General features: G+C 43.7%; 2 protein-coding genes across 4 annotated transcripts in view; one reads left to right on the plus strand and one right to left on the minus strand.

Moving 5' to 3' along the window:
* Window positions 1–42,225: 42,225 nt before the first annotated feature.
* COPS2 (COP9 signalosome subunit 2) lies at window positions 42,226–105,553 on the minus strand. Of its 3 annotated transcripts, none has more exons than XM_088472977.1 (13): window positions 105,371–105,553; window positions 95,034–95,156; window positions 84,905–84,982; window positions 77,825–77,950; window positions 76,218–76,307; window positions 75,931–76,008; window positions 63,172–63,346; window positions 59,138–59,316; window positions 58,991–59,043; window positions 58,682–58,779; window positions 56,192–56,274; window positions 45,002–45,060; window positions 42,226–43,250 (listed from the first exon to the last, which is right to left on the minus strand). In XM_088472977.1, the coding sequence occupies exons 1-13, from the start codon at window positions 105,422–105,424 to the stop codon at window positions 43,106–43,108; spliced, it is 1,341 nt and encodes a 446-aa protein (XP_088329103.1). In that variant the 5' UTR covers window positions 105,425–105,553; the 3' UTR covers window positions 42,226–43,105. The 3 variants fall into 3 exon arrangements, with proteins under 3 accessions (XP_088329103.1, XP_088329104.1, XP_088329106.1); XM_088472978.1 differs by having other exon boundaries at window positions 95,034–95,147; window positions 105,371–105,552; XM_088472980.1 differs by lacking the exon at window positions 105,371–105,553 and adding an exon at window positions 105,050–105,308 and having other exon boundaries at window positions 95,034–95,147.
* Window positions 105,554–122,069: 16,516 nt separating this feature from the next.
* The window catches only part of GALK2 (galactokinase 2), a 245,251-nt gene continuing 223,141 nt past the window's right edge, over window positions 122,070–144,179 (plus strand). Inside the window, exon 1 of the mRNA XM_088472801.1 lies at window positions 122,070–122,320. Within this exon, the coding sequence (XP_088328927.1) occupies window positions 122,265–122,320 (56 nt within the window). The 5' untranslated portion in view covers window positions 122,070–122,264. The remainder of the gene's footprint in view (window positions 122,321–144,179) is intronic.

Here is a 144,179-nt window from a genome sequence, read left to right on the forward strand (position 1 = left end):
TGTTTCCAGGGGGATATTTTGATCTTCATTTCTATATATGAAGATCCTACAGCTAAATTTTTAGCAACTGTTTTCTCTCATCCCCCTTTTCTGTTACAAATGGTACCAAGCAGGGATGCCCCCTCTCCCCTTTGATATTTATATTGGCTATCTAACCTTAGCTCGATTGTTATCTGAATTCCAAGGGCTTTTAATTTGTTTCTGTACCTCCCATAAACTTTTTCTTTTTGTGGACAATGTTCTTCTGTTTGTGACTGACCCGTAGAATTCATTGTCCACTCTTCAGACTGTCTTGGACCACTATAGTGCTGCCTTTTCCTACAAACTTAATGCCACCAAGATGAGGTTCTCCCTATCAATATAAGGTAGTTCCCTTTTACTTGGAAAGAGACCTCAATAACTTACCTGGGTATTGATATCCCATTCTATAAAAAAAAAAAAAAAAATTGTTGCCGTCAATTGCATTCTCCTACTTGCTCAGTTTTTTTGGTTGGGCCACCTAGCAGCAATCAAAATTATTTTACTGTTTAAATAGATGTATTTATTTAATTTCAATCCTTGATCAGTGCCCCGCAAACTTCTAGTTTCTATGAAAAAAACGTTTGCTTTTGTCTGTTTGTAAGCATAAGCCTCATTGTCCCGCATATGGACGTATAGTTTGTTCTAAACGACAAATTGGCTTAACCCTCCCTGGCATTATTCGGTTCCCACGAGGTGGCCCTTATTTCCCAATTGAGTAGCTGATTCCACGCTCCCCTTTCAAAACCTTGGGTGGACCTAGAGTATCAACTTATCTTATCGAAACCAACTTTGGACCCCTAGGTGGCTTAGACGACAGCATTATCTTTTAGTAATGCCCCTTTCTGATACTCTGAAGGTGTGGGATGATATGCTTCCAAATCATTTTGACTTTGCTCTGCCTACCAGAAATGTGTTTCTTAAGGCTGATTCTATTTGTTTCTTAAGGTCCTAGACAAGCTGTTGCCTAACCCTCACACCTCTTATTGGCTTTGTAGAAGTCTTAAATCTCTAGATGATATGTTCTCACCTCTTCCCTTCTCCCTTTTCCAGATTTCTGTACCAAAGTTGACCTCTGGACATCTGACTGGCTCAGGTATCAGATCCAACACTGAGTGTTTTACAAAGACTCATTACCACTTTGAAATGCAAACCCTGGAGTATGCGTATTCTACTAATCCCACCTACCTTATTATTAAGTGATATCTCTGGCACCTATGCGTAATGAATGGCAAATTAGCCCCTCACAACATCCCAATGTGAGTGGTCTTCTTCCTCCCTTTAATCTAAAGGAACCTCCTTGTTGTGGGTTAGACTCTTAATATGCTAACCACTGTTGTAGTTTCCACATGCATTTGCTTGTACTCTGTTTTGGTTATATGTCTCTCTATCTGTCTTTTCTTATTTTGATCGCCGACAGAACACCGGCGACAGAATCCCAACATGACTGGTGATACAGACGCCGGATCCCGGCAGACGGCATCACGATCATAAGGAGACCGGGTAAAGGTAAGTATCAGCCGCAGTGTTAGAAGGGGGGATAGGTTTAGACACCCTGGGGGGACTAAGAGTTAGTCTGTGGGAGGGGGGAGGTTAGGTGCTAGACAGGGGGGGGTTAGGTTCAGGCACCAATGGGGGGGAGGTTAGGTTTAAGCACTAAGGGGGGAGGGTTAGGTTTAGGCACTTACCGGGAGGGTTAGGGTGCGGGGTAGGGAGTGTTAGTATGAGGGTGCAGGATTGGAGGGTTACGGTTAGGGTGTAAATAGGACAAGGTAACAGCACTCCCCTGTTGGGATTTGAACCATCGGGATGCCGCTGTCTGTGTACTGACAGCCGGCATCCCGTCCGTCCATCGGTATTTCATACCAATTCAGTCTGCTGGGCATGTGTAATGTTTGCTGAATGCTGAGGAGAATGGAGCCCCCCCATAATGAACAGAAGCAGTGAGGTAGTTCCTATGTTGGATACACATACACACTTGTATGTAACATATCTGAACTATTAGAGGATAAAGTTTAGGGAAAATTAGTTTGCATTTTATTTTTAATCGTATTTTCCGATTTATCATACATACTATTGAAACCTCCTAGTATATTAGGACTAAACAAGACCAACTTAAATGCCATGGTATATCAGGACACTGTGGAGTTTCTATGAGGTGGCACTCTGGAGGGGCTGTGAACATAAATAATTTGGTTATGCCTACTTGGCTTGCCTTGACCACACTCAACGCCTAATAAATTTATTAGAGTGCTTTCTGGGCCTGATTCAGAGCCGCTCGTAAGCGGCCGCTCGTTCGCGCCGAGCAATGTTTGCCCAACTGCGCATGCGTACGGATCGTTATACGCATGCGCGAACCAGTCAATGCGGTCGAAATTCATGTGCTCGCAAAATAGCGAATGCCTGATAATTTGAGTGACAGGAGTAGGCGTATGTGGGTGGTAACGGGGGAAGGTGCTTGAAAACAGGGAGTGGAGATCCGAACGCAGGCGTGCTTAAAGGTCAAAACGGGCGTTTTATGGGTGTGCATAATTAAAACAGCAGCGTCATTGACCACGTCACTGGGTTATTTTATAGCCAGAACTGCTCGCAAAATTGTGGTAGCAAAAACCAACCACAAGAATAGCGAGCAGTTCATACCCTGGTCGATATACTCGATTAATCTAATAAATAGCGGACATGACGTAGGATGCGAGCGGCCAGGGGGCATACTTTTTCAAAAAACTACCGCAAGTTTTGTTCGCTCGTACAGACCTAGAGGCGTGAACAGAACGCAAAGAGCGAACAGTTGATTTGAATAGCCACCTCTATTTTCTGGACGAGCGAGCGCTAATTGCGTCCGGCTCTGAATCAGGTCCTCTGTCTTTTAATAATTGGTCATCTTCAATGAGGGATTGCAAACCTTCAAGGTCTCAAAACACCTTTAGCGTGATTCCCTGCATTTTCTAATTGATTTGCTCCCAAAGTGGGAAACAGACAAACAAGGACAAAGTGGGGAAGCAGGGAGCAGTAGACACTAATGGGTATATTTACTAAAGTGAGAGTTTTTAGAAATTAAGATGTTGCCCATAGCAACCAATCAGATTCTACTTAACATTTAATTAACACCTTCTAGAAGATAATAGCTAGAATCTGATTGGTTGCTATGGGCAACATTTCCAATTCTAAAAACTCTGACTTTAGTAAATATACCCCTCATAGAACGTGTGGCTAACAGAGGGGACAATAGAGACTGGTGAGAAGGTGAGGAAAGGAAAAAGACATGTCAGATATATGCAGAAATGGCTTCTATACAGTACAAAGATAGGGAGTGGGCTGGAGGATAAGAGCTGAATAGTGCATGCTGCCTGGACCACTGCAAGGGTAGAAAGCTATGTTTGCTTTGAAAGGTACTTCAGATGCAAATTAATGTGAGCAGGACATTACGACAATCACAGGAAAGGACATTACAATATTTTTCTCACCTCTTCCTTACACTAACAGCTTATTACAGGGGCATACAACAGACAGGCACAGGAGCAGTGTTAACATCATAAAACTGAATGCACTGCACAGTCGTGATCAATGTATCTGTCATGTGTGGGCTGCAGACATTTGGAGGAGGTCTCAGAAGTGCACTGTATATACCATCCTGGCCAATAATGTAAGTAGGGGGAGTGGTAAGAGTACCTATGGAGAAGCAGAGGTGACGACACACATATGCACCACAAGCTGCAATGTCTGATTATAACTGTAGGCTTCATGCTGCAAAAGGTAGCATGCGCCCCTAGACACAGCATTGCTATTCAATATAGAGAGCAGCGTCCATAATCTCACTGATTATTAATATATTCCTTATATTCTCTGCACCTTACAAATTACATAAACAAATTGAACAAGACAATAACAGGTGACTAAAGGCGCATATCCACTACACGAGTGTAGAACGACTGTACGATTACAACATCGTAATTGTTCATCATACTGTGCAGTTGATAATGTGCTCACACTGAACGATATGTCATTCAGTGTGGGCACCCACCCTCATCCCCGAACATGCACAACCTGACGATCGCAGCAGGGCGGTAGAAACTGGAAGGGTTAGATGCCATTGTAGGCAGTAGGGAACATATATACTAATGGAAGTAAAAAAAACATGAGGGAAGAGGGCCCTGCTTGTGATAGCTTACATTCTAAAGAGAAGGGTAGACAGACTGGGGTGACAGATGGAGGAGACAGTGAGGAGACAGTGAGCAAGGCATGGGGCAGTGGGCTAGGAAGAAAGCTGGATGGCTTAGATGAAGAAGTGAGTCTTGAGAGTCTGAGGTTTTGTAGTATCGATACCAGATTAAAACCTCTATGCAATACTGTCTATACCTTCTAAAATCCTGCCTATACCTTCTAAAATTGTCGCTATTTAGCGTAATGAGTCGCACAGTAAATAAATGCTTTCAGACTTTGAATGTGGTTCCAAAGCACAAAAAGTTATTATTCAATATAAAAACAGATGGTTACACGCTGTGATCTAAAGACAATTAGCGCAAATAAATCATACAGACCCAAGGTACAGTTGTTATATACGCACGCACTCTGGGCCCAGATACCGGCATCAGCATTAGAAACCTCTGTCAACAACTCAGCAAGAAGACTCGAGACTGGGGTCAGAAAGCACACATACAGTCAGGTGCATAAATATTGGGACATTGACAGAAATTTCATATTTTGGCCTCTATTCATCACCACAATGGCTTTGAAATGAAACAAACAAGATGTGCTTTAACTGCAGACTTTCAGATTTTATTTGAGGGTAATTACATCCAAATCAGGTGAACGGTGTTGGAATTACAACGGTTTCTATATGTGCCTCGCACTTTTTAAAAGGCCAAAAGTAATGGGACAAACTAAACAATCCTAAATCTAACTTTCACTTTTTAATACTTTGTTGCAAATCCTTTGCAGGCAATTACAACCTGAAGTCTGGAGCGCATAGACATCACCAGACACTGGGTTTCATCCCTGGTGATGCTCTGCCAGGCCTCTACTGCAAATGTCTTCAGTTCCTGCTTGTTATTGGGGCATTTTCCCTTCAGTTTTGTCTTCATCAAGTGAAATGCATGCTCAATCGGATTCAGGTCAGGGGATTGACTTGGCCATTGCATAACATTCCACTTTTTAGCCTTAAAAAACTCTTTGGTTGCTTTTGCAGTATGCTTCGGGTCATTGTCCATCTGCAATGAGTTCTGAAGCATTTGACTGAATATGAGTATATAATATTGCCCGAAACACTTCAGAATTCATTTTGCTGCTTTTGTCAGCAGTCACATCATCAATAAATACAAGGGAACCAGTTCCATTGGCAGCCATACATGCCCACGTCATGACACTACCACCACCATGCTTCACTGATGAGGTGGTATTTTTTGGATCATGAGCAGTTCCTTTCCTTCTCCATACTCTTCTCTTCCCATCACTCTGGTACAAGTTGATCTTTGTCTCATCTGTCCATAGGATGTTGCTCCAGAACTGTAATGGCTTTTTTAGATGTTGTTTGGCAAACTCTAATCTGGTCTTCCTGTTTTTGTGACTCACCAATGGTTTACATCTTGTGGTAAACCCTCTATATTCACTCTTGTGAAGTCTTCTCTTGATTGTTGACTTTAGCACATATACACCTACCTCCTGGAGAGTGTTCTTGATTTGGCCAACTGCTGTGAAGGGGTTTTTTTTCACCAGGGAAATAATTCTTCTGTCATCCACCACAGTTGTTTTACGTGGTCTTCCAGGTCTTTTGGTGTTGCTGAGATCTACGGTGCATTCTTTCTTTTTAAGAATGTTCCAAATAGTTGATTTGGCCACACCTAATGTTTTTGCTATCTCTCTGATGGGTTTGTTGTGACTTTTCAGCCTAATGATGGCTTGCTTCACTGATAGTGACAGCTCTTTAGATCTCATATTGAGAGTCGACAGCAACTGATTCCAAATGCAAATGTCACACCTAGAATCAACTCCAGACCTTTTACCTGCTTAATTGATAATGAAATAACGAGGGAATAGCCCACATCTGTCCATGAAATAGCTTTTGAGTTGATAGTCCCATTACTTTTGACTAGGGATGTGCAGGCTCGGATAGGTTCGAGTTTGCACGTGGAGTTCGGATTTTTCCCTCCAAAAAAATGGAACTCAGAAAGAGGCAAAACGTCATCTTACATGGACGAACATCATCATTCCTGGACAAAAGTCCAGGAATGATGATGTTCGTCCATGTAAGATGACGTTTTGCCTCTTTCTGAATTCCGTTTTTTTGGAGGGAAAAATCCAAACTCCACATGCAAACTCGAACCTATCCGAGCCTGCACATCCCTACTTTGACCCCTTAAAAAGTGGGAGGCACATATAGAAACCGTTGTAATTCCTACACCGTTCACCTGATTTGGATGTAATTACCCTCAAATTAAATCTGAAAGTCTGAAGTTAAAGCACATCTTGTTTGTTTCATTTCAAAGCCATTGTGGTGGTGAATAGAGGCCAAAATATGAAAATTCTGTCAATGTCCCAAAATTTATGCACCTGACTGTATATACTCTTGCAGGGATAGGCAATACAATAGACAAGTTTGACATAATTCCATTGGTTCTTCTTAAAGGTGCTTTTGTTACAGGATAGTTCATAGGTTAATTCAAATAGACACAAACAGCCTCCTACCGCCCTTTGTGTCCTTGTTCCCGCTGCATGCTAATCTAAGCTGCTAACATTACAGAGTACATTTTAATGTTTTAACTCTCTAGAGTCCATAGTTTGCAGACGCATGTTCCGATCTTCTCACCGATGATCTGTTGAGACACAGTGGATCAGTACAACACCAAACACGGGGCCGGCCCCACTGACATCACTAGTGATGTCAGTGGGAGTGATTTTGGCTCTGATAGAGCCAAAATCACTCCAGGGCTTGCGGTCACCGAGACCCTACCACAGGGTCTCGTCGCAAGCCCGATGGTCGTGATGGTCTTGACCATCGCGACCATCATCATGGACGCTGGCATAAGCTATGCAGGCGTCAAGGAGGACGCTCCAAAAAAAAACAAAAAACGCCCTGATTTAGAGCGGGCGCTCATTCAGAACGTCTGGCTCTGAATTAGGCCCACGGTCTGCTTACCATGTACTAAACCTTAGATATCAAATAATCTTTATTTCACAACATTAATAATTACTGAATAAACCTTGAATATTACACTTTAATACTAGGGAACCTTTTATGTAAATGTGCAGTGTGTAAGTATTGGGGAATTGAGAAAAGACGCTAGTTAGCGCTGTGCGACTATGTGTTTTGTGGAGTACACTATGGTACGTGTTTTGCAGGGATAATCATTTTATATGTTTTAGTGACTGTCTGTATTTACATGCTGAGGACTTTTAACTTCTTTCTATTGCGTGGGAATCGCACGATGCTATTATTTAGTTTATGTACTTATAATGGCGAGTTTCACTAAAATGGCGCTGGGCGGCCAGTTGCAAAATGGCATCTCATTGCCATTCGTAAAATGGCGTCACGTAGATCTAATTTTAAACCGATCCTGTCTCAGCCAATTCGACAGTCCACCCTTTGATAGCGAACAACATGCTATCATACTCTGATTTTAAAATTAATTTAGGCTTACATTATGACATATTATTTAATGTTATATTATGGTAGGGCACAAGGTGGTTCTTAATCCATCAATAATGTGTTTCTAGGAGGGGACATAAAACTACCCCTATACGCACACCGCGGATCTTGGGAGATCATTGGGAAGATGTGGGGATGCACCAATCCTATAAAGGAAGTCTTGAGGGGGAATAGGGACTTACATTATTTGAGATGTTTAAAATAACATTTTAATAATACATTTTATGCATGTCTAAATCATACATAATACGATGGTACCTTCTAGTTCTGGATTATAATGCAGTTCTATATTTACCTCAGTATTCATATCATTACCACTGACCACCATCATAATTTCATTCCTTTGCTTCACCTTATCTTTACATTTTCCACACTTCAACACAATAGGAACACACTTGACACATGTCAATTACTATGATGATACCCAGTATAAGGATCAGGAGTTTACGTATGCTTGCAATCATTTCCTGGACCCACTCTCCTAGACCTGAGAACCATTTCACTGGGTTCAACCATGAAACCCATTCCTCTACCTTCTCCTCTACTTCAGCCACTAAAGCATTATAGTTCTTTAGAAATTCCCAATTTAGCTGCAGAATTTCATCCATCTTCCGGTCTATCATCTCCTTGGGATCGCTGGTATCGTTTGTAATGTAAGTGCAACATTTTACACCAAATTGGGTGGCCAAAGTTACGCAATACCCTCCAGTGACAGCTGTTAAATAATTTAACACTACTCTATGTTGCACAAGTTCTTTCTTGTAAGCTTGCAACTCCCTACCTGTATACCTGAATGTGTCATCATACGTCTCGGTGATATTATCTATTAATTTAGCAAGATCTTGGATATATCTAAAATTTAGTGTACCCCGTACTTCAGGTTCTCCCATTTGACTCATACAAGTTTTGGGTTGTAAGATCTTGGCACAATACCCTTCTGGTACCCTACCAATCATTTCTTTGGTGGGACTCAGTGTATATTTATACCGAAAGTGTCTTCCACTCTACCTAATTGTAACAGTTCATAATTCATAGGCTCACGATCAGCTCTTAGTGAGAAGGTCTTCGTCTGATTATTCCCCGTTACCTCCCAACTTCCTGGTTCATCAGAGTTGGTGATGTTTAAACATAAAAGTGATTTATCTGCTTGGTACTGGTGGAGTTTAAAATGGCAAGGCCAAATAGAAAAACCTGGGATCCACATGTGAGGATGATCCGGTGTCACTGGGCAACAACAATTGATGAGAGATGCATCCAACGGTGTCAACCCAAGTATAATCAGTACTGGCATCACCATGTTTTTGTGTGAGGACACCTACTGCACAACCATCGGCTTCCGTACAATACAAATCAACAGATTTTTCATAATCAGGTATTCCCAATGCAGGTGTCAGACTATCCTTAAGATTAAGGAAAGCCTGCTCAGATTCCTCTGTGTGTATGACACGATCGGGCTTTGAGGAAGAGACTAAGGAGCTTATTCAGACCCGGTCGTTAGCTCTACAAGCTAGCAACTGGGTCCATGTTGCTCCAGTGCGCATGCGCACGATGGAGCCGGCTCCGTCGTGCACATGCGCGAGACCCGGCTAACGACGGGTGATCCGTTGTTAGGGGTCTCGTAGCAGATGGGGCGTGATGGCAGTGGGGAGCTTCCTGCTCAAACAGAGCAGGAAGCTCCCTGGGGCTTAAGGTTGACAAGCCCTGTTTCAGAATGACCACTTGCATCCTACGACCGCCTCTGAATGAGGCCCTAAGTCCTGTAATGGCAAGGCCAAATAGAAAAACCTGGGATCCACATTCTGCAGTATCCACACATTCCCAAGAATGTACAAATTTGCTGTTGGTTCTACGGCAGTGTCATGTTCTGTATGGCCTGGATTCTGTCATTTGTGAGATGTCGTAACCCCTGAGTTAGGCAGTGTCCCAAATATTTAAACCTGGACTGGCATGGCTGTAGTTTGTCCTTAGCAACCTTGTGTCCTGTTTGCGAGAGATGAAGCAACAAAAGTTTAGTATCATTTAAACATGACATAAACGAATCAGAACATAACAATAAATCATCCACATATTGTATTACAACAGATCCATTGGTAGGTTGAAAAGATTGTAAACCAAAAGGAAAAAAGGAAAGGACTCTTTGTGGGGGCACACGATAGGTAGAGGGATATGGCTAGTACAGCCTATTAAAAATTAACTTTTAATGAATATATTAAAAAAGAGCAATTATTAACAAAATAGACAAACTGGTATACATACAACATGAAACACATAAATCACTGGAGATTGTTGTCTCTCAGTACACAAATCTATGAATACATATTTCTCCTGGGGGTTGATAAAGAGCCATGCAAGATAATTGAAATAATCAATTTAAATGTGTAATATGCTGAACCAGTAATATGATATATCGCCAGTTAATCACAGACTAGGCATATAGTATGATGAATATTGTTCATCTATATCATATTCATTACTATAGTACTAATGCCTGCATGCACTCTAATAAGCAGCCATATATGTATGTACACAACAATCCAATATTGCTGTTCATGTGTCCCAAATAACAGTTTGCAAACAACCAGCCAGAAAACCAGTGAATGGTTAATATAACACATAGATTGGCATAATGTCAAATGACACAATAACTGTTTACATATCACCTGTTGCTGAACAAGAAAAAAGTGTGTGACACTCAATAGTCTCTCTGAATATAATCGCATATGCTGCAGTCAGATGTCAAAAACATAGCTGATAGGATTCGTGGCCGTCTGCCCTGATGCGCCAGGCAGTGCAGGGGGTGTGCGCCACTTACCTGATCAGCGAGCAGTCCAGCAGTACAGTCTGTGGTGATATCGATGGGACGAGCGCATGCCACTGTTTCTGGAGTAGAAGCCGGCGTCACGTGTGCACATCACGTGACTCAGAAGTAGGACGCACGTTTCGCCGTTGTCAGGCTTGCTCACAGTCTCCACCCTGGATTCTCAATCGTAATGCACTATACTAATAGTTGTGGCTATCCAATCACATTACCCCTACATTGACTGACTGATTATAGAGCCAATACCTGTAAAAAATCTGTGGTCCAATAGTATGAAGTCAGAATTCAACAGACATGTATATTAGCAAATAGGAAGGGTCAAAAAACGGCAATGTATAAAATAAATGTAAGATTTGATAACCAAATAATATGCTGCTGAAAATGAAAGATGCTACTGAGAAAAGAGTGATTGAGAATATTACAAATTGTGCATGAGCATAATGCAAATAATAAAATGTATGTCAGTGTTGTGTATAAAGTTCAATACCCATTGGTTTAACCCTGTGAATACTTTGTATTAATCACAATTAGAGTATCACAAAAGGAAGAAAATGGGAGTTGAAGAAAAATTCACTGGGCAAGCAGAGTATATTCATAGTACTAAGAAAAAATAAGCAGCTCCCTATCATAATGCTACAAAGAGCAGCTGATACACATCATTATATCATGTAGTGAATGATGCGTGAGCGTACTCAAAGGAGCATATAGGGATTGGAATAAGGAAGTACGGCATCTACTGTTGCATTGTATCAGCTGAGGGGCACCTGATGAAAAACATTGCAGGCGTCTCTCCTGAAAATCTACAATGAGAGTACCTTGAATAGAAGAATTAGAAAGAAAGAAAGAATAGTAGAATTAGAAAGAATAGTTAAAAGTAATTTATGTAATACAAGGAAGAAGTGAGATGGAAAAAAGCTACATCGGTATAATGGTATCAGAGACCCATGCAACCACTAATCATTTCCCTTTTGGAATTGATGGTTAGAGAGCAATGGGGACCTGTATACCGGTATGAAAAAAGATAGTACATATTGCAAACATGGCGACCATGTTGGACACTATACTCTGTTACCTAAGCATTGCAGAGTAAATGAAACCATAAATACATGTTGCCATGCTACATATTAAAATTAAAAGAAAAGATAAATAAGTAAAGTGATCTATTGATTTAGATAGTAATATAGTACATGTATATGAATACATAAAAATGTATATCATAGACAAGGTAATTGTGTATATGCGATATTACGTGACACAAGTGATTAGTGAAAAAACGAAAAAATAGAACATAAAACTAGGAGAGTAAAACTGAAAAAATGAACAAAAGTGATATATTTATAATATGACAAAAATAATGAAATATGATAGATGTGATAATATAGGGTCAACCTGCTTGATCAAAGCTAGGTCAACAATGAATGGAGTGAATGTGGCTAGATTGTGATAATGAAAAGTAAGTGTATAAGTGTGCATAAAATAAATGTGGTGATTATTTATGAAAAAGCACTGCTACTTTTGACCTTGTTACCTGGCTGGGGATTTAGTCTATTACTGCTACGTATAGGGTTAACAACTTACTCTACGGGTGCAGTGGATGTTAACACTTCCTGTACTATCACTGATGAAGATGGAGGCACCACTTGTGCTTGTTGTGATGGAGCATGTAATATGTGTACAGCATGGGAAATGGCAGACATAACAATAGGTTCATCATCTGCATCATAAACATTTTCTTTGTGATTACTCAAGAGAGGGTACAAGTTACTTGTTACATTTTTATGTTTTTTTTTTTTCAACAACTGTACCTGCACCCCCATCTACATAGGGCGGCGGTGGTGCGCGTGAACCACTGGCAATACCTTCCGCAGCGCTACCTTGCTGCACGTGCGCGCTCTCGTGGTGCGCACGCACCGCAGTTTAGCGCTGCTTGTGTACTCTCCAGTAACGTGCTCGCAACGCTAGTTTGCATCTCGTGCACATCTTTAAGCCACGCATCCCCCTCACGCTGCCATAATTTTAAACACTCGTTATATTTTACCTTTTTCATTCGAGAGCGCACCATACAGATGCTATCTTGGAAATTGTTCAATACCTCCTTATCAAAGCTGCCAATTCTGGGAAATGGTCTAACACTCTTCATCGTCATTTTAAAACATACATCACAGTACCTAATTGCATAAGCACCGTACTTAGTATGCATAATATGGCATGCCGACCCAAGCGGCGCTTCCAACAGCAGCACATCATCTAACATCTCTACCATTTGCTTGACCCCCATCTAGGAGAACCCTGAGCTTTTCAATAGAGATTTAAACTGGTGAAAGACAGTCAAGATACTTTCACTTACCTGCGGACATTATTAACAGGATGCGCCCACACACCTATGGAAGAATAACCAGGCTGTTTCCACACACCTAATCCCTTTTTGACTACCTTTCAACTGCTAGCATGTAGGTATTCCAATAATATTTATCCTTTTCAGTGATTTCGTCCACCCTTTACCCAGTTCACAATCACAATTTAGCCAAAACTGTCCGGTTCAATTACAATGCTCAACTAACCCTAACTGATCACTGAATACTGTAATCACACTGGGAGCTGAACCTACAACAAAGACAACAACTACACCTGCTTATGTGTTAGAACGGTGTCTACTACCGAGCTACTAGGTCGACCCTTGCGCCTAGTCCTTAAGGGACCTACGATACCCTTAACTAGGGAACTCTTGTCCCTACCAACAAATACTCACTGTTACACACCCTTTTCCTGTGCAGAAAAATACACGTTTTCCCGGACTATGGCAACACTGATCAATGTATTTACAACAATGCTATCTATCAATATCACCTGCACCCTCAACGGCTTTGTTTAAAACATGTGGCAGCAATACAGGAAATACGTATACGCTATTGTGCGACTAGTCGCATACACAATAATGCGACTACTACACAACACGTATTATGACTTTGCGCTATAGTGCGACTTAGTCGCATACACAATAATGCGACTTCCCCTTTTTTCACAAAAAAAAACTATCGATGAAGAAAAACAAACTTTTTCCTCCCTCGTCAGCGCTCCTAAAGTCACAATAATAGGTAGCGGACTCTCAGCAACAAAGTGATAGCAGATTTCGAAGGCACAATGCGTTCTCCTGCTAGGCGCCTCCACCCTTTTGCTGAGAGATCGCGAACGAGTATTACCTAGTGACTGGTAACGTGGTAAACACTGTGAGCCTACAACTATCGATACCCGATTAAAACCTCTATGCAATCCTGTCTATACCTTCTAAAATCCTGCCTATACCTTCTAAAATTGTCGCTATTTAGCGTAATGAGTCGCACAGTAAATAAATTCTTTCAGACTTTGAATGTGGTTCCAAAGCACAAAATGTTATTATTCAATATAAAAACAGATGGTTACACGCTGTGATCTAAAGACAATTAGCGCAAATAAATCATACAGACCCAAGGTACAGTTGGTATATACGCACGCGCTCTGGGCCCACATACCGGCATCAGCATTAGAAACCTCCGTCAACAGCACAGCAAGAAGACTCAAGACTGGGGTCAGAGAGTGCACATATATACTCTTGCAGGGATAGGCAATACAATAGACAAGTTTAACATGATTCCATTGGTTCTTCTTAAAGGTGCTTTTGTTACAGGATAGTTCATAGGTCAATTCAAATAGACACAAACCTCCAACCGCCCTTTGTGTCCTTTTTCCCGCTGCATGCTAATCTAAGCTGCTAACATTACAGAGTACATTTTAATGTTTTAACTCTCTTAGAGTCCATAGTTTGCAGACGCATGTTCCGATCTTCTCACCGATTATACCGGAAATCTATTGAGACACAGTGGATCAGTACAACACCAAACACCGTCTGCTTACCATGTACTAAACCTTAGATATCAAATCTTTATTTCACAACATTAATAATTACTGAATAAACCTTGAATATTACACTTTAATACTAGGGAACCTTTTATGTAAGTGTGCAGTGTGTAAGTATTGGGGAATTGAGAAAAGACGCTAGTTAGCGCTGTGCGACTATGTGTTTTGTGGAGTACACTATGGTACGTGTTTTGCAGGGATAATCATTTTATATGTTTTAGTGACTGTATTTACATGGTGAGGACTTTTAACTTCTTTCTATTGCGTGGGAATCGCACGACGCTAAATAATAGCATCGTCGTATGTACTTATAATGGCGAGTTTCACTAACATGGCGCTGGGCGGCCAGTTGCAAATGGCGTCTCATTGCCATTCGCAAAATGGCGTTGCGCAGATCTAATTTTAAACTGATCCTGTCTCAGCCAATTATCCGGCTTCGACAGTAGAGAAGAGGAAAGTCAAATAGGGACAGTTCCAGAGGTAGGGTGCTGACCGGGCAAAGTCTTGGATCTGGGAGGAAGCAAGTTGGCAGGAAAGGCGGTATTCATTTGTGGAACAAAGTGGGTGGGAGTATGAAGGGAGATAAAGTGAGTGATGTACAATACTGTGCAAATGTTTTAGGCAGGTGTGGAAAATATGCTGCAAAGTAAGAATGCTTCAAAAACAGAAGTGGTAATAGTTTATTTTTATCAATTAACAAAATGGAAAGTGAATGAACAGAAGAGAAATCTAAATCAAATCAATATTTGGTGTAACCACCCTTTGACTTCAAGCCAGCATCAATTTCTGTTAATAGCAGTTCAGGGTTTATGATTCTGTTTTTACAGCATCTCTCTCTTCTAGTTCTATAGTGAAACAAAAAATGGAATTCTTTTTTATTTCATAATTGTTTTGTATTTTGAACTTTTTATTCTATTATTTTGTGAACCTTTCAATAAACATAATTTAAAAAAACAGCATCAATTCTTCTATGTACACTTGCACAAAGTCAGGGATTTTGTAGGGTTATAGTCAGGTGTATGAATAACCAATCATACCAAAAAGGTGATAATAATCATTTTCATATGTAGGTTGCAACACAGTCATTAACTGAAACAAATACAGCTGTGTAGGAGGCTTAAAACTGGGTGAGGAAACACCAAACTCTGCTACAAAGGTGATGTTGTAGAAGACAGTTCAATGTCACAGGTCATACACTATGGCAAGACTGAGCACAACAACACGACACAAAGTAGTTATACTACATCAGCAAGGTCTCTCCCAGGCAAAGATTTCAAAAGCAGACTGGGGTTTCAAGATGTGCTTGCTCAGGAATGGCAGCAAGCAGGTGTAAGTGCATCTTCACGCACAGTGGGGTGAAGACTTTTGGAGGATGGCCTGTTGTCAAGAAGGGTAGCAGACAAGCCACTTCTCTCCAGGAGAAACATCAGGGACAGACTGATATTCTGCAAAAGGTGCAGAGATTGTATTGCTGAGGACTGGGGTAAAGTTATTTTCTCTGATGAATCCCCTTTCAGATTGTTTGAGGCATCTGGAAAAACGCTTGTCCGGAGAAGGAAAGGTGAGCGTTATCATCAGTCCTGTGTCATGCCAAGAGTAAAGCATCCTGAGACCATTCATGTGTGGGGTTGCTTCTCAGCCAAGAGAGTGGGATCACTCACAATTTTGCCTAAGAACACAGCCATGAATAAAGAATGGTACCAAAACAGAGCAACTTCTCCCAGCCATCCAAGAACAGTTTGGTGATGAACAATGCCTTTTCCAGCATGATGGAACACCTTGCCTTAAGGCAAAATTGATACCCAAGTGGCTCGGGGACCAAAACATCAAAATTTTGGGTCCATGGCCAGGAAACTCCCCAGACCTTAAGCCCATTATGAACTTGTCAATCCTCAAGAGGCAGGTGGACAAGCATAAACCCACAAATTCTGACAAACTCCAAGCATTGATTAGACAAAAATGGGTGGCCACCTGTCAATATGTGGCCCGGAAGTTGATTGACAGTATGCCAGGGCGAATTGCAGAGGTCTTGAAAAAGAAGGGTCAACACACAGCAAATATGGACTCTTTGCATAAACTTAATGTAATTGTCAACAAAAGCCTTTGACACTTATGAAATGCTTGTAATTTTACTTCAGTATACCGTAGTAACATCTGACAAAAAGGTCTAAAAACACTGAAGCAGAAAACTCTGTGAAAACCATTACTTGTGTCATTCTCAAAACTTTTGGCCATGGCTGTACACATTACACACACACACACACACACACACACATATTATATATATATATATATATATATATATATATATATATATAGAGCTATATATAGAGCTATATATATATATACAGCGGGTAAAATAAGTATTGAAGACATCAACATTTTTCTCAGTAAATATATTTGTAATGGGGCTATAGTAATGAAAATTTCACCAAATGTCAGCAACAACCCATGCAATCTACACATGCAAAGATATCAAACCAGAGATGTCCATAAATGAAGTTATGTGTAATAATGTGAAATGACACAGGGAAAAAGTATTTAACACGCTTACTGAAATCTATTTAATACTTCGTACAAAAGCCTTCGTTGGTAATGACAGCTTCGAGACGCCAACAGCATTCTACATATTCTATATATGCAAACGTCAAAATACTTCCAACAACATTCTACATATGCAAACGTCAAAATACTTCCAACAACATTCTACATATTCAAACGTCATTCTGATTACATCACACCTTATATATTTATAATTATTAATCTCTTTGTTATTCATTAACTAGTCTTTTGTCTATTGAGTATGTTCTGTTAGATGCCAAGTCGATCAGCCCCATATGTAGGACATTGTCCCACTCCTTTATATTATGTAGTCATATTTTATATATGGCTAATATTTAGGGAAGTGCATGTGGACATATCTGTATGTTTGGTGTATACTTCCAGGTATATATGGATAAACTCTTGTGTTTAGATGTTATTTATTCAGAAAGGATTGTCACTGTAATATAGGTAGGAAATATATATATCGAATATATAAGAATATATAACTGCATAAGATAAAATTTATGTAATGGAATGCATTATATGTATTGTGTATATTAACATTGTCTCGCTGCCGAAAGCCCTGGAGTGATTTTGGCTCTATCAGAGCCAAAATCACTCCCACTGACACTAGTGATGTCAGTGGGGCCGGACCCAGACGGTAGGCGTTCCCATGGGAACGCCTCCGTCTGGGCAGCCACGCCCCGGCACGCCCACCAAAGGGGGCGTGCTGTCACTCACCATCGACAACATGCCCCCTTTGGTGCAAGACCCCAAGCGACGGCTTCCCCGTCGCTCGCCGGGTCTCGCGCATGTGCACGACGGAGCAGCCTCCGTCGTGCGCATGCGCATTTGGGTACCATCGACCAGCTTGCGAGCGTCCTGCACTCGCGAGCGGGTCTGAATGAGACCCTTTATCTGCTACATTAATGAACTTCATAGGCAGAGACTAAAATACTGAGCAACATTTTATGTGTAAAGGTATTAAACTTTATAATAGTTTATATTAGTGAAAAGGGTATTCCATTTGCATATGGAAGTAAAATTGGTGTTATATATGTATCAATGTGTTTTTCCTCTGAATTTATGACATATGTAAATACAAAGTGTTAACCTACTATAAGCAGTGTGCAATTCTTAACTCTAGGAATTGGAAGAGCGTCTGTGGAGAAAAGTAACAGGTGGTCAATTCATTATAGTAAAGTGTTAATGCACCAGTATTGTATGAATTACATGTCACATTAAATTCATCATATTACACCATATAACTCAAACAGGGCATTCCTAGGCTAGCCCTATAACCCCAGCCTAGGTGGAGGCACATATATTGTAATGTACAGTATCTGGTAACCTAGGGTCTCTTTATAAGGTACGGGAGAGAGGGTTACAATTACATAAACAAAACCCATGCCAGGAGGGGAAAAGGGCGGATAAGTACCCATATCAGCTTCATGAGGGCGGATATGACATGAACATGGACCAACAGCTGTAGACCGCTATATAACCAAGTTCACTGACCACACCTTGAGAGCAAAGCTGATCTTATCAGCAAACAAACGGAACCCAGGATATTACAAAATCGGGAACCAGTGAGCTGTCAGAGGCAGGATAAAAAAAAAAAAAAAACCTCGGACACAGAAACGAGTAAACAATACTCACTACACCAGCAGCGTGATGAAACCCGGGATTTCTATTAACAGGAACCAGGTACACTTATTAATACATATTATAGCGTGCCTTGATCAAAATACTGGGGTGAGTAAAACGCACAAAGCGTATCACCACCAGGCTTACTCGGGGCAATTAGCCATATGAAGAACAATTACTGACAACAGACCATCGGTGCTAATATATTTCAGAGCAAACAGGACTACTTTTCTGAACTGTGTTATATGTGGTACCATTGTGGCATTTAATGTTTATTGTTATGTGAGTATATACAGGTTATGTATACCGGTATTAGGTGTTACAGCATTGCAGCTATGCTATGAATTAAGAGACATACCAGGTCTATATTTATATTTTTATATTATTTCTATTTTTCTTAAACCTATCTTTATTTAACTCTACCCATAGCCTATCTGTTAATGTATTAATTAAAAGAGGCATCTATCTTTTTTAAAATCTATTTTTAGACCTACTCTAACTCATTTCTAATAAATATTTTATACTTGAAATATTGAAACTGGATCATTGTTTTATTTATGCTCAATCTCTTATTTATTATCCAATTTATGTTATTTCTATTTTTCTTAAACCTATCTTTATTTAACTCTACCCATAGCCTATCTATTAATGTATTAATTAAAAGAGGCATCTATCTTTTTTAAAATCTATTTTTAGACCTACTCTTACTCATTTCTAATAAATATTTTATATTTGAAATATTGAAACTGGATCATTGTTTTATTTATGCTCCATCTCTTATTTATTTATTATCCAATTTATGGTACTGATATGCTGGTAAGTGTGCGCTGGGAATTAACTTCCTTTCAATACTTACGCTTGTGGGGTTTGTAATGCACCCACCCCCTATTCCCACAGCAGCAATCGATCATACAGCACATCCTTCTATATGTGATAGAACTAGCACAGCTTCTACATTTCCTCGTTTACCAGCTTTGAGACGCCTCTTGCACGGAGAAACTAGTCGCATGCATTGCTCAGGTGTAATTTTGGCCCATTCTTCCACACAGTCTTCAAATCTTGAAGGTTCCGTGGGCCTCTTCTTTGAACTCTGATCTTTAGTTCTTTCCATAGATTATCAATTGGATTCAAGTCATGTGATTGGCTGGGCCATTCTAGCAGCTTTGGGCCATTCTAGCAGATTTATTTTCTTTCTCTGAAACCAGTTGAGAGTGTCCTTGGCTCTGTGTTTGGGATCATTGTCTTGCTGAAATGTCCACCCTCGTTTCATCTTCAGCATCCTGGTAGATGGCAGCAGATTTTTTATCAAGAATGTCTGGGTACATTTTTCCATTCATCCTTCCTTCAAACATATGAAGTATGACAGTACCGTATGGTGAAAAACAGCCACACACCATGATGTGCCCACCTCCAAACGTCACTGTTGGTATGGTGTTTTTCTGGTGATGTGCAGTGCCATTTCTCCTCCAAACATGGTGTGTAGTATGGAATCCAAAAAGTTACATTTTGGTTTCATCTGGCCAGACTATATTCTCCCAGTATTTCACAGGCTTATCCAAATGTTGTGCAGCAAACTTTAAACAAGCTTCAACATGCTTTTTCTTAAGCAATGGGGTCTTGCGTGGTGAGCATGCAAACAGGCCATGCCGATTGAGTGCATTACTTATTGTTTTCTTTTAAACAATTGTATCTGCTAATTCCAGGTCTTTCTGAAGCTCTCCACAAGTGCTCCCTGGCTCTTAGACAACTCTTCTGATAATATATTTTCACTCCTCTGCGAGGAGCACCTGGTCATGGCCATTTTATGGTGAAATTGTGTTCTTTCCACTTCCGATTTATGGTCCCAACAGTGCTAGCTGGAACATTCAGAAGTTTAGAAAACCTTCTGTAACCATTGACATCAGTATGTTTTGCAACAATAAGGTTGCGAAGGTCTTGAGAGAGCTCTTTGCTTTTACCCATCATGAGATGTTTCTTGTGTGACACCTTGGTAATGAGACACCTTTTTATAGGCCAACAGTTGGGACTGAACTAGCTTATATTTATTTGCACTGATAAGGGGCAGGATTGCTTTCTAATTACTGATAGGTTTCAGATGGTATCTTGTCTTTCCTTGCCTTTTTGCACCTCTCTTTCTTCATGTGTTCAAAACATTTTTCCTGTGTCATTTCATATTATTACACATAACTTCATTTATGGACATCTATGGTTTGGTTGCTTTGCATGTGTGGATTGCATGGGTTGTTGCTGACATTTGGTGAAAATGTCATTACAATAGCCCCATTACAAATATATTTACTGAGAAAAATGTTGATGTGTTCAATACTTATTTACCCGCTGTATATACATACACTACATACTTATACATATGGAAAGAAATGGTGGCAGTCCAGGCGACTAATTCAAGATGCAAAAAAGTGCTTTCTGGAGGAAAAATGTATTGTCATAGACAAAATAATTTCTGGTCAATATTAATTGTAATAGTTGTACAAACAAAGGTATAGGTGGTCCCTTATATAGCGGATAATCCTCAATAAGTAATTTTACAGTTCTGATGCCCTCACTATGCGGGATGCATGTATACAAACTAGTAACGTCAGCACTTCATAGGAGGGCATCAGTTGGTATAGTACCCAAATCACGTAATTTCTTTAGTACGGCTGTGGTGTCCTCGAGGTACAACCAGGTACCTTGTACACATGGGTTCAAATAAGAATCTAGAAACACAGAAATATAATGGGTGGCAACAGACCCAAACAACTATTGCAGTTAGAATGTAGGTGGATAAGCAGATTTGACACATTGTCCACTAAAGGACTTAATGAGTCATTAGAGCTTCAATGTTTCTTATGAAATAGGTGTTTTGTAAAGATCTTAAGTATTGTACCCCATTAAATAAGCTATAACCACTATAGCATTAGTGAATGAAAACAATTGATTGATTGTGGTTGATCATTAGTAGCCAGCATACTGTTTAACATTAATATTACAGGGATCTAGCCTATGGACATTCACTAGTGGTATTAATTATGTTGCTCTTGGGCACATGCTCCTTCCTGATTTTAATATGTTTTTATTGTCTGTTTATGTAAGGTTTCTATGGAAACCAATGTGGCCGTGATTGATTTATTCCCTGAGACGTCGCAGCATTATGATGTCACCGGAACGGTGAGTCCGGAGGCACGTGTTACAGAGGACGGTCTGGAGGTGGTGGCGTCTCAGGTGAGTGACCTTATGGGGGTGATTGTCTTATTGTGCAATGCACAGGTTCTCAAACTCAGTCCTCAGGACCCTAAACAGTGCATATTTTTCAGGTCTCCTCACAGAAATGCAAGTGAAATAATTGGCTCCACCTGTGGATCTTTTAAAATGTGTCAGTGAGTAATGAGTACACCTGTGCACCTGCTGGGTGACCAGCAAAACGTGAACTGTGTGGGGTCCTGAGGACCGAGTTTGAGAACCTCTGGTGTAATGTATTATTTTGTTCATATTATGTATATCCCTGATGATGGGCCTGCGCCCGAATCGTAGGAAAAAAAAATGTACAGGGTGAGTTTTCCATATCCGAAATGCTCGGAACCAGGAACATTTCGGATATGGGATTTTTTCAATATTTAGAATACCTGGAGGTCCGGCAGCGTAGGCAGGGGTGCGTGGGGGTTAGAGATGAGCGGGTTCGGATTAGTGCGGATTTTCCCGCCAAGTTCGGATTTTTCCCGCCAAAAATCGGGTCTCAGAAAAAGGCAAAACGTCATCTTTCATGGACAATCATCATCATTCCTGGACTTTTGTCCAGGAATGATGTTTGTCCATGAAAGATAACGTTTTGCCTCTTTCTGAGACCTGATTTTTGGCGGGAAAATCTGAACCCGCTCATCTCTAGTGGGGGTCCGGCTTGCATTGCGGGGGTTCAGCGGCATCCATGGCAGAGTGCGAAGGGGTCCAGCGGCAGGGTGTGGAGGGTCCAGCAGGTGTGTGGGACCATCGATGGTTTGCAAACCAATGTTAAGGAAACATCTTTGGCTACAGCCAATGTAGTTAAAGCTTGATCTGTGTGAGAATAAAGGACAAAACTATTAAAGGGCCCGATTCAGAATGACACGTAGTGGTCACAATTCTAGACACTTCCAGAGTTCAGAAATCCATGCACACATCCACCTCTGTATTCTGAGTTGACCTCATCTACAACTACTTGGCCCTCAGCACTAAGCTTGTGAGAGGAGCCATCATCACTGTTATCTGCATTTGCACCACCCCCAATCCTTGGTACAGGAGATACAACGTAAGTCAGGCAGATCTCTGCATGCTCTTCTCTGACTAGCCCGCAAATGTCTTTGCACCCACAGTTGCTTATTTTACGTGTGAACACCCTATTATCGCTCCATGGCTACCCATTAATGCCCATTCACCTGCAAGTGAGATGCGATTGAGATATGTACAACTCTGAATTGCTTATATACTGCCTATATACTGCCTCTGACGAAGCTGTGTCTCACAGGGAAACGCGTTAGTCTGTCACACCGAAGGGGTACTGTGTTCTATTTATATCTGTACCTGCATCGCTATATGCACTGGCTATTCCAGCTGATATTGAGGAATCTCCATCACGCCAGGCTGTCCTACCGTTAGGTGAGCCTACTAATGAGTCAAGTTCATTGTACACACTGAGCCAAGCATCCACAAGCACGGCACCTGTGGCCATCTCCAGCTGACTAACATCCAGTTACTACTACAAGTGAACCGGTTGATTTGTGGGCCCCGGGAACATATCAACTACTGTCCGGCACCCGACTCTTATTGTGGATTGGAACTGGGAGGATGGCTACATGCTGCTAACACCAACAACTAATACACAGCAAATATTCTGGCTGCCGGCAGACGGGAGATAGTTTCAGCTTTTCAAACCTGGGCATCCGACATACCCTTGTCTGGAGTATATACCTACATCTCTCTCACCTGGTGATTACATCAGGGAAGCACAGGTATGCCACTTTGTTATCTCATTACCTGATGTATAAGGAGATTGGCACAGGATAACATTTCAGGTTGTAACAGTTTTTCATTTTGGCTTGAATGCTTGAACACTTTCTAATACCAGAATATTATATGGAATATATCTCACTGGACAGTATCCTTACTATCCAACAATATGAGTAGTAGTGCATTTGGACATACTCTGAGTTATCAGCTATTCATATATTTCCTATTGGAGGCTTTTTGGAACCTTTGACTAATACATGCAGGCATTGAAAATATTGTATGTACCTCTCTCAGTGTTAACATTTTATTGAAATTGCAATTCTATGCAAAGAATTTTTTTCATTCTTATTTTAATAAATAAACTGCATTTTTTGATATCCTACACTATCTACAGTATTTGTATATAGCTAATTTTAACTAGAATATCTAGTCCATTGACTAAACACTCCAAGCACTGCTATATTTGTATATATGTTCTGAATTGCTTGTGATTGCTCTACGCATGTGCAGTTGGCTTTCAAACACAATATCTGACCACATTTGGAATTGTATGTAATGGTACCGTGTACAGAAAAGAATGACATTTCCACAAGTAACTTTACATTATGCCAGATAAAAGATCTCCCCGAACTAAATATGGTGGGAATGTTGGCACCCTTTTAGAAAGACATCTACGTCCTTATACAAGGAATCACTAAAATTAAAATGCCAAACTCAGTATCTTACCTTTGTGTGTTTAGGGACATTGGGAATAGGGCGAAAATGTATGACAAGTTTCTCATATGGAACATATTATTACCTGCATCACTACCAAATCAACAGGCAAATTTAACACAATTTAGAAAGCCCAGGCTACTATATCACAGGATCCTTCCATGACTTAGGTAGTCTATAATTTGGTCAGTGGAAAACTGAGAAAAGATTATATCCTCCATTTGAGTTCTAAACCAATGTTCTATGAAGAGTCTGCGGATGACAGAACATATTTTACACCAAATGTTTTGCACCTGAATTCAGATCTGAATAAGTGGTCTGGTTTGTCTCTGATCAGCATGAAATAACATCAACTAAAAATGATTAGTGTGTCTTATTGAAGTGGTGTAATGGCTATACCACCCTACTCATTACCACCCATTAGTACTTATTTTATTTAAGAGAAATGTGGCATGATATACCCTTTTTCACTAAATGAATACAAGCAAATAGCCTTGGTTAAGCCACAATGAGTGTGGGAATTGTATGTAGAGATCTAAATCTATAGTCCATTGTCTCCAGTTTCAAAACAACATTCCCATTGTGCAAGAGAACGGATTCTTAAAGGAATGCATTAAATGTTTTAAGATCTACACCAAATGTAACCTCTGTGCTTTGACATTTTGTAGGACTGTCAAGTGGCAGACTGCAAATGTCAGTTCTTTGTGGAGAAACTGCACATCAGCAATATTTAATGTAACTGTAACAAAATACTTTACATTTCTTCAAAATGATGAACTAAAAATATTCTAAAATTATCCACATCAGTGTCACTGAAAGTTACTCAACTTGTTTCAAACATTAAATGTTTACCCATAACCTACACACAGTGGACAAAGCTATTTTCAATGTACTCGGAACCAGTGACACCACTGAGGCACCAAGGCTGCATGTTGGTGAATATTGTCTCAGCCCACAGAATTCCCCTATCTACTTTGTGTGGGGTCCACTTTAACGGTCATCTTTTCATAAAATGTATATCCTATTGTCAAAACCACCACAATCACTTATTTTGTGAATACATAGCTGTTTATTGTTAACAAAGTCACACAAAAAAAAATGTCACCTAAAGGGGCTTGATAATGCCACTGCAGACAGAGAATGGATATAGTTATAGTTGAACATTCTTAGCAGTAAATCTGTACCAAATACAACTTGTAGCCAACCATATACAGTAGCTTCACTTGATATGCTAAATGACAGCTAATGAATGTCCCATACAGACAGCTCCTATATAAATCAGATGCCACCCTCACTAGATTCATTGTCTGCAGAGACTACAATGCAACAATTATTGGATAATTAAAAGATTGGTGGTGTGGATTTCAGTAACATGGTTTCTAGACATTCGACTTTGCTATTCAGCAAATAAATGGCAGATGAAACTTTCAGATGTACCCTCATACTTTCTGTTGGATGAGGGCCATCTTATTTTTAAAATACTGGTAGAAGGAATTCTAAAGTCTTCAATGCTTACTGTAATTCTCCTGGTTAGCTATTAAAAATATCACCCCCCACTCTCTCTTTCCCTCTCCCTCTTTTTTTTTTCTTTTCTCTATATATATATATTTTTTTTCATTTTGTGTTTTTTTTGTATTTTTTGTTACAAATCAAAAATTTGATTGAAGTGTATTTTTGGTGTAGTTTAATTTTATGTTTTGGAAAATAAATATTTGATATGTTTGAATTGTAGATCGTTCAATAAATTCTGTGTGTGTGTTTATTTCTGTGCTGTATTTTCTATTAAAATATAAAGAGATTACAAAAAAAAAATATTATGGGTATCAGTCAATTAATGTCCTCTGCAGTTTAACTCCCCTATCATATTGAATGGGTTGCCAGGCCACGCGACACTTGTAATAACACTTAAATTAAACCATATCTATACTAGATGTGCTCAGCACTGCCACTGTTTTATTTTTTTCTCTCCTACTGTCTTTGTTTGCTTCTCTTTCTCATCAGCAGTACCCCACATTTTTTCCCTCCTTTTGCCTCCACTTACTCCATCTCTCTGTTCCACCTCATCAGTTTATTTCTCGTATAAGCACTTGATTTTACTATATAGATCAGCGGTTTTCAACTGCTGTGCTGCGGCACGCGGCAGTTGTTCAGTGTGCTGCCGGAGCCCATGGTTAGGGGGCCAATGTATGTGCATTTTATTCCTGTGGGGGCCAATGTATGTGCATTTTATTCCTGTGGGGGCCAATGTATGTGTGTTTTTTTTTATGTGGGAGCCAATGTGTATGTTTTTTCATTGGTCGCGCACGCCGCATCACCAGATGGTGTGCTTTGGCAATTTTAAAATCTAGCGCAGTGTGCCTCAAGTTTAAAAAGGTTGACTTATGGTCTTAACTGGTTAAATCCTTTTCTTCGACTCCATAAGGGGCACAGGGACACAATAGGTATAGCCTGGAGAGGATAGTCTGGGCTCCAAACATTTATAAATTCTTTCCCATCAGCCCAGGCTTCCCTCTCCACTATACCCCGCCCCCAGCCCAGGCTATTCAGTTAAGCTAAAAAGCCCAAGGCAGGAGCATTGAGAAAGAGAAGGAAGACACACACACACACACACACACACACACACGGTGTTCGGAGAACCTGTACCAAAAGGAACAAGACCCAGAAAGCCAGGTGAGTCAGGGAGGGCACGCTGTGCCCCCTATGGATTCGAAGAAAAGGATTTAACCAGGTAAGAAAATAAATCTCCTTTTATTCATCCTCCACTATCGGGCACAAAGACACAATGGGACGTTTCAAAACTGCCCACCTATGGGCGGGGATGCTCCTGGGCTGCGCTGAGAACCCTTCATCCAAAGGCAGCGCAAAGGTGTCAAACGCATAGAATGGAAGGTAGATGTGGACAGATGACCATGTGGCAGCCTTACAAAGCTGCTTTGCTGAAGCATCCCGGCGAGCTACCCAAGATGCTCCTACAGCCCTGGTGGAATGAGCAGTCACCACAGGAGGAGCAAAAAGACCCACTGCCAAGTAGGTGTGATGCATAGTCAAGGGGAGCCATTTGGCCAAAGTCTGTTTTGAAGCGGGCCAGAACAGCTTGTGAAAGTCTTAAAGGACAAAGGGTGTCTGATTTTTGGACATCTCTGGTACTGTCCACACAGAGTCAAAGAATCCTCACCACATCCAGAGAGGCTTCCTCCGGAGAAGAGTTTGGAGCATTGAAAGACAGTACCACAATCTCCTGGTTGATATAGAACAGAGAAACCACCTTAGGGAGATAACCTAAGCGAGTCCAGAAGACCGCAAAATCCGAATGAAAAATAAGAGAGGGGGAACGACAAGACAACGCGTTCAAGTCGGAAATCCACCAGGCCGAAACAATGGCAAGTAAAAAGTCTTCCATGTAAGCCACTTAATAGCAAGAGAGTTCAAAGTTTCAAGGGGGGCAGACTGGAGACAAATCCCATGTGCAAACAGGAGTAAAGAATGGTGGCTGTACCCATAGAACACCCTGAAAAAGTCTGTATGTTTGGTAAGAGGGCAATCTGCTGTTGAAAGAGGACATATAGGGCGGAGGCCTGCACCTTCAAGGAAGCGAGCCAGAGGCCCAAATCTAACCCTGCTTGCAGAAAGGAAAGCACTCGAGAGAGGCGGAATGACCTGGGATCGATGCCCCTGGTTAAACACCATGCAAAGTATGTCCATCAAGCTCGGTGATAAATTCTAGCTGAAGAGGGCTTCCGAGCATTCAGCATGGTACGGATGACCCTCCTGGAAAAATCCTTGGCTCTCAGGTCCTGATTCAGCAAGGATCGCTATTCTGCTTATATGCACACAATGCAGTTGCTAATATCAGCGGTGTTGTGCAAATGTTTGCATTCACAATGCGATCTCAACCTAACATGAGGATGCCCACTTCCCATTACTCACATCTGTACACTTGGGCAGCATAGCTAAACAAATCGGTAACATCGAACTCATACGCAGTTAAGGCAGGTCAGACCTCACTCGGGAATTGCTAACTTCAGCACACGCTATAAGGGCTCAGGATGCGTATGGTATTGCAGTGGGTAGTTAATGCACGTCCTTGCAACAGCGTTGAAACGCACTGGCACACCTGCATTTGCCCGACCACTCCCCCATCACCACCCACAAACGGCACTTCCGGTCAATAACTCAGCCGCGGGTCTGCGTAGCCTCTGTAAACGCAGTACCCATTGCAATTGCTAGTTTGCGCACTGCGATGCATATGCAGTACGCAACAATCGACCGATTGTGTGCATATAAGCAACTGCGTTCCTTGCTGAATCAGGCGCTCAGGACGGATGTCTCAAGAGCCACCCAGACAAAGTGAGGCGGCTCAGATATGGATGGAACCACAGGCCCTGAGATAGAAGATCCGGCCTAAGACACAGACTAGCGTTATTGGAGAGGCCTAGAAAATCAGCGTCGAACAACCACTGCGGCCAATCTGGAGCCACCAGGATCATTGTGCTATCCTTCAACTTGAACTTGCAGAGAACTCACTGGATCATGGAGAGTGAATACGTAGAGGAGAGGAAACATCCACATCACCACCAGAGCGTCTACCAAGACAGCTCCGGGATCCCTGGTGCGGTAGCAATACCTAGGCAGCTGGTGGTTGTGCCGAGATGCCATCATGTCTATATCTGGAAGGCCCAAAGGACGAATCAGTAACTGGATTAGGTCTGGATGGAGAGCCCACTCATCGGAGTGTACGCCCTGGTGGCTCAGAAAGTCCGCCTCTCAATTCTGTACTACAGGTATTAACACCGCCGACAGAGCTGGAAGATTTGGTAAACTTGTCATACGTTTGTGTGTTTAGGGATGTTCTGCCCAGCGGAGGATGTGTCCAACTTCTTTCATGGCGCCGCAACTGCTAGTGCCGCCCTGGTGGTTGATGTAGGTGACAGCTGTTGTGTTGTCCGACCGAACCATGACTTGGTGACCCTGGAGGAGAAACTGCGCTAAGCAAAGAGCTCTGTACACCAGGATGTTGATAGGTAACTGGCTCTCCTGAGCCACCTACCATCCCTGGGACATCTGTTGACAGGAAACCGCCCTCCATCTCGAAGGCTGGCACCCAATCTTGGATCCAAAAGGGATGGCCCCTGTTTAGATGAGACTGGTGCAGCCACCACAAGAGAGAGTGATGCACTTCCGGCGAGAGACTTATCGTCTGAGCCCGGAGGTGCAGATGAGACTTGTTCCATCTGGCCAGGATGTCCCCAGAATCTGCATGCAGAAATGGATCGACACTCAACGATGACCAGGAAAATAGTGAATTCTGGACTGCAGGGTCTGAATCTTGCCTGCCAGAAAAAAGACCTGTTAAATCCTGGACTCCAGCTGGGCTCCTAAGTGTAACATTACTTAAGAAGAACTCAACGTACTTTCACATGTGACTGTAGAAGATCCTCTGTCAGACGAATATGGTCCGCCAGGATAGGCAGAGACTGGGCCAGGAGAAGGTCATCCAGATAAGGCAAGATCCGGACATCCTTGCGGCGCAAGTGCACTGCAATGACCTTCGTGAGAACACAAGGGGTCGTGGACAGTCCAAATGGTAAGGCCGGAAATTGACAATGATTGGACTGAACTGCAAATCTCAGAAAGCAAGGTATCTGACATGAATGGGAATGTGTAAATACGCTCCCTGGATATCTAAGGATGCCATGACATCACACGGCTCTAAAGCTAGAATGAAGAGCCTGGGGATCCACAGGTACCTGTTCAGAGTTTTCAGATTGAGAATGGGTTGGAACAAACAATACGGTTTTTGGACAAGGAGTTGGCGTAGAAATCCATACCTCTTTGAGACGGGGGACCAGAATGATGACCCTGGAGGCCAGAAGGGAGTGAATGGACTACGAGAGCTTTTGCTTTTCCTGGATGTTAGAAACTACTCCGGGGGACGCCTCCGAAAAGTCAATGTGTATCCCTGAGAGACAATGCCTCTGACCCAGGTGTTGGTCATGTTCCTCATCTAAACCTGTGTGCAAAGTATAAGCCGGTCTCCCACACTGGGGTCCCCAAGGTGGAGGCCCGCCCAGTCATGTCGCAAGCTTGTCAGCTGGCTTGGAAGTGGCACGTCTGGTGGACCAAGGCTGCTTACCTTGGGGTTTAGATACCATGGAGGACCCCTGAAATCTAGAAGACGCCTGGCTTCTTGCCTTTCGCTATGGACGAAAGGTAGGACGTGCTGGACCGGGGAGGAGCTGCCGAAGGAAGAAAGGCCATTTTGGATGTGCCACTGTAGTGATCTTATGCAATTCCTGAGCAAATAAGATATCCTCTGAATAAGGAAGCACTTCCAATGCCTTCTTCGATTCGGAGTCAGCGCACCAGGAATGCAGCCAAAGGGCCCTCCTGGCCGCTACCATAGTCACCAACACTTTAGAAATTAAGACCTGTGACAACAAGCTGCTTCGCCCAAGTAGGAGCTTGCATTCTTAATGTGCTACACCAGTGGTAATAACTCCCTTTTGTTACTACCAGAACTGAGACCCAACTCCTCCACCCAGCAGGATTCACATTTGGTCAGTTTCTTAACTGGGAGCAAATAGAAGGAAGCCATGCGCTTAGATAACTGGAAGCGCCTATTGGTGTGAGCCCATACCTCCTCAAGGAGGTCATCAAGCTGTGCAGAAGCAGGTAAGTCAGTTGTCATACTCTTCTGGCACTTGAATACCAGAACCTTGGACCTAGGAACCTGCACATAATCCTCGATCTGCAGTACATCTCTAGCCGCCCTGATAAGTGCCTCAACATCCACCTGTGACATGGAATTCTCTGGTACTGAGAAAGTTTCAAAGTCAAAGGCTATTGAGAGGCTAGTGTCATGTTCCGAGGAAACCTCGGAATCAGAATATCCACCAGACAGGGGGTACAGTTCTCGTGTCAGGGAGGCCTACACCTGGACATGCGATCACTGTCCAGCATAGAAACCTGCACCAGTCCCTGTACGAATTGGGCAAACGATTGCATCCATGGAAGCTCTACTGCAGTTGCTTGTGGATGTAGAGGTAGACTGCCAGAAACCAGGAGCATACCTGTAGCTAAACTATCAGGGGGTGCTCGGGAGGCGGAAGCCTGGCAACCAATTGGGACATTACCTGCGTCAATGTCGAAGCCCAGGCCGGTTTCTGACTGGATGCCGTTGAAGGAGCCTCCCTCCAGGCAGCCGAGAAACACTGGACATAGAGGCTGGACATCATGGTCTGGGTCCTGGGGAGAGAGGATATTAGCACAGGTTTAAATAGTGCGCATTGCTTAAGCACCCACCTCCTTGGGAGCTCTATTCTTGAAAGACACAGTAATGCAATCCAAAACGTTCCCACACAAAAGCCAAAGCTGAGGTGTGTCTGACAGGAGTGCAAACAGTGGCAAGCGGCACCAACTGCAATAAGTGGGGCTGCAAAAGATACAGATAGAAGAAAATGAGGCACCGACTGACCCTGGGATGTCCCCAGTACTGGCATCTGAGGGGTAATCAACAACAGGGCACACAGTCACACAGCAGAAGTCACAAACAGTTACCAGCGTTGCCCATTCCAAAATGCCCTGGTGGTCCAGTGTAAGGAGCAGAGCACCTGGATCCTACACTAACCAACACCGCCAGTGGTCTCAGTCACTAGCGGTGTAAGCCATGAGACTGCAGCTCCCTGCCAGCAGGGAACCGCACTTAACTGTCCCAGGCGTCCAGCCACAGGAGCTGACAGCGCTGTCCTGCTGATCACTCGTAAGTCCCGTGGTGGAAGACAGCACTCGATCACTGGTGCCAGGTTTGAAGCAGCTGTGAGAGCATCACAGACTGCTCAAACAGAACGTAGAAATAAGAAATAAAATTTTACTGGGGTGACCACTTAAAAGCAGCCCCCCACCCCCCAAAAAAAATTAGTGCCCGCTCCTGCCTGGCACCAAATTGAAACTGAATAGCCTGGGCTGGGTATAGTGGAGAGGGAGGCCTGGGCTGATGCAATAGATTTTGTAACTGGTGCCTAGACTCTCCTCTCCAGGCTATAACCATTGTGTCCTTGTGACCCCTAGTGGAGGATGAAGGTAACAAGACCCCTCACGTGTGTAATGTTCTCCATTTCACTTGAATTTCCCATCGGACCAGAGCAGGCAGACCACTGCTTCCCCTCATGGCCATTAGACTGCGCCTCATATCAATCGTAAAGTCCCAACATCAGTTGTAAGATGGGGCTGGCGTAAACATGGTCAAGCATTGAGGTGCATAGTGTGATCAGATTTCTGCAGCTAAAAGGCACATCAGCAGCTGAAATTCATCGTCAACTTGTCTAAGTGCACGGTGAGAACGTCATGTCACGGAAATAGGGTTTGGTATCGAAGCAACCCACAGAAGTTCCTAAAACCAATAGGATGGGATTTTAGCTCGTGCACTTGATGCGGTACCATGAGGAGGGAGTGTAGTTCCTGCAGCATATTGTTACAGGTGATGAAAAGTGGGTGCATCATGTAACACCAGAGACGAAGCAATCATCCATGACATGGAAACACGCATTGTCCCCACCTTCAAAGAAATTCAAAACAATCCATCAGCAAAGTTGATCATGGCAATCTTTTTGGGACCACAAGGCCATGCTTCTTATTGATGTACTCACCAAGGGAGATACTGTGGATGCTGTCTGCTATTACATAGGACAATTTGTGGAAAACGACCTAGGTTGCTGCAAACAGGTGTTGTATTGCTGCACGATAACCTCAACCACATGCGTGAGTTGTTAAGGAGGTACCATTGGGAGGTACTGGACCATCTTCCCTACAGCTCTGACCTGGCACCGAGTGATTTTCGTCTCTTTGGACTATTGAAGCACCTGGGTGGGAGGCGATTTGCAACAGACAGTAAAGTTCAGCAAGCCATCATGTCCAGCTTCAGGCGCTTGACACAGATTTCTTCTATGTCGGGATAGATGCCTTGGTGTACCGTTGGAACAAATGCTTAGACAAGTATAGAAACTATGTGTAAAAATAAACTGTACCAAGGACATATTAATTATACATATACTGTATGTACGAGTTGAATAAACTTTCACAATGAGAGGTCTTGTTACCTTATTTATTGAACCACCCTGGTAAAATACTTAAAAGGTTCAAACTCTAGGCTTACCCGCATGCCTGAATGTAAAATGAATACCTGTAAATAACTAATTAGCTGTGTTATGGTCGATAAGGCAATGAAAGCTATAAAACACAGCAACATGATTTTACCAAAACTAAGGCAGTAAGACCAAGATGGTAATATAGGCAATGAAAGAAAATACATTAACACATGAGACCATGCATGATAATAAGTCACATTTTCCATCTTTGTTTACAATAACAGGAATTCCCCAGTTCTGTCGTCGTGATACTGGTTTTTCTTTTTAGCTTTGTTTCCTATTGTTGGAGGTTAAGACTCAGGTTACAAAAACATTGTACTGAAACTTTAGCTAACACTACATAATGACTAAAATAAACACAGATGTAAGACATATGCTTTGTTCAAAAAGTATTGCAATGTAAACATAGTGCAGTTCTATTTAAGTGTCAATGAATTAATCTACCAAACAAAACCTTCCTTCTCCCGACCAAGTAGAACATGAGTTCCAGGAACAACTATTTATATTGTGAGATAGATCTTTTATGGCTCCTATACTTGGGAGACTCTACATCCAAGTTTTTCTAAGCCGTCAACCATATAGCAGTGTAGTGTAATGCTGGTGATGCCAGTTGCAGCTTGTGCAACCATTCCTAGTGATTCACCCAAATACAGGTGCTGGCAAGGTTACATTTCTGCAAAGTTCAGGATTACTGTGACATTATCAGTTTATGGAGGGCAGATCCTTTAGGGAGAACAAGTTCTCCATGAAGTTATTTCTTTAACTAATAAAGTAGAACAGCAGCATACACCCCAGCAAATCAGAAACAGAATGGGAAACGCACTAGGCAGCGGTTTGGTATGCAGTTTCCAAATCACCATACATCAATAGCATTATACTAATATAATTGATATTCACTATGAGGGCAGCAATAAAGTGTTCAGGAACAAATATTAAATTACTTTATTAAGAGGCAAAATATACGGATATAATAAGAACGTTTTGTCTTTCTGTTTGTTCCAAGTTGGCGCAAAAACTACTGAACAGATTGTCATGGAAACCGCATCATTTTATAGTGGAAACTCCTACAAATAAACTTTGTTTCATCTCGTTCCGTCAAGTTAAAGCTGAGCAATAACAAAAACAAAATTTATTGACATCATCAATGCAAGAGATAGATTATTTCATTACGAGGCAAAGCTATTTAAATTATAGAAAGGAAAACAATAAATTTATCACTGGTCAACATTCCATGATGAGCAGGTACTTCAGAATACAATGCAATTATTTGACTGTACTAAGAAATATTTGGAGTGATGCAACTTTTACTACATCTACAGCTGATGCAACTGCAGACCATCACATAATGAACATCCAGGCAGGATCTGTTAGAATGATCTGCAAGTCTGGGGCTGCATTTCAGCAAATGGATTTGGTCAGGATTAATGGGGTCCTCAATGCTGAGAAATAGAGGCAGGTACTTATCCACCATGCAATACCATCTGGGAGGCATCTGATTGGCTCCAAATTTATTCTGCAGCAGGACCCCAAACATACAGCCAATGTCATTAAGAACTATCTTCAGCATAAAGAACAAGGAGTCCTGGAAGTGATGATATGGCCCTCACAGAGCCCTGATCTCTACATCGAGTCTGTCTGGGATTACACGAAGAGACAGAAGGATTTGAGCAAACCTACATCCACAGAAGATCTGCGGTTAGTTCTCCAATATGTTTGGAACGGGAAGCTGACGGACGGAATCCCAGCAAGGGTTTAAATATGAGATATGGTAAGAACTTACCCTTGTTATCTCTATTTCTACGAAGTCCATAGGGTTCCACAGGATACCTTGGGGTATAGGTGATGACGTCAGGCATCGGGCACCATAGAGTTAAGTTTCAGCCTCCCAGGATGCACTAGGGTCCCCCTCCTATACCCCGCCCCCGAGCCAAGGCATCTCAGTTAGGTACCAAGCCATAGGCCGGAGGAGGAGAAGGAAGAGAGAGAAGAAAGATCTGGACACACACAAGAATCACATTCTCACCAGAGGGAGACGGAAAAACCGGTGACCAGAGTAAAGCCCATCTGCAGCACAGGTGCGACAGGGCGGGAGTCCTGTGGAACCCTATGGACTTCGTAGAAATAGAGATAACAAGGGTAAGTTCTTACCATATCTCATATTTTCTACTTCAGGGTCCATAGGGTATCCACAGGATACCTTGGGGATGTCCCAAAGCAGTATCCTTTAAGGGTGGGGACGCTCCTGTGCTGAAAGGAGAATCCGCCGCCCGAAGGAAGCATCCTGAGGGGCAAAGGTGTCAAACGCATAATACCTCACAAAGGTATGGACAGAGGACCACGTAGCAGCCTTGCAGATCTGGACTGCAGAGGCACCACGTCGAACTGCCCACGAAGGACCCACAGACCTAGTGGAATGAGCCTTCACAGGAGGAACCGGCAGGCCTTCATGAAGATAAGCTTCAGAAATAGCCATACGGATCCAGGCTGCCAAAGTTTGCTTTGAACCCTTTTTACGGAAGCCATAGAGGACAAACAAGGCGTCCGACTTCCTAAACGAAGAAGTGCGGTCAACATAAGTCCTTAAGGCCCGCACAACATCCAAAGTGGCCTCACCCACTGAAAGGCCGGGTGAGTTAAAAGCTGGAACAACTTTTCTCGCTAACATGAAACTGGGAAACAACTTTGGGAAGAAAATCAGGACGAGTGCGTAGCACTGCCCTGTTCCCATGAAAAATCAAGAAAAGGGGTCTACAAGAGAGAGCCCCTAAATCAGAAACACGTCTGGCCGAAGCTATGGCCAGAAGGAAAACAGTCTTAGCTGTAAGCCATTTAAGATCCACTGAGCCCAGTGGTTCAAACGGCGGTCCTTGGAGAGCTCTCAGGACCACAGCCAAGTCCCAAGACGCAAAGGGTGGTACAAAAGGCGGCTGAATTCGCAGAACGCCCTGCATAAAGGTGCGTACATCAGGGATTGTAGCAATCCTACGGTGAAACCAGACAGAGGGCAGAAACCTGCACCTTCAAAGAAGCAAGGCGAAGCCCGTGGTCTAGTCCCGCTTGTAGGAAGGCGAGTACACGAGACAGACGAAACTCCCGCGGTGCATAACCTCTTGGTCAACACCACTGGAAGAACGTATGCCACCCGCGATGGTATATTCTCGCGGAAGACTGTTTCCGAGCTCTTAGCATGGTTCGCACCACAGAGCTGGAAAACCCCCTCAAAAAGCCACGCCGTCAAAGACAGCCGAGTCAGGTCCGGGTGAAGACAAGGACCATGTGACAGAAGGTCCGGTCGGAGCGGTAAGCACAGAGGACTGTCCACGAACAGACCCTGAAGGTCTGAGAACCAGTGCCGTCTGCGCCATGCGGGAGCCATCAACAGGAGTGTCCCTCCTTCCTGTTTGAATTTCCGGATTACCCGTGGAAGAAGGGAAACCGGAGGAAAGAGGTAAGCAAACCGGAACGTCCACCGGACGGACAGAGCATCCACCAGAGATGCCTCTTCGTCTCTTGTGCGAGACCCGTACACCGGCAACTTGTTGTTGTGCCGGGATGCCATGAGTTCGATCTCTGGAAGACCCCACCTGTCCACCAGCAGTTGAAAAACGTCCGGGTGCAGGGACCATTCCCCTGGATGAACGTCCTGGTGACTGAGAAAGTCCGCCTCCCAGTTTAGCACTCCCGGGATGAAGACAGCTGATATGGCCGGAAGATTGTGCTCCGCCCATACCAGTATCCAAGACACCTCTACGAGAGCCTCCCGACTTCGGGTTCCTCCTTGCCGGTTTATGTAGGCCACGGTGGTAGCGTTGTCCGACTGGACCTGCACTGGGTGACCTTGGAGAACCCGATGTGCCTGCTGGAGAGCATTGAAAACCGCTCGGAATTCCAAGATGTTTATTGGAAGCTCTGCTTCCGCCGGAGTCCACCTGCCCTGGAACAAGTGTGGACCAGAGACTGCTCCCCAGCCCCGAAGACTGGCGTCCGTTGTTAACAGGACCCAATTCGCCACCCAGAACGGACGACCCCTGTTGAGATGGGTCATCTGCAACCACCAGGCTAGAGACAGGCGAACCTCCGGAGTGAGCACCAACGTCTGGGACTTCAGACTCTGAGGCAGTCCATTCCATTTGGACAGGATCAGGTGCTGCAGAGGTCTGGAGTGAAACTGGGCATATTCCACCATGTCGAATACCGACGTGGAGCCCAGTAACCTCATTGCCGAGTGCAGAGACACCCGACGGCTCTGCCGACAACTGCGCACCCTCGACTGTAAGGCAGAGATCTTTTCTCCCGTCACAAAGATCCTTTGCTGTCCCGAGTCCAATAAGGCTCAGAGATGCAGAATCCGCTGAGACGGGATCAGGGTTAACTTCTGCCAGTTTATCAACCAGCCGGTGCCGTTGCAGTAGCGCAATGGTCAGGTCCAAGTGGCGCAGAAGGAGCTCTGGAGATCCTGCCACTAAGAGAAGGTCGTCCAAGTACGGCAACATGCGGACTCCCTGCAGCCGCAGGGAAGCCGCCATGACCGCCATCACCTTGGTGAAAACACGTGGTGCTGTCGCCAGGCCAAAAGGTAACGCCCGGAACTGAAAGTGGTCGCTGCGGATTGCAAACCTGAGGAACTACTGATGGCGCAACAGAATAGGGACATGCAGGTAAGCGTCCTGTATGTCCAATGACACCATATAGTCCACAGGTTCCAGCGCCAGAATGATAGACCGAAGGGTCTCCATCCGAAACTTCGGCACCCGCAAAGACTTGTTGAGAGCTTTGAGGTTGAGAATCGGACGAAACGACCCATTGGGTTTCTGCACCAAAAAGAGATTGGAATAGAAACCCTGGACCCTCTGGGAGAATGGAACAGGCACTATAACTCCAGCCTGGAGCATAGTGTGCAAGACCTTCCGCAGCTCCGTGGCTTTGTTCCGGTCTGATGGTAGACCCGTGGTGAAGAATCGAGCCGGGGGTCTGTGCCGGATGGAGAGGGCATACCCGTGTGAGACCACCTCGAGAACCCAAGTGTCCGTCGTGGTGACCGACCAACACCGGGCGAACTGCAGCAGACGGCCTCCCACTTTGGGATCCCCCAAAGGGAGGCCCGGACAGTCAGGCCGCAGGCTTGTCAGCCGGCTTAGGGGCCGGACGTCTGGTACTCCAGGCCTGCTTCCGGGGCTTGGCCGATTTCTTGGGGCCAGCCCGTCGGGGAAAGGACTGTACTTTAGGCCTACCCTGGGCCCTATAAGGCCGACTTACCCGAACCGGAAGGAACTGCAGCAGACGGGAGACATGCCGATTTGGCTGCCGCCAGCGTGGCCACAATTTTGTCCAGGTCCGGACCAAAGAGAACTTCTCCGTTAAAAGACGCTTCCAAACCCTTTTTGGAATCCGCGTCCGCCTTCCAAGATCGCAACCACAATGTGCGACGAGCAGCTACAGCCACCGAAGAAATTCGAGACGCCAGGGTACTAATATCCAAGGCCGCTTCGTTGATATAAGTGGCCGAATCCCGGAGATTGCCGATCAATTCCGTCTGCTCCTCAACCGAACAGTCGGAATCGAAGGACGCCTCCAACGTATCAGCCCAGCGCTCCATAGCTCTGGCAACCCAGCAAATGGCCATAGCTGGCCGCGCTGCCCCCCCCGCAAGGGAATAGACGGACTTCAGGCAGATCTCCACCTTGCGGTCCGAAGCATCCTTAAGGGAGGACATTGATGGCATGGGTAATGTGGCGCTACGGACAAGGCGCGTCACATGAGAATCCACCTGTGGAGGGGACTCCCACTTGGCAAAATAATTGTCCGCAAACGGATACGCCACTGCTAAACGCCTTTGAGGCTGATATCGTTTGCCTGGCTGTTTCCACGCTTCCTCTAGATGGTCAACTAATTGCCCCGAAAGAGGAAACACTGTGGTATCTCCTTTAACATCCTTGAAAAAGGCGTATTTGGACTTTGATACTGGAGGCTCCTCATCCTCAAGCAGTACGGACTGCACGAATAAGGCCAGGTATATACACCTTAGACTTAGAGTCCGACTCTTTAGGACGGGGAGGTTCCTGGTCAGAAAGATACAGAATCTCCCCGTCGTCATCCTCGTAAGGAGCAGATAGACGCCACCGGCCACTTGTGAGGCCGCATCACAGACTCCCCTTGTAACACTTCTGACAACTGCTGTACAGAGCTTAACGAATTAACCCACGCAGGCTCATGAGAGACCTGAGGAGGGGAAATAGGGAGACTGTAGGGTCCATCAATTGTCTTGGGAAACCCTGCATGGGTGACGACACCACTGACTGCTGGGACAAACCCATCTGAGTGAAGGCAGGCTGCGGAGCTAACTGGCCCACAAGGGTTGTAAGCGCTTTGGCAAGACAAGCCCAGGGCGGCTCCTGTACCGGAGCCGTGACCGTAATCGGTCGCGTCAACGAATAACACCGTCGACATAGTCCCTCCGCACTACCGTCCCCCACCGCTATAGGTACCTTGCATGTAGTACAGCTGGAGAGGAAAATCACTTTCAGACATAATGGTAAGTATGTGACCCCTCTCACTGATACTCGTTAGTATAGTGTGAGACCACCCTGCAAGCACCGCACGGGCTTTAGCAGAAAGAACAGGGACAGTTAAATGCTGACAGATAGAAAATGAAAGTACAGGCAGCAGACGCTAGCATAGGTCACATACAATGCAAAGAAATCAATTCCTGCACTATCAGCGCTGATCCTCAACTACACAGAATCAGAGCCTGGTAGGACACAGCGCTGCATACACAGACCTTAATCCAACGGAGGAGAAGTATGCAGGGGGACCCAGACCGCGATGCCACCATTCATCAGCGTCCAGCAGCGCTCACCATGCTTCTTCCAAAGATGGCCACCGAGGAGCAGAGAGGAGGCCGGCCTGGGGGAGGAGCGCTGACACAGAACTAGTCAGCTAGAGCAGAGAGGGCTGTGTGCAGCGGGGGAGGCCCCGGCTGTGAGACAGGGAAGCGCGCTCCCCTGGCATGCATTTAACCCCTGGGACGCCGCAGCGCTACCGCTCTGCCGCGGTCCTGCTGTCCCAGGGGGGTAGTGGAAGCGCAGGTTAGAACCTGGCTCCACGCTGCAGCCAGTCCCCAGGGAGCCCCCTGCCTGGGGACCATGTATCAGCGGGGACCCACCGCGGGACCCCGCTGCTTACCTGTTGTCCCCCTTGATTCCGGCCATGGTCCTAAACATCTGGGGTCACCGCTAGCTGTGACCCCAGATGCCTACCAGCATCCCCGGATCAGTACCGGCGTTCTGGTACCGGCGGGGGTGTAGGGAAGACAGCATGGACGTCAGGACTGACTGTCCATGCTGTACTTCCAGATGTGCAGCCACAGCTGCATTGAAGAAACTTCAGGGGCTCTTCATGGCCCCCCTCTAACAGGTGCATCCGACTCCGGCCGGGTACCACACCAAACTAAACTGAGATGCCTTGGCTCGGGGGCGGGGTATAGGAGGGGGACCCTAGTGCATCCTGGGAGGCTGAAAGCTTTAACTCTATGGTGCCCGATGCCTGACGTCATCACCTATACCCCAAGGTATCCTGTGGATACCCTATGGACCCTGAAGTAGAAATAACAAGCATCGAAATCCCGACGCCTGCCATCATACCTACGCCGGGAGCCCGACATCCCGATTGAAGGCAAGCCAGGCGTGTAGAGCCGCGGTGGGGGGGGGTTTAGGTGAGGCTACCCCCTGGGAGGGTTAGGTCTAGGCTAGGGGGGGGGTTAGGCACCCCCGTGGGAGACTTAGGTTTAAGCAGAGGGGAAGGGGGGGTTAGGTTTAAGCACTTCGAGAGGGGATTAGGGTTAGGCACCCCTAAGGGAGGGTTAGTTGGGCAAAAGATTAGGGTTACTTACCTTAATCACTGTTTGGGATCTTCACCCATGTCGGCCGGCGGTAAATCATACCGGTCCTGTTTGGAACAACCTCCCTGACGAGTTCCTGCAAAAACTGTGTTTCTGTTTAAGTTAATGTCGGAGTTTCAACTTAAGCTGCATACACACACAACGATTTTTTGATAATCATTTGAAAAAATCATTCACTTTCTGAGTCAAACGATGAACGATTATCGTTCATGCGCGTTCATGTTTGTAGCTTGCAGTTTAGTCATACTTGTCAACTGAACGATTTTCATTAAGGGAATATGCAAAAAATCGTTTGTAGTTCAAAAAAATCGTTCATTACACTTTAAAAAAATCTGACAGATAATCTGACAGAAAATCGTTGGTAACAAAATCGTTGTGTGTGTATGAGCAGGCTTGCATATGATAATGATGATCATTATCACCTGTTTGGTATGATTGGTTAATCATACACCTGACTATAATCCTACAAAATATCTGACTTTGTGCAAGTGTACCTAGAAGAATTGATGCTGTTTTGAAGGCAAAGGGTGGTCACAGCAAATATTGATTTGATTTAATTTCTCTTCTGTTCATTCACTTTGCATTTTGTTAATTGATAAAAATAAACTACTAACACTTCTATTTTTGAAAGCATTCTTACTTTGCAGCATTTTTTCCACACTTGCCTAAAACCTTTGCACAGTATTGTATCTCTCATGCAATGTTGTGCGAGATCAGTCACTAGTTCACAAACAAAAGAGGGGTGGTCAGCTTGTCCATTGTAAACCAAGATGTCCTATCCTAGCTGTAGCCTTTGTGCTTGCTGTTTGTAAAAGTTCTGACCGTATTTTACATGTCGATACAAAGACCTGCCACTGAGCAAAAAACAATTACTTATCACTGCAGGTTGTGTAGAGTGGCTAGGATGATAATACACATCAGACACACATAAGAAATAAATATTTCATTTATTCAGCTTCAAGGTTTTTGTTTTCCATTTTCCGTTATTTAAACTGAATTGAAGCTGTATTTGGTGTTAGTCTGAAAGTAATATTTAACACACTACCTCAAAAAATAACAAAACAATTTATCATGTGAGTATTGCTAAAATAACTTAGACGTATAGACTCGCCCTTTTCAATGCAATAAATACACAGGGAAAAAAAGTATTAATTTCTGAGCTGAGCTGTTTATTTTGCTGCTTAAAACCTAAGTGACTGTATTTAAGTAATTAAGGGGGCCTTCATACTATGCTTCACATAATGTATATATATCTGCATATATGTATATAAAACACATATACACACTATGTGATACGAGGATAAACATTTTGCAAACTGCAGCAAACAGATCAGTTACAAGGAAGTGTTCGGTACGGACATGCGTTTCAAGTTATTGCAGGCTTTTGTGAATTTTTCTCTCTCTCTTTCTCTGCAAGTTAAACCATTTAAATAGAATGATCTGTAACATGAAAGTGTATATTTAAAATCGTGACATCATCTCTCCGATCATGATTTGCCTGCGACAAATTTAGTGGCATATTGCATGTTACAGGGCAAGAAGACAATACAGTATAGATCCCGTATTATTTTGGTTATCTTCTGGAGATTAAAGCTGTTTTTGTTTATTCTCTTGGGATAAATGCAGCAGCGAAACACATACCAGCTGATCAGAAAGCACTTCTGCCAAAACTGCCTTTTTTTCTTTTCCAGGGCACACACACCAATCAACAGTTTTCCTTTGCCATTCCACAGTTCTTTTTAAGGGTTGAATGACGGCACGGTTACCTTTAAGTACTTTTGTTTCTATTATGTAAAAGCTTGATCTTGCTAAGCAAGCTTGCTGACTACAGCCTGGTTGAGAGAATTCAGTTGGTTGGTCCATTTATCTAATGCAGTGTATCGTGCTCCCCCTCTCTTCTGATGGTCCAGTTCCAGCAGTTGGTTCACTTGATCAATTCGTCCGTGAATAGTACTAAAAATTTAAAAAAGGGAAGATATTTAAATCTTCATTAGACAAACACTTGGAAATATCATTAATAGGGCCTCTGCCATAGTTTTCCCTTCCCTAAACCAAACTGATTGGAATGTACGTGCACCTACTCAGACTTACTAAAAAAATATACTAGTTCAGCCTTCTTTTGTTTTTTTACACCAAGACCTTTATAGGTTCCAAACAGAGATTTTGCCTTAGATATTTACATATGCAGCAGTTACTCCCAATGCATCAATTGTATCCAAAAGACAACACAAATAAACCTTTGTGGCCATATATCATCAAATGTGTTGGTGAAAAAAATAAATAAATCAAAAGTGGGAGAAGGCAGATAGAGGTAATGGACGTGATTCTGAGTGGCACACAATGACGATATATGTGTAAATGATGTATGTTCTTAATTTACGCATATGTCGAAGTCGCTAAAAAGTTGCACAGCGCATGCACCCCGCATTGTGTACGAACAGAGGCTCTGTAGCGGCTGAGATGCATAATATCCGAAGTGCATTACAAATGTGCTGGGCGTTCCGGGGAGGTGGCTTTTGAGACACACAAAGATGGTTCATCTAATGGACGTGTTATGGGAGTGTCACGGACGTGTTGCAGAACTGGTTGCAAACTCAGACGCTTAATCGCTCACATTGGAGGCCATACTCAGATGGAGAAGTCGCAGCTAGCATGGGCCTGGTGCAAGTTTCGTTGGTGTGGCCGATGGTTTCGTCTAAATACGCAACAAGCAGTATTTCTAAAGAGGCTCAAAGTGGGAGTCTCAGTCCTGGCACATGCACGCTTGTACAGCAGGGAAGGGCTTGTGGCAGCATTAGCATAGAGTTGGCTCTGTAATGTAACTTGCATCCTCTTGTTTGGAAACACATTAAGGTGCATTTACTTATGATAAAGGTACACATAACACAAGTATGCCATACATTACACTAACCAATTCCTTTTGTACTTTTGCTCGCAGAATTTGCTGTACATTGTGCAAAGATAACATCTAATTGATTACATTTTTGCACCATGTGAATAAATACTGCAGTCCTGGTGTAAATACAGCACCTCTTTATGAGGGTGTGCATAGTATTCTCATTGATGCCAACAAGTAGGATGCAAGAGATCAATAGGAAACTTGTGAAACGAAAAATGGTTTTACCCAGCAACTAGCAAGATGCTTGTTTTATTATCAAAACTATACTAGACACATCATAGACTCTTGATATCAAAGAAGAGAAAAAAAAAGCATCTGAACCAACAAATATTAAAACTTGTACTTTTATTATTATCGGTTTAAAATAATACGGTAACAAAATATTGGTGAAATAGTAAAATATTGAAGTGTAAAGATCAAGAAACAGTGTATTAAAATGATTATTAACCTATGACAGCTGATGTCTCAATTTTATGGTCCTGTTCACCTCCTATCATATACGTGCTATGTTGCTTATTTTATTCAGTTATTGTGTTGCTACGTTGTAGGTGGAAAGAGACTGTTGTAGAGGAGGGTAATACACTAGAAAACGTGGCTACATTATACTGTATGTTACTGCAGATTACCTGGACTCCTTGTGATACAATCCTGAACTCATTTGCTTGATATAACCATCTACAATCAGCTTAACAGCAATCAAGTTCCTTACTAATAGCACCTTCATTGCAATTACTATAGGTCACATTTAGAACTTTGCAGATCAAACATTTTCTAGAGCACAAGCAGAAAACAAAGGATGACGTACTTATCCAGTATGCACTGCACCAGCAAACTTTCAACGTCCGCTACATCTATATTGAGCTCCTGGACAAAAGGAAAGTGAAAGAATAGGAAATGGTAAATGAATGAAAGGTTTCTAACATTATATTTGTACTAAACGTAAAGGAGTATGAGAAATCTGTGAAAAGGAAACAAATTGTCAAAAGTCATTAGTGAAAAAAGTAGACAACAGTCATAATCAGGTCCTAACAATACATTATACATAAGCGACACCACTGATTTAAACATTGTGTGGGGTCCTGAATGTCTCACTTATCGCTAAATCACTAGTTGTTAAAATGACATTTCAGTTTGACATACTGATGGGTCCTCATACTTCTAGCCTCCTTGCGCGTTAAACAGCCCATCTAGCCGCACCATGCCATGCCGTGACGCGGTAGCGCTGAGTGTCTTTTGTGCAACTTTTTACCTTCAAATGCGTCTTATTCGCACAGCGATGCGAATAGTTAGCTTCTGCTGATTAAAATGTTATGCAGCATGCCTATGTTCTGTGCAAGTGCGGGTGTATCTGCATGCGAAACACTATGTTACAGTGTTAGCGGCTGTAAAACTAACGTAGTGTTTAGCATGCAGACGCACAGAGAACATAGGCATGCTGCATATCATTTTAATCAGCAGTAGCTGCCTGTGCTATCTATTCACATTGCTGTGCGAATAAGACACATTTGAAGGTAAAAAGTTGCACAAAAAGACGCTCGGCACTACCAAGTCACACGGAGCTCTCGCTTTATGAGTGCGACTTGCAGCACATGGTGGATAGATGTATGTGGACACAACTGTATCATGAAGTAGTATATTTGTCAGTAAATAATAGCAACTGTATTTCTTTCCTGTATGGAGGCAACCTTGGTTTGAAGTGACAAACTTAGGACTGTAAATAAAGCTTTAAAATAAGCAGATTATATATATTACACACACACACACTATATATGAGAGAGAGAGCGAGATCTCTCTATCTACAGTAGATAGAAAGAAATAAAGTAGGTTAAGGGGGCAGCACTCCTTGGACTCATGGAGATCAACGATCTGTTGTTTTAATCTTTACTAAGATTTTGCAAAGTCTGTGGAGTGCCGCCTCAGTGTGCTGCTTTGGGTTATTATCAGTCTATCTGGTGTAGGGGAGGTCACCCAGGCCATTAGCAAACTATATAGAAGGTGGCAGGTTCTATGACTTTTGTGGAAGACGACTAAATAGGACATGGGAAGTAGGATTCCGTAAAAAAACAAAAAAATTTAGTACAAAAAGTCACAGATATGAGGAATATGGTGCTGGACACAATGTGAAAACAAATTAACAACAAAACCAGACTAAACTAACTTATTAATAAATAATCACAGCATAGGCTCGGCACTCCTCTTCTAAATAATAACGTTGGTGCCCTCCGCAATGTTAGAAACACAGATACAGGATGGCGACGGCACTCCAAAGTAAATGACGTTCAAGCTGGGTTATGTAAACCTCTAGTTTTTACTTCATACCAGCAAAAAAAATCACTATAAAATATCCTCAACATGCACCAGTAGATGTGTCATCTACTATATCAATGCCCCTTAGGCCTTATGTACATTGGCAAAACACCACGCCAACTACAGGAAAGAATGGCTCTACATCGATCCAGTATAAGGGCAGGCATTGATGGAAAAACTTCCGAATTACTGGTAGCTAGTAATTTTTTTTTTTGAGCATCAACATGCTACCATTAGATATAAAATGATAGACTGGGTCCCTCCGAACCCCCGAGGAAGAAACAGAGGACGCACTCTACTACATTAGGAAGCCAAATGAATGCACACTCTTATGTTCATCCATATGGAGTTAATGAGATATCATTATCCTGTTTTTTTTTATAACTGTCCCTCATGGAATTTACAGTTTTCCACCACCTGCTTTTTTTCTACTGATTTTTTATATATTGGATTTTTTCCAATTTCATTGATTAGTTTCTAGTACTGATTTTTTTTCTATTTATTGACACAGGTTTTGCTCTTTCTACCATGCACATTTGTTCTAAAATTTATAACTACATACTGTATACATGTGGGTAGTATATTTACAAGATTATGCCGCTTTTTGCTTCATTATCCTGAGCAGCATTGTTCTGATATAGTACACTGGGGAACAGTCAGTCAATCTGTTGCCAGGGATTTAAGAGTCGATTTCGATTAATTTTGTGCTCCTGATCATGAATATGCCATGCTTATTTTTCTATTGGCTCTAGTTTTTGAGATATGCATAGGTCTTAAATATTTATGAAAAATGTAATTAAACAATGTTAAAAATAGTTAAAAATATATTTTTGTTTTATTCTGATTAAATTTGATTCGTAAAATGCTATAAAAAGACCCAGGAAAATTACATACATAAGTGTTAGCAAGCTAGAACAGTTTTTTTGTAGGATTTTCTTTTGTATTCTTGTTGTGGGCAGTCCTTCTGCAGACTCCAACAGTGATCGTCCAGCAGGTGACGAACCAAACTCCCTTGATATATTTTTTTTCCATTACCTGAATATCCTGGTGGAACCGTTCACCCTGTTCTTTACTTAAATCTCCTAGTTTGGACGGAAAGTGATCTAAATGGCTGTACAAAAAAATGTACTTTAATACTAATGTTGGCACCTACTTTCTGGAAACATTTTAGCATGTTGTGGACTAATTCATGATAGTTGTCTACCTTGTGATTGCCTAAAAATGTTTGAATGACAGACACAAACATGCTTCAGATTCGGTTTCAGTCATAGATGTGGTAAAATTTGGATCCTTCACCAGTTTCCGTATCTGTGGGCTGTCAAAAATTCCTGCCTTTAATTTTTCAATACTAAGAGATGGAAATGTTCGACAAATATACGTGAAACAAACGCCTGACTTGTCCAATGCTTTTACAAATAGTTTCATTAAACCCAGTTTGATATGGAGAGGCGGCAGTATGAATATTTTCCTGTCAATTAAGAGCTCATGAATGATGTTGGCTTCTCCTAGTTATAACTTCTCTTGGAGGCCATACGGTTTGCTGCCAGTGCTTTTGTTTTGCACAACTATCCCATAAGCATATGTGACAAGGATACTTAGTACTATCCACTTTGCTGCCCAAGTAGAACGTTTACCATTTTTAAATCGAAACAAACAGACCACTGATGCTGACAATAAGCAATTTTTCTAAGACTAACGTGATATTTTCATACTGTTCTTTAAGTTTTGTTGAATGACCAATAGGAATCAACGCAAATGTATTCCCATTGTGCAGTAATACGCATTTAAGCTCCTTTTAGAACTATCCAAAAAGAGCCGCCAGTCTTCTGCTGGATGTTCTGGCAAGCCCATCATCTTGAGAAGTTACGGAATATTATTGCAATACACAAGATTGTTATCTTGGCTAAAGAACGGCAGTATGGCGTGCTCTTTATTTCGATACGACGTTATAGTAACATCCGGCTAAAAGGACAGTGCTTTTCTTGAAGCCTGAATGCTAAAAGCTCAGCTCCTTTTTTAGATAAATTCATGTCACAAATTAAGGGCCGTATTCAATTTGAGGCGTTAAGTCCAGATTCGCGGTAATTTACCGCCGATGACTTCATTATTGCCTGTTTTAGTTTTACCCCGTGTTCAATTTGAAAGACTTTCCGCCTAAGCGGTAAGTCAATACAATGTAATAGGCGGTAAAGTATCGCCTATGAGTGGCAGGCGTTATAAAGTGCAGAATTGGGGTTTGGGGGTGCAACATTTCGGGAACCCCGGTGCAGCCTTCAGACAGTCCCCCAAAGGTAATCTGTGTCAAAAAGTTATAAAAAAAATTAAGGGCACCCCAAAAATTGACTTTGAAAAAGAAGGTTGAAAAAAATAATAATAAAAAAAAAAATTGGGGTACAAACTTAAAAAATAGCGAACTTGACTCTGGGGGGGTCCCAAAGTATGCCCCCAAGTGTTTTTTTGATTGCAGGTGTTTGCGGCAGCTGGATTTTTCACGATTTTTTAAAGTCACTTTAGCAACTTTAAGTATGCTGAACCCCATTTTCAAGTACCCCAAATTTGATGGCCATAGTTGTTTTGCCCTAAAAAAAAAAAACCTTCTAAATGCTCTTCTGCATCACCTTATTCAAAGCTGCATTTATGCACCTGCCACGGCTATTAGAAACCCAACTTCCTTCAGTAGTTAAAAATTGGGGTACCCATAGTGATCCCCCATATCTACACCTCTTTAGGGGGGTCCCTAGAATATTTTCCAACTGACAGTTCCCACGTGGGCGAGTCACACCACATGGGAACTGTCAGTTGCCGGAGCCAATCAGCAGCCGCTCTACAGTCAGCGCGGCCGCTGATTGGCTCTCGGGACTGCCAGCTCCGTGCATGTTCCGGCAGCTGGCATTCGGGAGCTATCAGTATGTGTGGCAACACACATACTGATAGCTGGTGCGTGGATCGGGTAAACGCGTTTTTTTGTGTTGCCAAGTCCCGGGGATGCTGCGGAGACCAGCGCAAGGATATAGGAGAGTATGAAATCTTCCTTGCAGGGCCATGTTTTAAAGGATGTTCTACTGGAGAAGGGGACAGATTCATCTTGTATAGGTAAGTATGTGTGAATGGGTAGGTGTGTGTAATAAAGTTATACTGTCACGGTGTGTGTGTTTTGTCTTCTTTAACTATTTGTTTTACAGTGAAATTGCAGGTGCCGCATGTCTGCTGGCACTTGTAGTTCAACTGTAAAACACAATAGTTTTACATTATTTGGCCACCCCATTACCTCCATACCCACCAAGCAAGGGGTATGGGGAAGAGCCCCGGGCTTCAGCATAAGCCTGGGGTGCTCGGTAGGGGGGCGACCCTTCTTTAGGGGGTCCCTGACTCCCCCGAGATCACTGGCTTGCGCTGAACGACTTGGGGTGCTAATGCTTTGGACCTGGAGCCCCGGTGATTGGGTCTCCGGGCTGTGGCATTACACCCCGGTCGGTTGGGTCTGGTGCTGGTCTTAAATATAGAGGGTAACCCCACGTCTTTTTTGCCCCCTATATTTAAAACCAGCACTAGTCCCTGCAGCCTGGTGTTGGTTTCTAAAATACGGTGGAACCCTACACATTTTGTTCCCCATATTTCTAGAAACCACCACTGGCTGGCAAGCCTGGAGCTGGTTTGGTTTTTGGGGGCTGACCTTATGTCATTTTTTTTGTAAAATTTTTACAGGTTAAAAAAAAAAGGGAATTTTCAGAAAATATTCTAGGGACCCCCCTAAAGATGTGTAGACATGGGGGATCACTATGGGTACCCCCATTTTTAACTACTGAAGGAAGTCAGGGTTTAAAATAGCTGTGGCAGGTGCATTTTTGCAGAATTTAAAAAAAATTAGTATTGGGACTTACAAATATGCTAGTACCCATTTTCATGTACCCCAAATTTGATGGGACCATTTTTAAAAACGAAAAAAATAAGCTAAATGCTCTTCTGCATCACTTCTTCAAAGTGGTGAAAAAAAACACCTGCCGCAGCTATTTAAAAAACAGACTTTCTTTTGCAGCCAAAAACGGGGGTACCCATAGTGATCCCCCATGTCTGGACATCTTTAGGGGGGTCCTAGGATTATTTCTCGAAAATTCCCGTTTTTACCGCCGATCCAATTATCACCGGGTCCCGTTTTCGCCTAATTTCAAATTGAATACGGGGATACGTGGGCATGTGCGCAATACTTTAACGCCTGGAAAACAGGCGAAGGCAGCGTTAAGTCCGGGCCGCGTTAAGTTAACGCGGCTTGGCTCAAATTGAATACGTGCCTAAATCGTTTACTTCCTTTTGAGAAAATGTGTTTGGAGTACAGGAACTTTCTTCAAACTTTTCATCTGTGTTGCCACTTGCACTGGATGAAATTAACATTTCCACATCATCACATTCAACTTCACACAAAGAACTGAATGATGGTACAGGTAAATCTTCGCTATGTGGTATCGGTTGTTTTGCAGAATTCATACCTGGGTATTCCCATTTGCGTTTCTTAAATTAATTCATACCCTTCATATTTACAGCAGAAAAATAGCAGTCACTCAAGTGATCTTTTGGCTCACACCACATCATAGCTATGCCGAAATTAAGTCCTTTTCGACCGCCTATAGTCCAATTGCGGAGTGATTCCACGCAGGTTTTACAAACTTTGTGAGGCACCCGTATCTTGTCTTGCTGGCTTATGTGACATCTAAAATAAGCCTGATACGCTTGTTTTACGAATAGAGTTATATTTTTGCTTTCTTTTGCAACACTATACTTACCACAAATATAACAAAAAACATCAGGGTTGTTAGTACACAGTCTCCAAGAAGAACTAATTTTTACACCGAAAACGTTTTGTTTCACACATTCAGTGCTAACTCCTAACAAAAGCAGAGGACGTACTGAACAAAACAAGCCCAAACGGCAGGAAATTGGTTGTGGTGGGACAGAGAGAGGGCCGAACAAAGGAACAGGTGGTGTGCTAACTGCGTCACTCGGCCCTCTCTGTTGCTCCTCCGTGTGTGCTCTGGTCTGAGGATGTCCCAGCAGTCTCAGCAGTGCACTGCCACACCTCCTCCCAGCGTTAGTGAGGAGATTTGAATGTGTTGTGTCTCAAACATGACTACCAGCTACGTTATCACAAATAAAATAATTTTTGTTATTTTTAAAAGAGGGTAGTTGTTAAAAAAGCAAAACTAAAACGATTCTATTAAGTAAAGCAGGCCTAGACTAGTAAGGTACTTCAAAAGGAGAAAATAATTGAATTTTATAATTTTTCATTATTTTGAAAACTGGAGCCAATTTAGCTATAGCGAAGATCTAATGAGAGTACTCTCAAACCGATCTTAAATCCTTGGTAAGAAAAAATACAGATTTTTTTTGTTCCCCAGTGTTATTGCAGTGATCCACCGCTACTAGGATGGATGATTAATTGAATATGCTTCAACGAGTTAATAGTCATGTTACTACATATTGTAGCTTAATTATTACTGCAAGACCCTGATGTCTGTTTACATTTTCTGCAGTTTTTTTATATTGTCTTGGTGATGGAACGCATTTCCTTAGCCACGCCCATGGGGGGGATGGTTGGTACATCGGGGCCACCGCGCACCATGTGACGTCAGCCGGTCTCTGCAGGGAGTCGGGGCAAGGCTTGTTTGAAGCATGGGGTGGAACATATATAAAGGTATGTACATTTTCTACTATGGTTTCTTGAAAAAGGAGTTCGGTCTCTGAAACGTTGACCTCAAGCTGCATGTCAGTGTCGTTCTTTTGATGTAAGCTCCCCGAGTGCCGTGCAGCCTGCTACTTATTTATATATTTCCATTGAGGAAGGGCAACGGGACGACTATCATCAGCTGATTGACTGCCGGCATTTTAGAGAGTATGTATGTATATATATATATATATATATATATATATATATATATATATATATATATATATATATATATATCTATCTATCTATATACACACACATATATATATATATACACACACACACACACACACACAGTATTACTATTAAGTCTAATTTTTGGCACAGACCTTTCTGAGCAGAGTATGGATCTGTTTGGAACATTTCATGTTTGTTTAAGTAGTCTATAGCAGAATTATGAATGCAATGCTCGGGCGCACCCAATAATGACAAAGCACCAAGGGTCAAAAGAAGAGATTAGACAAAAGTTAAGCACATGACTGTCAGAAGGAAAGGTTATAGGTAACAAAAGTAACAGTGTTACCATATGTATTATTGGATCATAATCTGTAAAAGCGTAAAACAGATGAATAGATATTCTTTTACAATGGTTTAATGTGTAACTAATACATAATGAGAGAGGACATTCAATATCTAAATATAGATGAAACAAAAACGTCAGTTACAAGGGCAGTCATTGCTTATTACACAAATGTGTGGTCTTGAGTGCCTTTTTTTTTTTTTTTAGACCCATATACATGTACAAGTATTGTGTTGGATGATATAGGACTATTGTAATTATGTATTACATTTACTTGTTGTTTGTTTGTAGCTTTAGATCATGTTGAGAGAAGTTATCTAAGAAAAGAGTGCAAAACAAGTGTTTCCTTTTTAATTAAAGCCTACCTTGCTTAAGGGACTCTAGCAATTTTTGATTGGAATTTATTAGATTATATGAATTGTCTTTTTCTCACTGAAGACCTAGGGGTACATTTACTAAAGTGAGAGTTTTTAGAAGTGAGTTTTAAAAGTGATGTTGCCCATAGCAACCAATCAGATTCTAGCTGTTATCTTCTAGAAGGTGCTAGTTAAATGTTAAGTAGAATCTGATTGGTTGCTATGGGCAACATCACTTTTAAAACTCACTTCTAAAAACTCTCACTTTAGTATATTTACCCCGTCTGATTGATATTATCTATGAGACATGTATATACATTTCCTTTTTACATACCTGGTTAACAATATTTCAACTACAACATAGTCAGGACCGGCGCTAGGCTTCCTTGCGCCATCCTGTGCTGCACTGCCGCGCCCCCGCCCTCTGAATAACGCCAGAGGGAGGATGGGTGGCGGGCTTTTCCACCAAAGCAAGCCAATGGTGAGTTCAAGCAGGGCTGTGCCTAGAGCCGCCACTGAACGTAGTGCAACACCAGTGTATGGACCAACCCCCTTTGTGTACATTACAAAAATAACTAGATAAACTGAGGTAAACAGAAAATGTCCAATTATTTATTTCATTCTCACAACTGAACATAAAAACATGTAACACTTATATTATAGAGTCCCCTACACATTGCAACCACGAGTAAGGATAATGTAACTTTAAGGACTCCTAACGAGCAAGGGCAGACATGCATTCATTGAGATCTTTAAAGATTACCATCAAGAGTTAATTAAAATTATGCTTACGTTCTTGGTTACAAATGGATAGGAGTCTTGGCTACGTGGCTCTTAGGATTGTACAGGATATCTATTTGCTACAGAAAAGACTAGCCTATGCTGATCAGCATGTGAGCCTGTAAGCTAAATATTAGGGTATTCATCATTATAAACCTAAATTTCTTCATATCTAGGTTCAAATAACTTTTCTCACCCCTCCCAAGTTGGTATTTTGGGGGTTTCTAACAATTAAGAGGTACAAGAACTGATCTAAAGACTGCCAGGGCCATCCAATGTGGTGGTGGTGGGGGGGATGGTGTGGTACTCCACCCAATACATACTGTGGGTAGGGAAAAGAGACTGCACCGACCAATTTACTTATTCCAAACTGCGCATAATAAATTATACTTGAACAGGCAGCACTCAAGATCAAATTCAAATGTGGAGTGCCAAGTTCACCAAAAAAGCCAGATCGTCACTTGATTTTAATTATTTATTCTTCATCTTCCTCTGGGAAACACAGGAATACTGGGGTATAGGAGTGGGTCCGAAGAGCTTGCCACTTAAACCTAGCTTGTTTGAACGTTAGCTCCTCTCCCTTATATACCTCGGAAGCCTGAAGCCTTCAGGTTTTCTTTTTCCAAATGACCAGAGGAGCAGATTGTATTTTTTTTTATTGGTCTGTTTAATTTTAGGTCAGAATCCATCCATTTATGCATGAGACATCTGGGAAAGATGGTGGCCACTTTCGTGACGGTCCCATATTTCCAACATAAATTCCAGACTGTTTCAGGGAGAACTGCCGGCGAAGTAGGACAGATAGTCACCTATCCAGACTCATCAGAATATCTCCAGAAACTAGTCAGTCACTGCTGTGGTTTCCAGGCACTTACAATCACTTACAATTTCGACAAGGGGAGACAGTTTTCCCTCTGGGACTGGGTTCTGATAACAACGGATGACAGTCTCAGAGGTTGGGTAGTAGTTGTCCTTCACAATACGTTCTAGGGTCTCTGGACTCTGACTTTCAATCAATGTTTAAGAGCAGTATACAATGCTCTACTCAGAGCTCAGTCGTTACTACAGGGCCTCCTAGTGAGAATTCAGTTGGACAATGCTACGGCAGTAACATACCTGAATCACCAGGGGAGAACCAGGAGGACACAGGCTTTGGAGGTGACTGCGTGTATGATGAGGTGGGCAAAGCATAATGTTCCCTCTCCCTCAGCAGTATTAATCTCTGGTGTGGAGAATTGGGAGGCAGACTACTTTAGAAGGAAAGTCATCTATCCGAGTGAGTAGCATCTCCACCTGGAAATTTTCCAGATGATCATAGATCAAAGGGGTCAACCGGATGTGGATATGATGGTGTCCAGGCACTCACTCCAGAACTCAACATCTGGCAGCCAGTCTGACACAATAGTAGTCCCTTGGGACTTCTCTCTAATGTATCTATTCCTTCCTCTGGCAATGTTGCCAAGAGTTCTAAAGAGAATAAAGAGGACTCATGCTCAAGCTATTCTCATCGCTCTGGATTGGCCTTGCAGAACATGGTATTCTGACCTATTTGGATCGTTAATCGATGTCCCTTGGAGTCTTAAAATTGAGACTAGACCTCCTATCCCAAGGATCCATAATGCACAATGCAGTAGGTCATCTTACTTTAATGGTGGCTGTGGAGTCTTCCATATTGAAGGCAAACAGTTTTTCAGATTCTGTAATTCAAACCATGCTTATGGCAAGAAAATCAGCCTTAGCCAGGAACTATCACAGAATTTGGAAATCAAGTGCCGCCCAAGATGCTACCACAAATCAAGTGACCATGCTCGGGGATGGCCGAACAGCCGCATCATAGGCAGCATGTATAACCTCTTTAATCCAGTGGCTATAGTCTATTTTGATGCCGGCCAAGCTCCACGGACCCACTCCTATACCCCAGTGTTCCAGTGGCCATCATGAAATCAGATAAAATAATTTTACTAGGAGTAAAAAAAAAAAAAAAAATTCCTGCTTTATTATATACAAATATCACACTGCACTGAATGTGTATTAAATATATAAGCTACAAATAAGGAACTTAACTATAAAAGTATATTTAAAAAAAAACAAAAAACCAGTAAGTTGCAAATTTGTCAAGTGAAATTCTTTAATATATTCAAAATAATTTTTACACATCTCCAATAACGATTTGTGCAAACATTTATTTCACTCCAAAACACTTTTGTCTTGCAAAGGTTTCATTTTTATAGCCAAGATCATTAATGCAATGTTCCTTACTAGATATTGTAAAAATACTCTACACTTTAAAAAATAATAATTATTAATGCTTACCTTCGAAATAAAAGGAATATGTATTCTTGTATAAGGCTTAATTAATTTTATAAGTACTTGTGTTCTGATGTTTCGTAAAAGCTCTGTAAGATATCAAAATATAAAGAAAGAAACATTAAAAAAAATACATCAATTTCCAACAGTACTAGGTTTAGCGAAGTACAGTATACACTGTAAATCATGTAGAAGTTAATGGAATATACTTTCAAATATAGTATGTTATTATGTTAACTCGGTAAAATTAATTTGTGCTATTAATGGAATAAATCTGCCTCACCCTAAATTACTGCTATGCCTTCAACAGGTGTTGCCAGATTAACGACATTGGGAATGTTGAAGATTTGATTTTAAATGTAAATATAACCCTAACTGCAGCATAAACCTAATCTAACCGTAAAATTGCGTCGACATTTATAATGACATTATGTCAGTGTCGACAAATTGTATGTTGACATTCTGAATGTTGACATGACGACGGCATAGCCAACTCAAACACGAGGCACATTTTTTTTTATTTAATTTTGGGCCCAAGGTAGAACACTTCTTTAAACTCAGAAGCATACATTCTCTTATTACACAACTTTATAAAATCAGAGCTTTTCGCTCTGCATTGGACTCGCTCATCTATAAACTCATGATTAGAAAAAAATGGGAATTAGGATGATGAGCATACAATATAGGTAAACATTTATATCCCTACCTCCAGTATTAAGCAACATAAACAGTCACTGAAAATGCACTATTTTTGGTCCATGTTGAGGAGACCCATTTCTCAGTACTCTTAAGTGGTTTTGATAGTGCCAAGAAACCAGTTTCCTCATTCCTACATAGTGGACTTGTCCCACAGTTGTTGCATTGTGGCCCAAATTTCTACATTTAGCCTACTGTACTGTAACCTGTGAAGCACATAAGCTTTTCCTTAACACTTAAATGCCTACAAAGCAGAAGATTCCCTGAATTAGACAGACATCCGAATCGACTATTATTTTTCATATTCACAACAACTTGCCTTGCTTCTGAATGGAAGTCACCTTCAATGTCAAGGTGCCCAGTCCTCCAGAGAATAAATAATCTTTGGTTTATGGCATACATGGTTTCTCTAGATATGAGGAGTCTGCAAAAGTTAAATGCAGCTACTGGAACGCTGGCTTTCTCATGGGCATGTCCTTTCCTTAGCTGGTCTACAGCAGATTCTATTTTGTGCAAAGAAAAATGGCGAGGACCCCGACTGGTGCTGTGAGGCAGGAAAAAGAATTTGAAAAATCGATCTGTATATATTCCTGGTTCTTCCCCTTAGAACAGGAGTGGGCAACTATTTCAGCTGGGGGGCCACTTAGCAGGTTGTGTCGAACATGTCTGCAGCATGTGAAACGATCCATCAAGAGGTTTGAAGCATCCAAGATAATTGATTGACAGGCTCTCTTGGGTATATCTGTGTAAGCTCATTACCAAAAGGGATTTTACCCTCTCATATTATAGATATTATATAGTATTTATTATTCACCAATTCCTGCTGCTGTATACATTGTTTTATGGTTTTACACTATGTGATGTTTCCTTTTTTTTTTTTTATGAACTCATTGTCATATGAAACTTCCTCCTGACGTGCTGGCGGACTACAAATTGCTAAGAGAAGTACTACTCTTGTTTTACCACTCACGACCCCAGCGCCATGTTTTAACCCAATACTCACTCACTCTTTGCTTAGATCCTTTGTATTTTTTCTTCAAGATCCTACTTCATATATTGAATTTTATATTATATATTTGTTTTATCATTTAAGTTTATCTATTACGTTGGTTAATGAAAATAGTCTATCATGTCAACATTTTTATCATTAACCCAAAAAAATATATGTGCAGAAAATCATTCTGTAGGTTACAATATACAGTGGTATGTATATTAAATACATATATACACACACAAACACATATATACAGTGTGTGTGTATATATATATATATATATATATATGTATATTTACCCTCAGTGTTGGATAATACACGTTCCTCATAAAGTAAATAATGGTAAAGGTTGCATTGTGGTATTTTTTTTTCTTTCAGGAATTCCCCTGGTCTCCGGGGAAGACAAAACAGCTTTTACTCATAAATGGATGTAGATGCACCTGCACTAAAATAGTCACCAACACAACACTACAGTACTGCACTGTCAGAACTCAGCAGATTTGTTTCACCACCTAGGCAAAAACCTGTACTCACCAAGGAACATGAAGCATTTCAAGTACATAACACAAGTGCTGGCAGTTCATCCATCAAAGCTTTCCATATTTTAAGGATAACCCGGTGACAGCAACAAAGTACAACATACTACGGGTGGCTTTAGAATTACCAATAAGAATCTATAAGAATTTACCCAATGAAAATAACTAAACACTCAATCATCCTTTGTTTTCCCGGTAAACATGTCATAATATCTTTGTTACAATTGTAGAGCACATTTTATTTTGTATTGCCAGGCATGAGATACTTACCTTCAATGTGTTCCCTTATAAAGGGATCATCCATTATGTTGCTGTGATTTGTTTTCAGAATTTTTTCAAATTCAGTGATGTCATTGTTTTGATAGGCACTATATACAAAATGAGAGAAAAGTTTTAGTTTTTTTTACATTTTCAACAAACTGCATAGGGCAACTGCATTGCATGTTTAATATTTACTTGAATGCAAGTATGATTGTTCAAGCCCAGAGTGAACAATATTTACAAACAATTTTGCAGAACATAAAACTTCCAAATTATTCTGTTGAAAAAATGAAAACCTGTACACACATAATAGCTTACCTTACTAAATTTGTCATTGCTAGAATTTCTGGATCATTTTTATAAGGTTTAGCCTAGAAATAAAAAACAAAAAACAGATTGATAGAATTGAAAATAAAAACATAATATTGTCACATAAGTTCAAAGGGGAAGGAGAAAGATTTATACCTCCTGAGAGTCAAATGGGTTTATCCCAGATTTCATGAGCATGTTCGCCAAGACCAGGTATTTCAGACACGTTGTTCTCCTTGGGCTTCCAGATTCATCATAATTTTTAAATGCTTCAAAGAAATCAGTGTGAGCCTTTTCAAATTCTCCTTCTCTTAAGTGCATCTTTCCTCCACATTCTGAAATGGAAGAAAGGGGGGAAATAAATAAAAATAATCACATATAGTAGGAACAAAGAGTTCTGTTCCACGACTGTCAGCTCGTTGTTCTATAAAGCAGAAAAAGGGGAAAAGTTTTTCAAATTCCAGTGATATAGTAGAAAAATCCTACAAAATAATAATGCACAATTAATTTACCCCAGTAATCATACATTATACCATGTTATCACTATGAAGATGTAATCACAAGGAATTTCTTGCATTGGAGGACAGTCTGAATCCCAGGAACCACTAATCTTCAGTGAGTGCCACCCTTTAACAAAAACTTAGGGGGTGGATTTACTAAAACTTCTAAAAATACAGAGTAGAGATGTGTCCATAGCAACCTATTAGAGTCTGTCGATCATATTCTAGTCTTCATTCTAGGTCCACCGCCGGACTGTAGAAAGGGCACTCGAGCATGCGCTTGAAAAGGGGCGTAACTCCCTTTTCAACACTCTTGCAGACGTGCTCAGCACTTTCGGGCATGCTGGGCTGCCCCCAAGCTCTCCCCTCTCTGAATAACTATTTACCTGCAGTTAGCGCTGCACCGCATTTTTCCCACCGGCAGGACACTGTGGCCTGCGGGTGGGGGTGGCACCTGGCATGTGGTTTTATCAGGAAACAGCCTAGCGGGAACGCTAATATTCTATAATGCAATATTATTAATATGATCCTTTATTTTTATGCGCCACAAGGGGTCCGAAGCTCATTACAAGGTACATAAATAGAAACAGTATGAACAAAACAGGAAAAAAGTGACAGTATAAAACATGGTCTACAAGGTTTACAAACATTACTGCTTCAGCAATCATGCTACCCAAATAAGCAACAGGGCGGCAGAACTTAAGGCTCTGGCACCATTGTAGGAAGGTGGAGAAGATGATGGTATAAGTTAGGGAAGGAGAGGCGCATGAGGGAAAAGAGCCTTGCTCCTGAGAGCCTACAGTCTAAAGGGGAGGGGCAGACAGACGGGTGAAATGATGGATAGAATCAGATTGGTTGCTATGGGTAACAGACAACTTTTCATTTTTATAAGAATTAGTAAATCTACCCCTTAGTCTTGAATGGAATAAGCCGTAATTAAAACTAGCTGTAGGTGGCAGCTGGTCTGTGGAGTAGCATCATGTGATCATTCAGAGCCAGTTAAGAGCCACTGCTCTAAATTATTTTGGCAGTGTCACAAAAAAACATCACAGGAACACAAGGAGCATCCTTTGGACAATATATAAGTCATGATTAGAAATAAATAATTGTAGCATGTTTATTTATATGGTGCTTCTATGATAATGTTTAACCTTACAGATGACAGGCATGCTTTAAAGTTAAGAATCACAGGACCAGGATTAACTAGATTCAGCAAATAACTGGAAATAAGAGACAACCCCATGAAACAAGGCACCTCGTGCTCTCCTATAAGTTTTAATAGGGACCCAGTTACTAGCAAGCATATTGTGGAGGCTACTGTGCTGCTGCATGGCATACCTCTTTTATATTGAAACTGACCTGCCTATGATACCGGCAAACTGCAAATTCCTGAGCGGGAATGCCTAATACACACTATGCAATAACCAGAACAACCGGTTTTCTGCTGCTCGGTCCGATAATCTCTGGGTGTGTGTACGCAGCATCCAGGTCCAAATATCGTTTCAAAAGAAGTCGGATCGGATGATTGTTTTGGAGAGAGGTCGTTCAGCAAAGAGCAGATATCATGCACATATTATAGTGTGTATGAATTTCTGATCATCTGTTCGACAGTTCTGCCGATTGTTCATTTAAAAAGCATTGTGCACATGGGAAGGGATAAATCAATTTCTAGCATACGCACTAGTGAATGTTCGCAACATCGTTTAATCACTCTGAAAATCATAAAGTTGGCCAGAACATGAGCAAAGTCATTCAGGTGTATAAGATTACAATCACTGATTCTGGGATCGGCTAGCTCCACTAATGATGACTTATCATGCACCCAAGAGGATTCCTCTCTCTTTCCAATACTGGGAGTGATACTATGCATACCAAATACTAAGGAGCAGAAAAAATGTACTTATTTAAAGAAACAAAAAATAATTAAGGAGCTTCTCAAGTAACATACACACGTACTAAATGCTAAATTTTAAAGATGGCCTTTCCCCGTAATGAAATTAAATCTCTGACCACCTCATCAGAGAATAGTAGCGGGCATCCCACTGCTGCTGTGGAACTTTAAGCTATTACTATATGCTTTAAGACTTAAACAGCAGGTTTAGGTGGATATTAGATCAATTTATTTATTCAATATCACATTGGTAAACATCCATGAGTATGATATTGCCATGTACCATGACAACTTGTACTACCTCTGCTTGGGAGGCAGACACCATTTACTAACAAGTGGATATGTGACTACAAGCTGAAATCGATTAATGGTGCCAATTGTGGTCTGCTGGTGATCCTCGAAAAATAAATATATAAACAACTATTGAACAATCAGTTTAGAAATGGTGGTACCAAAAACTTGTAACATGCAAATTAATATGAAATAAAAACTATGCATCTAAAACCATTTATTAATATTACAACAGAGGGCTCTAATCAATTCAACGCGAACTGAATAGAGCCGGGAAGGAGCTCCTGGAGCTATTCAATATAGCATGCTGTTAAGCCTGGCTAAGGAATTCTTCTCGCACCCCTCCTGGGATGCGAACTGAAATCCGACAAAACTTCTGGCGCGATCCTGTTTTCTTACCTTAACACCATGTAAACAGCATCGCACAGGGCAGTTTAGTCAGAGAATGCCGGGTCTCGCGACTAAACACCATGATTAGGGCGCAAAAATGGCCATTCTCCGACGCAACAGCATGCTGAATAGAATAGCTTTGGGAGCTCCTAACCGGCGCTATTCAATTTGCGTTGAATTTACCCTTACTTTATTAAAGCAAGTAGAAGACACACATTAAATTATAGTCACCAAAAAGTGCAGTATCAGTTTTTCCATACAACTTACATAACTTCAAATAAAAATAACTGCATGTGGAGTGATGTGGTTGGTGTACTCTATTTTAATGTGGACAAATCCTGGGGTTCCCGCAGCCAATTGAATCGGGCAGCGTGATCAATTACCTGTGGGGTATATCCCGCAGCTAATTGAATTCCCTCCTAAGAGGTTACGTATGTCTGCCAACATGAAGTACCCTACGCTAGATATCTGAAAGATTGCGCCCTCTCCCCTAATTTCCCCAATGTAATCCAATACCCCCTGCATATTAGACTAGACTTACATTCTGAAATTCACAAGGTCTAAGTAAAGTTATATTATTGGACAGGTGTCAAAGGCAACCAGGAGCCACTTTCACTTACAGACCTGCGTTCCCTTCTTTTGAATTACCTGCCTTGGATCCTACCTCATTTATACCTGGAAGACAATCTGCTGTATGGGTTCAAGCAGTTCAAAAAAAGTGAGAGTTAAGGCCCCCACACACGTGGCGATATAGCGGCCGACCCGACGGATTGGAAAGATATCGCAGCTTTATCGTTCTGTGTGTGGGCATGATATAGTCCACTGTGCACTCCCAGATGGAGGCCCTCCTCCAGACCTTTCTGCATGCACAAGAGATCTGCAGAAGTGATGAACACTCCCATGCAGGTCTATGGGGGGGGGGGGGAAGCATATTGGGCACCGAATCGCTCAGTGTGTGGGGACCGCCCGATATGACGGCCATCGGATCGTGGATGGCATCGCTGGGTACACATCGCGCCGTATGTACCCAGCTTTAGAGGATCAGTAGGTGGACAGAAGGCTAGTGAAGCAGTGCATACCTACATAATGAAATGCATCAAGAAATACTCAAGTCTCACCTCTGATAACTCCCATAATAAGAGGGTGAGGAATAGCAGATTTGATGTGCAAAGACTGTTCATATAGTGCTTTAAGTTTCTTGTTGTTTTTCTGTGCTGTATACATTTGAATTTCCAAAGCATAGATTTCCAGTAGCTGTGTTCCCTTCTTCAGATCATCTTCTCCATCGTCGGTCTGTACACAGAAAGTTAGAATAAGATTTACAGAAAAAGGCACAAACTTATTTCAGAAAGGTTTATAATTCTTTAAATTCACAACATTTACAGCCACAGAATACATATACTTTAAACCTGGGGTGTACATACTTTCTTTCAACTGAGGGACGCATTGAGACTTGACAGGTAAAGAGAACTTTTGCAGTTACTCCATACCTCAAGCATGCCAAGTCTCTAAACATTGATAAAAATTCTCCACATGAACAGAAATGTGTGCACTGCCACCGTCTCATGAGGTCACTTCACATAGGAAACAATCCATACCCACATTCTGCCCCTTGCCAGCAGTAGAGATACCCCTTAAAGTTGATTATAGTTTCATTCTCTCCCCCTACTATATTATAAGGACGGAGGATTATATATGTTAATATATTAACAACATTAACATGTGCTGCATGTGACAGCATTAAATTGACTGGCTGATCGCTACTATCACTATACGTACAGCTCAAAGCGCGGGTTATATGAAAAGGAAACTTGTGATTAGGGCATCACACTATATATCTCTCTTTCTCCCCATGTTATATTAAAAGGACAGAGGATCACATTAGCTGGGTGTTAATAACACTAATATGTACTGCATGTGACAGCATTAAATGGACTGACTGATCGCTATCATTACTATACGTACAGCTTGCAGCGCATACTATGTGAAAATTGATCAGAGCCTAATTTTCTCCCCTTACCATATTATAAGGAAGGAGGATCATATATACTATATGTTAATGACACTAACATGTGCTGCATGTGACAGCATTAAATTGACTGGCTGATCGCTATGGTCACTATACGTTCACCTTACAGCGTGGGCTATATAAAAATCGAACAGAGCCTAATCCTATTAATATTCTACTCTTAATTTTTCTTTCCTACCCCGCTGTATCATGAGAGCGGAGAATAATAGATGCTAAATGTAACAAGAATAATGACGGACTGAATAAACAGCGAATCGCTTGGCAGCAGTATAGGAATATAGAGATATTGACACAAACTGTGTTAGAATCATCTTGCTACAATTTTTGTTACATTAGTAGCTCTTTATGATATAAGAGAATTACATCTGAATATCAGAAACACTCACTACTCTTTAGTGACAGACCTTATTGGAACAAATGATATTTACAGTGTGAAGCATATTTGTCAACCTTTATAAATTACAAAAAACACTGTCACTGATCACACAAAAACAAAAAAAATATAGATTTGTGAGATAAAACAATGAGAGATTCTGCTACTTAATATTTATTAAATTAGACAGCGGTACTTGGAAAAGTTTAATTCACTTTATTTAATTTTTTTTTATGTCATTCACATTTATTTTGCTTGAACTCTTTTCTGAGAACCTTCTATTTGTTTTATTAATATTTCGCCATACTGGTGTCCCTATTAAACATGTTTTAATAATATAAAAATAAAGATTAATAATTTTTAACAGATCGAGATTATCAAAATATTTTGTGGAACATAAATAGAGTGCACCGAATTAAATAATCTTTTTCTTTCTTGCTTGCTTTTCTGTTTGTAATTCATTGGATACCATTTGATCCCAGGACCTGCATTGCTAACAGAATGGATACCCTTCGGTGGCGTAGCAGCTTGCGTATTCGCAATGATAGATCCACAATCTTGTCCTCTGGCAGAAACACCCTTTGTGTCCGAGAATCCAGAAACGCTCCTAGATGCACCTACTGCTGTGTTGGAGAAAGTGATGATTTCTTCCAATTGACTATCCAGCAGTGCCTTTGTAGGCAGGCTATGGTAATTTGAAGATGTTTTTGTAACATAACCGGAGTCTGCTCCAATATCATAAAGTCGTCCAGATATGGTAGAATTCTGACTCCATGGCGCCTGAGATAGGCTGTCATGACTGCCATTATTTTGGTAAATACATGGGGAGCCGTAGACAGGCCAAATAGTAGAGCCTAAAATTGGTAATGTTGCTGAAGGACAGCAAACCGTAAGAATTGTTGGTGGGATGGTATAATTGGAACATGCAGATATGCATCCTGAATGTCCAGGGAAACCATGTAATCCCCCGGCTCCATTCCCAAAGTAATTGACAGAAGAGTTTCCAAACGAAACTTGGGTACAAGGATAAACCTGTTGAGGGTTTTTAGATTTAGTATAGGGCGATAAGCCCCATTCGGTTTCTGAATCAGAATGGAATAATAACCCCTTCCTTGTTGAGACACAGGAACTGGGATTATTACCCTTGCCTGTAGCAGGGAGTAAATGATTCCCTGAAAAGCTAAGGCCTTGTCCGCATCTGATGGGAGGAGCTGTGCAAAAAAACCTTCTGATGGGGATGTCTCCTGAAAGTGAGGGCGTACCCTTGAGAGACCACTTCTCGGACCAGGCATCTGTTGCTGTTTGACGCCAACAATCCGCAAACTGAATAAGTCGGCCTCCCACCCTGGGATCCCCCAGGAGGAGGCCCGCTCAATCAGGCCGAGGGCTTGTTGTCCAGTTTAGAAACTGGACGTTTTGCCAGACCAGACCTCTTAGTTTGTCGTTTAGACTTGCGAAAACTAGTTGGCCTAGAGGAAGACTGTTCTTTGCTCGTCCCTCAGGACGGAAAGACAAAAGAAAACTGCCTAGATTTAGTATTTGACTAAAACGGGCCAAACACGGTGCGATTTTTTGCACGTTATGGCCGATTCAGATCAATCGAATCGACCAATTGTGTACGGTATTTGTACAATTACGATGCGCTTCCCCGCCGTCGTAATTCTGCATCCTAGATCTTATGGAAAAGCGGTAAGAGTTAGATCAATCGTGTATTATGCGATACACATCGTATGTGGTTTTGCTGGCGTAAGTTCTGGTGTGAGGTTTTTGGCTGTAAACGATCCATCATTAACGATTAGCAATTGGATACGACGCATTGGTATTGTATGCTCGTATGTACAATAGTGTACACCATTTGACAACTTGTATAGAGAATTTCAAGGGAAGAATCCCAAGGGAAAATGTACAAGACATCTGAACGTTAGGAAATCGCACAGTGTATGGCTGGCTTTAGATGGCAGACCTGCAGATTTTGAAGCCGCCAGAGTAATGATTACATTATTCAACACTGCTCCAAAAAGTACCTTTCCATAGAAAGGTAAGACTTCCAGGGCCCTCTTCGATCCTGTGTCAGCTTTCCAAGATCTTAACCAAAGCGCCATGCGTGCCACTATTGATGCTGCTGATGCCCTAGAAGATAAAATTCCAGCATCTACTGCAGCTCCTCCCAGATAGGAAGCTGCTTCCCGTATGTGGGAGATATTCATCACCTGTTCTCTGGAAGCATTTAGTAGCAAATCTTCCAATGCCCCTATCCATTCTTCAACAGCTTTGGCTACCCAGGCTCCAGCCATAGCTGGACGAGCAACCGCTCCAGATGACGAAAATATTGCTTTAAGACAGGCTTCAATCTTTTCATCTGTGGAATCCTTCATGGAAGATGCTGATAGAATAGGCAATGTAGCATTTCTGATTAAATGTGTTACATGAGCATCCACAGTAGGAGGTACCTCCCACTTAGTACATACAGAAGGTGGGAATGGATACAATGATGTTATTCTTTCATTCACATAAAATCATTTATCAGGGTTACACCATGCCTCCTCAATAAGCTCTGTAAGCTGTTCAGATACAGGGAACTCAGTTTCGACCACCTTCCGGTTGCGATTAATCATTTTAGCATTCTTACTATGAGCTGGTTCATAATCCTGAATAGCTAGGACTGATCTAACCGCCCTCACCAAAGAAGGAACATCCACCATGGGCAGATGATCCTCCTCCCCAGAACTAGATCCTGGAGAGGAACCCTGTGCATCATCTGATTCCTCTGATGATGGGTCTGAACCCATATGTTGGGCAGACTGATAGAAAGATAATAGACCGGTAGTGACCTAAGCGCAAGCTATCAACATTAGATGGTGCCATACTCTGACCAGAATGGCCATAAACATCCTTCCATGAAGGATGCATAGGAGGTGCAAACATAGCATACTGTGGACACCCCATCCAAGGAGGCATCGTGGGAGCAGCCATACGATCCACAACCTTTATCATAACCTGGGAAAAAGAGGCAACCCAAGATGGCTCTTGTTCAGGGACAGGTAAACTGGACTGGTTAGATGGCTATTTATAACAGACAACACACAAACCATCCTTTACCTCCTGAGAGGACACATAAGCCGTACATGATTTACATGGATCCAGCAGACTGCTCCCACTCCTGGCTCCCTTTATCTTTTGACATGTTCAAAGTAAAGGCAATAATTGCAATGGTATGTGACAGCCTTCACAAAATCTTAATGAATGTGAAGTACTCAGAAAGAAACCTCCACCCCAAGAGGATGGAGAGAAACCAGTTATAGTTACAATTGACAGATTTAGAAATAAAAGACAGTGTCAATCAGCAGCTAGCAAACAGTCAATAGTGTTCCCTCTAGCTCCGGCGGGAGGCAGGGCTCCGGAGCTAGAGAGGGCATGCCCGTGCGCGCGTCGAAGGCGCGCGCGCGACCGAGAAGGGGGCGTGGTCATCGGAAAAGGGGGCGTGTCTATAAGACGCGTCCCCTTTTCGTCACTCTTGGGGGCGTGCCCGGCACTTACGGACACGCCGGGCAGCCCCCAAGCCCTGCAGACAGGGAGAATAGATGCCGGGCGCATGCGCCCGGCGTCTATTCTCCGGCGGTGACCGGGTCACCGCATGTTTCTCCACCCGCGGGACACTGCGTCCCGCGGGTGAGAACAGCTCCCGCAGGCTGTGAGGGCAGGGCGCTTTTTGCCCTCCTCCTGGAGGGCAGGGTGCTTTTTGTCCTCCAGAAGGAGGGCAGGGCGCCGCGCCCCCCTAAATCAGCCTAGCGGGAACGCTAAGTCCATACAATGCATATGTAATATAGTTACAAATTGGCTCCAAATCAAGTACAGCAACGCAAAGGAATGGTAGGACATAGAGCACCATATACCTTAACCATGGGAGAGGTATACAGAGAGACTGAACCAGACCCTCCTGAGACCAGGCGCTACAGGGCGCACTGAGCATGAACCGTAAGCGTCTCAAACATGTGGAGGGTAGGCGGAGCAACCTAGACGCGCAAAACCCTTCTTAGGGACTGCGTCTGGGTCGGAGCTGCCAGGGGAGCGCCTACCTCCCCTAAGCTGCGTTAACCAGCCCGGTACGCTGGCCTCATGGCAGCAGAAGCGTCTGCTGCTGATCCCCGGCATCAGACGATAAGGCCCCGGCAGGTGTAGTGAGGACGCGGACAATCCCAGGCCCTGACAGCAGCAGCTTCTGGTGCGTCATTGACACCAAAAGCAGGGACTGCCAACAAGGACCGTGGCGCAGTCTTGCAGCTGGTCAGTCTCCATGGTCCTCTCAAGTTGGATAATCACTCTATTTCAGTTTTTCCTGATTTTGCTGTTTAGGTACAAAAAAGCCGTTTATGCCTGTTAAACGCAAGCTACGGGAGCACCAACTCCAATATTCCACGCTTTTTCTGTCCCGTCTTCGTGTGGTGGCAGATGGCATCACTCATTTTTTCAATACACCTGCAGATGCTGAGGCCTGGCTGGCTGGACGTCCGCGGCCTCCACGTTGACATTTTTGCCTTGGACTCCTTGCTATTTCCTGATGCCGATCTGGGGGTTTTGAGAGTCCATTCCTGGTTTCCCCTGTCTTAAGTGCTCTCCCTATTTTGTTTGATCATTTATTGTATTTTATTGTATATTGTGGTCCATCTGCTGTTTTGTCGTGATTTTTTCATTTGTTCTCTGGTAAAGGCGGGAGTTGGGACAGTTTAGTGGACTCTAATTTGTTTTGAGGGGCAACCGCTCCACTATAATTATTTGGAGGGCCTTTCTAGCAATAGCTTTGTCTACCAGCCCTAGATACGCAAGTTATTGTTTGTTTACTTTAGTATCTGTTTGTTAATTTAGACTAGGGAATTTTTCTCTCTTTCTTTTTCCAGGATTAGGTATACCTTAAGTTTGGTGGGGTATGCAGGGTGGGTTTGTTTGTTATTTTTCTTAGGTTGTTTTTATTTGAATTATTTTTGTATGTGTTGCCATTTTTTTTGCTATTTTGATATGATGGTATGTGCCGGCCTGTATATTGCTTGCGCATGGGGGTACCTTTATTGCCTTTCTGTATGTTTCTTTATCCTTTTTGCTCTATTATGTGATTATTATTATTATGGCTACTGGGGATATTTCTGGGGGCATTCATTTGCTCACCTGGAATGTTCGGGGCCTTAGTGATAAGGTTAAAAGAGCCCTAGTTCTGTCACAGGTTAAAAAACTGAATGTGGATATTGTTTGTCTTCAGGAGACTCATCTCTTTGGTAGCCGTATAATGGCTTTGAAAAGGCCCTGGGTGGGATGGATGTACTATTCCACTCTCTCTAATAATTCTAGAGGCGTCTCTATCCTGGTTCACAAACGTCTTCAATTTAGTCTTGATACAGTCCAAATTGATCCCATGGATAGATATGTTTTCCTTAGAGCATTTGTTAATTCTCTGTTTGTGCATATACTTGCGGTCTATATCCCCCCACCATATTCTAATGACATTTTGGGTAAGGCTGCTGCTTTTATTGCATTTTCTCCCTCTACCCCTGTTATTTGCTTGGGTGATTTTAACAACGTAATGGATCCATCCCTGGACCATTGGCGAGAGTCCATTTCTTCCCTACCTCCCTCCCCATCTCCCTTTTCTAAATTGATTGCTGAATTGGGCTGGTTAGACGTCTGGCGTGTCCGTTATCCTGCTGTTTCTGCTTTCTCCTGTCAGTCCTCTACTTATCATACTTTTTCCTGTATTGATATGGTTTTTCTCTCACCTATTTTGGTTCCCAGAGTTTCTGCAGTTGATTATTTGTCAAGGGGTGTCTCCGACCACTCTCCGTTGTGCATTACTATTGGTTCCTCCCTTTCGGAGGGTGCCCGTTTTTGGAAGTTTAACCCATTTTGGCTGGACCTAATGGGTGCCGGCTCTGAGTTGGACGCTGCTTGGGTGTACCATTTTGAAGATAATGCAGGTACTGAGGTTTCTCTCCTTTGGGATTCCTTTAAGGCTTTTTTAAGGGGCACCTTTATTAAGCGTATTGCCAACATTAAATTATATCATAGGCAGTGGGAAACGATTCTGGAAACTGCTTATAGTGATGCTGAGGCCCAGTACGTCTTGTCCAGAGTGATCTCAGACTGGGAGGTTATGCTTCGTGCCCAGTGGGAGTGGTCAGATCACCTGTTTGATAAATCCAAGCGCAAACTGTTATTTTCGCGTCATAGGCAATATTCACAGGCTGATGTTGGGCGGAGTAATTTAGCCTTTTTGGCAAAAGAGGATGGTGCTTCCAGAATGGTATCTGGTATCCTTGATTCTTCTGGAACGTTGGATACCTCTGCTCCTTCTATAATAGATGTATTTTTGCAATATTACTCCTCTCTTTAAGCTACTAAGGTATCATATTCTCCCTCCCAGCTTTGTGCCTATTTAGAGGCAGTCCGTCTGCCCAGTCTTGAGACTGAGGCAGTGGATTTGTTGGATGCTCCTTTTACAGAGGAGGAATTGGAGGGTGCTATCTCCTCCTTTCCACACTGTAAAGCTCACGGAGTTGATGGTGTCCCGATAGAGGTGTATCAGAAATTTTTAAACTTCTTTATCCCGCGTCTCACTGAGACTTTTGATGCTTTTTTGAATGCTGGTTGTCTCCCGCCATCCATGTCGGAGGCCTTGGTTGTAGTGCTCCCAAAGCCTGTGGAAGAACCCCCTCCATCCAGACTCTTATAGACCTATTTCCCTTCTTACCACTGACATTAAAATATTGGCTAAACTGTTGGCTATTCGTCTTAATTCTGTTATCACTTCCATTATACACCCTGACCAGACCGGCTTCATGCCTGGTAAATCCACTACTCAAAATCTTAGGCGATTATTTTACCATGTGCAAGTGTCCCATAGGGATGCTTCTGAAGTGGTGGTTGTCTCCTTAGATGCAGCCAAGGCCTTTGATTCTGTGGAATGGAAGTATTCATGGGAGGTCTTGTCTAAGTTTGGTTTTGGTCCTCGTTTTATTAGCTGGGTCCGTCTTTTGTACTCTTCCCCACGCAGCCAGAGTGTCGGTGAATAGTTGTGCCTCCTCTTCTTTTCAACTTGGGCGTGGCACTCGCCAGGGGTGTCCTTTATCCCCTGCATTGTTTGCACTGGCTATAGAGCCCCTGTCGTGTCTCATTCGCTCAGATTCCGCTATTCCGTGCCTGCGGGTGGGACATGTAATTGACAAATTGGCTCTTTATGCGGATGATATGCTCCTGTTACTGGCAGATGCGGGCCCAGCTTTGGAACGTTTGATGGACGTTAAGGATTTTGTTTTTTTTCAGGGTTGCTGATTAATTGGTCCAAGTCTAGTATTTTCCTTTGAATGGTTCCCTGCCTCTATCCCCCTCTCTCCTGCCCTTTACAATGGACTCTCTCCTTTCGGTATTTGGGTGTTTCCATTTCACTTAACCCTGCTGATTTTGTAGAATTTAATGTGATACGCCCATTAGCTCAGCTTTTAAACAAAAGATTCATGTGTGGAAGAAACTTCCACTTACAGTGACAGGTCGTATTAAATTTATTTAAAATGTCCATTCAACCTAAATACCTGCATGTTTTACAGCATTCCCCTGTATTTATTCCTAAAAAAGTTCTCTCATATTGATTCTATCCTATCTTCTTTTGTGTGGGGGGATAAGAGACCACGGATTGCTCTCCGTACACTTTGTAGATCTAAATCTTCAGGTGGGCTGGCCCTTTCTAATTTACGTATTTATTATATAGCTTCACAGCTGTCACACTTGATGCCCTGGTTATCTGCTGGTACTGATACCACTTTGGCGGGATTTCTTAGCAGGCAAACAGGCTCCCCTTTAGCTCCTTTACAAATTTTGTTCTCTGTAAAATTGCCGGGTAGATCACCCCCTTACTTCGACAGGCTCGACTGGTTTGGCATTTTGCGCAGGTATTATTTGGGGATGAAGGTGTGGATCCAGATGTTCCCCTGTGGTATAATGGTGGTTTTTGGCCATTTGTTTCATAATGGGGTGCATCTCTCCATTGATCATTTGCGCATGGGGTTTGGCCTTCCTCATACGGCATTTTATAGATACCTTCAACTTCGTCATGCCATGCACTCCCAGTTTGGATCTGATCCTGTTTTATTATCACCTTCTCTTCTTAAGCTTGCACTTGTCAAGTTACTTGTTCGTAAGACAGTCTCCTATCTTTACAGTGATCTTATTTCTTGTAATTTGCCAGATGCCCTTCTTCCCTTTAGGAATAAATGGGAATTAGGTTTGGGTTCTCTTCAGGATGAACAATGGTCTCAGTTGTTGGGCTCTATAAGATACACTTCCCCTTGGAAGTGTTTCCAACAAATCCATTATTTTATTTTGCACAGGTCTTACCGGTCCCGTTTCTATTGCACGTGTTGATACTAATGTTCCAACTAATTGCCCCAAATGTCATGCTCTTGATTGTGATTTTTGCCATTTGTTATGGGATTGCCCTAGGGTTAACGATTTTTGGAACTTAGTATGGTCGGATATGCAGTTTTCTTTCCCATCACTACCTCCCTTAGAGGCAAAACTTTGTTTATTCGCATTGGATATTGAGGAATTGTTTAATGCAAATATTTATCGTTATGTTTTAGGCATATCCATCTTAGCAAAACTAAATTATTGTCGATCCTGGTGTGCTCCAGATCCCCCTGATATACACAAATGGAGGGCGCTTGTTAATGATACCATTGATCATGAACGGTATGTTTATACTAGTAGTAAAGCCCTTTCTAAATTTCACAAATTATGGGATAGATGGGCTTTTTCTTTCTTGGGCCTTCGTAGACCGGTTGGGGATGCTTTCGTGTAATCTATCCTCTTCTATTCTCCCTCTTCTTTCCTTTTTTGTTTTTGCCCCGTTTTTGTTTTGTTTGCTTTCTTTTTGTTTGATTATTTTATTTTACTTCCATGCACGAGCTGTTTATATGCCATATTTGTGATCTCAGGTTCGGCTTACTACTGATATTTCTCTGATTGTATATTTTGGTATTTAATTGTACCACTGTTTTTTTTTCCTTTTTCACTGGTAACACTTATGTTTTTGTTTATTTATTTTTGTTCTGTTTAAAATATGTAGAAAATAAAAATTTACATGATCAAAAAAAAAACAAAACAAAAAAAAACCAGCAAGGACTGCTGCGAGTGATTCCTCATAAACGAGGAATCGCCTTACCTGACCTCTACGAATATCCGATGCAGTCCAAGTTGCAGCATTACTGCTAGCTAAGCGCAGCTGCAGCCCGCCGAAATCACCAGCACAATTACTGATGTTGCGGCCCGGCGGAGGTAGATGGAGCCGCAGTACGTGCATCTTAATTCAGACGCTTGGTACTGCCAACTCAGGAAAACATTAAATAAAATATAAAATAAAAGCAGTCCTCCTGTTACAAAGGTGCGTCTTGATCCTGCCGCACCAAACGAACAACTGAAGTCCTAAGGCTAGGAGCGGGATATATATGGGGAAGGACCCAGGGCATTCTGGGAGCAGAAGCTTTAACTGTTTGGTGCCTGGTCTTCCAACCATAATATCCCCACGGTATCCCTATGGACCCCGAAGAAGAAAAAGCATTTAATCCAAGGCAAGATGTTTCACTCATGACCTGGTGGCTGCCAGATTTCCCCTGGTGGAATACAGAAGACACAGCTGTAGCATTGTCTTTCTATACCCCAACTGCACAGCTCTTCAGGAGTGATGCACATTTACCCCAGAACATTTATTTGTAAAATTAAATACTGAGGAAATTACATAAGCCCGGTGGTGAAAGAAAGCGGTTTACCATCACAGGAGAATGGCATTCATAGTGACTACCAGCCAGACCAGAATTGAGATGAGTCTCCATCCACTATCTCAGTGAGTAGACCATGTGAGATACCTGAATGAGATACTCCAAATGCTTGAAAAGCCTATTACACAAATGCAGAAGTGCATTTTGAATGGAGCACATCCTACAGTATTGGACAGCAGGGCATTATTAGTAACAAGATTCAAGCTCATGCTGAGACCAAATTTTTTATCTTGAGGTAGGAACGCTCTCTCTGTCAAACAGAGGCACAGGATCACCATGGATGTCAATAGGGTCATCGATGTACTGGGTCCATTTATGATTCAGATGTGTGACTGCAGGAGATTGATAGTATCCTGAAGCGACAAATCACCAATTCCCCAGATTATGCCATCATCAGGATATCTTCCATTTACGGAAAAATCATGACACCCTAACAATGTAAAAGTGGCGCTATCGATGCCATAACCTTGAAGACCTGTGGAGCTTATAACGGCTGAAAGCAGCTGAAATAGGAAGTGAGCTTCACACCTGGTGGTTCTACCATAAGGGGATATGAAGGTAGGCATCTTTGTTATTCAAGAATGCTAGAAAGTCCCTGCTCGCTTGGCCTGAATCACTTACAGATGTGACTTGGTGCATGATTCAGAGGTTGAAGCTGCTGCGTCCGCTCTTCCGGCTGTTGCCGAATTCGCTGCTGTGATAACATTCAAATATTAGTTTCTTCCTCCCCTGATGTATTTGTGAACAAGCAAGCTCTAAAACGCCCACTTTCAGCATCGCTGCATGCTGTAACACAGCCAGTGATTCTTGACACACCACCATTAGCACACTAGCACCAGCCCTATGGCAGGAGTAGTTTCTCCATATGAACATGGCCTCTGTGGCTGCTAGTCTCAGAACGTAGCCGCTTTCACTGACACACCCAATAACATGCCAATGAGACTGACGTTTTTGTGTTCACTTCAGGCCACCTCCCAGTCATCAGCCAGGAACACTCATCACTCTGTCGTCCCATATCTTATACCGTCTGCCCCAATTGCTACAGCTTCTTTGTGTGTACACTGTGTAATGCATGCATCCTAGGGGTCGCCAGGACTTTTCGTGCATGAGGAGCTGCAAATGATCGCTCAACTATGTGAATATCGGCAGTGCGTTCGAGTTGCATGCACCTCTGAACTAGGTCTTTAATCTTGAATTGCTCCCTGCTGAAGGCGTACAGATCCAATAAAGGCCAAAAAGAACAGTCCTGCTTGGACATGAAGAGGATATGGGAATAAAACTCATGAAGAAGGGGGAAAGTAGTTGGGTTTAATTTTTCTTTCCATAGAGCCCTAAATTCAATGGATAAAACAGCAAGGGAAGAATCCAATTAGCTGCGGCAATTTACCGTAGGCTAATTAATCCCCCGGGGCTATTCAATTAGCCCCGGAGGCAGCCCGCAGCCCCCCATTGCCTGTTGAAGAGACCCTGTTAACGCATAAGTCCATGGTATAACTGACTCGTCCCTCTGCTGAAGTATTATAAACTGTATATTCATCTTCAATGTATATGTCTAACACCAACTAAAGTTAATTACAAGATGGCTTAAAAAAATATAATTTCTGCCGATCAAAGCAGAAATTATAGAATTCTAATCACACGAGAAAATACAAAATATTACCTGGCAAGACTGGTGTAGCTGGCGTAAAATTTTCTGTAATTTTCCATATTCTTCTCGTTCCAAATATAATTTACCAAGCTGAAAGTATAAAAAATATATTCAGTTTAGCTACCAAACACATAAAATACCCGCTCATTGCAAAGTCACTTCAACCTACACTTAACATATTAATAGTCCTCTGAAGTCAAAATCTCTCCAGTCATGTAAAGAAAATGCTTATTTGAAAATATGGTCTCACACTTTGTATACGGTTTATTCATAATGAATATATGTCAAATAGACATCACCTTTGTGTTTGTTTTAAACCATAACCGATCATTCTTTGCATCCTTCAGAGCTTCAAGAGTCGTTTCATAAAACTCCTGCAAAAGGTCCATCTTGGGAAAGTATGAAATGTTGGTAGTTAGTCCAGGAGTTTTTAATTTCACCACACTCACAAAACATGTAAAAGAGGTCAAATTACATATTGATTTCTAATCACTAAAAGGGAATAGTCATTAGGTTCTTCAACAAAAGAAGTAAATCCACAAATTTCTAGTTGGGTAAATTATAGCATTTCCTAAAACTGTAGAATTGCAACTGCTGACCACGTCACTAAATTGCAAGAAGAAAAAAAAAAAAGAAAAGAAAGCTGGCATATGCTTTGTTGGGGTCATTGAAATGATTGTCACACAGTAACGTAACCATTGGATGGATCTTCTGCTTCCCTCAATTAAGTACAATTTTCAACAGTCCAAATAAAAGAAACCACAGAAAGGATAATTAACCAAACCATGCTCAATCACTGACGATTTGGACTATGCATTACAATAATCATAGCCTTCAATAACTTTCTATTGCTAAATGGCATGTATCTATATCCTAAATCAAATCTAGACAACCTGTAGTGTTAACTACAAGCCCCAGAAAGCTCTGCTAAAGAGGTGATAGCTATGGGACTTGTAGTTTCATGGTAGGGTATTAGGGCTGGTGCTTGTATATCAATCCAGATGGTACAGAATTTGTTCCACTGAACCAATGTATAGTACAAGATCTCCCCAGGCAAAGGAGATTAGCAGTCAGTCCATGACCATAGTATTAGCAAATGCCACTGCAATATGTATCCTTGGTCTATGTGTACCCATTCTCCCTTACCAAAAGAGACATCATACTAATATAAAACTGGCACCGTGGTAGAATTTCTTTACCAACTTGATATACAGATACCAGAAAGTCTGAAACCCTACAGGGAGACAAGCAAGTAAATTCATCTAACCTTTGCCATTCACTGGGCCTGATTCATTACAGATTACTATTGAAGCTGTGATTACGTACGCAGTTCTGCTGCAAAAATATGCTAATGCCTGCAACAGCTCAGCCAGCATAGAGATGCCCACTACCGCTTTCTCACATCCGTAAGACCTCACAGTCCCGTGTATACATCGGACCCTCACGCAGATTACAGCAGGTCTGACCTGTATCAAAAGTTAGAAGTCTCGTTGCACGCAGTGAGTACTCAAGCTGCGTATGCCATCGCATTGGATAATTTATGCACGGCCAGGCACGCCTTTGTTTCTTCGACCACTTCCCCGTCACCATTCGCAACCGCTGACGTCCCATCACAGTGTCCTAACCTAACCTGCGCACAATGCGGTACATACGCATGTGCAGTACGCACCATCGGCCAATCTGCGTACACTGTTGCAATTGCGATCCATGATGAATCAGACCCACTGTGCCCTGTATTTTTGCTCAGCCCAGGAACAGTTGTCAAGTTTAGGTTTCTATAATAACTTACATTTCTATTGTTTGCACAGCCAGTAGCTAATTTTGAATCAAGGACCTTAGAGATTGATAACAAACATGATAAAGGAAGTCGGCAGGACAGTGGGTATAATAAAGTTAGAAGTCCGACCTGTTTAGAAGTGGAGATGTAGTCAAGGATAGAGTTGATAGATTTCTCGGAGTAGTTTCTGGTGACAGCGCTACGGATGTAGGTTAGCAACTGCTTGTATCTGTTCATCATTTCAGGATAGTTAGTCTGTGGAGAGGTGGATAAGTGTAAAGTAAAAACAAAACAAGCCACAAACTATGAATATGAATTTATTGGTTCCATGAATTAATATTTCCTAATGTCTGACTTGAAAAATGTATCTTACCCTCAGATTGGTCAAACAATGTACTCGCTGGCAACATATTGTGATTGGGTGTAAAATTACTTCACAACATATTTTCCAGGAACAAAAACAAGTGCGACAGTTTTTTTTGTTAATGAGTAAAACACTGAGGGTATGCTACAAATAAAAACTATTTTAAAGTGTAATAAACTTCATGTGATTTTTTCCCTTAAATACAATATTAAGTCTGCTTTAGTATTATTGACAGCTACATTACAGCCATTATTTACAGTTTAAATAGTACTTTTAGGGGGTGATTCATTTGAGTTTTTGGCGCCCAAATGCAATGGGTGCCCAACAGAGCAATTCAATTGTGGCTCCGTGTGGGCACCCATGCGGGCCCAAAAGCAAGGGATTTAGCTGCGTATAGTCCTGCTTTGGGCACCCAAACAGCCAACTTTTAACACATTTCTGCTCACCACCTCAGGAAACTGCGAGCAGAAATGTGGGCATGCGCATCAAAATGGTGCAAAAATGTTATCGCTCTGGCGGACACCCAGGCGTCCTATAAAAACAATTGAATTTGACTGTCTGCCTTCCTTTACGTAGCACAAAAGCCAAAGCACTGTACACAGCTTGTTTAATCAATTGAGCTTAAAATTATTTTTTTAGTCTCAGCAAAACGTAGACGGCACTGACCCCAAATCATATAAATTCACTCCTTTTAGTATTTTACCATTACTACTCCTACAACCATCAGCCATAACATTAAAACCACCTGCCTAATATTGTGTAGGTCCCCCTCATGACGCCAATACAGCTCTGACCTGTTGAAGCATGGACTCCACAAGACCTCAGAAGGTGTCCTGTGGTATCTGGCACCAAAACGTTAGCAGGAAAAAGAGAATGAAGGCGCACACTCTAAGCCAGTGGTTCCCAAACTTTCAAAGTTTGTGGCACGCTTATGGTCTGCATAATTCTTTCAAGGCACCCCTAAACCAAAATAATTACCAAGCAGTCCCATTTTTAAGTACTTGGGTCAAAATAATGTAATAAGTATTTAAAAAAAGAAAGAAAAACTGTGCTATTCTTTCCCATTGCTCCCCTCTGGCCCATGTCCCTCACCCATTAGCCCCTCTCCATGTACCCCCATTACTTACCTTTACTTGTGATAGTCAGCGCCGTTCTGTAGCATCGCTCCTCAGATCAGACACTTCCTGTCTGATAACCCACAATGCGCTGCGTTGTAGGACCTCATTAAGCAACAGGCAGCCTCAGAATTCTCTGCTTGTTGGTTTACAGTGGCAGCTCGTGTCCCGCTCCACCAACCCCTCTCCCACCCGTGCAAAAAAAAAGAAAAAATATTAAACACAAAAAAATAATACTCTGCCCGGCTTCTTTAGGCCACCGGGCACCATGGTGACAGCACTGCTGCATCCCAGGGAACCGCAGTGCGGTTTGGAAACCACTGCTCTAAGCACCAAGAATAATGATAGTCAAAATTATTTTGATAGACTCTACAATTAGCATGGAGTAAGTGAGGTTCCTAGTACATGTTTGGCCAAAAATACCAATCCATCACGTCAAGGTGAACATCACCAATACTAACACATTATGTTAATTTGTTAGTCAATTTGTTTGTATTAGTATTACTCCATGTTAATTGTACAGTTTATCAAAATTATTTTGACTATCATTCTTTGTGCTTAGAGTGTGCTCCTGCATTTTTTTTTATCCTGCATTGTACTACAAGTCTCAGCATGGTAGCAGCTTATGATGTTTAAAATTAGGATGTGCAGTCCAAGGTCCCTGCCCCTTACCAAGACATTAGCAGCGGATCCTTTAAGTCCTGTGAGTTGAGAGGTGTGGCTTCCATGGCTCGGATTTGTTTTTCTAGCACATCCCACAGATGCTCGATTGGATTGAGATCTGAGGAATTTGGAGGCCAAGTCAACACCTTGAACTCTTTGCCATGTTCCTCAGACCATTCCTGAACAATTTTTGCAGTGTGGCAGTACGCATTATCCTGCTGAGGCCACCGTTGCCATGAAAGGGTGCACTTGGTCTCCTACAATGTTTAGGTAGGTGGTACATGTCAAAATAATAAGCACATGAATAGCAGGACCCAAGGATTTCCAGCAGAACATTGCCCAAAGTATTACACTGCCCTCTGCTGGCTTGCCTTCTTCCCATAGTGCATCCTGGTGCCAACGCACACGCACCCGGCCGTCCATGTAAAAGAAAATGTGATTCATCAGACCAGGCCACCTTCTTTTATTACACTATGATCCAGTTCCAACGCTCACGTGCCCATTGTAGATCCTTTCAGCCACAGACAGGAGTCCACTTGTGCACTCTGCGGCTACACAGCCCCATACGCAGCAAGCTGCGACGTACAGTGTGTTCTGACACCGTTCATGTCATAGCCAGCATTAACTTTTTTAGCGATATGTGGTACAGTAGGTCCTCTGTAAAATAGGACTAGAGGAGCTAGCCTTCGCTCCCCACGTGCATCAATTATCCTTGGGCACCCATGCAGGGCCGGTTCTATGCACACGCATGGTACGCAGTCGAGTAGGGTGCCACATAGTGGAGGGCGCCTCGGCTGCGATCATACGGGCCAGGGGCAGACGGCGTCTCTGTGACACAGCTGCACCGCGTGTGTAGTGCTGACCGGACGGAGTTCGGTCAGCACTACACAGTGACAAACACACAGCCGCCGGCACCGGCAGCAGTGTGTTTGTTTTAATTAGCAGCCAATGAGAGAGTGTCAGACTCTCATTGACTGCTGCGCCCACTGTCGGAGCTCACTCATGAGCTCCATCTTCCGGCTCCCACAGTGGGTAATGGGAGAGATGTCAAGATGTCTCTCCCATAATGCAGAGTGGGCCGACCCTGAAGGACTGACTGAGGAGAGGATGGCGGTGGCGGGAGCAGGAGCCGGGATTCAAGTAAGTGTTTTGTTTTTTTTAGACTACTGGGGGTGGACCACGGGACTACTACTAGGGGCACAACAAGGGGGTGGGGGTGAGAGACTACTACTAGGACCACTCCAAGGGGGGATGGACTACTACTAGGGGCACTACAAGGGCAGGGGGGGGGCACTATTTAAAGGGCACTGCATAAGGGGTACCACTATTGTGGACACTGCATGGGGGGGTGGACTACTACTGGTGGCACTGCATAGGGGGTACCACTACTGGGGGGCACTATAAAAAGGGCTTACTACCGGGACACTGCACAGGGAGGACCACTACTGGGGTCACTGTATAAGTGGCACTGCATAGGGGGGATCACTACTGGGGACACTACTGGAGGCCTGCATAAGGGGGACCTCTCCTGCGGCACAGCATAGGGGGACCACTACTGGGGGCACTGAATAGGAAGGACCACTACAGGGGGCACTACTACTGGGGGCCTGCATAAGGGGGACCACTCCTGGGGCACATGGGGCATTGCACGGGGAAGGGGGGGGGGGAACAACTACTGGGGGCACTGTATAAAGGGCACTGCATACGGGGAATCACTACTGGGGGCCTGCATACGGGGAATCACTACTGGGGGCCTGCATAAGGGCGACCAATACTGGGGGCAATGTATAAGGGCCACTACTTGGGGCCTGCATAAGACGGACCACTACTGGGGGCATTGCATACTGGGGGTACTGTATTAAAGGGCACTACTGGGGGGACTGCATTAAGGTGCATATGGAATGGAAAGGACTGTTCCCAGAGTGACGAGAAAGGGGTATCTGTCATGGTTATGGCTTTTTCCATGAGATCACGGCCTCTTAATTTGTTTGGGCACGTGCAACAATATGCCTGGGGGCACCAAAAATAAAAATAAAAGCTTACCAAAAAATTTGGGCTAGGGCTGGCCCTGCACCCATGACCCTGTCGCCGGTTCATCAGTTGCTCTTCCTTTTGGTAGGTACTAACCACTGCATGAGTGACAGTAATGTGTGTGTCCTCCAGGTGGTGCTAAAATCTCACACAATAATAAAAAATAAAAGAAAATGAACAGATTACTTTTCTTTTGTAGATACGGTTTTCAAGTGAAGTTTTTTCAACATGAAAGATAAAATGAAAATGCATAACATAGCGCAACATTATCATCAATAAAACAGATTTATTTCATATATGCCCCCCAAAAAATAGGCCAACAAATATAAACACATAAATATAAATAAAAAATAGGCCAATAGCCTATCTGACGAAGAGCATTTGGGCTCGAAACGCGTAAAGGGCTGCAGGACTATCATTGCCATTGTGAAAGACCAGGGGACCTGCTGACCGGGAACTTTTTGCTTGTGAGATACAGTGTTGGTATTATCCGGATCGCCAGCGGTGCATAAATAATATCCACAAACTTCTTGATTCTGGTACGCAAGCACATAGTGACCACATGCTACTGACCTAACTTTTTATTTATATTTATGTGTTTATATTTTGCATATAAGAAATAAATCTGTTTTATTGATAATATTACGCTATGTTATGCTTTGTTTCATTTTATCTTTCATTTTGAAAAACTTCACTTGAAAACCGTATCTACAAAAGAAAAGTAATCTGTTCCTTTGCTTTTATTTTTATGTGAGATTTTACCGCCACCTGGAGGACACACACATTACTGTCACGGGGTTTATAGGGTACCCACGTGTGTTCCACATAGGGCTGCTTTATTTGTGCTAAGGTAGTAGTAGTGTTATATCAGTACACTAACCATTGCATACTGGAAACACACCACAAGACCAGCAATTTTGGAGACTCTCTGATTCAGTCGTTTAGCGATCACAATTTGGCCCTTGTCCAAGTCACTCAGATACTTACACTTGCCCATTTTTCCTGCATACAACAGATCAACTTCAAGAACCAACTGTTCACTTACTGCCTAATATATCCCACCCCTTTATAGTTGCCATTGTAACAAGATAATCAATGTTACTCAAGTCACCTGTCAGTTGAGTTAATGTTATGGCTGATAAGTGTATAATTATATCAGAGTAGGTGGGCAGGTGCAACCAAAGCAACCATGCAGTAGACTTTTGCATAATAATAATAATAATAATAATAAGAAGAAGAAGAAGAAGAAAAGAAAAATGTAGCTGTGTGTGGTGCACTAATTGGTAGCTAGATAATATAAAATGTAACCTTTGTTCATTTCTATTACATTTTAACGTGCAACTTGAAACAAAAAGCAACATCTAAACATCCAGAGCAATAATGTAGAACATGACATCTCTGAACATTGAACACATTTTAAAATCACAATTTTTCTAGATTTTTGTATTAAGTTTTTAATTTTCACCAATTTATTTCATATTGCAAATTTTAATATAAATTATATTATCTAGATACCAATTAGGATAACATTAATATTAGGGATGTGCAGGCTCGGATAGGTTCGAGTTTGCACGTTGAGTTCGGATTTTTCCCTCCACAAAAACGGAACTCAGAAAGAGGCTAAACGTCATCTTACATGGACGATCATCATCATTCCTGGACAAAAGTCCAGGAATGATGATGTTCGTCCATGTAAGATGACGTTTAGCCTCTTTCTGAGTTCCGTTTTTTTGGAGGGAAAAATCCGAACTCAACGTGCAAACTCGAACCTATCCGAGCCTGCACATCCCTAATAAATAGCTATCTTTTTCTTTGCTTTTACAGGTAATAATTTATTTTTTTAGTATCTGGGAAACAGATACCAAGGGGTAAATTTACTAAGAGGCGGCTTGCAAAAGCTGTATCTTTTTGGCGAATTTAAATAAGATTAAAATGGTAATACTATTATAAGCAAAAAAAAACGACCTGTGTTGCTTTGAATAATAATTGCAGTTTTAAATTACCTGCTTAAACACACAGAAAATCTGTGGCTTGCTTAGTAAATTGACCTCAAGTGCTTTTCACAAAGTCCCAAGGATTTGAAAATTGGACGGAAAATGAGGTATACTATTCATTACAATTGTACGTAGTTTTAAAACTTCTAAAGGGAAAGTGGAGGTATTACTCACAGCAACCAAACAGATTATAGCATGCACTAGATAAATGATAGCTAAATCCTGATTGGTTGTTATTGACAAAACCTCCACTTTCTATTTTTGGAAGTTTTAGTAAATCTACCCCTAAACTTATTCACCTTAGAATCATCTTTCTTTGCACAAGTAGCACTCAGACCTGATTCCATATTGTTTAGGTCTTTTTTTTTTTTTAAATGATGCAGAAATCTCCCTGGGCTGAACACAAATCACTAAAGTTTATTAGTAACCACAAGGTGGCAGCACTATATTTTGGGATCCACTGGCCCTTCATAAGGTATGTTTACTTTGTGGTGTGCTAATAAATATTGGGAATCACCACTTATCTATTTCTTCTATACCGGATATATTGAAGTGGAACTGAAATGACGGAATGAATGATGAGCTCCTCGGTCCAACTTCTGTAATTGCTCACGTGCCCTTTGTGCTAAAGTTATGGTAACTTCATCAGTTACAGGACAGGTTGTGAGGATTAAACTACTTTAAAGTAATTGGGATTTACTAAGTATCAGAAGCCAAACAGTATATAATACAGGATTAATTTACCAAAATGGCAAAAGACTCACTAATGTAAAACTCTACAATTTACCAAATCGCTGTATTTATGAAAAGAAATTAAACTTTGCCAATCAAAACTTCTCAATATTATTTGGCCATTATCCTTAGCTATAACATGATGCAGCTATGAAATCACTGTACAATACTAGCATATCAATGTCTCCCAACAACTGGAACAATATTAATCTACCAAGGACAATGTCTCCCAATAACAGAATAATTGTAAAAGAGCAGCTATGCCACAGTTTAATACAAAATCAAATTGCAAGTTTTAATTTTTTTTTACCAATTTGAAGTTTATTTTGATCATTTGTTTCAATGCTTTGAATCCCCATTCTCCCTTTTCTCCTTCAAGCTCCAAAACCTGAAACAAAGAAATAAAATTAAAGTACATGTAACTTACACAGCAATATGTCGACTGAATAATGTGATGGAAATGTAGGATGGCCAGACATGATACACACTAAGCTAATTTGGTTTTCAAACAAAATGACAACACATGCTACTGTGTCCACACTGGAAAGGATCAAATCTGCCGATAGAAATGAGACTGCATTTGCCTAATTTTACCAAAGATTTGATTGGTCGAGTGCAGTGATGTTGTTCAGAATGAATGGAGATATGTAATCAATACTTTTCACACAGAGGCTAGATCTGTGCGATATCTGTCATGTAGCAATATTGGTCTAAATCAAAGTGGATTCAGTCACTTGTGGCTCTATTATTAGATATCACGTTATTTAAATGTACCACTGAGGAATAGAGCTGTTTCCTGATGTGTCTTCTATAACAAGTGCGATATGAGATAATCAAGATTCTGGGGTATATTTACTAAAGTGCGGGTTTTTAGAAGTGGAGATGTTGCACATAGGAACCAATCAGATTCTAGCTTTTATCTTCTAGAAGGTGCAAGTTAAATGTGAAGTAGAATCTGATTGGTTGCGATGGGCAACATTTCGACTTCTAAAAACCCGCACTTTAGTAAATATACCCCATACAGTCAGTGCTATTTTGCAGCAGGAATAAGCAGGAACTCAGTTTCTGAACCTCTCATTAACTATGAGGTAATGTCCTGGGCCAAAATGTATTTTCCATAAGATGAGGTTCATTTTAAAAGGCCCCTTTGACTGCCTTCTTTTCTAAGTAATATACAGTTCTTTAGATATAATCAATGCAATGAAAAATCAAAAAGGAACAAAGCTTAGGAAATCTTGTGGCAAATGGTCAGCTACCACAGACGTGAGCAAAATCCTGTCAGATATGCGCTACGGTACATTTTACTGGGAACTGCCTGTTGTGGGGTCCAGATTAGCAGCACTCTGACAGGTCATTTATTGTCTTTATAAAAGATTGCTGGTGTAAATCCCACAACAAAACTGAGAAAAATTGGTGGTTTGTAAAACCGCCATTCAGTAAATATACCCAATGGTGATCATTCTCTGCAAACCAAACAAATAGCAAGACAGAGAACTGAACTAAACTAAATTTAGCAGATTACTGAATGCCGCTAGTCTGCTTAATTGATGCTTCATAGTTTCAAACTTGAAAAACTAAATAAAGATGCTGGGGCAGCATGGTGGCACAAAAGCCTCACAGTACTGGGGTCACCAGAGCTTTAATTGGCTTAGACTTATTAATTTTTTTTAAACCTACTATATATGTGTCCATGAGATTCAAAGGGTTTGGGTACAGGGTTAGGATACAGACACCTGTCGGTCGGTATACTAACCCTCTAACTGTCCCTAACCCTATTCTCCCCCACCTAGTATCTAAACCTTATCTCCCCCTCCCAGCACCTGGTCAGCTCTGGATTGGCCATCGCGGGGCCCAGAGAGGCGCGACAGTGACTGGAAGACACTGCAGCCGGAGCTTGGTGTTCAGTGCCAGCGTTCCCACTGTGCTGTTGCTGTATGTGCTGGGGATGCGGGGGCTGGTGCACCTCTCCCTGCAGCAACTGTTCACACCAGGCGCCTGCAGTTCCAGCGTCAGGTGACTGTGCACTACATGGCTTATATTCAGCATGTCTAGTAACGCCATGCAGCACCCCATGTTTACAGGATTCGATCATGTGCAGTTGACTTACTCTGCAGAAAAATTCTGAAAACATAAGCTGCTGGCGGGAGGTGAACACCGGGTGGGGGAGCCATTGCTGCAGGCTAATAGGGGACAGGCTGTCTGTGCTTAGTGATTGCCTATATTGATTCCTGTCCATAGTGCAAGTATAGGTGGATGATGTGTCCCAAGTGTCCCTGCTATGTACCAGCACAGCAGTTGTCTGCACACCCTGTATTGTTAGCCGCAGTGTCCTATCAGAGGTTTGTTCGACATCCTGCAGATGTGCCCTCCTAGGCGATCAGCACCCTGCCCTAAAACATTTCTCGAGTGAACACTACAGAAACATACAAACCAAACACCAAAATCAACAGACAAACAGTTAAGCAGTCAGGGTAAGAACAGCAAAGAACAACAATTTTTGGGTATCTGACTGCATAAAACAATGTTGGGGAGGTTAGTGATTTTTCAATATTGCTTAGGATGTGTATCTGTAAGTTAAAGATTATAACAGAGGTAGGTGGTTTGGCCTGGAGTAGCATGGCGTAGGCAGCTTATTGCCAGCTCTCCCGCGAATATCCTGATATTCATCCTGTTCGTATGGCAATTCTTCCGTTGATGTACCTGTACTGGTGGGGCATCCCCTCCTGCTTCCCTGGAGTGCTGCGGTGAGCTGTCTTCGCGGTCCCTCTCTGCTGTTTCCCCTGTATCTATGTGGCCGGGTTCCCTGCCTCTCCTGCCTGGTGTCCCCGCCGTCTCCCGCAGCTGATTACTTACCTGCAAGTCTCCAAGTCGTGGGCTGCGTTATCCGGTGCCCTGGGAGTGACTCCTGCTGGCTGCCTCCGCTTTAGCTCCTGACTGTGAGCTCTGGTGTCTGGGTGCGCTGTGTGCTGGCCGCTGCCATCTTGACGCTGGGCTCCTTGCCGAGTCTGCCTGCTGTTCTGCTGCTCCTGTGCTTTCTCTCTGGCTGTTTCATCTGCTCCGGCTCCTGGACCTCTTTGACCCCTGCTATATACTGCCTGCGGTGCCTCCTCGTCCTGGGCCGGCTTAAACGTCCTTCTTCGCCTTCTGGCTGCAAATTAGTGTGGATCTGCTGGTGACAATGCCTGTGCCTGCATTCTCTGGGATCTGAGCCTGCAATTCTCTCTGCTGACAGCTTCCAGCAGCCATTTTGGAAAGAAGATTCTGTGTTCTGCATTCTGGTCATTTCATCATCCTTGCAGTCTGCTAATTTTTCTACTGAGGGACCCTGCACTGCTACATTGTTTCCTGTTTCAGCAGTCATCTGATTTTCACTCCTGCTTGCTCCTGGTGGATTGGTGGCTCCTGTGGTCCTTTCCATATACTACACCGCCTTAACGTGAATTTATAGTTCTCCGTGGCTGTATATTGAAAAATGGATAACTCACTGCAACAAATCCTTCAGGCTATTAGTGCCTCTACTCAGTGGCTTCTCAATAAACTTGATGATATTAAGGTGGAAATCTCTTCTCCCTGTGGTATCTCTTGGAAGTATTGTTATGGAGTGGTGCAGGATATACATTCGCTTTCTGAGTTTACGGCCCTCACGGTTTCTGCAACTGACTGTTTTCTGGTTTCATACTTTCCAATGGATGCGATCGTTCCCAAGTTTGTACACTATTTCATTCCTGGGTGTTTCAATATAGTTGTGGTCCTTCAAAAGACTCGTTCTCATATCCTGTTAGGAGTGTGTTGAAGCCTATCATCATGCCTAGCCAATTGAGATGCTTTCTCTGCCCTTTTCTCTTAAAGCTGTGACTTTGTATATTTTTTATTTATTTTTCTGTTCTCTTATTTTCTGTGCTCTATACGTTTGTAATTTGCAAAATATGCTGTAAGGGAGGAACTCCATTTCCATATAATGCGGGAGAGCTGAGCTAAGCCTAGCTTAGGGCCATTACGATTATTGCCCTGGTCATTTATGTGGTCTTTAAAATCCTTTATTTGGGTTGGGAGGGTTTAGGTAGTGTTTAATGTAGTTTAGGGAATAGGGAGGGTATTTTCTATTTAGGGATCCAAGTATGCCTGGGTTGGGGTTAGGCCATACAGGGTGGGGGGGGGTTATGGGGTGGTTTGATTTATTTTTTTTAAATTTATTTTATGTATTCTATAATTCTTATATTACGTATGGTAATGTCGGGGTTCTGTACTACTTGTTATCATACTTGCATACAGTACTTCTTTTATCTCCAAATCTACAGGCCTGAATGGCGCTTTCAGGTCGTTTTTGCTTTATATTTTATGTTGAGAAGTACTCAATATATCCTGTTATATATGTACCATATTCTATTCATATGTACTCTGATATTTCACATCTGCCTCAATTCAATTATTCTGTCATTTTTTATTTTTATTTTACTTTTGTTGATGGGTGTAAGTTTAAAAAATCTCAATAAAAAGCATTCAATTTAAAAAAAAAAAAAAAAAAAAAAAGAAGATAACAGAGGTAATTTGGGGAGGGGGGACATTCTCCAAGGCTCGAGCGGCCTGCCAATCAGGAGACTAAAAAGAACTACAGGAACAAAGGAAACAGTGTCAACAACATTAAGAAATACCAGGGAATGGGGAGATTGATGAGCAAGCTGGTATATAGTCCATCACTGCAATGTGCCAGACGCGGGCAAGCATAGCACTTATAGTTTGGGGGGGCCTGACTTCTTTCATTCTCTAGCTATTCGGGAGCAGGCCGCAGTACAAACCTGTTGTACTAGCTTGTTGTGGAAACAGCAGAGTGTCTTAACTGGGTAGCATAGGAGCATAAAAAGGGAATTGGTAGGTGGCACAAAGAAGCCGCTCAAGGAGGGCTGACCCTTTCCTCCAGAAAATGAATACTAAAGGTGTATACACACCTACAGATATATCTGTAAAATCTGTCTGGTGGGCAGGAAAATCTGGTCCATTTTCCAGTGTTTGGTAACAAATTTCTATTGTTATTTGCTCCCTTAATTACCAGATTTTCCATCCCACCAGACGGATTGGACAGATATATCTATAGGTGTGTACGCAGCTGAAGGGATATTCCCACCATACATAAATACACAGTCATCAACATAAGGTGGAAGAGCTAGGATGCATATGGGGCAATTTAGAAGGAACCAAGTACTATCTTGTGTAAACATTAAAAGTGTTTTCCAGCAATGAAATGTTAATGTATCACTTTTTGATTCTTTGCCTAAAAAGAGTGACCACTCCTCTTGATTAAGAGATTTATAGAAGTCTCTGTCCCAGGCCGTCTCAAAACGTTCTGAGGGCCTAGTCACAGGAGGCAGAACAAAGTGATAAAGGAAGGAGATAGCTCCCGGACAACTTGTAGAAAAAAATAAATTTTATTTCAAAGGATGTAATCAGTCTAAGCTTAAAGATTTAAGTGTAAGATTGTATGAACCCCTTTAATTGTAGGAATTGAAAGTGTAGGGTCGGGGTTAAATGATATTTATCGCATAAATCAAAAAAAGAGCTTGGAGAAAAATCACCAACCACATGCCAAAACCGCACAACCCTAGCCAGGAAAAGCTTTTGGAAAAGCAAAACGGTTATTGAACCTCACAGGAAAAATAGGGTGTCATCAAAGAGGAGGGGTGAGAGGCAAGGTCATACATACAGTTTATCCCACAAATCAAGCGTGAACAGAATAGCAGGGAAGGAGTAGTCCGAGGCTTGCCTATGCCTACTCGGGAGCCAGGGCAGAAAACTTAAAAGGTCTCCCTCGACTAGAGAGTTCCCAATATCCTCTTATTTCTTAAAACCAGAAGCAACTTGACAGGTAACAATATGACCCAGTTGGACAGAACGATAGTATTGGTTAAATAGAGGAAGATCCAAGCCCCCCGGGACTTTGCAAGACATCCATGATTGATCTTGGGCTTCTTACCATTCCAGATAAATGTATTACAAAGCGTCTGTAAGAAAGAGAGAAAAGACCCCTAGACTGACACAGGTAAGGCCTGAAAAAAAATTATAAATCAAGGGAGCATTAATTTCCCAACTTTGAAAAAAACAAACCATGAGATGAAAGGGAGCCCAATTTGACAATGTCCTGTTTAACCACTTGCCTGGCGTGGTCGCATCATTGCGTTACCTAACATGGTCACAAACAATGCGACCAGTCAGAATCGCACACTGGACGGTTGCCGGAATATAATCTTCCAGCAGCAGTCAACGGCAGAGGGATATCTGCATCCATGCTCCCTCCCCCAGCATCTTCCACTCTGATGATCGGGAAGCATAGCAAGACCCCCTACCTGGCAGCTGCAAAGGAGCAGCCACCAGGGAAATGTAAATCCAGCAGCCCTCAGCCCCGCAGTGTATATCTGGCATATGCTCAGAGATGCAGCCGCTGGAGAAATGCAAAGTCGAGATGGCTTGATCATCGATAGTCCATTATATCGATGAACGATATGTTAAAAAGAGATAATTTTTAAAAACACATCATTATTATTTTTTTTATTAAATTGTGTGGGATAAGTTATAAATAGATGATATATAACTAATTCAATCATTAAATAAAAAAAGAAATAAAAAAACAACAATTTTGAGAGGTTTTTGGAAAAAATATTAGCCAGTTAAGTGATTAATAGAGGTGTAGGATAATTCAATTCCCTGCCCCACAAGCTCGCTGCCTTGGTGTCATCCTTGACTCTGAACTGTCCTTTGTTCCCCACATTCAATCTGTCTCTAAATCGTGTTACATACATCTAAAAAACATATCAAAATTCGACCATATCTCACACAAGACACTGCAAAAACTCTAATCCATGCACTTATTATTTCCCGCCTTGACTATTGCAATAGTCTCCTTACTGGTCTTCCCAAAAACAGGCTATCGCCATTACAATCACTTATGAAGGCAGCTGCAAGGCCAAACGTTCCTCGTCTGCTGCCCTGCTCTGTCAGTCCCTCCATTGGTTGCTGGTTTTCTACCGTATTCAATACAAAATACTCTTACTTACACATAAGGCTATTAACCAAACCACACCAACATACATCCCTTCACTCATCTCAAAATATCGCCCTACCCGACCTCTCCGCTCAGCACAAGATCTGCGTCTCTCATCCCTATGCATTACTTGCTCCCACTCACGGTTACAGGACTTTCTTCGGGCTGCACCCACTCTATGGAATGCCTTACCACGCACAAAACGACTTTCCTATAGTCTCCAATCCTTCAAGCGATCCCTGAAAACTCACCTCTTCAGGCAAGCTCATCAGATCCCAGAACCGCCCACACAACCTTCATAGTTTCCATATCTAATTACATCCCCTTTTACAGTCCACACACAACCTCACACATCGTCTTTCTCTCACATCCTCATGACATTTGGCCGACATTCCGGTGTGACTGGATCATGCAGCCAACCAAGAAACTGTGCATTGTGGCTGGACCAAGATGCAATATATAGCACCTATCCTTGTGTATTACTGCCTATTTCCCTATAGATTGTAAGCTTGCGAGCAGGGCCTTCCTACCTATATATCTGTCTGTTATTACCCAGTTTTGTTCTATCAATGTTGACAATTGTAAAGCGCAACGGAATATGCTGCGCTATATAAGATACTGTTAATAAATAAATACATTTAAAGAGTTTACCATATGTCTTTGGGATTTGGATTCCTAAACAACAAATGGAGGAAGGCCTCCATTGAAGTAAAAAATTAAGCTCCAAAGTACTATGTGGGGGAATATACAGAGCTAGTTCTTCAGACCCCGTCCATAACTATCCAAAACAAATTTGGTAAATTAAAGGGTTTGTAAGAGTCAATAAGACATTGTGAGCAAAAAGGGATATCTTATAGTGAAAAGATTCCACCTAGACCCTCTGTACATCTAAACAGCCACGAATCATAGCAGCTACTCTAGACCAGGGATGGGGAACCTCCTGCCCGGGAGCCGTATAATGCCCGCGGAATAATTTGGTCTGGCCCTCTGAACTTTTTTCTGCTAGCTTCATCTGGCTTGCAGGGTGCCTAGAATGGAACAATGCAGCCAGAAACAATACAGCAGTGCCGCCTGGAGCGTCCGCAGGACGCTGCTTCAGACGGTCACATCGCTCCCCAGAGCATCCTCAGAATGCTCCAGGCATTGCTGTAATCACTGGCAATTGTGGCCCAGCCCCATGTGATGTCACACTGAGGGGGCAAAACCTGCACCGAGCCCGCAAATAATGTTATATATATCAAAACTGCCCTCGGCAGAACAAAGGTTCCCCACCCCTGATCTAGACCATGTAACAGTGGGGAGAGCAGGTAGCCCTGCCTAGTACAGTTACTCAACCTGAATAAAGGGGAAACAAGCCCATTAGTGAGAACTGTAGAGCTGGGAAAGTGATAAATAGCCTGAATGGTCTCCAAAATCCGACCTTGAAAACCAAACCTCTGCAGAGTTTAAACATAGAAGGCTAAGAAAGACGATAAACGCTTTCTCAAAGGTGAGGGCTAATATAACCAATGAAGTTTTGTGATTATCTTTTATTTTTAAGGCACAACACATTTCTGCAGCACTGTTCAGGGAAATACAAGTTACGGAGAAACTGAAATAACAATGGTACAGTAACTAAGTTGACATATCTGTGGAACAATACAGTAAATAAACTAGGTCGACGTGGAGAAAGAAGAATGTTGGTATCTTGATGGCAAGTTTAGAAGAGTCAGCGGGAGAGGAAGGCAATTCAGCACTCAATGAGGGGGAGAACACAGCATCATAGTCGCTGAAAGGGACAGAGACAGGAGACAAGGAGCACTGTAAGCAAGGATAAAGCTAGGGACAGGGGCGGATTGGCAGTTTACTTCAGCGGGATCATTCCCGGTGGGCCGACGGCTCATGGGGCCGCTGGCTGCAGATTTTGGTTTTTGTATATAAATATATTAACGGTGTTTCACCGGCCCGAGTGGCACTTCCGGATAGAGATGCGGCCGCAGGTCATAACAGAGCAGGGGGAGGAAGTCCAGCCAGAGTAGGGGAGGGTCCTTCCCTCCCATTTCCTCCCCTCCTCCTATCAGACACTGCTTGATGATGGGGGCTCTGATGTCACGATCCAGTGACCAGCCTCAGCGCAAAAACCAGAGGAGACTGCCAGCCCCAGACGTGCTGGTCCGGACCTCCTCCATCACTTGTTGGGAATGTTGCTTTGCCCCCGCTGTGCTGTCTGTGTTATGTATCACAGGATCGGTAACCGGGTGAGACAGTCCTTCCCTCACAACAACATTCGCTTTCTTTTCTCCATGTCTCTCTCACTGCTCCCTGTCTGTCTCTCACACACTGCTCCCTGTCTTTCTCTCACACACTGCTCCCTGTCTTTCTCTCACACACTGCTGACTGTCTTTCTCTCACACACTGCTCCCTGTCTTTCTCTCACACACTGCTCCCTGTCTTTCTCTCACACACTGCTGACTGTCTTTCTCGCACACAGTGCTGACTGTCTTTCTCGCACACAGTGCTCCCTGTCTTTCTCTCTCACACTGCTCCCTGTCTTTCTCTCTCACACTGCTCCCTGTCTTTCTCTCTCACACTGCTCCCTGTCTTTCTCTCTCACACTGCTCCCTGTCTTTCTCTCTCACACTGCTCCCTGTCTTTCTCTCTCACACTGCTCCCTGTCTTTCTCTCTCACACTGCTCCCTGTCTTTCTCTCTCACACTGCTCCCTGTCTTTCTCTCTCACACTGCTCCCTGCCTTTCTCTCACACTGCTCCCTGTCTTTCACTCACACTGCTCCCTGTCTCTCTCCATACTCACCTTCCAGTCCTCCAGCATCTCATGGTACCCCTCTCTTCCTTTATTGAATATTGACTTTATAGCCACTACACTACTACATGATGTTGACATGATGGCTTTATACCTACACAAACACAGGCGGATACCAGACCATGTGAAATCCTGCATGAGTAGTGACCACCGCTGTCTGCCCAGAAAGGATCAATTTCTTCAGAGGCTCCCATTGCAGAGCAATCATATAGGTAAGAAAATACTCATTCACAATGCATGCTTGCTTTGTTTTCTCACTGGAGAGAGGGACTGGGGGCATGACAAATTGCCAAATTGAAGGGGGGGGGGGGGGGGGGGGGAATGGCTTGCAAGCACAAAGCCACGCCCCTTGCCACAAAACCATGCCCCCTTTTCAGCCGCGCGCCTTCGGAGCGCATATAGGGCCGCTTTCTGGGAATTTTCTAGGGATGAACACGAGGAAGGAGGGCCCTGTCTTTTAAATGCATTATTTCATACATAAGGCAGCAGAGGAAATAGTTTCAAAATTATCCTCAAATAAGATGAAACAAAACCAAAACTAAATTAGATTACCATAAATGATATCCAAGAACAATTTACAAAATAAAGCAACATGCACTACATACCTTCTGGAAGCTGCTGAGAGCCGCTTTAGGATCATCTTCCTTCAAAGCTTTCGAATTATAGTACTGATTTTCCAAATCAACATTGGGCTCAGAGTTACTGTCTTCCGAGTATTCCTGTGCATACAAGAGTTTAAATAGACAATAGCTTGGCATTAATTTTAAGACAAATATGTTTATATTAAGATGTTGCTTTGTGGAGCTATGCATCCATCCCCATCTAACCACTATCCAGAACTCCACATATACGTGCAAGCGACAAGTTCTGATCATACAAATACAGATGTGAACTCCTAACTGCACTCCTATGACACTACACCAGCACTACTACATTTACCATGCATAGAAATAAAACAGATTACAGACACAAATATGAAAAATCGATAGTGAGACATCTAAGCTACTAAACAAAGTTTTCTAACAAAGTAGTGCAGTGTTTAAGAACTGCATTTTCATTATGATCTATCTATATTTGTGGTGTCGGAAGACACTGCACTTTGGCTACATGTTGCAGCTGTGCCATTAGCTTTAATCTGTTCTCTGCATTTTCTTATGTAAAACTGAATTTAATAAATTTTGTGTTGAAAATAAAATTATTATTGATATTTTACTTGTTTCCACAACTACACCAACTTTGTGAATTATAAAATCAGAAAGTTAAGCAAAGAACAAGACATCTGTATATGTGGTTACCCACAGGTGTTAAGGAATTGCCAGTTACACCACGTACAACCAGTGCTTGAGCCACTGGTGAGAAGGGGTGCCAACAGAAAACAACAGTTCCCAAATGGACTAGTGAAATGCCGCTCTTCTTTCTAAGGGTTACAAGACTGGTATAGTGTCTTTATTTCCATGAGGAAAAACAGACTTTACTTATTCATTTTTTTTACTTGTTTGAGTGGGGTGCACAAATATGACATAATAGTTCTGCTTTGACTCATGGATACATACCTCCACAAAGCATCTATTTACAAAGGACAGGCTGAGAGTACAGGCACGTGTAACGATTACTGTGGTGCCTACATGCCAGTGTCTAATGCTTTTTGTGGAGGTCGAGGGTGGCATATAATCACTGTGGGGCTGGCTTGGCTAAACATAGGCTGACTTAGTTTAGTGGGCTTGTGGCACGCTGCGTGTAATAAACTGATCACTTGGGCTGTATATTGCGATATATAAGGTAATAATTTGCTGGTCATTCTTAAGGCCCCCATACACGGTGCGATATGCACCTTGCAATGCGACTTGCGATCAGACGGCCGACATATCGGGCGGTCCCCACTCACGGAGCGATCGGATGGCCAACCGCCCGATATGCCGGCACCCCCCCTCCCCCACCAGCATAACGCTGCATGGGATCATATATTGCTCCCCCAGATCAACTGAACATGCAGAAAGGTCTGGAGGAGCGATGTACGACCCCACGGGAGCGCGCACTGGCCGATGATATACCCACACACAGAACGATATAGCAGCGATATCGTTCCAATCCGTCTGATCGGCTGCTATATCGCGCAGTGTACGGGGGCCTTTAGTGTGTTGCAGATATCTGCCAAAGTGTATAACTCCACCCATAAAAATTTCAGTTTCACACATTTTTAAAATTATAAAATTTCAGGCTGCTAAATTTCAGAGAGATTTGTCCAGATCTGAATATTTAGGTCATTTGTGACTATCCTTTACCACCAGTTGCTTTACACACTGGGAATATATCAAGTTAAAAGTACAAGATATATCAAATATAAAAATCATGAATTTCATGCAATTCCACTCTTTAGTAAATGTGGAAATTTTACATTAATTTTTTAAATCAAAAAATTAATTCGGTTCTCTCAATTGGACAGACAGCAGTGAAGTGTTGCATGAAAACATCATTTAAATATATTGTCATTTAGTGCATTAATTTAAATAGCCTCTGATCAATAACGAAGTTTCTATAATCAAATCCATCCAAGGTAAAATGATATTCTAATGTCACTAATAGCAAGCAAGTGGAGAAAAACTCCTTATGCCAGTGGTTCCCAAACCTTTTTCAATCATGGCACCCCTAAGCCAAAAGTTTGTTATTGAGAAACTCAGAAAAAAATGTAGCAAAGTGAAGTAAATTATGCTTATACGTCATCCTTAGGTTCAGTTATGTGGTGGTGGACAGGTTTGCGCTTGTTTGTCCACATAAGTAACCTTAGGCACCCTGCAAGTGTCCCGAGGCACCCCAGGGTGCCACAGCGCACAGTTTGGGAATCACTGCCTTATGGAGCATTGTTTTCCAATAATACATAAAAATAGCACATTTTACAAACTGGCAAACAAACCAAATATATATTAATTTACAATTTGTACTAAGATACTATACGAACAGCATGGAATTACAATTAGGTAGGATAAGGGAGAGCAGAGATTGGTTGTGGTAAACAAACTCGATACATTTCTGATAAGGCTGCAGAGGATTAATCTGTCTCATAAAACACTATTCTGTTGCACTAATCATACAGCATAAATGTGTAAGAGCTATTAGATGCGTTTCTTTGACGAGAGAAAGGTTTAGTGAACAAAAATACTAAATGCTGGCATTGAACATGCCTATAATAAAACATCAATTTTAATCTGATCATTGTTGAAACCAATCCTCAAAGATAGATTATTTTTAACTTACCTATAAATGGAAGTTACCAAACAGATATTTATAAATATCCACTACTTAGTCAGCTGCCCAAGCAGCCTGCAATGACCCAATTCATTGGTTCCCAGCCACCCAAGCTGATCATGTTTGTGCCCTTATACTGACTACAGAAGATGCACAGATACTACAGTTATAAAGTAATCTAAGTCCCAAACCCAAGTTTGCTGTGCCCGATATCTACAGGAATGCTCTAGAGCTTTAGCAACTAAAGATGGGGAATTCCATGCAGCGGGAGTTTGGGAGTCGAATTCACGACTTAAATATTGTACACATGGCAACTTTCACGAACAGTGCTCTCGCACATCTTACAATTCAATTGTAAATGGCCATTCCCGGGAATTGCAGCAATATCGCACCTCAATTCTACACACTGTGACCAGGGAGAAATGGATGAAAAAGTGGGGAAATCACCCTGAACCACCCAAAAGTGTTAAATACCACAGCAGAACTGTATTAGAATGTGGTTAGTGGCCATAAGCAATATACTGGAAGTTCTTAAAAGGTGTCATAGTCGATTTTTACATTTTTAGTAATAGTGCACAAAATGTAGTCAGCAAGCGTTTTTCAGAAAATGAAAGTCTGTACAGTATTTTGGAATCCACAAAAATAAGAGTTACGGTATAACATACTTTAGTTAACTCTTTATCTTCGAGGTCCATATGAAGTACCTTGTGGTATGTAGTTTGGTGCAATGGATTACTCAAACAGCCAGAGCTTTGAAGCTCCCAGCATGCATAGGGCCTCCTCTCTATATACCCCGCCTCCAGCCACAGGCAGTTTGTAAACAAGCCTAACGGCAAGAGACGGAAAGTGGAGAAGGAAGAACAATGTACACAAGAAACTCTCAAATAACGAAGAGGGAATCAGTGACACAAATATAAAAGAACAGATCCCAACTGAGGCCAGGTGCGTCAGGGTGGGTGCCCTATGGACCTAGAACAAAAAGAGTTAACTAAGGTATGTTATACCATAACTCTTATTTTCTTCTTCAGGGTCCATAGGGTCCACAGGAACTACCTTGGGGACATCCTAAAGCAGTTCCCTTAAGGGTGGGGACGCTCCTGAGCAGAAAGGAGAATCCGCCGCCCAAAGGAAGCATCGTTGGAGGCAACAGTATCAAATGCATAGAATTTGATAAAAGTATGGACCGAAGACCAAGTCACCGCCTTGTATAATTGTTCTGCAGAGGCGCCATGTCTAAACACCCATGACGGTCCCACAGACAGTAGAATGTGTGCGGTCACAGTGTTTGGAACCGGGTGATCAGCGCGAGTATACACATGAGAAATAGTCATAGGCAGCCAGAGTCTGCTGTTTAGCTGGCCAGCCACACTTATGAAAGCCATATGACACAAACAATGCATCTGATTTTCTGATGGAGCTGGTACGATCCACATAGATACGAAGAGCTCGAACCACATCCAGTGAAGCTTCACATACAGAAAGGCCAGAAGACTGTACGGAGGAGAGCGCTATTCTAATGAAAAATCAAGTACGGAGAGCGGCATGAAAGTGCTGCCAAATCAGAAACTCTGCGAGCTGAGGAGACAGTGAGGAGAAAAAGAGTCTTTGCTGTCAACCATTTGAGGTCCACAGTGTCTAAGAGTACAAAGGGGGGAACCTGCAGTGCTCTGAGAACAAAGGATAAATCCCATGGTGCCACCGGAGAGACAAACGGAGGTTGCAGACAGAGAATAACCTGAAAAAATGTTCTAACCTCTGGCATAGTGGCAATTCTGCACTGGAACCAAACTGACAATGCAGAAACCTGAACTCTCCAAAGACAAGTCTAGTGCAGGTTTAAGAAAAGCAAGAACTCAGGAGACCCTGAAAACCCTGGGGTCATATTTTCTGTGGGAACACCAACGAAAAAATTAATGCTAAATCATGTGATAGATGCGGGCTGAAGCAGGCTCCCTTACCCTAAGCATCGTATGGATCACAGAAGTAGACAAACCTTTGGCCTTTAAGACGTAAGCCTCAAGAGCCATGCCGTCAAAACCAGCAGAGGTAGATTTGGATATAGGCAGAGACCCTGTACTAGCATATCTGGCCATAGAGGAAGTGGACTGTCTATGGATAGACATGTCAGATCGGTGAACCAATGTCTCCTGGGCCAGGCAGGAGCTATTAATATCATCTTGTTTTGAACTTTCTGACGACTCTTGGGAGGCAGGAGATTAGAGGAAACAGGTATGCCAACCTGAAGTCCCACCTTACCGACAGTGTATCCATTAAGGCAGCTGAGGGGTCTCTTGTTCTGGACCCGTACCTGGGGACCTTGTGATTGTGACGCCTTAAGGTCTACGTCCAGTAGTTCCCACTTGTCCACCATGAGTTGAAAGACCTCCGGATGAAGAGCCCATTCTCCGGTGTGTATGTCCTGATGACTTAGGAAGTCCGCTTCCCAGTTGAGGACTCCTAGAATGAATATTGCCGAGATTGCTGGAAAAGGGCATTCTGCCCACTGCAGATTGTTCGCCACTTTCTTCATGGCTGTCGGACGTCGTGTGCATTCCTGATGGTTGATATAGGCCACTGCGGTCGCGTTGTTGGACTGAATCTGGACAGGCCTGCCCTGAAGGAGGTCCTGCGCCAGAATCAGCGCTCTGTGCACTGCACAAAGCTAAAAAAAAAAAATTTTCAGTAAGTGACCTTCCCGAGCTGTCCACCTTCCCTGAAAGGTGTGACGACCCGTCACCGCTCCCCATCCTCGTAGACTTGCCTCCGTGGTGAGGAGTACCCATAACGGGCGACCCTTGTCTAAATGAGAGAGAGAGAGACAGAGAGAGAGACAGAGAGAGAGAGACAGAGAGAGAGAGACAGAGAGAGAGAGACAGAGAGAGAGAGACAGAGAGAGAGAGACAGAGAGAGAGAGACAGAGAGAGAGAGACAGAGAGAGAGAGACAGAGAGAGAGACAGAGATGCAGATCTGGGATTATGGGCATGATTCAGAGGCGCTAAAAGCGAGCGCTCGCTCTGAATCAGGGCGGACGCTTTTTTTTTAATTTTGACCCGGCCACCTAGCCGCTTGCTAAGCTGTGAGTGACCACCCACAGCTTTTGCGAGCGGCCAGGTGATGGTCACGACCATCGGGCTTGCGTCAAGACCCTTGCGGTAGGGTCTCGTTCCCGCAAGCCCCAGTGAGCTTCCTGCTCTAATAGAGCAGGAAGCTCTCTATTGACATCACTCGTGATGTCAGAAGGGCCGCCCACAAACGGCATGCGTTCCTTCAGGAACGCCTCCGTTTGTCCGATCAACATCGACAGCCGCCCCGTTTGTAGCGAGCCCTGGAGCAAATTTCTTACGCGCACTGGGGCTCACGTGTGCGCAATGCCCTACATCGACCCACTTGCGAGCGGGTCTGAATCAGGCCCTAAATCCGATGATACTAACCATCCCAATGAGACAGTAACCATTATTGCAGGGACCTGGAGTGGAACTGGGCATAAGCCACCATGTTGAAGGTGGATACCATGAAGCCCAGTACCTGCATTGCCAAGAGAACTGACACTTTCTGCTTGCAGAGTAGACTGCGCACACGAGATTGTAGTGCCGCAATCTTGTCGATTGGTAGAAGAATCCTTTGCCCCAAGGAATCCAGCAGTGCCTCCAAGTGCACCCTCTGCTGAGCTGGAGAAAGAGAAGACATTTCCCAATTGATTATTCAGCCGTGCTCTTGTAAGCCGGCAATAGTCATTTGGAGATGACGTTTTAAGACCTTCTGAGATTGTGCCAATATAGCAGAATCCTGATTCCTTGTCGTCTGAGATGAGCCGTCATGACTGCCATTATCTTGGTAAATACCCAAGGGGCTGTGGACAGACCGAAGGGTAGAGTCTGAAATTGGTAATGTTGCTAACCTACAGCAAACCACAGAAACCCTTGGTGGGATCGCGCAATAGGAACAAGCAGATACGCATCCTATATGTCCAGGGAGACCACGAAATCTCCTGGCTCTATCGTCAGCATGATTGACCGTAGGGTTTCCATACGGAACTTGGGCATATGAATTTGTTGAGAGACCTCAGATTCAGAATAGGGTGATGTGACCCATTTGGTTTCTGAATAAAAAACTAATTGGAATAATAAACTTCCCTTTTGCGTCACAGGAATGGGGATTATAACTCCTGACCTCAGGAGGGCCCCAATAGCCTCCTGGAAGGCCAAGGCCCTGACCGGGTCTGAAGAAATAATTCTACCAACGAACCTCTGATGTTGATGCCTCAGGAACGTGAGGGAGTAACCCTGAGAGACCACCTCTCGAATCCAGACATCCGTAGTCGTCTGATGTCAGGCCTCCAAACCTGAGACCCCCCAGGGGGAGGCCCGCCCCATCAGGCAGTGGGCTTACCCTACGGCTTAGAAGCTGGACGTCTGGTTGACCAAGATTTCTTGGTTTGCGGTTTCTTATGGGAATTATCCTGTCTAGAGGTATCCGACCCAACAAAAGGCAAAGATTCCAGAGCCTTCTAGGACCCTGTATCCACCTTCCAGGTTCTTAGCCAAAGGGTTCTCCGGGCTGCAACCGCAGTTGCTGACACCCTAGAAGCCAAGATACCCGCATCAATAACTGTTTCCCCAACATACACAGCCACCTCTCGCATCTGACAGAGACAAGACAGCTGTTCTCTGGTAGCATCAGACATGCTATTCTCCAGAGACGTCGTCCATTCTTCCATAGCTTTGGCTACCCAGGCCACAGCCATAGCTGGTCTGGTAATAGATCCAGATAATGAAAACATTGATTTCAAATAATTTTCAAGTTTTCGATCTGTAACCTCCTTTAGTGAGGATGCAGAAGGAATGGGTAATGTAGAGCTCCTGATCAATCTAGTAACATGAGCAACAATCGCTGGAGGAACTTCCCACTTGTTACATTCACCAAGTGAAAATGGGTGCCGAGAGGTTAAATTCCTTGTAGCATGGAAATGCTTATTTGGAGTACACCATGCTTCAGACATGAGAGTCGTCAGTTGCTCAGACTGAGGGAAATAATCATTAGCCACCTTCTGACGCCTAAAGACCGGAGTCTTAGATTTCGGCGGAACCTACTCTACCTCTATACTTAGGACAGATCTAACCACTCTCACCAGAGAGGGGACATCCACAGAGGATTGATGGTCTTCCTCCACTCAGTGAGAACCAGAACTCTGAGTATCAGAGTGCGATGAGGAGGCAGAGTCAGGATCCTGAGGCAATGTCTGAAGAGAACCTCTCTTATGCCCCTACTCTACCACCACTGCTCTATTTGCCTGCATTCCCTGCTGCGGGGCTATAGACGGCAGCATACTGTGACTAGAGTGAGCAAAAGAATCAAACCAAAAAGGGATTCATGGGGGACATATACATAGAAGGATGCAAATGCTGTGGGTACCCCATAGCAGGAAGCAGTAACGTAGCAGGAGCTTGTGACACTGCAGCTCTGTCCACTAAATTTGACAAAACCTGAAACCAAGAGGCCACCCAGGGTGGTTCTTGTGTCGGTGCAGGTGTACCTGATAGAAAAGGTGACTGTTTACAACAGACACTACACAAACCATCTTGCACAAAATCCTGCTCTGACAGGCCTGCCAAACAGGATTTACATGACCTCAGCACCAGAGGCTCATCCTTCTCCTCTCTACCTTTAGACATAGCATTTATACCTTATACCTGTTATACATTGCTATGTGACCCTCTTCACATTTGTGAAAAGCCAATGAAAAACCCCACACACCTTTACAGAGGGATGAGGAGAAACACAATGATAAATATATCTGACAGTATGGAAAACAAAAGGTAGTACAAATACAGCAGCTAGCATTAAAGTCACATACAATGCATATATACATTCAAATGCTAAATGCAAATGGACTCTGATTCAACTGACCAGCCCCACCGGGGTATTGGCCGCTATATACCTGACCCAGGGGAGAGGTATACAGGGATACAGACCAAACCCTGAGACCACCAGCTTTCAACAGTGCATCCAAGGCGGACTGTGAGCGTCTCACACATGAGGTGGTCAGAAATAGCAAACCAGACGCGGGAATCTACACCGGAAGTTGTGTCTGGGTTGGGGGGAGGAGCGGCCGGGGGAGAGCCCATCTCCCCTAAACTGCAATTTTAACGGCACAAGTACGCTGGCCTCACAGTAGCAGACGCTTACTAGTGCATTTACTACCCGACCCCGGCGACAGATGGTATGGCCCCGGACGCCCTATAGGGCTGTGTTAAAAAAATCATTAAGTCCAGGGTGAGATTGGGCCTTAAATTCTGCTGCCGTGGCGTTTATACACTGTTGCAATAGCAGAGAAATTTAATGCAATTCCCGTGTATTAGCTGACTTTTCTCAAATTTTCTGCAGGAAAGGTGTACCTAAGCAGGTTAAACTTTGTGCACTACAACCTACATAACAAGATTTTCACTACACATACAAGTTATTTTTCTGCTCATCTTTAATAAATATGTACCTATAAATCTCATAGAATACGAAATTGCAGGATGCAGTGTGAATTGCATCCTAATTTGCAAAAGAGAAACGGTGCTGTACAATGGTTCAGGATTGTAAATTAGTAATATTTATTGGGACAAATCTTTAAAACTGACGCTGTCCATGGTAATTAGGGAAAGCCTGAAACTATCAACAATGTATACAGCAATATAATTATATAATTCAGCATCATCATTATCAGTGATGGCCGTTATTTTCACAAATACTACAATAAAAAAACTACAGAGTGGTACATAAAACTGATACTGAAGATTTTCCACAGCTTGCTAATATATATAATGCTAAAGATGCACACTCCTAATATATTTAAGCTTTCTGTAGCTGGTTTTGCAGCATCCTTTATATATATGCATTTCTGGGCCATTGTGTCCTGTGGGATATAGATGTGTGCAATATATAACTACGTGTATATAGGACATAGGTTTGTGCAGTACATGTCTATAATGTACTGTAGCATTATAGAATAGAAGTGTGCTCTACTGTATATTATTGTGTGTACAGGAGTGTAAAGAATATGTGTCTGCACAGAATATAGGTGTGAGCAGTATATTAGTGTATACAGGATATAAGTGTATGCTGTAGTGCATATTATTCTGTACAAGATATATGTGTGTGTGTACATGATATAGCCGTGTAGTATACCAGCATGTGCAGCATGTAGTTGTGTGCAGGATATTAGTGTACAGTATATAGGGGTGTAGTATATATGTATGTGTAGAATGACCCTCGCAGACACTTGTTTATGACTGATGGGAAGACACGGCGGGTGTCCCCTGTATAATATACGCAGGTGACACATGCAGTGCACACACACACACACACACACACTGTCCCTAGCAGACGTACATTACACAGCAGCACACAGTGGGCCTGGGATGGAGTTTCCTGGCTGCCTGCGGGACATCGCACAAGGACTGGGACTTGCATGGCAGCGGCACTTCACTGTCAGCCTGCGGCAGGGGAGCGGGGATGAAGCCTGGGAGAGGCCGGCATGTCACTGGTGGCAGCAGCTCAGGGAGCGGGCGGGGAGGGGGAGGGAGCTGCCTGCACAGTGTCCCGCCAACACACCTCTCATCCCCCCGCCTGGCTGAGCGGGCGCAGAGAACCGAGCTCCCGCACCGGGCAACTCCCGCGGAGCCGCCCACCACCCCGTTGCTAGACACCTACCAGGTCATAATCCTCCTCATCATCGCACATGAAGTCATCCTCCATGTCAGACATCTTGGCCGGGGAACTGGAGCCAGTGGCCTCCCAGGATTCCTTGCGTCTGCCGGAATTATTTCCTTATCCGGAACGCACAGTTTCGTCTCAGCTGCTGTTTACAGGGGAAGCCCATAACTGAAACACGCACAGGCCGGGGCTGCGGGCATAGCAACCAGCCTAGCAACGGCGCGATTACCATGTCCCGAAATCCTTATGCAAGAGGCAGGGCATTCTGGGACTTGTAGTACGAACACAGCTGGAGTGCAATGACTCGCAGCAGGGATCATTCAGAGAGTTTCAATACTAAGAACAAGTATGATTATTGTGCTTATATACAGAATAAGGGGCCTATTTATCAAAGTAATCCTGTCCTTCCGGCTGATTCCGCAGAATTAAGTAAAATTCCCATTTAACTAGGCTATAAAGCCCGTGTTATCAGACATATCTGCTCCTTAGTCGATCAAAAATTCATGTTGCAAATTCATATTTGGAAATATCGAATCTCGATGCCCTTCCTTAAAATACACCCATACAGTGTTGTGTGGAGCAGTGCTAACTCTGGCATACCTATTGACTTTACTAGTTAGCAGCCTGTCAAAATGACGGGACAATGTCAAAAGTCCAGTTTGAGCGCTGAAAGGAATCACTTTTTTGGCCATTTCTGCTCAGCAGCTCGGGGGGGGGTTGCGAGTAGAAATGTCGGTGCTGGCAGCTGTGCGCGTCCGAACGGAGCAACAATTTGAATTGCGCTGTCCACCCAATAGACCTGCCCCCTGTATAGAGCTGTCCCTTGTAGTGTTGCCTCCCTATATAGTGTTGGCTGTTGCCTCCTTGTATAGTGCTGTCCACCTAATAGACCTGTCCTCTGTAGAGTGCTGCTGTCCCTTGTATAGTGTTGCCTCCCTGTATGGTGCTGTCCCCTGTATTGTGCTGTCCACCTAAGAGACCTGTCCATGTGCACCCGAATGGAGCAACAATTAAATTGCTCCATCGGACGCCATCTAGTGGCCGCTGGCGCGCAACACACTTGAATTCCCCCCAATGTCGTGGTCACGAAAAGTACCATTTGAGCGTTCAAACAGGTCACTTTTCCATAATTTCTGCTCGCCAGCTCGGCTGGCTGCAAGTAGAAATGTCAACGCCAGCCGAACGGAGCAACAATTAAATTGCTCCGACGGGCGCCAGCTAGTGGCCGCCGGCGGTCAACACACTTGAATTCCCCCCATAAAGGTGAGGAGCAGCATTAGCCTTATATATATATAGATGGCATTCGGTACAAGAGTGCTGGCCTGCGGGAAAGCAGACAATCCATTCAAATCGGGACTGTCCTCTCAAATTGTCACACTTTTGTACCAAATGCCTTAATTTTAATAGGTATGTCACAGTCACCACTGCTCTGCACAATGCATGGGTGTATTCTAAGGAAGAGTATCAATATCTGATATCTCCAAATATCGATGTTTATGCTTGATACATCATGCTTTTTGGATCGATTATGCAGACATGGGGCCCGTTTCTCAGTCGCAAGCATTGCCGCTATCGCAAGCAGTGGAGTGATTTTCTTCCGCTGCTCATCAGCATGGGTCCAGATAGTGTGCACAGAGTCAGAATTGCAGTTGAGGTGCACTGTCTCAGAAATATATTTAAAATATAGTGGGCGTTCCTGGGCGGTGATAGGGAGGTGTTTAACGTGATTTTGTTCCTACAGTATTAATAACATTTATTTGCACTCGTTTCCAGTCAATTTTGACCACCTCACAATATTGATTTTTTCATCTAGTTATAGGGCCAAAAGGTTGCATCCAGCTTCCTGGCTCAAAACTGATTTTATATAATTATTAATAGAGTTGAGGACTGTGCAAAGATGATGGTTGGGATACCCTTGAGGATTGAAGAATTGATAGTTGGTGCAGAAATTGATAATAAATTAATTAAAAAACAATTCATTGGTGCAGCCATGGGCTGAATAATTAATTTAATTTAAAAAGTAAAAAACAATTCATTGGGTGCAGCCCCTGGCTGAATAATTGATAAAAATAAATTCATTTGTGCAGCCCCTGGCTGTAAAATTGATAATAAATTAATAAAAAAACCCAATTCATTGGGTGCAGCCCCTGGCTGAATAAATAATAAAAATAAATTAATTGGTGCAGCCCCTGGCTGTTAAATTGATAAATTAATTAAAAACAATTAATTGGGTGCAGCCCCTGGCTATAAAATTGATAATAAATTGATTAAAAAGCAATTTATTGGGTGCAGCCCCTGGCTAAATAATTAATAAAAAGAAATTCATTGGTACAGCCCCAGGCTTTTAAATTGATAATAAATTAATTTAAAAATAAATCATTGGTTCCTGAACCAACCATAACATTAATTTAAAATGCCAGGCAGCAATGCCCCAATCAGCACATAATGGAATGGAAAAAGGTGCAAGATGGAATAGTCCTTGGGGCCTCCCACCTACTCTTACACAACAGGACAGTTTAACAAACCAATCATTTCAGTGACAAGACATGCCAATTGTGGCTGAAATGATTGGTTTGTTTGGACCCCCATAAAACAAGCTGCCAATGTGCATTGGACATGGAAATGAAAATGATCCTATACACAAACTGGCCTTACATTACAAGTTGTCGTCATCCTCATCAGTGTGTACATCCTCTTCTTCTCACAATATTAATTCGTCCCCGCTGGATTCCACCATAGGCGCCTTTGTCATTTTTTGATGTAATTGTTGGTAGAGGTCTTCCTCGTGGAATTTGTAATTCATTTTAATGAACATCATCTTTTCCATTTTTTGAGGAAGTAACCTCCTATACCGATCACTGACAAGGTTTCCAGCTGCACTGAAAACTCTTTCGGGGTACACACTGGAGGGTGGGCAAGTTAAGTAATGCAAAGCCAGTTTGTGTATGGGCATCCAAATTGCCTCTTTTTCCTGCCAGTACTGAAAGGGACTGTCTGACTTGCCTGTTAGGATGTTATCTCTGAAATAGTCCTCCACCATTCTGTGAATGGAGACCATATCACACATAGTCACAGTAGAAGACATGTCACTAGTAGGCAGTTCCCTCAGGCCCGTCCAGATGTCATTTTTTGGTGAATGATCTGCATGACCAGCAGGCATTCTGTAAGGAAAATTGAGGCCCTGATTCAGAGCCGGACGCTCTGAATCAGGGCCCTCCTCCATTAATATGGAGCGTCCTCCTGGACGCTCGTATAGCTGTGGGTCACCACCCACAGCATATACGAGCGTGCAAAAAGATGGTCGCGATGGTCTTGAACTTCGCGACCATCGGACTTGCGAGGGAAACCCTGCGGTCGGGTTTCCCAGCCGCAAGGCCAGGAGTGATTTTGGCTCTATCAGAGCCAAAATCACTCTCACTGACATCACTAGTGATGTCAGTGGGGCCGGCTTCAGACGGTAGGCGTTCCCATGGGAACGCCTCCGTCTGGCGGGCATGCCCCCGGCACGCCCACCAAAGGGGGCGTGCTGTCAATCAACATCGACAGCACGCCCCCTTTGGTGCGAGACCCGGAGCTATGGAAAGTCCTTCGCTTGCCGGGTCTCGCGCATGCGCACGACGTAGCTCCCTCCGTCGTGCGCATGCGCAGTGGGGACCATCGACCCACTTGCGAGCGTACTGCCGCTCGCGAGTGGGTCTGAATGACCCCCTGAGTCTTTTCCTGGCAGCTGCAGAAACTGAAGGAGGCGATGATGGTATTTCATGTGCGGCTGCAGCTGAAAGTCAGATTTAGGATTGTTTAGGTTGTCCCATTACTTTTGGCCCCTTAAAAAGTGGGAGGCACATATAGAAACCGTTGTAATTCCTACACCGTTCACCTGATTTGGATATAATTACATTCAAATTAAATCTGAAAGTCTGCCGTTAAAGCACATCTTGTTTAATTTCAAAGCCATTGTGGTGGTGAATAGAGGCCAAAATATGAAAATTCTGTCAATGTCCCAATATTTATGCACCTGACTGTATAATATATATATATATATATATATACACACACACACGTGTGTGTAAGCAGCAGTTTTATATATATATATATATATGTTCGATATATATCGATGGATATCGCAGAGCCTCTGATTAGGGACGGCAACCGACCATCGATGGTTTACAAACCATCGATGGTCTGGCTGAAAACAAGTGGTTTGCCATTGCTGGCGGCCATCAATGTTGCACCATCGATGGTAACCCCCTCAATTGATGTTTAGGAAACATCGGCAGTTGTAGTCTACACAGATCTCCTCAACCAATCGCGAAACAATTGATGGCTTCTAATAATGGTTTAACCATCGATGCTACAGCCGTCAATGGCCATCACTACAGTATGACATAAAAATTGTTATTTTTCTGTTACACTGTGTTTTAAAAAAATATTTTTTTCAAATAAAATAGTGATGGATAAGTTTTAAATTATGTTTGTGACCTAATTCAATCATAAAAGAAACCGACAATTTTGGAGCGGTTTTTGGAAAAAGAATTTGTCAGTTAAGTGGTTAAATAAGGTGACTGTTTATCCACCAACAGGAGACCAGTATGTGGTCACATTACACCTGCTACCAATCCCTGACAAGCCAGCTGTATATAAGGATTCTCCCTGCAGACAGCACTTGCCAGTGCAATGTAGTCCACAGACTAGCAGTGTGCTCCTGCAGATTTCTTATCTCAGCCCAGAGACTCCAAGTGCATTTTCCACTTTGCTGTATTACTGGCTCCAGTGCTCCAGTCCCATTCCGGTGTTCCAGGAATCCGTTCCCATATATATATATATAAATATATATATATATGTGTGTATATATATATATATATATATATATGTGTGTGTATGTATATATATATGTATATATATAGTAGTTTGGTTCGGCACTCAATGTTCCTCTGTTAATAAAGTACCTGGGTGCCCGCACAGACAGTAGTATAGAAATCCAAAGTGTGCTGTCACAATATACGACAGACCACAGTGCGTCACTCCAGGATTTGTAATAAATGCCAGTTTCTACTTCAGGGTCCATAGGGTCCACAGGGTTGACCTTGGTGTATAGCTGGATCTGGATCCACGGGCACCGCGCAGTTAAAGCTTTTCTGCTCCCAGGATGCACTTGGGTCCGTCCTCCTCTATATCCCGCCCCCGAGCCACAGCACCTCAGTTTTAGCTGGTGCCCGGCCGGAGTCGGGTCACCCTGGAGCAGTGGGGCTGCATAAGCAGCCCCTAAGCTTTGTTTTAATTTTTTTTTTAAAGAAGAATTTATTATTTAATTTTTTTACTATCTTCAGAGCGGCAGCATAAGACTGTCCATCTGGACGTCCATGCTGCCGCTCCAACAAGCTCCGCTGGCGCTGCGACGCCGGTACTGATCCGGGGAACGCAGCGGGACCCCGGAGTCAGTGCTAACGTGGCTCCGGGACCTCCCACAGACTGCTGCCGGACTCAAGGGGCCAGGTAAGCCGCGTGCAGCGCTGCGCGCAGGGGAAGTTATGCAGTCTTTATGCTGCCGGTCTCTGGGGACAAACTGGCGGCGCTAGTAGCGGCGGCGGGCTCCCCCCTCTGTGGATTACCCCGCGTGTCCGCTGGACCACCAGGGTGTAAGGCCGGCAGGGAACGGCGTCCCTGGGGTTCCATACTAGCAGGGGAGGCAGCCTTCCCTGCTTGAGCGGCTCCTCCCCTCAGCCCAGCGCGCCTTCTCTCAAGCGTGCTGGCGTCGCTGGGCTATGCTCTCTCGGCCACTCCTCCTCAGAGCTCTCCGGCGGCCATCTTCCCAGGCAGCAACGCAGAGCTCCCAGGCAGGCTTCCAGTGGACCGGTCCCCCTGCGTACCTCTCCCCTGATCAGGACAGTGTTCGCAGCGCTATAGCCCTCCCAGACACTGAATCTGGGAGGTTGATTGTAGCTGAAGGTGCAGTGAGTATATCTTCCTGCATGGTATGTGACTATTGCTAGTGCTGCTGTCTGTGCTTTTTCTACTTACTGTCAGCGTTTTACCTATCCCTTTCCTTCTCCTACGGCCCGCAGGTGCGTGGGGGAGGGGTATTCTTTCTGTGTACCTCACTTATATAGATCTACGTATTTGTGAGGTCCGTCACATACAGCGGTGTGCTACTCAGTACCAGATTGTGGGCTGTTTGTGTTGCATACTTGGGAGTGCGTGGGTGTTATACGCCTTACCTCGTTTCGGTGAGACACTTTTATTGCAAAAAAGTTTGTGTCATGTCTGATGAGGAGAATGAGCGCTCCGTGGCTCCTGTGTTGGTTTCCTGCCGACGCTGTTCGGCAGGAGTTGTCGGGGCGGATGTCTCAGGACGGTCTGTGTGCCAGTTGGTACCTGGACCTTTTAAACCCCCGGTGGCGCAGGATCCTCCGTGGGCGATGTTTACGCAAGTGCTGGCATCGATCGCAGACCGACTTGCGGTCCCGACTGCGGCCCCTTCTAGGGCGTTGCCCCAGCCTACCATCCCCCGTTCCCCGGGTGTGACGTGTCTGGTACAGTCTCCTCCCGGGTCTCAGACTGTGGGTCCTTATGCGGGTTTGCCGGTCTACGTGCAATCCCCCACGGTGTCACAGCAGTCGATGGTACCTTTTCAGGGCTATCCTCAGGCAGTACCCCTGCCTTGGGTGGACGTCCTCTCCAGCTCTGTTCAGAGCCTGGTGGCTTCGTCATCGGCTTTTCAATCTATGTTGCACAGTGATTTGCCCCCTCGGGCGTCCAAGCATTCCGTTCCGGCTTCACTGGCGGCTCAGTTCATGGACACGGACGTGTCTTCGGATGACGGGGAGATCCATGAAGACTGACTCGGATGCCGGGGCCCAGGAGGTGGAGGCTAAGTCTTCCATTAATGTGCCGGCATTGGTTAGGGCGGTGCGGGCCATCCTTCACATTGAGGAGGATGTGCCGGCCCCCAGGTCAAAGTACCCAAATTTTAAAAAGGCCAAAGTAGCTACGACGGTTTTTCCCCTGTCCGATCAGTTGACGGATCATATGGCAGGGGCCTGGCAGTTGCCCAGCAAGAGGTTCCAACAGCTGAAGCGGTTGGCTTCGAACTATCCGTTTCCGGAGGCTCATTGCAGGAAGTCGGAAACTCCTCCCGTGGTGGATTCCCACGTTACCCGCTTAATTAAAAGCGCTACGCTGCCTTTGCCGTCAATCTCCTCCCTGAAAGATCCCATGGACAGGAAGGTGGAGACTTGTTTGAAGTCTACTCTCTCTCGGGGGCGGTGGCCCGTCCGTCCATGGGCATCTCTTGGGTGGCTAAGGCCATCGAGAGCTGGGCCAATGCTTTGGAGGATACCTTTCCGGAAGATGCTCCGGAGATCCAGAGAGCGTTGATAGGTCAAATGAGGGATGCGGCTTCCTACATTGGGGAAGCATCGTTAGATGCAAGCCTGCTGACCTCTCGGGTGTCGGCTGCAGCTGTGTCGGCGCGTCGGTCCTTGTGGCTGAGGTCTTGGAGAGCTGACGCTGACTCCAAAAAGGGGCTGGAGGCCTTACCTTTTAATGGGGAGTTGCTTTCTGGTCCAGACTTGGACAAAATTGTGGACACTCTGGCTAAATCTAAATCAGCCTTCCTCCCTTCGGCTTCTGCACCTACCAAGGTTCGGAGCTCTGCTTTTCGGTCCTTTCGGGTTCAGGGCAAGGCCAAAGGTCAGTCCTTCCCGAGGCAGTCGACGACCAAGGCCACTTCTAAGCCCAAGAAACAGGCCTGGAGTGCCAGGCGCCCTTCTTCCAAGCAGGAAGATAAACCTTCTGCCTGATGGGACGGGCCTCCCTCTGGGGGACCCCAGAGTGGGAGGCCGACTTCTTCTATTTGCCCAGTGCTGGCACAATACCACCACTGATGCCTGGGTTCGAGAAGTGGTCTCCCAGGGGTACGCCCTGTCTTTTCGGCACAGACCGCCCCACCAGTTTTTCTGCACGAGTCCTTCTCAGGATACGACCAAGTCCTTACAGATTCAGGAAGCTATAGAGTCCTTGCTGACAGCAGGGGTCATTGTTCCCGTTCCTCAATTACAACGAGGGATGGGGTACTATTCTTCTCTGTTTCTGGTGCGGAAACCCAATGGTTCTCATCGCCCTATCCTCAACTTGAAGTCTCTGAACAGATTCCTCAGAGTTCCCAAGTTCAGGATGGAAACGTTACGTTCCATCATTCTGGCGATGGAACCGGGGGATTACATGGTGTCCCTGGATATCCAGGACGCCCACCTCCATGTTCTGATAGCACCTTCGCACCAGCAGTATCTGAGGTTCGCTATCCTTCAACACCATTATCAGTTCCGGGCGCTACCCTTTGGTCTCTCCACGGCACTGAGGGTGTTCACGAAGATTATGGCGGTCATGGCCGCACATCTTCGGAACCAGAATGTACGGCTACTGCCGTATCTGGATAACCTCCTGTTGCTGGCGAGCTCCCCGGAGGTACTGCTTCGACATCTCCACCTGATGATCGCTTGCCTGCAAGCGCACGGGTGGCTGATAAATTGGAAAAAGTCCTCCCTGATTCCATCTCAGCGGATGGTTCATTTGGGAGCCCTGCTGGATTCTCGTCAGCAAAGGATCTTCCTGACCCCGGAGAAGGTCTCCTCCCTGCAGCTGAGGATACACAGTTGCCTGAGCAGTTGCCGCCTGTCGGTCCATTCGGCTATGAGAGTTCTGGGCTCCATGGTGTCAACATTTGACATGGTGGAATTTGCCCAGTTCCATTCCCGGCCCCTGCAGGGGCTGATTCTATCGGAATGGAACGGGTTACCTCACTGGATCCGCTCTCAGTTGCTGGTGTTGTCCCCGGAGGTTCGGCAGTCTTTGGCTTGGTGGCTTCAAACAGCTCATCTGGTCGAGGGGCGCCCCTTTTGGATCCCGGACTGGGTCCTGCTCACGACAGATGCCAGTCTTCGGGGTTGGGGGGCAGTGACCGGCTCGTTGTTACTTCAGGGTCGTGGTCTGCGGAAGCTCTTCTTCCCATCAACATTCTGGAACTGCGGGCAGTATACCGGGCCCTGCAGTCATCCGGTCCCGCTCTTCACGGAAGGGCGGTTCAGGTGCAGTCCGACAACGCCACCACGGTGGCGTATATCAACCACCAAGGAGGAATTCGCAGTCGGGCAGCGATGTCGGAGGTGTCTCGCATCCTTGCTTGGGCGGAGTGTCACATTCCAGCGATCTCGGCAGTCTTCATTCCCGGAGTCCTCAATTGGGAGGCGGACATCCTCAGCTGTCACGACGTGCATCCCGGGGAATGGTCGCTTCACCCAGAGGTGTTTCAGCTACTCGTGGACAGGTGGGGGCTGCCGGAGCTGGACTTGATGGCCTCCCATCACAGTCACAAGTTGCCCGTTTACTGGTCAAGGACAAGAGACGCAGGCGCCAGTCTGGTAGACGCGCTGTCGGTGAAATGGACGTTCACCTGGCGTATCTGTTTCCTCCGATATCCTTACTTCCTCGGGTTCTGCGGAAGTTCAAGCAGGACGGCGGCACGCTCGTGCTGGTGGCTCCGGCGTGGCCCAGACGTCCTTGGTACTCCGATCTGAGGTGTCTCTCCATCGACGCTCCGTACCTTCTTCCTCAGCGTCGGGACCTGTTGTCTCAAGGGCCCTGCCTTTACCCGGATCTGGGTCGGCTGTCTTTGACGGTGTGGCTCTTGAGACAGCCGTCTTGAGGTCTCGGGGCTTCTCCAGTTCGGTTATTGGTACCATGCTCAGGGCACGCAAGCCTGCTTCAGCACGGATTTATCACAGGGTGTGGCACACTTACTTTCAGTGGTGTGAGTCCAGACATTATGATCCTCAGGTGTTCCGAGTTTCTAGGATCTTGGAATTTCTGCAATCAGGATTGGACCTCGGCTTACGCCTTGCATCTCTGAAGGTTCATGTGTCCGCCTTGTCCGTGTGGTTTCAACGGCGGATTGCAATACTGCCGGATGTTCACACCTTTTTCCAAGGTGTTCTCAGGATCCAGCCTCCCTTTGTGCCTCCTTGGGACTTGGCGGTGGTTCTGCTGGTCCTGCAGGGTCCTCCGTTTGAGCCTCTTGAGTCGGTGGAGCTCAAGTGGCTGACGTTCAAGACCGTTTTTCTCCTGGCAATTGCTTCTGCCAGGAGGGGGCACTTTCCTGTCGCCCTCCTTTTCTGATTTTTCACCAGGACAGAGCGGTGCTCTGCACTCGTCCTGAGTTTTTGCCCAAAGTGGTCTCAAAGTTCCACATTAATCAGGAACTTGTTGTGCCAGCTTTTCAGTCACCTGATCTTTCAGCTGGTGAGGCTTCCTTAGATGTAGTCCGGGCACTTAGAATCTACGTGGACCGGACTGCTTCGGTTAGGAAGTCAGATTCTTTGTCCTCTTCGGTTTTCACAAGAGGGGTTGGCCTGCCAACAAGCAGACGTTAGCCCGTTGGCTTCGTTCAGTTATTTGTGAGGCTTATGCACAGGAGGGTTTACCTGTGCCAGCCTCTGTTAAGGCTCATTCCACTCGTTCTGTGGGTCCCTCTTGGGCTGCTAAACGTGGCGCCTCCGCTGTTCAGCTGTGTAAGGCGACCACTTGGTCTTCCATTCAAACGTTTTTGAGGTTCTATGCGTTTGACACCTTCGCCTCTCAGGATGCATCCTTCGGACGCCGGGTACTCCTTTCAGCACAGGAGCGTCCCCGCCCTTAGTTGAACTGCTTTGGGACATCCCCAAGGTCAACCCTGTGGACCCCCTATGGACCCTGAAGTAGAAAACAAGAGATATGGTAAGAACTTACCTTTGTTATCTCTGTTTCTATGAAGTCCATAGGGTCCACAGGGCACCCGCCCTGACGCACCTGGCTTCATATGGGCTGTGTGGCTGGTCACCGGTTTTCCGTCTCCCATTTCTGTGAGTATGGTTTCTTGTGTGTTCCAGTCTTCCTTCTCTCTGTTTAGTCTCCTCCTCCGGCCTTGGCTGCTTACCAACTGAGGTGCTGTGGCTCGGGGTATAGAGGAGGACGGACCCAAGTGCATCCTGGGAGCACGTGCCCATGGATCCAGATCCAGCTATACCCCAAGGTCAACCCTGTGGACCCTATGGACTTCGTAGAAACAGAGATTACAAAGGTAAGTTCTTACCATATCTCTTATTTTATTCAAGGTTTCAAAATTTATATATATATATATATATATATATATATGTGTGTGTGTGTGTACTCTTGGCTTCTTGCTAAATATATTTAATAAGAATTCTATACTACATAGACAGATTAACACAATAACAATAATACATATATAAATCTCACATAATATGGAGCTGCTGTTCTCACCAAATTAATTAAGCTCAGATATGTGTACTATAAAAAAAATTTTGATAGCGATATTAAGGATGGACTGGATATGATTTCTATAGTGCCCGAATTTGTGTGTGTGCTTTATTTTTGGGGGTGGGGGGGCACCAATGCGCTCTCTCGCACAAGGCACCAAAATTTCTAGTTACGGCTCTGTCATTCAGACATTCCCACATCACACAAGCTTTGCATCAATAGTGAGCATAACCTCCAACTTTAGCTTCTTGGTTAGATCTGTAGCCCATGACCAAAGAGGTAAAGTGATATACCATAGCAGGGTTAGACAACCCGTGCTTACCACCAGGTACTAAAATCCCAGCATGCCCTGTCACTGTGCAGCTGCTGGGGAGTTATGGGATGCATTAACATACCCTATGGCAAGGCAGTGGTTAATCCGCAAGCGCCCCCAAACATCAGTGACCCTCATCACCAGCTTAACTCCTCTGACCCAAATCTGCTTCCTGAGCCGAAGCACTGGTTATCACGTGTCCAGCCAGGATTACCCACATAATATAACTCCTGTATTCACAATGCATTCCCGGACCCACTTGTGGAAAGGAAAAGATGCTCTTTATATGTGACACATCTTTATTCGCTTCAATTCTCCTGCAGCATATCGCCCCCCAATCTGGTATCTGGGAGAGAACGGAGACAAGGAACCAGTAGGACGCTGATGATCCCGGGCCGGCAGCAAACTACTTATTAGTCACAGCCTGTGAGTCACAGGTAGAAAAAAAGTTAGAGCAGGCAAGATCCACTGCGCGCTGCGGGCCCAGAGAGGAGTCGGCTGTACCCCGATAGCGGCCCTGCCCATCCTGCCGTGGCCCCGTACCTTTTGTGTGGCAGCTGGAGGACAGGATGCATGGTGTGCTGCTGCATGCACATCCAGTCATGTCTCTGGGCCTCTGGATGCTGGGGGAAACCGGGTATCTGGGCGGGAGAAAGATCAGCCTAAGCCTCCATACGCTGCTCCAACAACTCTCAGGTGTGCTGGGCAGACGCTCATTGGCTGAACCACTCCAGAGCAGGATTTGCTAAGGGAGTGCTGCCGCCGGCGGTAATTGGCTGCTCTGCGGGCTTCCAACGGCAGTGATTGGGTGTTCTGCGGGCTGCTGCCAGCGGTGATTGGCTGCTCTGTGGCATGCACACAGCGCGATCCTGTGGGACCCGGTCATTTTTAAAAACTGGGGGGTCTATGTACTAAGCAGTGATAAGTGACAGAGTGAAAAGTGTTAAGTCTAGGATAAGGTGCCAGCCAATCAGCTTCCAACTGTCATCTCACAGACTGTGGCCCTCAGAGCCGTATGCTCTGAGCAGAGCGCACGCTCTGAATGAGGGCCGCCCTCCATAATTATGGAGCGTCCTCCTGGACGCTCGTATAGCTGTGGGTCACCACCCACAGCCTATACGAGCGTGCAGTTTGATGGCCGCGATGGTCGTGACCATCGCCACTGCGAGCTGGAGCCTGCGGTTGAGGTTTTCAACCGCAAGGCCCGGAGTGATTTTGGCTCTATCAGAGCCAAAATCACTCCCACTGACATCACTAGTGATGTCAGTGGGCCGGCTTCTGACGGTAGGCGTTCCCTTGGGAAGGCCCCCGTCAGGGAGGCACGCCCACCAAAGGGGGCGTGCTGTCAATCAACATCGACAGCACGCCCCCTTTGATCAGACACAACGAGTGAAGGAAAGTCCTTCGCTCGACGCGTCTGGCACATGCACACGACGGAGCTCCCGCCGTTGTGCGCATGCGCAGTGCACAACATCGACCCACTTGCGAGCGGACAGCCGCTTGCGAGTGGGTCTGAATCAGGCCCTGTGTTTGAAAAATTACAGTTGGGAGCTGATTGGCTGGCACTTATCACAGATTTATCACTTTTCACTCTGTCACTTATCACTGCTTAGTACATAGACCCCCGGGTCTCTCACCTCCTGTATCGCGCAAAAACGCGATATAGTGCGTAATTTTGTGATCACTGATTCCGGTTATCCAGCAATTTGGTCCAGAGCTACTCCAGGTTCTACATGATCCAGTGTCCTACTGGTTCTAAGCCTGGTTGACGTACCAAACTGCATCCTATCCAGTCTATCTGCACTTGTGTGCCAAAAGGCACCCATCATCTGGCTCCCATCTTTGTTCTTTAAATAATGTAAGTGCATTTTATAAATAGATTTTAAATCTTGTCAGAGAGGTCTTGCACTGCTTTTCTTTTTGCTCTCTATTCATGGTACTAGCCTGAGGGTGGAAGTGAAATATTATTCTTGTGAAGTACCCCATCCATGAATTCTTAGGGTCAGGAGTAAATCCACCAGCTAGCAACATTGTGAATACGTATAATAACATTGAGAGACTCAACCCTTAGAAAGAAATAAAGAGAACTTTGTCTGGATCTATTTGGGTTAATTGAACCCCAGTCTGGAGTCATATAGAGTAATATCTTTTTACTAAAATTCAGGTTGCGGTTATCACATTTTTGTAAGAATGAAGTGGTGTTATCCCTATTTACATGTTTTCTATATGACCGCCTATTTGAAGTAAATTTACTTTTCTTTGTATATGACTGGAAAGCAGGGCAATACCTTCCTTTTTTTTCATTGGTTGCATAACTTAAACTATAAGTACGCATATTAACAGGTAAATTGTATTGGCCAGAAGGAGAATTATCAGTGTAAAAGCGTCATCCCTGGCGCTTTTACACTGCGGCAGGGCATGCTGGGACTTGTAGATTAATAACAGCTGGAGAGCCAAAGGTTGGCCAGGCCTTCTCTAGTTAGTCAATTGAATAGCTTCGGGAACTCCTTCCCGGCGATATTCACATCTCGCTGAATTGAATTGACCCCTTAGAGCAGGGGTCTTCAAACTTGGCCCTCCAGATGCTGTGGAACTACACATCCCAGCATGCACTGCACATAGTTTTAGCATGCTGTTATATCAAAAAGGTGGCAGTGCATGCTGGGATGTGTAGTTCCACAGCAGCTGGAGGGCCAAGTTTGAAGACCCCTGCCTTAGAGACTTATTTAGGAGTTGCAAAATCCATTCTCTCAAAAGGCCCTGAGTAGGTTGGTCATATCATTCTACTTTCCACTTCTAATTCTAGGGGTGTGTTGGTTCTTATTCCTAAAACTTGAAGTTTTGTCTGTGTTTAAGTACAGGTGGATCCCCTGGGTCATTTTGTCTTCCTTATACCCCTTTTACACCAGAGCTAAAATCCGGGTTATTACAGGGTTAACCCGAGTAGCTCCTTGGTGTAAAAGGGGACAGGGTTGGATTCCTGGGTCGAGTGGCTGGCTTCAGTGGCGCTTGGATATGACCTAGGTGAACAAGCTTACCTGGCGAAACGCGCGTCCTACTTTTCTCCCCGCTCTGCATACCTTCCATGCGGGGAAACGCTATCTTGGAGCAATAGGAGATTGTATCCTGCACTGACTCCCAAGTATTTCCTTTCCGTGCAGGCAGTCCTCACATGGCGCATTCGACTTCTGCAATGTCCTAATTTGGATATCATAAGCCACCTAACACCTAGCATGTGAGTGATAGCCTGCACTTTTCTGTTGTTTCCATCAGCACAGCAACTGGCCCCCTCTCATCCAGCATCATCTCTTGGAAGAGGCTGGAAAGCAGAAGACGTCAGGGCATCTGTGTACGGTACTTTTCACCATTTATACCTTAACCTTTAATTATACTTATATTATATCTATGAATATCATAAGAGATAGTTTACATGTTGTATAATTTGCCATCTATATTTTAATTTCTGACTATGCTCAAATGTTTGGTCCACAAATTATTGAAGTGGAAAATTGTAGCTGATTTAATTTGGACATATTACCAACACTCTAGTAATCTCAAAAATTTGTACTAGAGATTAGAAATCAAACCAGATTGCAGTAGTAACACTGAGTCTCTAAGGTTAAACTTTGTATTTATTTATGTACAGAAAAATTATGGAACCTCTATGGTAAGGTAATTTACCTACGCCTACTAAATGTAATGATTTAGTACCTGTGAGATACATTTGAGTCACAGAAGTTTATTTGAATAGATTTGTTTCCACTGCTACCAAGTACTAATACATAAGCATTTTAAAATCTTTGAATCATATCTCGCCGTTTTATAACTATCGTAATAGAATTTATTTCCAGTGATTACAATTCTATTTAATGTTGTTGGGTGGACTCGTTATCTTTAAGAGCCCAGACGCCCTATATTTTAAAGAAACTAATAAAAGGTATGTTTTAATATACATCATATTTTCAAAAAATACAGATTTTTGTTATTTCTTACAAATGAGTGCTCACCAAAAAAGGAATTTATTTTTTGTCTTTTTTAGCTCTTGCAAAAAATATTATTTGAGATGTTATTTTTGTCAGATCTGTAACGCTTTCTCATGTCTCTTTTGGCAATGGTGGATATCTTTGCTTTTATTTTTTCAGGTGTACGAATTGGGATAAATCCCTGGTCCAAGTTCCGGCCCACTTTCTCTAGGTCACAAACCTATAGTTTCCCCATCACGTTGGTGCTTAAAATGTAAATATTTAGGTATTCAGAGCTCTCATATTCCATTGGATTAGGTTTATCTAAATGTCCATTCCCAGCTAGATTATTTCAAGGCTCAGTTTGGCAGCGGCTTCCTCTGTCGGTTACGGGTTGAGTAACCCTAGTGAAGATGGTTATCCAACCTAAATTACTCTACATTCTACAGCATTCTCCGGTTTACCTGCCTGTTTCCTCATTCTCCCTAATAGCCCGTTATGCGTTATTTTTTAATTTGGGGAAATAAACAAGCTTGTTTTGCATACAAACCCGTTTTGTCCCCGGAACGAAGGTGGTTTGGCGCTTCCAGAAAATCTGTTATATTACTTGCCCGCTCAGTTGGGGCATCTAAGGGACTGGGTTGTTGACTCAAAACATGTGGATGAGCACTGGGCTTTGCTTCCTCATGATAGTATCAGTTTAAAACACTCCAGTTTTTACTAGCTAAACATGTGGATGAGCACTGGGCTTTGCTTCCTCATGATAGTATCAGTTTAAAACACTCCAGTTTTTACTAGCTAAACATGTGGATGAGCACTGGGCTTTGCTTCCTCATGATAGTATCAGTTTAAAACACTCCAGTTTTTACTAGCTAAACATGTGGATGAGCACTGGGCTTTGCTTCCTCATGATAGTATCAGTTTAAAACACTCCAGTTTTTACTAGCTATATCTTCCTATATATGTGTATGAATGGAAAAAAATGTCGCTTAAACCAATGACAACATTGTACTACAAGTAAAATGTAAAGTAGTCACCAGCCACGCAGCAGGTAACTAGCAATCCAGGCGTCATTTATTCGGTGTTTTATGGGGCAGCAATGTACAAGGAAGGAATCTCCAAAACATCTGAGAGAACTCGCTCACATTCCACGTACAGATGCCGCCTGCACTGTGTGCATGCATCCCGCCAGCGTGTACCCAGGAAAAAGGATTTCCGTGAAGAGCAGCTGCTGCTGCCGCCTGTATCCGGAAGACGCTGCTGCTGCTCCTCTCCCCGCAGCGGAGTACTCGGAATCCCCGCAGACATGGCAGCCCGTGCTCCGCCGCCCACCGCTCGGGTACCGCTGACTGAGAGTCGCAGGTGAGTGACCCGTTGTCAGCGACATTAGGGGGGGCGTCCTTCCGGCATTCACTGCTCTGTGCAGGTAACCGGCTATTCTCATGGAAGCTACACCTCATCTTACCTGTCCCACCTCAGTGACATGTCACTCTGCAGCTGACTGTGGAACCAGAAGTCCCAGTACACAACTCTGGTTGGTAGGGCATACAATGGGAGTGTTCGTTTCACAGGCACATACAATGAGAGGGCAACATCCATGCTGCCTACCTGGTATATTATTAGGTAAATTGGACCTTTACTATTATTAGACTGTTTAATGGTGTATTGTTATTGCTAATATACACTTAAATAAAGCTGCTAGTGATATTACTAGAAGTAGTATCTGATTTTGGACGGTGTCAGCAGGTTTTTTGCTGTATGTGGGAAGTGACTGAGCTGGTGTCACATGATGATGGTATGAAAGGTCCTTATGTTCAAAATGTAGATTCAAATATTGCACAAGAGTCAGTTTTCCACTTATGAGCTGCTAGACTTTTGTGTCTCTAATTTACCACTGCATAAAACACCTGGGTAATTTGCAGACCCTCCAACATGTTCCATTAGGTACAAAATGCTCTGCTCCTGGACTTTCATCTTAATTTATGATTGTAGCCACCTGTGGTGAAACACCTGTCTCATCAATTACCTAGTTCAACACAGGTGACTGCAATCATACATTAGGTGGGAAGTCCAGAAGCAGAGCATTGTGTACCTAATGTAACGGGTCATGTTGGAAGGTAGGTAATTGCTGTGTCTACCCGGGACTTGGCTCAGTGTAAACGGCTTCAAGGAAAGAATCTAATGACCCAGGATTTCTTCCTGGGTATCGAGCAGGGAATCGGCAGCCGTCAGTTCTCATACGGATGCTTAAAGCCCAAAGGTTCAAGATCCCAACAGGATGTGGTAACCCTCCTTTGGTGGTGCCTAACCCTAAAACTCCCAGGGAGCCGCCTAAACCTACCCCCCCCCCCTTCCCTGCACCCTAAACATAACTTTCCTGGGGGTGCCTAACCCTAACCTCCCTCTGAGGGTGCCTAACACTCCCGGGGGGTACCAAACCCTAAGTTCCCCCAGGGGTGGCTAAACCTAAACCCCCCCCCCCCCCCCACGGCTAACGCTATCCATTCCCCGCTTACCTTCATATGGGATGCCGGCTGTCAGGATTTCAGCGTGGGGCTAAAGATAGGTGTCGGGATTTCGATGCCTATCTTTAGTCCCTGGTCGGGATTCCGACGGTCCGCATCCCGGCCGCCGGAAATTTCACTGCATCCCATCAAGCAGGGTTTTTAGCTGGTAAAACCCAGTAACACTGCAGTGGAAACAGCTCTTACCTGGGTTTTTTTCAAAGGTAATTGCAAAAGCCGCTGATTGGTCCTTCCAGGGTGCTGGCTGCTTATGTAATCAAATGTATAGCTTCCATTCCCACAGGATTTAATAGTAAGTAACTAAGTACTAGCATAGGCTATTTATTTTTTGAAGACTGTTTATTTACATATTTAAACATTGAGCAAAGGCATTACAAGAATCTATTGTTCATTTTTTCTCGCCTTCTATTTTTACCCATATGTACATATTAAAATGTGTTCATTAAAAGTTATATTTTAATAAAATGTGCACCACAGCTGACACATCCAATGTTGTCCCCTTTTTTTTCTTGCTGATGTAATCACCCAGAGACCACAGGAAACTCCTGAATAAAGGTTGTAATTAAAAATGTCATTAAATTAAATACATAATAATGAAATAAATAATAAATAAATAATAATAAGAATTAAATAAATAATAACAAATAAAGGATGTCATTAAAAATGTCATTAAATGTGGATGTCGGGCCATTTTTAAGGACATCCACAGGTTTTGCTGGGCTTACCCGGGTTTAGTGAAAATGGAGGTGATCCGGAAAAAACCCGGGACGAGGGTAGAGTGGAAACGTGGTCTAAGTCGGGTAAAATGCGTAGTAAAAATTCCCTGGACAGACCCAGGATTTTGGTGGAAAAGGGGTATAACGCTGCATGTAGAGTTGAGTTATATATGACATAAGTATGGACAGCCACACTCCTTATCACACTGACTTATACAGTATGTTATAGTTTCAGCTGTCTCTAATGTTCCATGATAGTCTGTTATATTTCTGGAGAAGTTCTTTTTTTTTTTTTTTTCCAGCAGCAGTCTAAACTATTTGTCTCTGCATACTAGATGTAATATAGTGGTGTATCTTTTTCCAAAGAATATGCGGAAACTGCATATTTCCTTCTTCCTCCGCTAGGGGGGCACGAGGGACAACTCTGGGGTATAGACTGGAGGGGAGAGACTGGGCACCAAATGGTTAAAGTAATTTATCCACAAGCCCCAGGCTCCTCTCCTCTATACCCCTTCCCAGACACTGGACCTTTAGTACTAAGTTTGGTGCCGGCAGAAGCTGGGCATCGGTTATTAGGGGGGCTACTTTAGGTGGTCCTCCGTTTTTATTTATCTAATTAAAATTTTTCTTTTAAACTATAGTTTAATTCTGAGGGCAGCGGAAGGCGCCCTAACGCCGGTAGCCGCAGCACTGGTGACTGGGTCAGTGACTTTGGCTGCGGGACTCCGATTGCTGCCAGAAGCACACAGGACCCGCCTGCCGCAGCCGACACTCAGTGGGGGATTAAGGTAAAACGACTCCCTGCATGCTGGGAGCCGTGATACAGCGGCTTACACCGCCGGAGCTGGAGACCTCCGGCGGTGCTGGTAGTGAAGACACCTGGTGGTCCCACGCTTTGACACTAGACAACCAGGGACACTTTATGTAATGGGCTGCTTGATGCATAGGGAAGAGGAACACTAGCTTCTCCATCACTTCGGACGTGGAGACTTCCTCTGTTCCAGAGAAAGCTGTGTCACCTGTAGACGTAGAAGCTCTTATTAGAGCAGTTAAGTCTATTCTGTTAGTGGAGGAAGAGGAACAGTCTCCTAGATCTAAGACAGTGGCGGAATTTCCATCTTCTGCACAGCTAGAAGAACTAGCGGAAGCATGGCCACACCCTAGTAGACAATTTTCAGGTTTCCAAGCGTATTGCTACCTTTTACCCTTTCCCTTTAGTGGATAGGGCTAAATGGGAGTCTCCTACCCCGGTAGATGCCCATATTATCCGCCTTATTAGGTCATCCCTCATACCTATACCAAATATGGCACCTCTTAAAGATCCTACAGATAGGAAGTTGGAGAATTTCTTGAAAACCATTTATATGAATGTAGTAGCCTTGGCTCGCCCAGCCCTACATCTGCTTTGGTAGCTAAAGCTGTAGGCCGCTGGGCAGACTCCTTGGAGGACGGTCTTACCTCAGGCGCACATAGGAGTGATTTAGTGGCTATGGTTGCACACGTAGGGAAGCGACTTCTTATCTCTCTGAAGCAGCTATAAATTCTGGACTTTTAACCTCTAAGGTTTCTACTTCTGCAGTTGCTGCCAGAAGAGCTCTTTGGCTGCGCACTTGGAAAGCAGATAAAGAATCTAAGAAGGCTCTGAAAGCTCTTCCTTATTCGGGTGACATCCTATTTGGTCCGGAACTGGACAAAATCGTGACAACATTGGCGGCCTCCAAATCAGCTTTTCTGCCGTCTGTCACCACTACGAGACAGACTTAGTATATCGTTCCTTTGGACCGCAGAGTAAGGCCAGAGGTCAACCGTTTCCAAGAACACAAGGTTCTGCCTCCAAAAGCTCCAAGCCCAGAGTTAAGCAGGCCTAGTCCACCAGCTGTTCAGCTGCCAATCCAGCGGAGAAGCCTGCCGCATGATGGGTCGGGCTTCCTCTCGGGGGACATTGGATTGGGAGGCTGGCTTCTTCGCGTTTCGACAATATGAATGCAGACCACAACGGACGCTTGGGTCAAGGGCGTTGTGTCTCAAGGCTACTCCCTAACTTTTCAACAGCGTTCACCTTCCAGTTTTTTTTTTCCACCGGTCTTCCTACTCAACCAGACAAGGTAGACTCTCTAGAGGCATCAATTCGCTCTCTCATGGCCTCAGGGGTCGTCATTCCTGCTCCTCCCATCCCAGAGAGGGTTAGGCATTTACGCCAACCTCTTTCTGGTTCAGAAGCCAGACGGCTCCTTCCGACCCATTCTCAATTTGAAACATCTAAACAAATTTCTCCATATCCCCAAATTCCGCATGGAGTCCCTGCGGTCCATCAGCTTAGCTTTGGAACCGGGGGACTTTATGGCGTTCTTGGATATACAGGTTGCTTATTTGCATATCCCTATTCAAGCCAATTACCAATGTTTCCTCAGGTTTGCAGTACAAACCAACCACTACCAATTTCAGGCACTACCCTGCGGTTTGTCCACGGCCCCTCGTGTGTTCACGAAGGTCATGGCAGCACATCTATGATGCAGGGACGTCTGTATATTACCATACCTGGATGACTTGCTTCTCTTGGCGCAATCTCCAGAGCTGCTCAGGGATCACATCCATCTGACGATACAGCTTCTTCAATCACATGGGTGGATAATCAACTGGAAGAAGTCAACGCTATCTCCATCCCAGGAGATGCTCCACCTGGGAGCCTTATTGGATTGCAGAACTCAGAATCTTCCTTCCTGTAGACAAGAACTTGTCATTGCAAACCAAAATTCGCAACTTTCTCAGTCTGCAGAGTGTGTCCATTCACTCATGCATGTAAATTCTGGGGTCATTAGTATCGACTTCCGACATGGTAGAGTACGGACAGTTTCACTCCAGGCCTCTCTGAGGCGTTGGATCAAGTCTCATCCGAACCCTCAAGCAACAGACTTTAATTCTCCCCTAGGAAGTTCGTCTCCCCCTACTGTAGTGGCTTCAGCATTCTCATCTGGACAAGGGACTCCCCTTTCTTTAATCGAGGACTGGGTCCTTCATAACACAAATGCAAGCCTTCAGGGGTGGGGGGCTGTAACTTGTCAGCTCAACTTTCAGGGCCGTTGGACACATCAGGAAAGCCAGCTTTCCATAAACATTCTGGAGCTTCGGGCCGTATACAGGGCCCTGTGTCAGACACGGCTCCTCCTTCGGGGATGTCCAGTGAAGATACAGTCGGAAAACGCTACCGCGGTGGCCTACATAAATCACCAGGGTGGCACTCAGTCAAGGAGCTTTGCAAAAGGTATCCAAAATTCTTTGCTGGGCGGAGCGACATCTTCCAACACTGTCTGAAGTCTTCATCCCGGGAGTTCAAAATTAGAAGTGGACTTTCTAAGTTGTCAGGACATACATGCTGTTAGTCCATCACTGGGGCCTACCAGACATCGACTCCTTGGCGAATCTGCCTGCCCCTGCCATTCCACCCGGTCAGTGGGGACTTCATGGGCAGCACACTGTGGGGCTTCTGTAGAACAGCTCTGTAAGGCTGCTACATGGTCGCCTGCGCATACTTTTATAAAATGTTACGCTTTTGACACTTTTACATACTCTGACGCCGCCTTCAGGCGTTCTGTGCTCTCTGCAGCTCAGGAGTGTCCCCGCCCATAGGAAACAGCTTTAGGACATCCCAGAGTTGTCCCTGTGCCCTCTAGTGGAGGAAGAAGAAAAGGAGACTTATGTCTTACCTGTTAAGTCTCTTTCTTCGACTCCATAGGGGTCACAGGGCGCCCACCCTGACGCACCTGTCTGCCGGGGGGTTTCCCCTTGGTGACCAGTCCGGCTGTACTTCCATGATATGTATGGTTCTGTATGTATGCTGGCCTTCTCTCTCCTCTGCCTCACTCCTGCCGTGGGCTTGCAAAGTAAACTAAGGTCCAGTGCCTGGGAGCAGGGGCTTGTGGGTAAATTGCTTTAACCATTTGGTGCCCAGTCTCTCCAGGCTATACCCCAGAGTTGTCCCTGTGGCCCGTATGTAGTCGAAGAAAGAGACTTAACAGGTAAGACATAAGTTTCCTTTTTCTGACATTTTTAGTATGGGAGGACAATATTTATCAATATTTACCTCGGTTGATATTGGTATACCCTCCCGTGTTACTGAATTTCAACCAAAATTCCATGAAACTCTTGTTGCTTGGATGTCCTGAGTGGCGCACACTATTTTTTGGTAAGAATGGTGCTAGGTAAAAATAATTTTGGCAGAGCTTTAAGTCAAAGGCCAACACCATTTCTCCTGCATTTGTGCAACGCAATCTTATCTCACCTCTCTTGCATTAGAGCACATAAATTCCCCTCTATATCCTGAATATAATTTATCAAAAATTGCATTTCTAATGCGATCTGGGAGCAATGTTATTGCCCAAGATCGAATTGCCAAATTCAATTCTTACCGTTGGCATGTATCATCCGGCACCTACAGGGACGGGCTCCGAAAGTAGCCCGTTCCCTGCGATGAGCTCGGAGTGCTGCCGGGGCTTCTGTGCATGCACATGAGCGGCTACACAAGCGGCTACATAAGCTATAACAGGGCGGGCCAGGACTCGGCTGCTCCCGGACCCGCAGTTTGTAATGTGCTTCCCCGTTTATTAGTGGAAGATTCCAGTGAGGCGGTTGCCGCTCCCAGCCCGCTGCCCAATAAGCGCTGAGGATTGTGGCGGGAGGCGAGGCCAGGCAGAGCAGTGTGCGCTCATCACTGCCTGGGGGGCAGTTGCAGCTGGCAGGATGTGCAGCATGCTGTGCCGCGCCCTCTGACCACCCTTCTGTTCAACGGTGACCTGATGTGCGGGAGAAGCAGGGGCTGTGCGGGCACCACGGTCGTGAGCATGGAGGAGTATGTTCACAAGGAAATGAAAGCCAACCCACTGCAGACTGCCAACTTCTGCTCCAAACTTCTTCTGGTAAGGATCTGGTGTTCTGTGTTACTGCTTTGTCTGCACTGACAGGCACACAGGGGACACCTGCCAGCGCTGTTTGTAACACGCCTTATACTGTAAAATACATAACCTTGTGTGAATGCTATGGGTAGGGGTGTATGTTACCTGTGCCCTCTGAATGTCACACACTTCACCCAGATGACAGGGCTGCAGTTTGGTAATCACTCGATCTCCCCTCCCTGGCTAATGATGTGTGCCCAGATCCTTCTCCTCACACACTAATACCTGTCTTACCAGAGCGACTACTTCACCAAATTGTCTTCATCATCCCTATTTAGAATATTGGGGATGAGGGGGGTGTCAGTCCATTATTTTGCCAGGGGTGCTCGGATCCCTAGATACACCTCTGGGAAGGAGGAAGATTTAGACACCATAAAGGAGACTATAACTGAATGTGGAGATAAGTATGAACTGAAGATTAGAGGTTGACCATTTTGTGGAAGTCAGTTCTATTAAGTACAATGAGCCAGAGGGAAGTCACAATCTCTATATGTCGAAACCAGAAAAACTGAGAGCCACTGAGTCAAAACAAGTTCATATTGAATTGAACGGGACCTGGAATAAAAGAAACCTTTATACGTGTTCTACTTAACATTCGAGTAAGTTTCACTGTGAGCATCCATTTCATGTATGTTTATCTGTCTGCATGCCTATTGACACGGGTGCGCTGATGAAAAGATACCTTTTATAGGCACTTATCCTTTGTCCAAATGTAAGCAATTACAGTCAGATGCATACATATTACGACATTTGCAGGATTTTCGTATTTTGGCCTCTATTTGCCACCACAATGGCTTTGAAATGAAACAAACAAGATGTGCTTTAACTGCAGACTTTCAGATTTAATTTGAGAGTAATTACATCCAAATCAGGTGAACGGTGTAGGAATTACAACGGTTTCTATATGTGCCTCCCACTTTTTATGGGGCCAAAAGTAATGGGACTATCAACTCAAAAGCTATTTCATGGACAGGTGTGGGCTATTCCCTCGTTATTTCATTATCAATTAAGCAGGTAAAAGGCCTGGAGTTGATTCTAGGTGTGACATTTGCATTTGGAATCAGTTGCTGTCGACTCTAAATATGAGATCCAAAGAGCTGTCACTATCAGTGAAGCAAGCCATCATTAGACTGAAAAATCAAAACCCATCAGAGAGATAGCAAAAACATTAGGTGTGGCCATATCAACTGTTTGGAACATTCTTAAAAAGAAAGAATGCATCGGAGAGCTCAGCAACACCAAAAGACCCGGAAGACCACGGAAAAAAACTGTGGTGGATGACAGAAGAATTATTTCCCTGGTGAAGAAAAACCCCTTCACAACAGTTGGCCAAATCAAGAACACTCTCCAGGAGGTAGGTGTATATGTGTCAAAGTCAACAATCAAGAGAAGACTTCACAAGAGTGAATATAGAGGGTTCACCACAAGATGTAAATCATTGGTGAGCCACAAAAACAGGAAGACCAGATTACAGTTTGCCAAACAACATCTAAAAAAGCCATTACAGTTCTGGAACAACATCCTATGGACAGATGAGACAAAGGCCCTGATTCAGACCCACTCGCGAGCGGCTGTCCGCTCGCAAGTGGGTCGATGTTGTGCACTGCGCATGCGCACAACGGCGGGAGCTCCGTCGTGCGCATGCGCCAGACGCGACGAGCGAAGGACTTTCCTTCGCTCGTTGTGTCTGATCAAAGGGGGCGTGCTGTCGATGTTGATTGACAGCACGCCCCCTTTGGTGGGCGTGCCGGGGGCGTGCCTACCTGACGGGGGCGTTCCCAAGGGAACGCCTACCGTCAGAAGTCGGCCCACTGACATCACTAGTGATGTCAGTGGGAGTGATTTTGGCTCTGATAGAGCCAAAATCACTCCGGGCCTTGCGGTTGAAAACCTCAACCGCAGGCTCCGGCTCGCAGTTTCGATGGTCGCGATGGTCACGGCCATCGCGGCCATCAAACTGCACGCTCGTATAGGCTGTGGGTGGTGACCCACAGCTATACGAGCGTCCCGGAGGACGCTCCATAATTATGGAGGGCGGCCCTCATTCAGAGCGTGCGCTCTGCTCAGAGCGTACGGCTCTGAATGAGGGCCAAAGATCAAATTGTACCAGAGTGATGGGAAGAGAAGAGTATGGAGAAGGAAAGGAACTGCTCATGATCTAAAACATACCACCTCATCAGTGAAGCATGGTGGTGGTAGTGTCATGGCGTGGGCATGTATGGCTGCCAATGGAACTGGTTCCCTTGTAATTATTGATGATGTGACTGCTGACAAAAGCAGCAGAATGAATTCTGAAGTGTTTTGGGCAATATTATATGCTCATATTCAGTCAAATGCTTCAGAACTCATTGGACAGCGCTTCACAGTGCAGATGGACAATGCCCCGAAGCATACTGCAAAAGTAACTAAAGAGTTTGTTAAGGCTAAGAAGTGGAATGTTATGCAATGGCCAAGTCAATCCCCTGACCTGAATCCGATTGAGCATGCATTTCACTTGATGAAGACAAAACTGAAGGGAAAATGCCCCAAGAACAAGCAGGAACTGAAGACATTTGCAGTAGAGGCCTGGCAGAGCATCACCAGGGATGAAACCCAGCGTCTGGTGATGTCTATGCATTCCAGACTTCAGGCTGTAATTGCCTGCAAAGGATTTGCAACAAAGTATTAAAAAGTGAAAGTTAGATTTAGGATTGTTTAGTTTGTCCCATTACTTTTGGCCCTTTAAAAAGTGGGAGGCACATATAGAAACCGTTGTAATTCCTGCACTGTTCACCTGATTTGGATGCAATTACCCTCAAATTAAATCTGAAAGTCTGCAGTTAAATCACATCTTGTTTGTTTCATTTCAAAGCCATTGTGGTGGTGAATTGAGGCCAAAATATGAAAATTCTGTCAATGTCCCAATATTTATGCACCAGACTGTATGTAAGCACCTTTTCTTGCATACTGGTTTATTGGAGATACTTACCTATCCACTTTACATATTTTAATTATATTATCACAATCTGGATATCAGGACTTATACAACATTTATCTGTTTATATTTCATATATCATCCTATTGAGAACCACCGTGTAAGTATGAAATTGGATTCTGTCTAATCTATTTGGATTGGTTCATATGTGGACTTGTTTTTGCTTCAGGAGGATAGTCCGTTATCTGAATCAGTTTGGAGCAAGGAATTTTACTTGTTTTGTTTATAAAATTCCAATTACTTTTGCCTTATCACCTACAGGAGGTGATTTTGGCGCATGGAACGCTGTGGCTTACGCAATGGCTTTTCTCTGCTGAGCTAGATTGGGGGGGGCTTCCAGGTCAGGGGATCTAAATGCTTGGGGGAGGTCCATTAGCTAAATCCTTGGGATTTCAAAACCATGGCTCTTTCCCGTACCACTAAACAGTGTCAAATGGGATAGAGGTTTTACTTTCTGCAATCCGCCAGGAGGAAGACTCTAGTCCTGCTCCACAATATTTCTTTGTAAAGATATAAAAGACAAGCTTTTGTATTTCCAGTTTCAGTAAAGCTTGATTATGTTCTGATGTCAACTTGGGTACATCCGGATAAACAAGTTTCAGATGTCCAAGCGGTTATTATCTTTTTCATGCATTGCAGTTAATCTTGTGAGAATTCCACGGCAGTAGATCCATCAGTTTTGCGGCTGTTTAAGAAGTCGACACTACCAGTTCCTAGGGCCATGTCTTTTAAAGAAATCGGACAGGAGTTTCAAGTATACTCAAGTCCATTTGTACAGCTGCAGGTGTGCTACTGCGTCCTGTCATTTTAATCTGCTGAAGGCGGATGCAGAATCGAAGAAAGCTGTGAAAACGCTTCTATTCGCGGATAGTGTATTACTTGCAGTAGATCTAGGTAAAGATTTCTCAAGCTACTGGAGGTAAATCCTTTTATATTCTATCTGCGGCTCTTACCCCTAGAAGTTATTACTCAGGACCCTCGTTTCGGTCCTTTAGTGCTTGGGGTTGTTTACGGAACCATCAACTTCCCGTGGTTACGGAGGCAGAGTCACAACAACATTTACTCAACATAAGGTAAAGTCCACTACCAAGCCTAGTGCATGATGGGCTTTACTCTCATCTGGGGGTCCCCAGAGTGGGAGCGAGTCTTCAGGACCTCAGAGTAGTATGGATGGAATCTTGTACGGACGCTTGGGTCCGGGATCTCATCACTCGGGGATAAAAGCTTGACTTTTTAGTCTCCTCTACCTTGTTTTTTTTTTTTTAACACAGGTTTGCCAATTTCCAACGACAAGAGTATTGTTTTTACAGCAAACTATACACTAGCTTCTATCCAAGAGAGTGGTGGTCCAGGTTCCAGGACATCAGACCGGACAAAGTTTTTGTTTACTCCAGTCTCTTCGTGGTTCAGAAGTCTGATGGCAGACCTACTCTGAACTTGAAGAATCTCAATCTATTTCTAAGGATTTTCAAGTTCAAGATAGAGGCCCTTCAGTTGGGGATTGCAGGACTAAAGGACGGCGATTTCACGATATCTCTGGATATCAAGGACAACTTTCTTCACATCCCTATCTAGTCGCCTCAACAGGCGTTTCTGAGATTCGGATTTTGGAACTCTCATTTCCAGAGTCAGGGCTTACCCTTCGGCCTATCATCAGTCCCCACATTATTCACATAGGTCATGGCTGTGATTAGGTCTCTCCTTCGGAAACAGGGGATCACTATTATCCCTTACCTGGACGATCTTCTGCTGAAGTCCCATTCCAGGGAACAATTACTGCAGAATATCACAGTGACTCATGAGTGGATTCTGAAATTTCCCAAGGCTCAATCGGCAGCTGACGCAGAGGCTATAGTTTCTGGGTATGCTCATGGAAACCTTATGTCAAAGAAAGTTCCTTCATCAGGAAAAAGCAACTTCCTTTCAGGAGATGGTGAGGACGGTCCTTCGCCAGTGTCTGGTATTGGTTCATGTTTGCATTCAACTCCTGGGGTAGATGGTCAAGGTATTAGAGGCCTTTTCCTTACAGACGATTTCACTCCAGGACATTTCAGCTAAACCTCCTCTCTCAGTGGACAGGATCCCATCTTTTCCTTCACCAACGTATAAGGTTAAATCCCAGAACATGGATACCCCTTCTCTGGTGGTTGAACTCGATACTCCTACTGGAGGGAAAGAGATTCCGAGTGTGGTATGGGACTCTTTTTCACCACAGACGCGAGTCTGAGAGGATGTGAAGTGGTGATTCAGGAACATCACTTCCAAGGCCGTTGGATATCACTGTGTCTGCTGATAAACATATTGGAATTGCAGGCAGTGTTCTACGCTATTCAGACAGCAGATCACCTGTTGCGGGGCCGAGCAGGCAGGGTACAGTCGGACAATGCCACGACAGTGGCGTACATTAACCAAGGCGGCACCAGATGTCGGGCGGCTTTAAAATAAGTAAGCCGGATTATAACCTGGGCGGAAAAGTTCGCAATGGCAATCTCCGCAATCTTCATTCCAGGTGTAGCAAATTGGGAAGCAGACTACCTCAGCCAGCAGAGAACTGGGCACTACATCCGCAGGTTTTTCAACAGCTGGTCCAATGGTGGGGTCTTCCACAGGTCGCCCTCATGGCATCCAGACAAAATCATCAACTGCCTCTCTACTGCTCTAGGACGAGAGACCCGGAAGCAGTGGCAGTAGACGCATTGTCAACACCGTGGCACTTCCAATTTGTCTGTTTCCTCTGTTTCCATTTCTCCCTTGCATTCTACAACACCTCAAAAGGGAGAAGGCCAAGGTTCTATTGGTAGCTCCGGAATGGCCTCGCAGAGCTTTGTTTTTCATCCTTCAACTTCTGCTGGTCGACGATCCGTGGCCATTTCCTCTGAGAGAAGATCTCTTACTACAGAGTGCTTTAGTCTATCCAGACTTAAAGCGACTATGCTTGACGGCGTGGCTGTTGAAAGGGCCATCTTGAGAAGTACAGGGATCCCATCCAGGGTAATTCTTACTATGCTTAGAGCCCGGAAGGAAGTTGCTTCTAAACATTATCACCGAATTTGGAAGGTTTATGTGTCAGGGGGTGAACGTAGAGGGGCTCCTTCTACAGAATTCAACCTAGCCAGATTTTTGCTTTTTTTGCAAGCAGGTTTCTCAGCAGGTCTGCGGTTGGGTTCTCTGAAAGTTCAAATTTCAGCTCTGACGGTTTTCTTCCAGAAGAAGTTGGCCTTGATGCAGGAGGTAGAGATTTTTCTACAAGGTGTGATTAGGTTACAACCACCCTTTGTTCCTCCGGCTCCATGGGATTTGGATCTCGTACTTTCCTTCTTACAGTCTCCTCTGTTCGAATCTTTGCAATCGGTGGATCTAAAATATCTTTCGTGGATGGTAAAATTTCTTCTCGCACTGGCCTTAGCCAGGAGGGTGTCGAAACTAGTAGCTCTATCCTGTCGTCCTCCATATTTGTTTTTTCACGAGGATAGAGCGGTACTCCGTACAATAATGGACTTTCTTCCAAAGGTATTTTTGGCATTCCACATCAACCAACTTATTGTGGTACTGGTTCTTCCACAAGATTCACCTTCGCCAAGATCCTATGATGTTGTTAGGGCTCTTCGTATTTATGTGGAGAGGACTGCAGCCATACGTAAATCAGACACTGTTTGATTTGTATGATACTGTTCATCCTGGCTTACCAGCCTCCAAACAGTCGCTGGCCTGCGGGAGTTGTCTGACCTTCAGACAGGCGGATATGGCATCATCCAAGGAGCCTCCGCCTTTTATTACAGAGCATTCCTCTCGCTCAGTGGGTTCCTCGTGGGCGGCTGCTCGCGGGGTTTCCATGGAGTTACACAGTTGGACCGGCATATCTTTATTCTTTTTTATAAATTTGACGTGTTTACGGCCTCTGCAGTGCAGTATGGCCTGTCTGTTTTGCAGGGTTCTCAGCGCTTTCCCGCCTGTAATGTGAGCTCTGGGACATCCCCACTGTCTCTAGCCTCCAGTGTCAATTAGTGGATGAAGGAGAAAACAGGATTTTGACACTTACCGATAAATCCTTTTCTCCGATTCCATAAGGGACACTGGACGCCCACCCTACGCTGTTCCTTCCTGCCAGGGTTGGGGTCATTTTATGTTATGACTGGTAGAGAACTGTTTGATGTCTCTGGTTGTGTTTCTGTTATTTCACTTTTTCATATGTTCTGTGTACTTGTTCGCCTCCTCTTCTTCCGTTTGTTTTTTCTCAACTCCCCTCTGGCACAGTTTTCGAAGACTGGGCTTGTAGGGTGGTATAGAGGGGGAGGAGCTAGTCACACTTCTTAAAATAAAGTGCCAAGCTCCCACTCAGCGCTGTCTATACCACACTGTCTATAGCCTACAGTGTCTCCTATGGAATTGGAGGAAAGGGATTTATCAGTAAGTACCAAAATCCTGTTATCAAATAACTGATTATTTTATTTTAAATATTTTTTTTTACATGCATATGTTTATTAAACCTATCTATTGGTGTACTCATAAACAAGCCTCCTGTGTCTGAATAGAGAGCAAACCCAAAATATCTATTTAAACTGAAATGCAAATTATATATCGCCAAGCGCAGTAATTATTGTTTTTATACTTTTTCTCTTTGAACTTCGTCAAGACCACGCCCTGTCACACGGTTCCATAAAACTGGGTCACTCTTAAATCACACAGGTTCTGGGGCGCACCCGAAACATTCAGACTGTGGCAGACAGCATAATCAATCCACAATCTTTGATCCTGGCAAATTTTAGCATACAGAGATTACAAACAGCAGGGGAGATTGAGTTCAGCCACAAAGTACCACTGCGGACGGGCCCTCTACTGTCCTGGACTCCAGTTCCGGCATTCCCCACCTGATGGCAGCCCTGCTAGACATGGTCTTCAATGTTGGTCTGTAGAGTGATTTTAGGGGGTGATTCAGCTGTGGACGCAGTGACAGGGATTATCGGGAATCTGGCATGCGCCTGATCGGTACTGTGCGGGTCTGCAATCCTGCACGCAGTCTGGCAGCACCCTGTCAGTGATTGACAGTCTGCTGCCGATTCTGGCCAAGGAGGGGGCTGTGACGGCCCCTGTTTCCCAATATGGAGGTGTTGAGGGAAGGGGGCTTGTGAAGAGGCCAGGATCTCTGTCGGCTGACGGAGATTTTCTTGCCTCTTTTACTCATCTGTGGCGGCCGGCTTGCGTGACCCCATGGTAACTCAGCCGGCCAAAGGGATCGCAGATCCGATGCTGCATCTTTAGATGCAGCTCGTATCAGCAATGCATGCTGGAGGCGTGACGCAGTGATTTCTGAAACTCAAGTGATTTTGGAAGATGATTTCTGTTCTCTAAGTCAGTCTGCTCCTGATATACCCCATTCCAAAGTATGAGAATACGCTGCCTTCACTGTCATTTACTCCTAATTTGCACAGTTATCTAGGTTATAGGTGAGTACAATGTAAAAAAAAATGAAGACTGCAAGTGTACTTCAGGGTCCAGTCTTCAAACCTGGCAACGTGGGTTATCTCAGCTAGATGTGCATATCTGGTGATGTGTAAATGGACAATATTGTTGCTGCTGATTTGATACTATTTCCAAAAAAAAAAATAGTTATGTGCAAGAATGCATTTTGTTTGACTAAATAGCTCCATCTGGTGGGTATGTTTATAACTATACATTTACTTTCCCACTATCATTCTCTTTATTAGCAGTTTAAATAAAATAAAGGGTATTATGGCTCAGGAAAAAAATATTTTTAAATGGATAACGAAACTGTGAATAAAGGTGATATCTTTACTAGTTAATTGTTTGGGAAACCATTGCTAACTGTAAAGGCACTGAGGGGGCTATTTATCAAGCCTTAAATAAAATTATGGAGAAACTGCAGTTTCTGCAATATTTATGCAGTCCCTGCATGATTTCCTTTTGTTTGTGCAATGATCAGTGTGCAAAAAAAGTGACTAGATTCCTGCTGTTGTTTGCACTGTTCAACTATTCTACCCCTCCCCTCTTCATTCCCTTCTCCACATCCCTCCCTCATTCTAAATGGCCATATAGAATGTATTAGAGAAATCCCAAAATTAGGTGATTTTGAAAAATCCCAGAATGAAGTGATTTTATTAAAACAAATACAAATGTTAGTACAACTAACTTTCATTGTTTGATGGGCTTGCAGAGCAGATGCAAATATAATTTATACATGCATATTCTCTTGGAGGATAACACACAACAAGTCAAGAACACATAAGAATATTGTGGCACTGGCAGTAAAGAGTCACACACTGAATACGATTATGGTACCGGTTTGTTTAAGATACATGTCAGTTCTTAGTAAAAGTAATTGCAATAGCATAACAGTTTACTACTTTCTAAGTACTGTACTTGAAAATAAAATTCCAAAGCTGAGTATACACTATATACAATGTATTGTGCGATCTATCGGTCCGACGTGAATCAGAACGCTATATCTTACACCTCGTATAGTTTGTACGCCAGATTTTTCGTTCCCGGCGGTCATTCATCACATAGTCTTATCTGCTGTCCTGTACGTCAGGTGGGAAGATGCAGTGAAAGATGTGGTGTAGTTACATCATACTTGCCTACTTTTGAAAATGACTTTGAGGGAGATTGTAGATGGCTGCAGAATGCGACGCGCCTTTGTGGGGGCGTGGTCTGCTCCACCCAAAGGGCGTGTCTAACTCCACCTATGGGCGTATATATTCCTATAAGCTGACGCCCTAGCTCCCCCACTGACATTAATACATCTCTACCCTGCCATATTGACATTAATAGATTTCCCCCCCAGACGCACACATTCATTTATATGAATAGATTCACACACACACAGACAGTTTCACACACATCACATGAATAGATTCATACACACAGTCACACACACACACACACACAGTCTCATACACAGTCACACACAGACAGTCTCAGCACATCCCATGAATAGATTCACACACACACACAGTGTCTCACACACAGACACCCAGTCAGTCACACACATCATATGAAGATTTCACCTCCACACACACACACAATTACATCACATTAGTACACACACACATACATCACATTACTACACACATACATCACATTACTACACACACATACATCACATTACTACACACACATACATACATCACATTACTACACACACACGCATACATCACATTACTACACACACATACATCACATTACTACACACATACATCACATTACTACACACACACACACACACACATCACATTACTACACCCACACATACTGTACTACACACACACATACATCACATTACTACACACACATCACATTACTACACCCACACATACATCACATTACTACACACACACATACATCACATTACTACACACACATACATCACATTACTACACACACACATACATCACATTACTACACACACACATACATCACATTACTACACACACACTTACTATACTACACATACATCACATTACTACACACACACACACACACACACATACAATTACACAGTAATAGATCTCCCTCCTTCCCTCCCCCACGGCACTGACACGAGTTATACATGTGGCAGGAGCTGCAGTGAGCTCTACACTCACAGTCTCAGGCTCAGGCAGCTCCTCTGTTTTCAGTGTCCTCCGGCGTCGGCTCCTCCCCGCTCTGTCATCACAGGCTGGCCAGGGAATGCTGGGAGCATCAGTCTCTCCCAGCAGCAGTCTGTGAGCAGGGAAAGGCGTGCCCAGGAGACCTCACAGCAGCCACACTCCTGCCTCCCTGCACCCGGTGAGTGCGCCCCTGCGTCTTAAGCTTCGGGCCCCGCCCCCTTTATCTCCGGATTCGCGCATGCGCTGTCCGGACTTTTAGACAGGGCAGAGGGAATGCGGGGGATTCAACCTACTTTACGGGGTAGCGGGAGCTCCCACCTGTATTCGGGAGACTCCCGCAAAAATCGGGAGGGTAGGCAACTCTGAGTTACATGCAGCATATAACTATACCCTGTGCCGTTGTACTGTGGATCATGCAGTATGTAAGGCATGCGCAATGTATCATTACATCGCATCGCACCATCACATGGTATGCACCCAGCTTTACAGTAGCACAAGCATGGTCAATTAACTTAAGGTACCTGAGGGAGGGCAGGGTTTGAGAACCACCATGAGTTGACTCATCGAAAATATTTACATACAATGTACAGGTACATACTAATGGCCCCATTTAACAACTATAGATAACCCCTTTAGCACTTGCTAAATTGGTTATGTTATCCTTTCAGTATACAACAAACAGTGTTAATCTAAGATGGCCGCTGTTTGTCACTACATCGCTCTCACCATCTTTAGATGGAGAGAGTAATATTGTTTCTATTGCCGGCAACAAACTTTTCGGGCTTCAGCGAAGCCTTCCAGGCATGGCCGGATCCCTGCATGTACACAGTCATGCACATACACAGACTGACTGCCATGCATGTGCCTGAAACATCAAATTGTACTGTATGATCAATCCAAGAGCACATTAATGTACACAATTGATAGGCCTTGAGACTTTGGAAGACATTTTACAAGCATTGGGGGCTGCACTATGACTCATGTGACGTGCACATCTCATAATCACCCAAGGGAATTCATTTGCAAAATATGTAGCTAGAAGCCAATGACGTTTTCTCTATGTAGCTTATGCACTATGAAGCAATTGTTCTTTAATGCCAAAAATACAGATTTTGCACTAGAGTTGGCAATTTTCACAAGATCTAACACATCACTTTAATATTCAAGCTGATTGGAACAAAAAACAAAACACAGACTGTGGGCTGCTCTTTGTCAGAAGCATCAGTTGACTCACCTATCACAACAGAAAGCAGCGGATCTGTCAAAGTTTCACACAGAATGTCTCTGTATTACAGATGTGTCCTCACTCGTCTTTGCTGCAGTCGCGCCAAACAGCCATTCTCTGCGAACCTGGTCCCGCGAGGCTCTGCTAGCGCCGGGTGTTTTTTTTGCATCACATCTCAAATTAATGAGCACAGTCTCCTGGTGCGTCCTAGATGCATTTTCGTCAAAAAAAGACGCTAGCAGAGTTGCACGGGACCTTGCAGCTCACTCGCCAAGCATGTCACGCTGCATGGCGTATTGAGGCTAGATGAGCAAGCACACATCTGTACTTTGCCAGGCCATACCGTATAACATTGGCTGCCTTCTGCTTTCCTAGCTTGACCTCTTCTATGACCTTTTTTGAGCAAAATCTTTAGAAACTTTACGAGTCTCATTACCATCAGCAAGTCTTATTCCACCATAAAACTACAAATGTTGGCTTCTAAGAGCATTCCCTCTTTGTCTCTAGGTCCTATTTGAAGGACTATGTCTATACGAGCAGATTGGCATCTGGACATAGCTTCTATGTTGTTAATATGATCATGCATCTTTTATAAGGACAGATTTGCCACTTGTATTGATTTTAAAGGTCTTGTACGAGCTTTGAAGTATGCAATAGAATTTGTTTTGTTTTTTTAACCAACAAATCTTGTAGTTCTTAAACCCTTAACCATGAATCACTGAACTTTTGAATGCTGTAGTATTAATTTTTTATTTTATTTTACTGGCATTAGTATGACTGGGAGTAGTGTTTGATGAACATTCCTCATCATTGCTTACATTTTCAACATCCTCTGACACAAAGGACTCATCATCTTCCACAACAATCTTTTTTTTTTTTTTTGTGACCTTACAGACTGAACAGAATGCTCTTGGAATGCTGGTAAAGGCCCTATCTTTTGGAACAATGTCATAAAGTTTACAATGCAACATTAACAGTGAGATGGTGATGGGTAGCTGCTTGTCGCTGATGATGTACTTTGCGAAAATTGCTGTGCCTTGCCCACGATGCACTCCAATAGTCTGTCTCTGCAGTCTGCGCCAGTCAGTCTGTTGGTAAACGATACTGTATTGTAATATCAATAATTTGAGTTAAATATTTATATAGACAAAGCCCTATGTCAGGGATTTATTATAGGACAAGCTGTTGCCCACGGCTTCAACCACGATGAAATTGCTTCTGTCAACAATTTCTTTATTTGAGGTGTTATAGTTGTATTGCTTTGCATAGGGGCCCTGTCACGGGAGTAGCCCACGTGACCTGCAGCACTTTCACTCACCACGCACACCAATGTCACTGTGTGCCCTGAGCACAGACTATTATGTACCCTATGCTATTCAAGTGAACGCGTGCCCAAAGCACCTCTTTCCCCCCCTCCCCCCCCTTATCGTGCCACACCTATCTCTTGCAGTCATGATGTCAATGCATTTTGTTTTTGTTATTGCTCAGCTTTAACTTGACGGATCGAGATGAAACGAAGTGCATGAACATCGGTTCACTTGTTTTTGTGCCAACTTGGAACAAACAGACATATAGGGGTATTCAATATGGGAGCGATAACATAGTTTTTGCGTTAATATCGCACTTATGATGTCATTATCGCAGGTTTTAGTTTTATACCGTATTCAATTTCAAAGACTTATCGCAGTTTTGAAAAGTCTTTGATAAAAAACGGTGATAACTTTTCACCATAGAATAGGTGTCGAAAAAAAGTGCAGAATTGGGGTTTAGGGGTGCAGGCTTAAAAAAAATAGCCTGCACCCCTGGGAATGACATTTAAAAAAGAACTGTCTCAAAAAAAGTTATTAAAAAAATAGGGACACCCCAAAAAATGTATTTAAAAATTGGGGTGACAAAAAAAAATGGGAAAAATATGATTAACAATAGGGAAATAGGTTTAGGGCTATTCTGCAAGTATGCGGCAGATGTTTTCTAGAATAGATTTATAGCAGCAGGTGCACAAATGCAGAATTTTTAAAAACTTACTTTAGGGACATCAAAATATGCTAGTACCCATTTTCATGTACCCCAAATTTGATGGGACCACTTAAAAAAACGAAAAAAAAAAACCTAAGTGCTCTTCTGCATCACTTCTTCAATGTCGGGAAAAAACACCTGCTGCGGCTATTTAAATCCCCAACTTTCATTTAAAGGCTAAAACGGGGGTACCCATAGTGATCCCCCATGTTTTTACAACTTTAGGGCGGTCTTACAATTTTTTTAAGGAAAAATTCGTAACTTTACGCAAATCCAACTTTGGAGGCTCCCGTTTTCGTTAATTTTATATTGGATAAGCGGGGGCGCGCCCGATACTTTAACGCAGGCAAAAACTCCGATATGAAACGTTAACTTCGACAGTGAAGTTAACGTTTCATATTGAATACCCCACATAGTGTGCTTATAAAATTACAATAGAGAGGACACTATACGAGAGTGGATCGAAAAGTCTGTGTCCTGAGCATGAATAACAGAGAAATTTAAGTTCAAATAGCATTTATCTCTCGACATAGGGCCTGATTCAGAGCCGGACGCTCTGACCAGAACGCTCGCTCTGAATCAGGGCCCTCCATTAAAATGGAGCGTCCTCCTGGACGCTGGTATAGCTGTGGGTGACCACCCACAGCATATACGAGCGTCCAAAAAGATGGTCGCGATGGTTTTGACCATCGCGACCATCGGACTTGCGACGGAAACCCTGCGGTAGGGTTTCCCAGCCACAAGCCCTGGAGTGATTTTGGCTGTCGCAGTCCGGGTCTCGCACATGCGCACGACGGAGCTCCCTCCGTCGTGCGCATGCGCAGTGGGGAACATCGACCCACTTGCGAGCGTACTGCCGCTTGCGAGTGGGTCTGAATGACCCCCATAGTCTCCATTTACTTCAATATACTTCTCCCATCGATGCTCCTACCTCTTGATTCCGTTCAGGAAAAAGTCAGTTGATTGGTTTTCACACTAGTCCTGTACAGCAGTCATGACATAGGGCCTGATTCAGCAAGGATCGCCATTCTGCTAATACGCATGCAACGCAGATGTTAATATCATCGTGATATGCAAATCATTGCATTCGCATTGCGATCGCAGCCTAACATAACGACGCCCACTTCCCCTTACAGCAGTTTATTTTAGCAACATAGCAAAATAATTGGTAACATCAGACTCATACGCAGTTAAGGCAGGTCAGACCTC

This window comes from Taudactylus pleione, unplaced genomic scaffold, assembly GCF_031769625.1.
Source record: "Taudactylus pleione unplaced genomic scaffold, aTauple2 ptg000129l, whole genome shotgun sequence".
NCBI classification, from domain to species: Eukaryota; Metazoa; Chordata; class Amphibia; order Anura; family Myobatrachidae; genus Taudactylus; species Taudactylus pleione.

Coding starts and splice junctions, on each gene's coding strand:
- COPS2 (XM_088472980.1), bottom strand. CDS start 105,130: ATGCAAGTCCCAGTCCTTGTGCGATGTCCCGCAGGCAGCCAGGAAACT. Junction 95,148..105,049: donor ACTGTGTGCTGCTGTGTAAT/GTACGTCTGCTA, acceptor TTGTATGCACAG/GAATACTCGGAAGACAGTAA. Junction 76,308..77,824: donor ACATCTCCACTTCTAAACAG/GTCGGACTTCTA, acceptor TACTTTCCCAAG/ATGGACCTTTTGCAGGAGTT.